This window comes from Cygnus olor, chromosome 3, assembly GCF_009769625.2.
Source record: "Cygnus olor isolate bCygOlo1 chromosome 3, bCygOlo1.pri.v2, whole genome shotgun sequence".
In the NCBI taxonomy this organism is placed as follows: Eukaryota; Metazoa; Chordata; class Aves; order Anseriformes; family Anatidae; genus Cygnus; species Cygnus olor.
In genome coordinates, this window is record NC_049171.1 from 62,214,887 (window position 1) to 62,336,782 (window position 121,896).

At 40.6% G+C, this 121,896-nt stretch overlaps 2 protein-coding genes across 12 annotated transcripts; both read left to right on the top strand.

Moving 5' to 3' along the window:
• Positions 1-7,694: 7,694 nt before the first annotated feature.
• On the top strand, positions 7,695-100,835 carry ARFGEF3 (ARFGEF family member 3). 11 transcript variants are annotated; one of them, XM_040551960.1, is made up of 36 exons: positions 7,695-8,127; positions 9,095-9,146; positions 25,590-25,671; positions 29,672-29,803; positions 44,623-44,691; positions 47,184-47,315; positions 48,234-48,356; positions 49,936-49,978; positions 50,991-51,069; positions 54,413-54,517; positions 56,838-57,162; positions 58,533-58,645; positions 59,359-60,269; positions 65,014-65,180; positions 66,480-66,645; positions 68,510-68,617; positions 68,864-69,079; positions 69,340-69,450; positions 70,807-70,957; positions 71,434-71,748; positions 73,403-73,536; positions 74,940-75,085; positions 76,630-76,809; positions 77,556-77,700; positions 78,721-78,843; positions 79,125-79,222; positions 80,801-80,945; positions 84,007-84,135; positions 84,674-84,850; positions 85,426-85,540; positions 86,152-86,254; positions 86,891-87,022; positions 88,490-88,620; positions 90,265-90,273; positions 92,348-93,572; positions 94,320-100,835. In XM_040551960.1, exons 1-36 carry the CDS (start codon positions 8,043-8,045, stop codon positions 94,509-94,511), a joined length of 6,669 nt encoding a protein of 2,222 aa, XP_040407894.1. In that variant the 5' UTR covers positions 7,695-8,042; the 3' UTR covers positions 94,512-100,835. The 11 variants fall into 11 exon arrangements, with proteins under 11 accessions (XP_040407894.1, XP_040407895.1, XP_040407900.1 ...); XM_040551961.1 differs by lacking the exon at positions 90,265-90,273; XM_040551966.1 differs by lacking the exon at positions 86,891-87,022.
• Positions 100,836-114,295: 13,460 nt separating this feature from the next.
• Positions 114,296-121,424, top strand: SMIM28 (small integral membrane protein 28). The gene is made up of 2 exons (XM_040552926.1): positions 114,296-114,643; positions 120,585-121,424. Exons 1-2 carry the CDS (start codon positions 114,533-114,535, stop codon positions 121,002-121,004), a joined length of 531 nt encoding a protein of 176 aa, XP_040408860.1. The 5' UTR covers positions 114,296-114,532; the 3' UTR covers positions 121,005-121,424.
• Positions 121,425-121,896: the final 472 nt, after the last annotated feature.

Below are 121,896 nucleotides of genomic sequence, written 5' to 3' on the forward strand. Positions count from 1 at the left end.
TAACGACATGTTGTGGCTGTATGAAATAAAGATTGTATCTGTAATATATATGCATGTATGAAGTTGGCTGGCATCGTAGGTGGGACTATCTGAAGGTTACCTGGCAACTGCCAGAATACAATCTCATTTTCACTTGCTTTGCCAAACACTAACTGGGGCTGAAATCTCCCATCTGGATGGGAGCGGGAGTGACTGCTTTACACTTCGATCAGATTAGTTTCACTGTTTTCAGATGAAAAAAAGAAGATAACGTTTTGCCAGCGTTAATACAATCTGATAACATTTCTATGAGAAGATGTGCTGTCGCTGTTTGCTGGCACGAAGAATTAAAATAAAATGTACAAGTGGCTTGTGTATCAGTTATGCTTTTTGCTGCATTTTTGAAAACTTGTCCAAATCTTGCCAAATTTAAGAAAATCAGTCCACACATGTTTTATTGGCTGAAATCTCTGAAGAGTCTTTTTATAGTTATGTGCTAATACTCTACACTGTAAGGGACTAAACACCTATTTTCTTGTATTTGTAAATCTGCACACCTGCAGGCTATGTGTGACACAGGAGAGCAAGTAAACTTGCTTATCTTGTACCATAATAGTGTCCAAGTAATGGAGCAATGCACAAGGTAGACATAAATTGGTTGCCTTGTCCTAATAGGAGAGTACTGAAGTTATTCTAACTGAATTCGGAGTAGAACTGTTCTGCACACATGAATATGTCATCTAACTTTAAAGGTCTATGAAGGTAGGTCTTCGTAGCAAAAGAGATGAAAAAGAAAGGAGGACAGAGTCATCGTCACCTATTCTTTAACTGTCAGCAAACCATGGCATTATTAATTCAGAACATCATTAATTCAAGCCAAACCTCAAATATTGTTGTTCATGTCCAAACATTCATTGGTGTTTAAATTTTACACAGGAGAACTTCTGGGTTAAGATTGCAAAAATAAAGGGCTATGACAGGAAAACAAACAAACAAACAAGAAACTCTTTTTTCATATCAAGACTTTAAATCAGACAGTTCTGCTGGCTACAATTGTAGCAATATAATATCAGGGAGAAGAGGTCCTATCATGTACCACTGAAATCAGTGAAGCTTACATCAGTGATGATTACAACAGTTCTGGAAGCAAGGCTTCTTCTAGGTGTGTTTAAGATCAAGCCAACTAAATACATTCAGACTATATCCCTGTAAACAGTCATCATGCTTTAGAGGACCATCATTCTAATAATCTCCCAAACATTTTTGTCTGTTTTTCTTTCTGCTTACCCTCATGTGTACCATAGATAGCAAGAAATCCAGTTTGACTACTAGAAACTGGATGAATCTGTAGCCTTATTTGATCCCTATTTCCCCAATGTTTTTTTCATTACAGACTGAGTATATTTGAGATAGAAGCTTCTGAAATCCAAACACAGAACTCTGCAATGCCATTCTTGGAAATGTTGTTTTTTTTTGTTGTTGTTGTTTTGTTTTGTTTTTTCAAATAGATGTTGGAAAATGCTATATCTTTCTGCTAGATTTTCCATTTAACCTATTAGGAATTTCCAAAAGCATTTAAAAATACACATTTGGATACTAGTGCTCTCCCTCAGTCCTAAAAGGCTGTGTGCTTGTGTGCCTATTGCTGTAATAAGAGCTTTTGTCTGTCAATAGCCACTTTGCATTGGATTTTCAGATCATGACTTCAAGGCAATTACTGTTTAGTCTTAGCAAGCTGAAAGCTGAATGCTATATTGCCTCAACTACAATTCCAGAAAGGATATGCCAATAGCAATCTGAGCATTGACTTCATATTGGTTAACAGTAGTAGTGAAATACAAAAGGGCATCACTCAATGTGCAAGTTCATTGGCCAGTTTATAGCGGATGCTTTATTGCTGCTCTTATTGAATGTTCAAGACAAACTTCCAAGCATATGGCTATACCACAGGTCTTCTTACAGGTCAACTTTACTGCTAATATGCAGATTTAAGTGTCAAATTCAGGAATTCAGTTCTGTGCCCAGTCACATGGCAGAAATAGATGTTTAAGCGATTGATAGTCTGACGCATGTTGGAAATATTGAACACGCTCTGCTTTGAGATAACAAGTAGTGTCTGCAGGGGTGAGAGCATATGGGGAATAACAGATCCTCTGGAAGAACTTTTGGAGTCCAAGGCTTACCTTCCTTGAAATAAGTTTCTACATGTTATTGTGAAGAAAAAAAAATATACTAAACTGGAGCTAAAGTATGTTCAGGAGCTAACTTGCTCATTTTCACTTTTAAATCTTCTAAGTTGGTCTGCAAAGTTAGCCAAATAAGCACCATCGACTCCCAGAGTCAAACTACACCTGTGAGCATTCTGAGGGTAGCACAGAGAATAAAACAGAAAATTTTCTCAAGTTTAATCTTCGTATGTGAATAATATATGAATGCATAAAACAAAGACTCTGATTTGAATTTTATCTCTGTTGCACTGTAAAACCGGCAACATTCCCCTGAAACCAGAAAATTCATTTTAAACTGATCTGTCTGTGGCAGAACAGAATCTGCAAATCAACACTATTAAATAAACTTCTATTTAACCTGTCTCTTTGTAATTCTGTTTACTTTTCACTATACTTAACAAATTTAGAGATCTGTCTCAGAGGAGCCATACATTAAAATTTGAAATAGTGATATGAAAATCTACTTATCTATTAAAAAAACCAACAACATTAGGTTGAATGCTAAAACAATCTGAGCCTTTCTGGGTATATTTCTAGCACTTGAACACATTTATTTAAATGCTTAACACCTAGCAGAGTATGTTAATCACAATCCATTTCCTGGCCAGTGGAGAGATGCACTTAGGTCTTGCTGACCTTTCTCAACTGTGTTTCACAAGCATCTGACAGATGTAGATGCCATGATGTCCTTGTTTCCTCATAATGAGAGTCATGCTTTCATCAAAGGCCACAACAGTATATGGTGCCAAATATGTTTAATGCATTTATAACTTTGAATGACCTACGTTTCATATGGCAATATGACAAATTATCAGTTCAGTCTCTTTCTAGACACAGCTTAAGACAGTTGTTTTTGAACATTTTGGATGTTCTAAATATATGATGGCCAGATGGTACAATCCCTGCTTTTGCATTCAGCCCATGAATGTACTGCAGTTACACTTTTTTAGCTCTCTTTCCATAGATTAAGACTATGGGAATCCTCTGGATTAAAGTGAGAAAAATGAGAGTCCTATGAAGTTTAGCTTTTGGCCAACTTGGAACTCTTGTGATATTAACTCCATAGTTATTTCTAATTTTCTTTCCCCTTGAAGCTTTTTCAGTAGAGTCTGACCAAAGAAAGAGAGCTTTTATAGTTCAAATCTTCATGCTGTTTCCTACATATTCACTCTTTCTTCCAAACTCTCTCATTTCAGGGTAGAACAGAACTGGAAATGGTACAGAGAAGGGCAATTAGTACGACCAAATATCATACAGGAAAAAAGATTAAATAAAATAGTGCACTGTGGGTTGGAATAAAAAGCAGCTGAACAGCTGAGGAAATACAGGCTCAATGAATAAGGAATTGTAAGTGGTGTGGAGAAAGTGAATAGGGAATGTTTATAAAAAAAAAACGGTACAAAAACAGTTTCTTTTGTTTATGTGCAACTCAGCTATGCAACTTGCTGCCACGGGATGTCTGTAAAGGTCAAAAGCATGAAAAAGGTTCAAAAGGATTAGACACGTTCACAGAAGAAAAATCTGTCAGGTATTACTGAACAGATAAAGAGAAAAGCCCTGTCTCAGGAAGTGCCCAGTTTGCAAATCAATAGAAACTGAGAGAATTTACCAGAGGATACCAAAGGAAAGGGCAGCTCCTTCTATCCTCTCTAAGAATCCCCAACTAACCTCTGTCAGCAATGAGCTCCTGGGTAAAAAGGACCTTGATCTGACCCAGAATGGCTGTTTTGCGTTCTTGATACCCTCGTTGATTGCCTTTGCAATTCTATGGGGAGATGAGAAGATTATGGTAGATTGAAGGTAGTTAAGGGGATTTTTGCTTTTAATTTGTCTTTGCAGAAAGTATGTCTCAGCAGAGCCAGAGAGTCTAGTCTCATATTTCTCTCCTGACATGGATCTCAAGACTTTACTTTTGCTTCAAGTGTTCTTTACAGAATAAACAATATAAGGTTACGTTGAACAGACATTGCTGAATATATGCTAGCTTTATTCACAGCTCCCAGCCTGGAGGGTTTTTCTCCTTAACTCTGTAATCCCCGCTCTCAGCAGCACCCTTTGCCACTGCACTTTGCAGTGTTTTGCCTTTGTTTAGCAAGGTCATGCTGTGGAGGGTGCAGAAAGCAGCACCTGACAAGGAACAACCTCACTGAGCATTCAGCTAGCCTCTGGTAACTCACTGTGTAATCAAGCAAAAAATGACAGATGCCACCCTATCATCAATGACGTGGTTAAAGTCTATATAACCAAGACTAAAAGCAAACCCCAACAAAGGTCTTGCTTGCCAAAGTCTTACTGCCTTTTAGGAGAGGGAAGGAAGGGTACCTTCCACTGTTATCAGGTGTCACAAAGGTGCGGGTGAGCCCATGTTCCAGCTACACCCATTTTACTACACGTTTTTGAGCAATTTGTCCAGCGTAAGTGGAGCCACATGTACAGAGCTTCCTGAGGAAAACTGAGCCAGAGGATCTTTTGCAAGTCTGGTCACTCCGGTCAATGGAGGGGAGGGAGAGGCAGCACCTCTGGGAGAGGAGTAATTCTGAGAAATCTGGCTCTGTACCCTTTTTGAGCCATAGAACTGGGTGTTGTTTTTTGTTTGTTTGTTTGTTTTTGTTTTGTTTTGTTTGGTTGGTTTTTGTTTGTTTGTTTTTGTGTCATTGGAGAGTATTTATTTGCATTTTCTACCTAGACTGGATTTTTTAGGAACACAGCCCACCTCTTTCATCCACGCTGCCCAATGCCTGTAATGTACAATGAGATACTGACCAAGCATATTGTTAAAATGGCTAAAGACCAGGTAACATGTGATTATCTCAGTCTAACATGCTTTTTTTCTCTGGCTTTTCAACTGTACATTTGGTCCTTTTTTAGGATCTCAAAGACTACAGTGACAGGGCAGGTTGGTGCATGGATGTTACAGCCATATGCTGTAGAGGTTGAAACCAGCATCACATAGCCTTCCTTGGCTACTGGAAGCAGCAGAGCTGTAGTAGCATGGAGACAAGCATATGCTGCTCCTTAACTCTGATTACAAGCCTATATGGAGAATTGCGCTAATACAACTCTAGCACTTCAGATATGTTGAGTAGCATCGTGTTGCTTACACACTTCCAAGCTGTATTCAGTCACAGATATATCCTGGGATATAATCTGCATTCATGTAATGCAAAAGATCGGTAGCACTGCCAAGTGAGAGTCCTGGAAATGGCCTGCATGCCTGCCTCTGCGAGTTAGTGCTATACAACCACTGCATCCTGCAGATATGAGATCTGCATAGATCCTTCTGACTTCCACTTGGACAAGGCTTGAGCTGTGCAAAGGGGCTAGAGATGAGTATTACGTAGCTTCTTCCACTGTAGAAGGTTGCTGGCTTTTGACAGTCAAGCCATGGCAAGGAGAACTTATGAGCTACGATAGTGTGACCATGCTTCATTCTCCCTGCCCTGTACCTGGACTTCCAGATTTTGTGACATTCTAGGCCACTTGCCTTGGAGGGGAGCCCTAAGCATATAATATGTGACCTCTCTGTGTAAAGTGAGTTCAGTGACTGGCTTCTAGCAGGACATGTTACTGTGTATTTATGTGCTTACTGTAGACAACAGAGAGTGATGATCTGTTCATGGAAATGGAAGGCCTTATATGATAAGTGTCAGCAAACAGACTCATGGTATTCTGAAATGCATTTCCTTGGGAAGATTCATCACGGCTAACTTGCTTTTCCATCTGCATTATCTTACAGGCATATCTTAAGAGGCTCTAGAGAGCCTGAACATGACCTTTGGTTCTCTCACTCTGCTGACAACATCTGGGAAAAAAGTGTTTAGCAGCATGATGGATTTTTTTTTTATTATTATTTTTTAGCGGCATGGAATTCATTTTGCTTGATTGGACAGTGAGTGATGAAATAAATGCAAGCTTTGATTCAGTGACATCAGCATCTATGAAAACACTGTAGCTCTGGTAAGAATTTCTGCTGCAAAGGGTTTCCTGTAGAGACCACAATGAAATTAACTAGTGAGTTTGTTGTATGCATCTGGAAAATGATCTAAAATTCCAAACGAATTCAGTTTCATCAGTGGCTTCCTGAAAATAAGCAATTAGCTATTTATAATGAATAGACACATATTTATCTTTCAGTATTCTATGGGTCTAAATGATGTGTGGTATATCATTTCTACATTAAAAATATCTCAAACACCATCACAGTCCTTTTTGGCTTTTTTGCCCCTGAGGAAAAATATCAAAGATCTACAAAGACTCCCATGACTCCCATGCTCACTCCACTAAGCACGTCACAGGATAAAGAGGACACATAGGTGGGGAAGGATTCACCACCACTTCATCAGGATCCGTGACCTAGCACATCATGGTATGCCGACAGCCTTAGCCGCTAGCTATTTTCAGTAGCTATTGCCAGTTGTTCATTCCAATGAAGGTGGTGAAGCATGGTCAGATATAAGAAACTCCAGGAAACTACTTCCAGTTGCTTAGAGGCTGATTTCACCCTGGAATCTGAAGCAGAAAGGTCTTTCTGTCAGAGCATGTTTTTTTTTTAATCCTTAGTATTGTAACTCTAGACATTCCCTATCCATCCACAGACCTCTCTGGCATCATTTTAAATCCTTTTCTTCAGACACAACTTTTACACTTTGGCTTTAAAATGCAGCTATGGATTATGTGTTCATTATACTTCCAAACACAAGCAGGATCAACCCTTGTAAGACTTTGGATAAGGGACAGCCTCTGAAAGACTGGTATCCTATGGGAAATGCTACGGCTGATTCACCGGGAGCCAATATTCTGTCTGGTAATTCACAATTGGTACTCTTCCAATTAGCAGTAGGAGACATAACCGCTAATACAGCCAGCTGCTACCTGCACTGCCTTTCTTATCTGCTGTCTTTTTCTCTTCCTATCCTGTTTGTCCTCCTGTACCTTTTGAGAGATAACACATATCCTGCAACAAGACAATGGCACCAAAGCAGTAACTGAACATTAAGTGATGTAGTCACACAAAGAGCGGGCTGTGTTTCCTAGGGATGAGGCAGGGAAACAAGAAACTGGAAAGGGAAGGAGTTCTGCCGGGTAGGAAGCATCCAGGGCCGTGATGAAAGAGGAGGAAGGCTGGAGCTAGCTCGCTGGAGGCACACACTCCTCAGGGCACAGGTGAAGGCGAGCGGGTTGTGTTGACCCTGAGCGCACTGCAGCTGGGAAGCAAGGCACAGACCGTGCCGTTTACTCGAGCCCAGAGGCAGGAGAGCCCCATCGCGGCCGGCGCCTGGGGGAAACGGGCTCCGGGCCCTGCAAGCCCAGGCCGTGCTCGGGCGGAGCGGCGATGGAGGGGCCGCCCGGCCCTCAGCCCTGCGAGCCCGGCTTGGGGCACCGAGCCCTGCGGGCAGGGGCTGGCTGTCGCCATGGCAGCCGGCCAGGCCGCAGCTTCCCCGCCACGCTCCATCCCCCCCGGGCGGCGGCACCGTGCCCGGCTTCGCCCCCGGTTGCTGCCGGCCTCTGCCTCCCGGAGGCGGGTGGGGACAGGCTCGGCCCCAGCCCGGCTGCGCCACAGGGTGGCGAAGGAGGAGGAGGAGGAGGAGGGACTCCGGCGCGGCACCGACTGACGTGTCCCCGTTATGGAGCCCGCCGTGATTCATCAGCGGCGGCGGGGCGGCAGCGGGGAGCCGCGCACCGGCCCCGCGTAGGCACGGCTGCGGCGGGGGCAGCCCTAGCGCCGCACTGCCTTCATCCTCCTCCCCCTCCTCCTTCTCCTCCTCCTCCTTCTCCTCCTCCTCACCGCCCGCTCCCGTGCCCCCGCGGCTAGGCGAGGAGCCCGGGGGAGGCAAGATGGAAGAAATCCTGCGAAAGCTGCAGAAGGAGGCGTCGGGGAGCAAGCACCGGGCCATCAAGGAGAGCTGCACCTGGGCCATCGGTACGGGGCGGGTGTCGTGGGGCCGGGCAGGTGTTACGGGGCCGGGGCAGGTGCTTGCTGCGGGGCCGGGGACAGGAGAGCTCCCCGCACAGGGTGCGGAGCCCCGGGCAGCTCCGGGCTGGGCTTTGCCGGGGGTCTGCGAGGCCGGCGGGGGCGTCGGGGGCGTCGTCTGCCCAAAGCTCTCTCCTCCCCCAGCCCCCTTTCCGAAATCATCGCAGGTGAAACCCTAGGACTGACTTTTTTTTTTTTTTTTTACTGCTGGCTTGTGTTCCGGCAGCTTTTTGAAAAGCTGATTTTTTTTTTTTTTTATTTTGACTGGATTCAATGAGCTTTTCTATTCTTGCTGTGTAATGGGATTAATAATCACCGATAGGAGTTCTTCCAGGGGAATACAGGCTTAGGTAAATTTCAGTGTCAGTTGTTTGTGACTTGAGGTGCTTTTGGCCCTAACTGCTTGGAGCTTTAGTCAGCAAGACCCTTAACTTACATCAGCATGACCATGATACATAACACTGCTTTAGTTTTCAAGAGATGGCAATTTTTATTTTTTTTTTTATCTGTACGTGGTTATAGCAGAGTTTGTGAAAGCTCATACCTGTTGCTGTCTCGTTGCTGGCCCTTCAGTTGGATGTTCTGCAGATTGCTCCATGGATTTGTGTGTTATCCTTGCACGGCAGCCATGCTAACATCCTCTGTGCTGTTCTAGTTTTAGTAGATGTGCTGCTGCTGGAGTGCTGATACGTGAAAGGGAATTCACTGAGGAAAAGATGGTACTTGGTGCCTTCTCATTGGGTGCCCGGTGTCCTGATAGTCACGTAAATCTTGCAGGCGGCTGTGACTATTGTTCTGTTGGTTGCAGTAGGTATGAACCTGAGGATCATTGGTTCAGAGATCGTAGCCGGATGTAGGACTACGGTTGAACTCAAAGTCTCTTTTAAAGGTCTCATTGTTTTCTTTGATTACACAGAAACCTTGGATTCTGCTGATGCTGCTGTCAAGATACCTCCATATCAGCTAAGGTAAGAACATGTAATTTTGAGAACGGTGGAGCAGTGAGTATTTGTAAAATTGAAGTCAAAATTTGAATCACAAACTAAGCAATTAGAAAAGCTCTGAATCTGCGTGTTTTCCTTAGTTTATATATACGCATTTCCAGGTTAGTTGTAATGAATAATTTGTAGATGTGTCCTTGGCTTCCATTCATGAATAAACTGTAAGGAAAAGTATTAAAATGGGTAGCAGTATCTATAATGCTGATACTTGGTTAGAAAGGAGGGGTGTTCTATGGTCCGATACTGTTTGCCTTCTAAATTACAGTCTTCAGTGTGGCAATGCATCTCAGTCTTTTCAGTGTGTATATTTTCTTTTAAGTCTAGATCACTTTTTGTTTACTGAAAATAAGTATTCTAGAAAAAGAAAGGTAATATATAGCTAGGACAATGGGTAGGAACTTTAATATAGTTCCTATGACTGCTTCTTCCTCTAGCCTGCTAGGTTATCTTGAGTAAGTCTTGTCCCTTCCTCTTGTCTTCATTTGGCCACCTATAAAGTGGTGGAGGAGGCACTGCCCCAATTTGTAAAGCTACTTAAGATCTCATTTTAGCAATTGATTGCTGTGGAGAAAGTACATAGACAAAATCATTCACTGTCCCTCCCAACAGACTCAATAGGAAGCATCAACAGAAACTAGCAAGTTCAATGCTCAAAACAGGAGGATGCTACTTCACACAGTTCATAGTTAAGATGTGAAATGCTTAATCTTCTCTTGTTAGAGAATGTCATGGATGCTAAAGGTTGCATTGGTTTGAAAACCACCTCAGCAAATCCATGGAGGAAGTTAATTGAGGTCTGTTATATGCAAAAGTAGCCCTTCCTATTCAGAAGTATCTTGGCAAGAGATAATTGAGCTTGTAAGAGGATATGTAGGAGTGTTGCTATGAATTTGCGCTGTCCTGTAGTCTTTCTGGATAATCACTACTAGCTGCTGACAAAAGTGATGCTTTTAACCACAATATTACTCTCCTGGGAGTATTTTTACCACCTCATTTCTCTCCATTGCTCTTGGTGTAGCTTTGTGCAAGGAAAATTACAGAATTGGAGAGGTAGTTATTCCAGACCAGTCACCAAATAGGGAAAGAATAAGAGCAATTCTCTTGCAGCTCTGCATGACTGCCAGCTACAGTGTCCACAAGGGGCCTGGTGTCAATAGGGAATGGATGAAGCTCAGGTCTGACATGACCAATCCCAGATCTGTGCATTTCTGACACAGGTTGAACAGCTGAGAGCAGTTGGATCAGTAATTCCCAGTAGCTCCATTAGAATTAGATTGTTTGCTTTGCGCTGTGATTGGAGAAAACTTAGCTCTTTATCTTTTCATTTATCAGCCTTTATACTTAATACAGGGTATGGTCTTTTTGTATATAAGTACTATTCTCATTCCGTAAGACTGTTAGCTAGCTGTTACCACATTTCTTCCTTTTTCACTACCTCTTTACAGATGCATCTTCCTTTTCTTCTTCTTCCAATGTTTTTAATGTTGTATTTGTTTAGTTGGCTTTTTTTCCACTGTAAATCCTATTTATTTTTTACATAAAGCTAATACTTCGGCAAGCGTAGCTGTGAATTAAGTGTGTGTGTGTGGTGGCGGGTGGGTTTTGTTCCTTACAAAATAAAGGGTATGTTAGAAAATTTGAGTAAAAGCTTTGGTAATGGGATCTTTATGGTGTAGGCACTGCCACACAACCTCAGACAGTGCCTGAGGAAATACTAACTTCCCCTGTACTCTGAGTTTATTCTTCATTGTCTAACAAACTACTGTTAAGGTCCAAATGAGCACTCTGGGCTGCCTCTTGGGTTGGAATTTGCCTACATAATGTACCAGTGAAAATATGGTAAAAGCTCATCTTTGCTTGATATTTGTTAAAGAACAGCGCCGTGACAGCTTGGTCTGTAACACTGCAAAAGGATAGCCTTGAAAATAGGGCAAAGACGAAGACCAGAAATACAGCCAAGATAGGTGTAGCATGGAGAGATCCCAACCATGCACCTTGCCTTATTTCATCTTGATCGGTGGCAGATTGCATCATCTGTTTAAACACACATCAGCCTTTGGCTGCTTACCCACTTTGAATCTGCCATTCACACCTTTTCTGCTATAAAGTTGTTGGGAGTAGTAGCAGAGACTGTGATGTAACCTGGAGTATTCTGTGGTACCAGAGTTAGAGTGAAGGTATGTATCATTTTTCCATCAAGTGACCCTAGCTTACAACTTGGGTCTGAAGTCCGTAGTTGCAACATACTGAAAGTATTAAAGACCGTGTGGAAGGTAATTCAGGAGAAGAATAAGTATTTGTGAGGTCTCTTCCAAGAATAGCAGCTAAATGAATGTTTTGAGTACTGTATGTGAAGAGAGACTATTCTGACTTGTTTAGTAGGAAATCTTGGTGTGTCCTTAGAATATACCAAATACAAAGAAAATACGTCAGTATTTTCATACATTATATTTTGCCAATAATCACAATCTGGGGCACATCTTTACTGCATAAGAATGTGGGACAGAGATTCATGAGCTGTCATGTCCAGTTGAGGTGGATGCTGGCTCGCTTCCAGAAATAGCAAATCTGGTAAGTACCTCAGTCAGTTTCTCTTTCTTCACAAAGCAGCATCTGGCTTCTGCTAGCAAGTTGTGCTGGTGTTTGTGCCTTTTAACGGAATCACCATGTCATTACTTAAATCCTTTTCCTTCTAGAACTGAATAATGATGTCTGCTCACAAAAAAGAGAAGGTGCAAACTATTTTCTCTGCCTAACTCCCCCCCCTTTCCTCCTTAAAATATAAAAGGACATTTGTGGCTTTTGAAACCACAGTTTTAGATGAGTAGTGGTCTTTCATTGTGTTTTAAGACAGTGGTTCTAGTGTGAGAATGGGAGTACAAAGTGTTTCTGCATTTCCTCAGACTGACTAAATGAGTTCAGGTATTTCACATGTATTAAATAAGCTACATGCTTATCTTCACTACAGTGTTGGGGTGGACTTTCTTTGTCTTGGCTTGCTCTCCTCTGTAGATTCCTCTCTTGTTTTCAGCCCCTATTACTGAGCATAGGGCAGGCTATGCTCAGTTTTTTCCTGGAGTCCATGCAATTAGTTAGCAGGCTTAGCTGTAGCATTTGTATGGGAACTGTTTCCAGCATTTGTCTGGCAGTGGTTTAGACAGCACATACCTGCTGTGGTTTGGAAGCGCCTGGGATACTTTTTCCCCAGGGGAATGTGGTGATTGGACATTCAGCCTGGAATGTCATTTTTTAATTAGTTTAATGGTGATCTATTGGGCATATCTTCGGAGAGCTAAATGAGACTATTTTGCTGTTCAGCTTCCTTTGATGTTAATTGGACTTATGAATCCAAATCCCAGTTAATGACCTTGAATATTAATTCTAGTGAAGGGCATTATTTAAATGACTCACTTCCTAAAGAGTTACAAATCTCCAACAAATACAGACTTCCCCACAGAGTCCCATCAGCTCTGCCTTGAGGTAGAAATGCGTGTGTGCTTCTTTAGTACTTTAACCTGTGAACGGGGTATTGAGCAAGGGTGTGAAATAGTAAAGACAATTAGAGTGGACTGGGATGAAAACGACCTTAAGTTAGTTCAAGATTTTCCCATAGATGCCCTCTGAATTTTTGAGAAGGAAGAGTCATAACCCACCTGGACTGTTGTTGCCTGAGTAGAATGATCTTTATGTTTCTGAAGAACAGGTGTTGTGAAAATTAAATATGTACTAAGAGCTTGAGGAGACTGGATGGATAATATAAATAATGAATTAGGTATAAGGAATTGACGTGCTGATGTTTTAATTGGTGAATTGATCAAATGGAAGATAGCTTAAGAAAGAGCTTAATGTCATCTGTCAACCAGCAATTATTTGCTACTAAGCTGGGCCACGTTCAGTTCAGTATTTTTCAAATGCCAAATTCTGTCCTAAGGCAAGCCACCTACACTGAGCTGGTCTCTCTTCTTGGCTAATTCCTGGCGAGATTCTCCATTGTGATTTTAGAGGCTAAAATATGTTCCATAAAAGGTAACTGAACAGACACAAAAAACGAGCGTTGAAAAAGAATATTTGATCAAAGCAGATTAGCATTCATGAGGAAATAATACGTATACACACACCAGAATAAAATAAGAGTCAAGAGTCTAGACATTGCTTAACAGTCACATACCACTTTGAAAAAAAATTAGTTAAGCAAGGGGTTTTTAGAATGCTTTATATAATTGTCTGTATAAAACTTAGTGGCTTTCAGTCAGCGTGGACTTGATGCTGCAAAGAGGAGGTTGGTTGGGACTTGTGAGGGAGCCTGTGGTTTGATGGCTAGTTTAGCTGTTGTGTGTTGGTGTTACTATCCCCACTGGAACCTGGAATCTTGTATACAGGATTTCTTGCCACATCCCTGCTGTAGTTTGTTTGGAAAAACTTTTAGACTATCAAAAGACTGCCTCATAATTCTAGGACATTTTTGCATTTTCCAGGTCTTACTGTTATTCTGTCATTACTGTGGTGTGTGTTTTTTTTTTTTTTTTTTTTTTTTTTTTTGTTCTGACCAAACCAGTGGCAAAACACATATTTTGCCCTTTAGTCAGTAGAGCAGAAACATCATTGCAGACTTGAGTTTGGTCTGTTGTCTTTTTCCTCCTGGAGAAATGTGACTGAATGCAGAAGATGCATAGGCAAGATTCTCAATAGTATATGTTGCTGTCGATGCCAGCTTAAGGTTTCCCCTATGGACTTTAAAGTAATGGCTGAGACATGTTGATGAGTAAAGTGTTTTGGCACAGTAACTAATGTTTTTTGCATTAGAAAAATGCAAGAAGACATTCACAGAACTGGAAAGGCCTTCCAAATGCTTATTTATCTCTTCAGCATATCTGTACACTGAACATTTCTGTACCTAAAAGTATCAGGAAGTAATTGAAATTAAATGGAGAAACAGGCTCAAGCCTTCAAGACCCCAGTTCTGTGTGCCTAATCAGAGAGATACGGAACCTGGACAGATCATGGCTTTCAGAGGTGCTGAGCGTTTATAAGTCTGTTTGTCAGAAGCAGTTCCTAATATTCACTGCTGCAAAAGCTTGCACCCCTCTGGTATTTCACATTGGCCTCTCAAACTAGCCAGTGTTTCTGGGGATTAGAGCAGGAGAAAATCAGAATTTTGTGGTGAGCAAGGTTCCCTATCATAACCAGCTTATGTCCAGTTCTGTGTCTTGTGTTTATGTCCAAGTGCTGTTCATCTTGGTGCTAGTTTTTGAGGGCTGTTTGTGAACTTTGGGAAACCAATGCAATGGAGAGCAGTCAGGAACAGAAATAAACCTTAAATTTAGCTGACCTCTGAAATAGTTACACTCCTTACCTTTTTTCTGTAGTCATGAGAATTTGGGGGGGGTGCAATTGGAAGTTCTACTCTGCCATTTATTTTTGTGTCTCTAGCTTTGTATCTGATACCTTGCGAAGTAGCCTGGCTTACAAATTCTTAAATAAAACAACATATACATTTTAGTTTTCATGTGCTTAACAAATAATAAAAGCTGTAAATGTGGTATAATCATGACCAAACATCGTATACCTGGGAAACTTCCATCCACTTAGCTCTGCAGGTAGTGTGTCCATTTAAAGATTTTTGAGACTTGGAATGCATTTTTTGGCTTCTCCATTGTGAAGAAATATTTGTGATTTCATTTCATTCTTTTCTCATCCAATTTATTTTGTTCATAGCTTCTTTTAGTTTCTTTCTACTGTGAGAGAGTGGTAGGGGAGCTGATTAGTCTTTATGATTATTTTTGAGTTTGATCTAAAAATTATTTTTAATACATTATAAAAGGCTATATCATCCAACACTCCTAACTTTGTTTTCCTAACTATAGGATAAATTTTAACTAATATGTATGTTGTTTGAAACTTCCTACTTTAGAGTTATTAGGCAAACCTAAAATGGGCAGAGAATTGTGAATAGAGAAATTTACTACTCCTCTTGCACTTATCCATTGAGAACAATGTTGCTAAAAGATAAAAAGTTTACGTGTGTTTATTATGGGAATAGAAAAATAGAGGGGGGAAATCTATAAATATACACAGACATGTCACCTCTGACTTGGTAGGTATATCATCTGTAGTCTCATGCAGTTGATAGGGAAGTGTAATTGTCTGCTGATTCTTCTGTTCTATTATCCATTCAGTGTTGGCCATCTAGTAGGGTCCACTGTCTTTCTGATAATGGTTTTGTGAATCAAGAAGCAGATTATATGTGTTTTATTTGTATATAAGCCAAAAGCTGAAATTTGTGATATCCTGTTAACATTTGTAGTTTAATGTCAAGAATGTGTCCACAACATCACTTGAGACTGTAACTGATTAACTTTGTGTGCCATGTGCTAACAACACAGACATGCATCTTTCTGTGCATATTTAAAAAAACAATAAAAAAAAATCTTCATTTTTTTTCGAGTACTATGCTAGCACACTAGTTGATAACACATCAAAATTCTGACTTCATTGCATGTTTGTCTTAAATCATGCTCGTACAAAGACAGGCTGCAGGAGTTAGGGTTGTTCAGCCTGGAGAAGAGAAGGTTCTGGGGAGACCTTACAGTGCCCTTCCAGTGCCTAAAGGGGGCCTGCAGGAAAGCTGGGGAGGGACTCTGTCAGGGGTTGTGGTGACAGGGCAAGGGGAGATGGCTTTAAACTAAAAAGAGGTAGATTATGTTAGATAAAAGGAAGAAATTCTTTACTCAGAGGGTGGTGAGGCAGTGTAACAGGTTGCCCAAAAAAGCTGTGGATGTCCCATCCCTGGAGGTGTTCAAGGCCAGGCTGGATGGGGCTTTGGGCAACCTGGTCTGGTGGGAGGTGTCCCTGCCCATGGCAGGGGGGTTGGAATTGGGCTTTAAGGTCCCTTCCAACCCAAACCACTCTGTGATTCTGTGATAATGACGATGGGGAGAAAAAAGTAACAGATGTTAAATGAACAACTGAACTAGTATTTGTTTACCTATTTTTCTTGAAAGCGTATAACTTTTTTTCGTTTTTCCTTCTGGTATTGCTGTGGAATCTCTTAAAATCTATAGACAGCAGTAGACTAAATCTCCTATTGCTTGGTTTGGGGGTGTTTTATGAGCGTAGCAGATGACCTGACGAGAAGAATGGAGTGGGGAGGGAGTAATGACTCTCTGAGTTGTTTTTTTTTTTTTTTTTTTGGGGGGGGGGGGGGGGGGGGGGGGGGGGGGATGTTTTGGACAAACCTGTCTGTGTTACCCTTTCTCTTTATTAAAACACTGCTTCCTGCTCTTGGTGCCACAGCCACCTGGCATTAATTGCTCCTGGGCTTTCCTCCTGAACCTGACCGCTGGATGTGTGACTCATGCTGCTCAGCCATTGCAGAGCCACTGTCTGGCATTCAGCAAGTGGATGATGAGCTGCCTGGGAGGCATCTGGCCAAGAGGAGGTTTTAGAGGCAGTATGGTTTGCTGAGCTGTATCTCCTCTGTTGTCGGTCTACATGCTGGATCTAGACCTCTGGGGGCACTTAAAATTTGGTGTATTTGAATGGTGTATGCGCTCTGATCTCGATTTTAAAAGTTGTATTCCTAGTCCTAGTGTGTGTGGAGGGCGTGACTAAGTGTTGAGAAAGGCAGCGCAGCGCTGTCTGGTACTGTATTTGGATCAATCTGCATGTTTATTCTGAGATACGTAACTGGCCCAATTTCTTGCCTGATGGGCAGGTATTTTTGTCTCAACAGGACTTTGCATCTGTTCTGGGATCACAAAAGAAAACAGCGTTGGAAAAGAAAGGGGTGTACAGGGTCAATTTCTGTTATGCATGTCTGAACTCTTGCTGTCAAGAAGAGGTTTTGGAAATGTTGGAAGGCCCCTTGATCTAGGAATCCCTAAAAACCTGTCAGCCAGGCTTATGGCTCTTGAAGGTATCAAAGGAAGTTTAGTATTTTCATGGGGAAAAAAGTGCATGGTTTTGAAACATTGTTTCTGTTACTCTTATTTGGGGGGAGGGCGAGGTTTTAAAGGATGGTGGCTATTGTTTCACAGGCTAACTTCCTGCGCTTCCTGACAGCCTTTGTTACAGTGAACCTTAATATTTACCACTGCGTCAGCTCTTTGTGCCTTTTACAGGTTTTTCTGAAAGTCCGTTCTAGATTTGTGACAAAAGCATGCAGTTACTGTGTGATTTACGTAACTTGTTCAGTATAGGAATAGCACCAATAAAGGACTAGAGCAATCAGGTTTGAACACTTGTCCAATTTTTAACAACTGGAATATTGCCCTCAGGGTCTAAGGATGATAATGGGTTAGCAGTGTGTTTTAAACTTCTGATCGCTTTTAATACTTGAAAAGGTGAAGAAAGTGAGAAAATCAGGAATCTGTTGATAATTGCCTTAGAGAATGAAGCATGGCTGGGGGTGAGGATCCAGGGGATGGAAGAAAAGTGGCTCTGAAACTGTGTGAACTGTTTTCCTTAAAAATGAGGTTCAACTCTGCTGTGGTCTTTGTTGTGCTGTGCAAGTCATGACTCTTATTTGTTTAGAAAATGAAGGGGTGAGTGGGAATAATAAAGGTCTGTTCTCACAGTTTTTATTTACCTTCCATAAAAGGCAACAAAGCGGCAGGAAACATGCTACCTTTGGTTTCTCTGAATGCTTGTTTGTTTAAGGAATTGAGTGTGCTAAGGTGCAGGGAGTATAAAATACACAATGCGTTGCAAATGTGATGGCATTTTTAACAACTATCACTTATGTCTGTCAAGATTTAAGATTGCACTGCTGTGAAAGTTGAATGAGATTACAGGTTGCAGCATTAACCTTCAGAACATACCTAGTAACAAACAGAAATATACTTCCTCCTATTTTTCATCAAACTTTTGAAACCAAGTCATCCAGCTGTAATGGAGAAAATAAGGTCATTAACAGGACGTCTAAGCTGCTCTATCTCGCTGTTTTTCTCTGTTACTCCTATCATACCCGTCCCAGCATTGTAAATTTCTGTTGGATGTTTAACTCTTATGAAATGCTTTATTTGTTGTTTTCAGGGTGCTGAAATTTTGAAACAAACATTTTCAGTGGAAAACCCTCAGCTTCCCTTCCAGGCTCACCAAATGTGAGGAAGAGAAATTTCATGGAATAGCTTGATAAGCTTTCAGAATTGCAGGCTCAGCTAGTCCAGTGCGTGCTCTGCTTAAGGCCAAGAGGTATATGCTAAGGATGGACACTGTGATCCTCACTTCATCTTTATGCTGTGCTTCACATGATAATAAATAAAATCAATGAAAGGATACGGATCGTTCTATGATGAAGACCTTGTGGGGTTTACATGTGTCATCAAATTTCTCAAGAGCAGAATTATTAAGTGGCTGTCATACCTCATGCATAAAGGGCAAAAATCTACTGGGATGGATGTTTTAGGGAGAGTGATGATAATGTATCACAGCTACGGCTTTGGAGACTGGAAGCATCCTGATTAGCATTTTAGCCTTGTCCACTTTAGTATTGTGTATAATCATTTGTTGTCTCCCTTCTCTCAGGCAAAGGTACACAGCGTGCTTATGTTTTCTTATGTTTTCTTATGTTGTTTTTTTTCTCTTGACAACAGTATCAGGCTACTATCTGGGAACTTTGTGTTGAAATGAAGATGTTATTAGTGAGTGTAGCAAGGAAGCAAACGACCTTAAAAGCACTCCAGTTGAGTGACGGTTCTGAGCTATTTAATTGTTATAGTCGTTTTGAATTCTGTTGTGTCAGCTGCCTTAGGCTAGATTGAAGATTAAATTGGTTACCTTTGCCTTTCTCATGAAGTATATAGACCTATACTTCTGCTATTAAGGCAAATGCATTTCTCTTGGAAAGTAAGTAGATAATAAAAATTAACCTTTTTAATACCAAGAGGCATTAAATTACAATCTCATTCAATATTTCAGGTTGAATAATTGTTAAAATTCTAGCTATCAAACCATATGAAGTTAAATTTAGGCATCATTCCCCTCTTCCTTTCTTGTGTGTCATAAGGTTTCCTCTGATGCACAACTCGTGCTTCCCTCCAGAGACAAGTTCAGTTTTATTGTAGGGTGAAGATATTACTCTGTGCCTTAGTTTGTAAAGTAAAAACACTGAAGGGAAGAGGGAATACGTGATGTAAAAAGGAAGGAAATACTGAGCTGGAGGAAAGACCCAGCGGGAACTTTGAGAAAGCTGATGTCAGCGGTTGAGGTGAGGGAGAATCAGGGATGGATAGAAGAGGAGAGCTAAACCTCATGCCATGTGACAAGAACCCTTTTCATAAGAAGTGTGCAGAAGAGTTTTGTACTGTGTAGGCAGAAAAAGAATGGTATAAAAAAAAGAAGCTGCAAGCGGTGAGGAAGAAAAGTGAGAATGCTTTCAGCAAGAAATTACAAACTTATTAGTAAAAGTGGAATGTCACCGGGTTATGTGGGGGAATCCTCTTCATAGGGAAAGCATGCTCACAGGTGACCCTGCTTGTCTGAGTAAGTGGGAGTAAAATCCTGGCCCTGTCAAAGCAAGTCAGAATTTATATCAATTAGTACAACAGCAGTGTCTCAACATTTTTTTTAGGACCTGTACACTTCAACACCACTTGTTCTTATGCATTGCTGTAATGCTGATGTCTCGCAGTGCATGTTTGTCATAAAGGTTTTTTGTTTTGTTCTGCTTTCTTCCACTTTTCCTCCCTGAAAAGGAGGGTTCTCACCAGAAGGCTTTGGTTTTAGAGCAATAGAATAAAAGACAGAGTTCTGTAAATGCTATCAAAAATCTTGTATTTGCAATGACATGTCTGTTGTAGTCATCTGGTCTGATTTGCTGCACTGAGGTTTGAGAACTTGCCTTGTGCTTGTACGCTGCAAGCTCCAAACTTCTGTCTTAAGCTTGACTGTAATAGTCTTCGTAAGCGGGGCATTCATATGTCTTCTGTAGACAAAATTAACCACTTATCTTGAACATGAGCAGTGACTGAAAATCTGCTTTCTTCATGAAGAGTCGTTGCTTGAAAAAAGTAGTATTTATTTTCCACTTCTCTAGAGTTTAAGTGCTTCCATTTTGATCTATAAAGTTGTTTGTGAAGTCTTTTGTTTTCCTGTGATGACTTGAAGAACGTTGACAAGAATTACAGATGTTTCTATTTCTATATGCATACGTGTTCATATTGACCCTGCTGGAATTTGTTTTACACAAATTAAATCCGTACCTTTCACGTGGGGACAATATTTGCCTGTGTTTAGTGTACTTAATGGTAACAGCTGGGAGCATGTGCAGAATTTTGAGAATTTATTTTTACCGTTTATTTTCTCGTGGTGGGCCGAATTTTCTGCTTGAGTAAGTGAGGTTAATGGAGTTGCATGCTGTGATAGTTTGTTCCTTTTAAGCAGCCAGGACTGAGGAGCCCTTCTCCACTGTCAGTGCTGCTCTGACTGAAAAATGTCAGGCTCTGGCTACGACTGTGTTGCTGCCTAACAAACAGCTTATCAGAAGAATGGCAACAACAGTGAATCAAGTCATTACCTGTTCTTTGGCTGGGTTGTGAATTATACCATGGAAAGCAAATTGCATGCTGATAACTAAGGTAATCAGCCCCGAGGTTCAGAATTTTTCTTCTCCGATACAATTTTCAGGGCAAAGATAATGCAGAGAGATGTCTTATTTTAATCTCCTTTTAATCCGTTTCCCAACAACTAACGTGGTTTAAATGAAAGGAAACAACTTCTGTGGTGGTGACAAATACTTGGTTTGTAGTGCCCCTGCCCCTGAGTCAGTGTGGTGGAGGTGACGGTGGGCCCTCAGGCTGCATGTCAGGCGCTAACAAGAAAGAGTTAAGTGTGTCGTTTCCTGTCATCGTTAAGATTTTCATCATGAGATTGAATAAACGAGCCATTATTCTCTCCTCATTTTCCACTACAATGAGGATAGAAAGATTTTTATGATCTCTTATTTAAAATAGTTGTCTGTCTTGCTCTGCCCTTTGTGGCAGTGTTTTGACTGGCCTGTTGGATCATCCCTTGTGACAGACCTGCAGGGAAAGAGACAGGTTGATGAGCTGTGGCAAACTCAGACTATTAGGAAGGTTGTTTTTACTCAGAGTGCTGAACATAAATGCAGAATGAGTCATGAGAACGTAAAAAGCAGTTTATGAAGCTGACAGTGGCAGGGTGGGGTGGCTCAGAAGGGACAACCCGTGCTCCTGAAGATACTGCTACTGGGTATGTGCTTGGTTCTGTCACTGACGTTTTTGCTTGACCCTGGGCAGGCCGCTTGGGATTCAGTCCACACACCGTGGAAGTCTAGTGGCAATGCTCCAGCTGGCCTCATTAGGAGCTGAGTTTTTATCCGTAGTGCTCTCTACTGACTCTGTTTTGCATGAAACAAGGTCCACACTTACCATGCTTATTTCCACACATTACTTTTTTTTTAAGTGAGCTCTTTTGAGAGCACTGCTGCATGGACATACGCAAACAATGTTTTCCAGTATGTGGTGTAGATTTCAGCGTAATATACTACTTACATCTGAGCCCACTTTTTCTTCACTGTCAGTCTTTCTTTACACAATCTAAACTTCCCTCCAGCTTCCATTTTCATTGCTTTGTTTCATGTATCTATGACTAGGGTACCATATCCTGAAGATTTTGGTAGCTTCCTCTTCTCCAAGTCAAAGGTGTCCCTTTCTGTTCATGCCCCTTCAGTGTTGTACCTGACTCATCTCATTCAGGTTTAAGCTGGTATTTGTGCCAATATCTATAAGGGTATGTGTGAACACCTGCGTGTATCAATAAGGAAACTTAGGTGTTCCAGTGTGAAACTGGTTTCTCTACAGTAACTTAAACAGAAAACATACCTGTTTTAAAGTATGTCAGTGTGCACTAGCTTATTCTGAGAACTTCACATAAAATGTTGTATATGTGTAGCACCATGCAAACTGAATGAGTTGTCACTTGATAGTATAGAACTGCATATGTGGGAGTAAGCAATGTGATCGCATGGTAGGGGACCATGGGACCACTCAGAACTGGCTGCAGTCATAAAATGGCTGCAAGACATAAGGGAAACCTCAGTCCCTTTCTTAATTGCATTCTGAGACCAGATTACGGTTGACATTGTCACTTGTGCAACTTTATTGAACCCAGTTTTTAATGGTAGACCTTAATAAGGACCAACTATGTTAATTTACATCATCTCCTGTTCTAACTGAGGATTGTCTGCCTTGACCCTCTGCGTTCTCATACCAGCAGATGATGAGTTTAAATGGCAGGTCAAACCAAAGTGTGGAAGATGCTCAAGCTAATCAAAGGTTGTGAGGTATCTCTGCAGGTGTTTTATAGCTGTAGCATGGAAATGCTAAAGATTTAATAGGCTGAATGTATAACAAGAACAGGAAGTGACACAATGGCAATTCATTTTCTCTGAAAATACAATGTGAACAGAGGCTGCAGCAACCTTAATTAGATTTTCAGTTAAAACATTTTTAGCAAGGATGAGAAGTTCAGCTAATTGAATCTGTTCTAATTTCCATCCTCCTGTTTGTCATTTTTTGCTCTTCATTTTGGGAGGTATCTCAAGAAACAGCTCTCATTGTTCTCTGCTGATTACAGTATGTGACGACAGATGGTAGGCACCATGCTGATGTGCAGGGTAGCTACACATAAGCCATAGGAGCTCCCACCTGTCTTCATTATAATGAAACTAAAATAGATCCAGTCCAGTGATTTACCACTACCTTCCCTTTCTCCTCTACTCTGACAGCTTTAATATGAGAATGTTTGTTGTTTATTAGTAATGCCTCAAATCTTTATATGTTGCTGCAATGAACTGTAGAAAGTCTAAAAGAACCGTGTTCTTCCCTCAAGAGGTGCAGATCTAAATAACTATCAGTTTTTAGCATCCCTACAGTTAGTTCTATACATTATTGTGACTTTTTTTTCTTAACTTTCATTTTTTCCCCATGTGTTTCTGGCTGTTTGAATGCCAGTTAATGCACAGGGACCTTGTTTTGGCACCTGTTGATCTACTAATTTCAAATGTGAGTTCGCCCACACAGAATGATATTGACAACAGGTTTTAAAAGAGATCATGAGTCAAAGTGACAATGTAAAGGTAAGCACTTAAATGTGCTTTGTGTGTTAGAGATGTACTGCTGTGGCACCTCTCTAAACCAGTAAGTTTTCTCACAATTTACCTGCACATTACATGTGTTCCCAGGTTTTGGCAAAGCTGGCAGTAGTTGTAGCTGTGCTCAATTCTGTCCTGGCTAAAGAATTGCTGTCTGAACCATGGAGTAGATGTTTTGGCAGTTTCTGTAGATCTAGATGATTGAACACTCTGAGGACACATATCCCAGGTATTGAATAATTTTAGGTGTTTTGGATGTGAAACTTGCAGGTTTTAAGAGTCCTTCTAGCTAAATCTATTCCAAAAGCATTCAGGAAAGGATCTTCTGAGAAAATTGGGCTTTGTGCCTGCCTATTTCTCAGAATATCCTGAGTGAAGCAAATGGCGAGCTTTTTGTGGGAAACCTATTTTGAGATATACATGTAGTCTACTGGAAGGTCTTTAGAAATCTGTGTTAATTCAAAGTTATTTAAGAAGCTGCTTTTGGTGTTAAGCCAAATGACCTTTTACAAATTCCTGTAACCTGTGAAGAAGGTACAAATGCAAAAGACCTTCAGATTCTCCAGAGATCTTCATCAAATACAGAACCTTACTAGATTGCTTAACTGAGCCATGCCTGTGACAGTAGTCCTTAATTTATCATTAAGACCTGTGACACTAGTCTTTAATTTATCATTAAGAAAGAGGAGCTGCATTTCAAAGAATAATCAGCAGTTTTGTGCCCCTTAACGAGAGCTTGTGATTTGAGTGCCTTTTTGGGACAGATGGAGGGAGTGAAAGGAATACCAACTGAACCCACAGAAAAAAAGAATTGAATGTCCACTATGAAGATCAGTTCCTGCTGCAAATGTTATCTAATGAAGGAGTTGCAAGCTGGGTTCCCTGAATTTGAAAGGGCAAGTGTTTGGTAATCCCAGCTTTAGTTTAAAAAAAAAAAAAAAAAGGCAAGTTCATGTTGTAGACCCTCAGTTTTGGAGGAGGCTGACAGATTGTTGCAAAGCGTGATTTTAGGCAGTTTTGACGATTGCCTGAAACTGCAGCAATTACTACTGCTCTAACCTAGGGCTTCTCCTTAGCTAGTTATGAAGACAGGATTTGCAAAAGGAACAGATTATGCACCCTGGTGTAATGAATGTGTTTTCATTTGTATCAGAACTTGATCCATAAGAATACCAAGAGAATTTTATTTTTATATACTTTTTGGCAAATAATCATCATTTGGTCAACTGAAACTAAGTGGAATCAGGTCCAAGGTGGCTCACAGTAAATAATAGAAAAAGAGGGAAAACTCTTCAGTTTGGTATTTTAGAGATTAAACATCTTTGACTCTGCTTTGAGAAGACCAATGGCTTTAGGTTTGAATGCAGTGAGACTTTAACACAAGAGAATGCTCCAAATGGAACAAATCGGAGCTTTTTAGTTTCCAGTTAAATAAAAAAAGAAGTAACTAGTTGTTGTCTTTTCCTTCTTGCCTTCCACCCGCTTGTCTCCATGGGTGGGAAATTCATGCAGGTGATCCCAAAGAAGGTTGGAGAGCTGAGGCTCTCAAGGGCTGACACAGAATGCTTTGCCATAAGCAGGCATGTCTATACAAATGCAAAACCGGACTCTAGGTACAGGTAAGTGCCTCTTATGATACGTGACCTAGTAAAGTGTTGCAAACCTTCAGGGAGACTGGTCAGACATGGGCGAAGCATCTCTGATTAGGAATGAATTTCCTGCCAACTAGCAAGATTTTCTTAAAAATGCTTGTGGCTGCTAAGGGTTCTCCAGGTGCTGCAGACCCTTTCTGATCCATAACAAGGAATAAAGAGAGAAGTCACAGCCCCAGGCACTGTTGGTTTGGTCACCAAATAAAAACAGTTCTGTGTGTGAGCACTGGGCCAAAAGCAGAAAGTGGAATATAAAACTATTTTTCTGTCAGTCTGAATATTAAACAGAAGTCAAGGGACTGAAGCATAATGCTTACAACTCTGAGCTGAAGAACCACCAGTGATCTGTGAATTTCCTCTTTACGCTTTACACATTCGTGTATGCACACAGAGGGCTAACAGTTGGGAAGCATTTTGTGAAATTTCAATTTAAAAGGCCATTTTTAACAGAACGTGAAGACATATGTCAGCTTTCTTGAGAGGGGAAAAGTGCCTCACAGAGTTGTTGTGAAACTGTCCTTGTTTACTGCATCCAAGTGTTATCTTATTGAAAGTGATACAGCCTTTCTGGAACCATAGTTCTTTTGAATACCAATTTTTAGTTCCATTTTTACCTCTCACATCTATTTATTTATTTTACTTTAGGGAGAAGTGTCTCCTTCCTCTCCAACTGGCTCTGGAATCGAAGAGTGTGAAGCTGGCCCAGCAGGCTCTAGCAGGGATGCAGGTACGGATTTTTGGGGGGAAGGGTATAGTAGGAAAGGTAGCAGGTGCCAAGGAAATCTAGGCTTTTCTTTTGAAAAAAAGAAAATACAGAAAATATGTCTGTCTCCTGGTGGATGTAACAATGATGTTCATGTTTCTGTAACGGAGTTCAGAATTTAGGGTGCAAGTAAAGGCTGTAGATTATGTAGAAGTTAAAATGTTCTGGAGATAGGTGGAAGTTCCGGGCTTTTAACATTGAGGCGGAGGTGTAGTCTTCCTTGTGTGGCTGTGTGCTACTCTCAGTACGCCTTACCACTGCTTAATTTCTTAAAAACTAAACTGAGTCAAGTGATGAAGAGGTCCAGGTGCTGCATTTCTTCGGAACGCTCAGTCAAGATAAAATTTATTATACTTTTACTCTGTCTTGCTGCACGTATGCTTGGGTTCTGAACTAGAATTGCAAGGTTTTGGATTTACAGCATGTTGTCTTAAGTATGTGTTAATGCCTGTCTAGAAGTGTAAGAGTAATCCAGACAACAAGACAGTTCTTCATCTGCATTATGATATGTGAAGACTCACGAAGAGTTGAAAAACAACAACAAAGATAAACTTGATGCTGTGGGGATATTAAAAGTAGAATAAAAGACAAATGAGATGAAGTACAACTTGCATTCAGCAAAAGTAGGTCACGGGTTCACAGAACAGTTGAAGTTGCAAGGGACTTCTGGAGGTCACTTGGTCCTATCCTGCTGTTCATGCAAGACCACCTGGAGACAGATGCCTGGCACCACATCCAGGTGACTTTTGAAGATCTCCAAGGAGGGAGGCTCCACAACCTCTCTAGGCAACTTGTGCCAGTACTCCATGACCCACGCAGCGAGAAAGTGTTTCATGATGTTTAGATGGAAACTTCCATTGGTGCCCACTGTCTCTTGTCCTGCCACTGAGCACCACTGAAAAGAGCCCATCTCTGTTCTTTTTGCACCTTTTTTTCTTTTTATTCAGGTATTTATATACGCTGATAAGATCCCTATGAGCCTTCTCTAGGCTGAAGAGGCCCTGCTTTCTCAGCCTTTCCTTGTAGGAAAGATGCTTCTGTCCCTTAATCATCTTCGTGGCCCTCCACTGTTTTCTCTCCAGTAGCTCCATATCTCTCATACCAAATTAAATGTCTTCTCCTTTGTATAGAAAAACATATTTTCCTTGTACGCTGACTTGTATCTTGTTAGGCTGGATGCTGATAAAACAGTTGATATACTACTGTGTGGAAACTCTTAAAATGTTGTGGGTTAACCCCAGTAAGCAGCTAAGCCCCTCACAGCTGCTCACTTGCTGCCCCACAGCAGGATGGGATAGAGAACTGAAAGAGCAAAAGTAAGAAAATTTGTGGTTGAGATAAAGACTGTTTAATAGGTAAAGCAAAGCTGCACACACGAGCAAAGCAAAATAATTCATTTACTACTTGCAATTGGCAGGCAGATGTTCAGCCATTTTTTAGTAAAGCAAGGCTCCATCACATCTAAACGTTACTTAGGAAGATAAACACCATCTCTCATCCCCCACCCCCGCCCCCTGTCCCATTACTCCTATTTTTTCCTTCCAGTTTTTATTGCTGAGCACAGTGCCATAATGGTAGGGAATATTCCTTTTTTCAGCTGGGCACAGCTGTCCTGGCTGTGTCCCCTCCCAGCTTCTTGTGCGTCCCCAGCCTATTCACTGGTAAGGCAGCATGAGAAACAGAAAAGACCTTGATGCTGTGCAGGCTCTGTTCAGCAATAGCTAAACATCAGTGTGTTATCAGTACTGTTTTGGTCGCAAATCCGAAACACAGCACCATGTGGGCTACAGTGAATAAAATTAACTTTATCACAGCCACAACCAGTATAAGTGCAGAAAATACAAAGTAGGAATGAACCAGTGAAATGTGCTGCAGACTTGAAGCTGGGAAGGAGCCTCAGGACGAAAGTGGTGCAGAACGTACAGGGTAAAGTGGACTGCTCTAAGTCTGGTCTGGGACAGAGCAAGGTTTTGTTCCTGGGAACTAAGTCGAGGTAGTTTTGTGCTGCAATAGAAGCTTCTAAGAAGGCTGGTGCTGGAAAAAGACTTGAGTGGGTACATCTATTGCAGGATGCCTGCCACCAATGGGAGGTATCTGTGAGGGTGGTTCTGGACTATATGGAAGATGTGTTTCCAGTAGAACTCTGAGGAAATAGTGCCACTGGCCATGTCCTCGTGATGTTTTACTGAATCACACAATGGCCAAGGTTGGAAGGGACCTCTGAAGATCATCTAGTCCAACCCCCTGCCGAGCAGGATCACCTAGAGCACATTGTGCAGGATGGCATCCAGGCTGGTTTTGAATATCTCCAGAGAAGGAGACTCCACAGCCTCTCTGGGCAACCTGTCCCGGTGCTCTGTCACCTGCACAGTAAAGAATTTGCCCCCTTGTCTTGAGTCGGAACCCCCTGTGCTTCAGTTACATGGTTCTGATTTAATTCTCCCTTCTTATGAAGGTTGCACTGAAAATAGTTTGGAGACAAACTGTTAAAATATTTGAGAGATCGTCAGTGTTGCTTGAGAATTCTAACAGAGCCTGGTTTGTCCAGGTTCAGTGAACAAAAGCAGAGGTTTTAAAACAAAACAAAAAGCAAAGCACAACAAACAAAAAACAACAAACAAAAACAACAAAGGAAAAAACAAACACAAAACAAACAATAAAAAGAAACAAAAACATGAAAAAGAAAAAAACAATAAAAAACAAAAAACACAAAAAGCAAAACAAAAAACATCCAGTAAAAACAAAAAAGAAACAAAAATTAAATAAAGTAGAAAGAAATAAAAAGTATACAAAAACAAACAACAAAAAATAAAAATATAAAGAAAAAACAAACAAGAACAATAGCAAAAATACTTGAAAAAAAAACAAACCAAGCACAAAAGAAAAAACAAAAAATAAAACAAATAATGAACTTTAGGGAAAGCATCAAGAGAAAATAGTGTTCTATTTTGGCAGCTGATAACCGAGGAAAGCTTATGGTCATGAACTGGCTGTGAATAAATTGAGGCTGCAATGTTAGAGGAAGTTGTTTGGTGTTTTTTTCGGAAACGTGTTGGTCCTTATGGGAGAAGTGTGAAATAACTGAAATCTTCTTGAAATTGGATGTGGTTAGCTCAGGGATGTGAGAACAGAACACGAAGAGCTGTTAAGCTCTAAGTCCTGCTTTCAAGCATGAAAATAGGCTTCCACAGGAACCTAGTGACAGTCTCTTAGATTGCACAAATATTTTCATGCTGATTCCTCTTGTTAACCCTCGGCCTCACATATACCCAGGTGCTGGGAGACACTGGCTCTGGTACTGGCTTTTCTGAGGCAAAGGCTATCTGATCGGTCTGAAGTTCACTCAATCTGTATTGAATCCACTCCTGGGTACCCTCCCACATATTCGTGGTCCTTGTGCTGTTTACTTGCTAGCAGTGTTCTTCCTTTTGAGGACTTGATGGCATCCACGGTTAGTCAGCTTTTGAGTAACACAAAACATATCTTTTCAGTGATCAGAAACGCCACCTCCACCATGCTTTTGTTCTGTGCCTAGCAGGATTTTAGACACCTGAATCTTTGTCTCCTGCCAGGCAGGGTATCTGCTAGCGCTAGTTTGAGGCCAGGACACTAGCCTGAGTGTTTTGTTTTGTTTTTCTTAAATTCATTTAGAGGGGATGGGAGGCATTACTTGGAGAGGTTTGTGATCTCTTGCATCAGTTACTGATACCTTTTTTCTTCTGGACACGCAAGAGGTGGGGTGGGGAAAGGAAATGCTGGAATGGCAGCTGATTCAAAAGCTGTTTACTCAGGGCATGGATTTCTCAGGTTTTGCTGTGCTTTCTTATTTGATGATACTGGATAACTTTTAAATTTGTACATAAAACCTGTAGTACCAAATGTTAATAGTTTTAGGTGTAGCAGTTTGCAGCAGAATTAAAGGCATTCTGTCTTCAACCTCTGCATTGCCATTTTCTCTCTACAGAAGCTGCTGTCTGATGAGAGGTTTGTATCTGTGGAAACAGACTCAGATGAGAAACAGTTGCTTAATCAGATGCTGAATGCCGTCAAAGTGACTCCTTCGCTTAACGAAGACCTACAGGTTGAAGTGATGAAGGTTAGTGTTTCACACACGTCAGTGCTTGCAGCAGATAGGCTGTATGATTGAATGCTGGGCTTAGCAAACAAATTAGCTGTTGCCTTGGAAATCTTCACCTTAGGACAGTATTTGATTCCTTCCTTCCTGTTGGCAGATGTCAGTTGTTTTCATTTCTACTCGGTTTATGATTCCTTGCGTAAAACAGGAGATAGATTGTGTTAAGAGTCAGTAGCGGTCCCAGTTTTAGCAAACTGAAACAGCACAAGCAATTCACACTATGGTATTTCACATGTAGATGACTTGCAGATATGGAAGTTGGTGTTTGGCATTGGTGCTCATGAGTTGGGCTGTGCAGCCTTGTAATTTTAGATCATGTGGATGGGTGCTTCCTAGCTTGTGATCTATGTGTTCCCTTTGTAAAATGCTAAGGAGGGTGCATGATTTGTCTAGGCACCAAAATGTTCCTGGACTAATGCATAAGACAGCTTATTGTTTTGAATGCTCAGTGAAAACTTTCATTTCTAGAAATGCCTTAGCATTCTCCTGGCTCGTGTTAGGAAGCCTACGTGCCAGGAGGTATTCTTTTGGAAAGGCGATGCTGTGAATTTTCCTTGCCATATCATTGGGTTGGGATATGACTTGATAATATTGCCACAAAAATTTGTACTGCAGGGTTTGTTGCGCTGTAGCTGATCACTGGTGGAAACCCCTCCAGAGCAAACCTAATGGTCTTTTTTGGATGTTTGCTATACCTACTATTGATTGATATGCTTGGGCCTACTTATTTGACCGTCCTTTACTTCTGAGTGCATAGATTAGGTGTCTTATTTCTTTTCTACATATGTCATCCTTGTCCTAATGAATGTATGTTATTCACTGTTGAATGGCTCTGTACTAGCTGTACTCTGCCAATGAAGCCAACTGCCTGATTTCTGCATGTGCCAGAATATGCAGAAGGTTGAGCCTAGCAATAGAGAAAAGGGATAAGCATTTTTCTGAACTGTTCCCTGTTCTATGGAAGCAGGATTTTGCCCGTATACAGGCTTAACTTGAGGCACTCACATCTGCAGCCCTGATCCAGCATGCCTCTTTTCTGCCTCGTCTTTGCAGTGGGAAAGGTGGAGGGTTAAGAAGTAGCACCTGTGAACTGCCAGGCTCTCTTGGTACAGAGTATTTTTTGCAAGTCACTTTTTTTTAAGCTTTATGCATTGGAGATTCAGAATCTTCAGGTACACTGTTTTTTTGAAAACTGATATGTATTTGTGATGCCTTGACCCCACACTGAGAACAATATGAATGCTATGTTTTTCCACAGTTACCAGTGCGTATCTTGTAAAGTTGTCTTAATACATAATTAAAAAAAAAAAAAGTGCATTTAAAAATAACAACAAAAATCAACATGGTTAGTTCAGGTTTACTGCAAAAGAGAAAGGGGGTCATGGTCTTCATTCCACTGAGTGGAAATATTGATGTATAAATCCTTTCCTAAAGTCCTGTCTAAAAGAATGGCAAAAATAGGTGTATGGTAAAAATCAGGCCACATCTTTACAGCCTGAGAACAACGTAAGACTTGTATTTTGATTTAGTTACTTAAAGAGTACCAGAGGGACAAAACCTGTAAGCAGGGCAGTTAAAATTCTAGAGGCATTGCATCTGAGACTTGCCTAAAAGCCAAATTAAGCCAGAAATCTTTTTACAGTGTAACCCGAAGGTTACAGATGCAGTTGCAACACTTGAAAATGTTGTAGATAACCTAGGTCTGGCTGAGTGGTGGTAAAGCCTTCAGGGGGCTTAAAGCAGCTGGTCTCAGCAATGCATTTTTATCCCTAAATCTGTGCTAAATTGTGTCCTGAAGGCAGCGTATGATTGCTCATTAGACTGGGTTATTCCATCCAGAGGAGCTTTAAATACATTTTTATGCATTGCAGATATTAGACACTCCTGAATGTGAGGTGTGTGTGAAAGTGGGTCAGCAGTGATACTGGCCTGGTTCTTTGTGGCTTGCTGCACAGTTGCACAGGTATTGAGAATGTAAGCATCAAGGATTTCACAAAAACTTTTGGTTACACAAAACAGATGCAAAAATGGAGGTGCAAGAACGCAGCACTGTAAGTTGCTGGCACTTAAGCTCCTAAATCACTTAAATGCTTTTTTTGAAAATCCTATCCAAAAAATTCCTGTTGTTCCCAGCAAGTATCCACTAAAAATTTGCGCTTCACAGATTATCTAAAGCAAATGCTTTGAATATTTATTTTAATGTTTCTTTGAAATCCATCTGCTTTGCGGATGTGCACATGAAGGGATTTGATTAGCTCAGAAAGCATTCTGTAAAGCTTTTTACATTCAGGTGACTGCATATTTGGATTGGAAGTAAAAGGAGGAACACAAGAGAGAGGCACAAGTGCAGTTAGCTGCCTTGATAGGTATGCTTTTGGAAACTGGCAAATATTGCAAAGGGGCAGCATTAGACACAAATGCAATAGAACAACTGTAACAGTTGCTGTAAATGAATGGAAAGGAGTGCTAGCTGGACATCTCCTGGCACTGAGGAAGCCAAGCAGTTGGGGCCACTGTTGTAAAAGTGGAACAGCACTCACTGATTTATGGCTAGGTACCAAGTCCTCCTAATTTTTAAGAGTGATTGACATAGCGTGATCCACAGTTTCCCAGACTGGAGGATCACAAAACCAGCACTGACAGTGTTCAGGCTTGAGGGCAGGGGTTGGGGACTGTGCTGGAATACATCCTGGACAGCCAGAGATTTATACTGCCCAAATGCAGCTGTCAAGATAAACTCAAAGCCTTCATCTCTTACAATGCCTCTCTCTCTATGATAGGTGATGTACCTTTATCCTTTCTATAAAGTGTTTAAAAGTGGAATTTTACTTACTGTAATAAGCAAATATTAAATTAAACTCCAGGTTAGAGTTTGTTGGCAGTATCATCAATTCTTCTAAATACCAGTTGTGAACTGCACCTTTCCCTTATATGTTTCATTCAGACTGATTATGTGGGGAAAATTTCCAGAGTAGAAGTGATACTCTGAAGTCCTTGCTTATTTTTCTGCAGGACACTCTTAATATTACTAAGCACTGGGTAATCCTTACATGAACAATAGTTTTGTGCCCAAAAGGAGGCGGTGGTCTTTTTTATGAGGAAGGGGAAAAGGCTACAATTTCTCCTTGGCATGAGTGTTTGCACCTACAACAAACACAGACATACGAACTGCATTGGATTTCCCACATGCTAACAAAAGCCATCTGTGGTGTATAAGCCTTGACTGCTATTTAACTGCTGAGCCTAGTATGTCTTTAGAGTATCTCAATGATTATGCTGTGTATTCTCAGTATCTCTAATACATTTTGACAGAGATTTATAAGTATTTTCACACTGTGAAGTAAACAGGGGTTATTTAAGTGCTTTAAATCACATTAAAAGGGTGCTGAGAAATCAAGGAATCCAGAAAGTGTGACCAGAGGGAGCAATGGATCTGACAGAAGGCTGCCTTAGCATTCACCTTGCTGTTGCCATGATACTTCACTATCACACTGAAAAGTCTTCTCATATACGTAGTGCCAATTTGTGCTTCTAATATGCTCAGCTGGCTGTGTGAAGGGAATGGAAAATAACACAATCCTACAGTACCTTGTTGTTGATTTTCCTGAAATCCATCAATAGGTTGATTGCAGTTTAAAATGGAATAATCTGAATATTTTTACTTGCATATTTACATTACATTATTCATGTTAGTTGGGAAGGGAGAGATATATTGATCACTAATCAAATTCCGTGTTTTATCAGTGATGCACCAAAGTGACTTACTGCTCTATTTATATACACTTATAGGTTTATAGAAAAAAAATAAGGGCTGGGGGGAGTAACTCAGGTTTACCTTAGACCAACAATATGGCCCAGAAAAGTTGACCAAACTCAATCAGGATCCTGCATCTGCGTTACAGGAGAGAAGTTGAAGAATTAAGAGTTAGGAAGAATTTTGTTGTGTGACACGGGACTGCATTATAACTGCAAGAAATGCCAGGATGTATTACGTGTTGCGGATTAGGGACATTTTGTTGACCTTGGCTCTAAACAAACAAGCAAACAGATAGTCTGCAGCAGAAAGGGGTACTGGGCAAGTTCTTGACTGAAGGTAAATATCATGGGTTTAGGTTTGGTTGTGGGGTGTGGATCCTGATTTCTTTCTCGTTTAGATGGTTTTTTTTTGTTTGTTTGTTTTTGTTTTTTTTTTGTTTTTTTTTTTAATTCTGGCTTCAGAATTTAAAATGGCTGAAGTAATTCTCCTTCATGTAATTAGACCTTTGTTTGCAAGAACATATACGGTGTTGACAAAAGCACTATCAGATGTGGCCAGATCAGCAGTGGAAAAGAAATTAAAGCATACTTGAGTCTTTATATTTTCCCTTTGACTTTTGGTAATTTTTCAGCTGGAAGAACTGAAGTTTAGCTTTGTACATAACTCTGGTGCCAAAGCAGGCGAACCCAGTGTGAAGAAAGAGGCTAGGGTGGAAAGAATCCAAAGCCACAATGGCTTTTTTCCTCTTTCTACTAAAGTTATAGTGACTTTCATTTATAATTTGACAACCTTCTTAACAAGGCAACACCTCCTTCTATCTATTTATCCGTCCGTGATAGCTTTTTTCTGAAGTAACAAAAAGAGGGGAAAAAACATTTAATGAATAATTGCTAATTAGTAGACGAGTCATCACCCAGAAATAAGCTCTCCAGATAAGCTGGATACACTGTAATGTGGTGGGCATTGACAGCAAACAAGCACTTTTAAAAAAAGAAAGGCGTGATTGAGCTTTTACAATTCTGAGAAGATTAATTTATTTCTGGCTACTGTGCTTGTGATGTTTTTTGAAACAGACTTGTGGATTTTTGGAACCAGAATCTGTTCTTCCAAAGTGGCTTGAGAGAAGACTCTTCTAATCCCTATATTTACCTGTTACGGTGAACAGCAATTTCATGTAGAAAAGGTTAGTTTATTCCCAGTGACTCCAACTTTCATTTGTTAGTGGATTAGGTGTACTGTACACTGATGAGCGTTAACTTCTCTGGTTTGATTCTGTAGGCTTTCAGTGAAGAGTCAGCCAAAACTCTTTTTAAGCTTTGAATGAGGTTTAATAATCCTTGCTAAATCTGATGTGTTACGGCAATCTTTTTGCTTCTTCTTAACTGATTCATTAATACAGCATTTGGGAACTCTCCAGTCATAACACTAGACAGCTCTTTCTGTGATTTCAGTTCTTGTTTTTGGCTATGTTCAGAAATGAAATTTAAATTAGAGTTCTGTGATAAAAATTAGCTTCTATAAGGACAGGCAGAATGGAACAAATAACTCTGCCTCTGAAATGCTTTTTTTAGGTTGAGTATTTGTAATTGTTCTTTCAAAGATTACTACCATAATGTTCTAAAAGATGATGGGTGATTATCTGAGTAAAAAGAGCTAACTCCTCATCTTTATTTTTTTTTAATCCACCAATAACTTATCTTTATTGGATGGGCTGCAATTACAGTCAAATTAGTTGGGACTTAAGAAGACCCCTGTTTAAGACACACTGAGAATAGCCAAAAGTTTGGGGAAGATTTTTGTTTGCACTTTTTTTTTTTTTAACAATCATAGCTGACCTGTTTTACATTCTTCACAACCATGTCATTATAGGTTCAGGGAGAACGTCCTGATCTAATGCAAATATTGGAGTAAGCTGGGTTGTGTTCAAGCAACCAAGCAAAACTTACTGTTAACTTTTTCAGAAAAGTTGGCAGGAACTTTATTGCTGTTGAACCAAGAAGCCTTAATTTTCTTTTTTCTTTTTATTTTTTTCCGAGACTTGGAGGGTTTGCTAGAAGGTGGGGGGGCTGTTTGATTATTGTTTTTATTTTCTTGTTGTGGCCCTCTGACAGAGAACAAATTATAGTATGTATTTGAAAAGTAGGTCTAAACTGATCTGAAATGTTGAAAGAACACAACTGTAAAATCCCAGCCTCTCTGATTATATTTCACACCTTTTTCTTGGATACTGGTAAATGAGCTGATCGACATAATGAACTTTCACAAATATGCACATCTTCCCATTGTTTTAAGGTTAATGTTTATGAAATATCTTTCCACATGCAACCTGAATATGCTTAATAGAATATTATTTGCAACTGTTCTGCTTGACCTGTAAAATCAAATGGAAAATGAAATTGGACTGAAACAACTTGGATTTAAAAATGCATATATATATATATATATAAACTATATTCTCTGTACTGCCTCTTTGGGACATGGCATATATAATGGTTTTATGTAGGAGTAAAAAGTGTGATTCCACTGCCCGTTATTTACTGGTGCAGCAGTAAAGCTGTGACTTCTAAATGGAGGTGGAAGAGAGGGGCTTGGAGAGTGTCATTATCTGAATAGGAATCAGCAGCCCAATTACTTATACTTGGTGTTAATCAACATGTTTTAACATAGAATTTTTTAGTAACTGTTCACTTTTTCTTCTCAGTATCTATGCACTGCATTATTGCAAACATTTTTTCAACATCACTTGCAACAAAAATTGTATTGTAGTCTTTATGAGCAGAGAAGGACCTGTTTCAAAAACAGGAAAAAAAAAAGCAACATTTAATTTTATTTGCATGCTTTAATGCAGAACTGGCTTTATGCATTTCATTAATGCATACTAATAAGAAAAAATAGTAAAGAACGTGCTGAAAATTTGTAGATGAAAGTTTCACTTGAATGTGTTCATCAGTTCTTGTAGCAATGCTGCCTGATATGAGCAATAGGCAGTAACTGATTTTTGTCCAGTCCCTAATTCAGAGGTATATTAGCAATCTGCATTGTCAAAGAGGGAAGTCTGTAAAAACTTGGATAATGTCACACAAATAAGATTCTAATTTAAGATCAGTCCTACCTAGCAAAGCTAGGATTTTTAGTGTCTCCCCTGTTCAGCCTTTTCATTATGTTAATTGTAATGTAGACCAGTTACAAACCCAGACTCTCTTGGGTTTGCCTTTTTTTTTCCTGGTTCCCTTCTTAATTCACTTTATTCTTTTGCTTAATTTTACATAACCAGGTTAATTCCAGTGGATTGAGTGACCTACCTTGTGTGTTTCAAGATAAGCTCGTCCTTTCCTGAATTAATTAGGGCTGTGGTAAATGCCTTGTACTTATAATTAAGATTGTGATACGCCTATAAAATCATAAAGAACTCCCCTGGTTTTTAGGTGCCTGGTCATCATAGCAGAATCCACAGTCTTGAATTAAATACCCGAGTTTTCTCCATAACAGGTACAAAAGAAGGAAAGTGTAACAGGGCAGGATTTCTGTCTTTGGCCTTCTGTGGTGATTCCTCCTTCAGTCTCTAGCATGGGTAAGACAGAAGGGTTCTTTACTGCAGGTCAGCTCAGCAATATGTTTTTTCCCAAGTTACCTGACAAATGACTGGTCTGTGAGGGACAAAAAAAATTAAAATAAATAAATTTTAAACAATCCTGTTATACACGGATCAAATGCTATATTACAGTATACATGCTCAGAAGCAGAGTTAATACTGCATAGATTTTGCTGTTCATATGAGTTTTTTTGTTATTCTGGAGTGCTTCTGACTGGCATTCTTTGTTGCGAAAGTGCTGATTTTGAAGAAAAACTGTCTCAAAAAAAGAGAAATAAAGGAACTTCAGCAGTTTTATCACAGAGCTGTTCCGTGCAGTGAAGCATATGCAAGCAATGAATCGCTGAGTCATACCTGCAGATTTTCCTGTGCCACGTGGAAAATAGGCAGGTCTCTAGTTCTGGAAAGTGTCATTTAACACCTGTCCAGTGTGGAGGGGAAGTACAAGTTCTTACAGACTTTTAGTCTTTGTTTATGTCTGTATATAAAGAACTTGGAGATCACTTACCTGTTACGGAGGTAAACCACACAGGCATTGTCTGATGACAAAGCCCAATATAGAAACCCTTTAACTTTCATATATTGACATTTAATCTTTGCCCCGCAGCCAGACTTTGCTGCTTACTGAAGGTTACAGTACAAGCTGGCCACATAACAGGGCCATGGAAGGGTCGCTTGCTGTAGCTTTGACTTGCAGTTGTCCACATACTGTAAATGCGCCACAGACCACATGCACCCAGTTCAGACTCCCTCTGCTCATGAGCCTACCGTGGAATTGAGGCTCCTGGATGAGGGCTGCTGCCACCACAGCATGCCTGGTGCTGAGGGCAGCTGCAGAAGGAACTCGTGTCCCAGTAAGCTGTTGTGACACTGCCAGCCAGCTCTGGGTCATCTTCCCTATGGCTCTTCGCTCGTACAGGGACTTCGGGTGGTAGTGGCTGATGTTGCAACCACAAAAACAGCTTATCTGGGTTTTTATTATCTTTCCTGGATGCAGGTCAGGAGGTGGTCTTGGACAGGGTGAAGTGCTCTGGCAGGCTGGACAACCTGTGGAACACCACTTCTTAGGTCGTCTGCAGGCCATCTTGTCAAAAAATCTAGCGACTTGAAAACAGTAAGCTTATCTGAGCTGCCCTAAAGTATGTTGCCATACAGAAGGTTCCCTTGATGTACATGGAGCTGAGAGTAAAGAAGTTCTCATCCCACTTCCCTGTCCAAAAAGATTTACTCAGTGGTAAAATCTTCTAGTCAAGGAATGCACTAATTCTTGTTTCCTTCACAGCTTGGGGTTTACTTAGACCAGTATGTTCACTTCATTTCTAGTCATTTTGGTAGTGGATGCATGTGACTTCATTTTTACTTGGGAACTAAGTTCAAAGGGAAGGGATTGCAGCTGAGAGGCAGGGGCTTTAATATATTTCTTTTTTTTTTTTTTTCCCCGGAAACATTTAGGGCAATCGGTGTAATTTGCCAAGTGGTTGAATGAACTAACTTGATACAGAAAGAAAAGCTTCACCATGCGTGAAGAAAAAAATTGCAAAATTACTGCCATGAATGTATGCAGTATGTGTTAGTTGGTGGTCACTTATTTCCTTCCTTTCTTAGCCTTTTCCCTCTCTTACAATTTGTGTTCAATTATACAGTTGTCTTTTTTATACCAACATAATTTACCAGCATAGCACAGAAGCAGTTTTTAAAAATGTGCATTTTACATACAGTAATCTTACATACAGTAAAGTAATTTTACATACAGTAATCTTACACTTATCTGTATGTAAAATGATTGCCTTAAAAATGTTTATTTTTTTATAGTCATTGAGTAGATCAGTGCTTTGAGGGTTAGTGTGTGGTTTTGTGGGTTTTTTTTGTTTGTTTGTTTTTTTAAGATGCCCCCCTTAATATTTCCTTTCTATAATTTTATTTCTTTTGGGTTTTGCTACTTTCCTTCTTAATTGCTTTTTTCATGGTGATAGTCTTTCTCTCCCTTCCACACTTTCCCCTCTCCCCTTTTCTGTTTTTTTCTCTCTTACATAATACTACCCATTCCTATCTAAGGGAGGTTCCTAACACCATGAGCAGACCAAAAAGCACTTATTTCATGATTGATCTACTTGAATCTCCCTTTAAAATCTCATTCTTAATGAGCGAATGAGCATTAGAACTTCCATGATTTTTAAACTTTTAAAGCTTTGTCATTTTTAATTTTTCAGTTGTATTTCTTCTTTTTCAGTTTTGTTTTGCTCAGTTTAACTATCTTCTAGTTTATAAAGTAGTGCAGTATACCTAAATAAGTTGTAATCTGCAATTTGTAGCAGTGCTAGTCAGCTTTTTTTTTTAATCTTCTTTGCTCTTAAGTGTTATAAATCTAAAGATAAAAGTCACAGTCAGAGCTGTTAAGAAAACCTGTTAACTATCTATTAAGCAATTGCTTTAAATCACTTCTTTCCCTCTTACAACTGTACTACATAAGCAGAAGTTTCACTTGGTTTCATACCACCATAAATAGTGCTCAGCAGTAGTTCTGTTTTAGTCTAGTGAACTAATGGGCATGGTCTTCTGGGAGCATTCAGAATGTCACCACTAATAATTTGTGAGGTTCTTCTATACCAGATACAATCCTTTTGTTTGAAGCCCTGGTGCATTCATAATGCTGAGCACCATTTGCTGGTGATAGCAAGACCTTTTATGGGTTGACTGATTCATGGGAGATGCTGTCTCCTTTCTCCGCATAATTAAAATATTGCTGTGTTGTGTGTGGGGATACATGATGACACAATGTACATAAGTTCATTAATGCTTTTACATTCTTTGGCCTTTTAGGAAAACAAGGGCAAAAGAGATGGACATGACCAGATTACTAATTATTCTGCCAAATATGAGGACACCTCTTGCTTAAACTATTTTGCAGAAATACTGAATGACTGCCTTAAATGTTGAATTATTAAATGAGAAGAAGACTACTCCTGCCTTGTCTTCTGTGTTTTCCCTCTTTCGGGGGCAGCAGGGAGAGGGTTTTGAAAATCACTCAAGTGTACATTGCATGCAAGCTTACTAGACTGCAAGTAAAATAAGTCAGGAAATGGTTCTTTTATGAATGCTATAAAGGGATTAGAGGTGGCTGCAAAATGCAGCATTCTCAGGACTAAAGTGGCTGCATTCCTCCCAGCTAGGAGGAAAACAGATGTTTAGAGGATTTTGCTAATTGAACTTTGAATGCTGGAACAGAAGAAGGATGACAGTGGTGTATTGATGCTGGACTTGGGCACTTAAATGCAGTGAGTCACTGAAGCATCCTCAGGTGATGGTAGATTATAGTTGCTTTCAAGTTTTATACCTTTTCTATTGTTCTCCATGTTGGGGGACACTGCTTGCTTTCTTTCAGACCTTGTTGATTTCATGTTACTCCACAGTAAGCTCTTCAATATGAGAATTGCCTTTTACTACAAATAGGTACTAAGCACCTAGGGAACATGACTGGCACCACTTAGCCCTCTTATAACCTAAAAATGTTCCCTCTTTAAAAGTCCTTTTAAAGTATGGGATAGACATTGTAATGTAAGTTTAATTCCACTGCAGTTCAAATACTGTACGGTTGTTTTTATGTCCAATGACTTTAGTATATGATCAGAAACAATTTTTTATTTCCATTCTTACCTATTGTGAAAACTGCAGGGAGTTGGAACTGTATTTCTTGTTCCATGACAGGCAAAGCTTCAACAGTAATTAAAATGAATGCTTTCATTATGGATAAGCCTTTTATAGAAATCTGATCTCATCTGGGCACTTGCAAGATAATACAAGCCAATTAAAACATCCTGGAGGTTGTGTGACTTTGAAATTATCTCTACAGTTATCGGAGTTCCTTCCAAAAAAAAAAAAAAAGAAAAGAGGTATGGACTCTAAAATGTAACAGCACTGATTTTCAATTTTGTTTTGTACTGAAGGTGCTAAGGGAAAAAAACTACAAATCACTTCCTTTCTACTACTAGTGATTGTGAAAACAAAATGCCATTGCACAAGAAAGTTTCTCTGTTTTTTTTATTTTTTTTTTTAAATGCAGACTGCTTGAGGTAGTATCCTGAGTAGTTAAGCAGCCGATGGGATTGCATTGGGTTTATGTGGTTTTGGTAGTGGGGTGATGCAGGGTGGCCTCTGCGTGAAGAGACTAGATGCTGCCCCCATGTTGGATAGGGCCAGTTCCAGCTGTGAGAGAGAGGAGTGAGAAAATGTGAGAGAAACAAGCCTGCAGACCCCAAGGTCAGTGCAGCAGGAGGGCAGGAGGTGCTCCAGGCAGGCAGCAGCAGTTCCCCTGCGGCCTGTGGAGAGGCCCCTGGTGGAGCAGGCTGTCCCCCTGCAGCCCATGGGTCCCACATGGAGCAGATCTCCACGCTGCAGCCCCCCCGTGGAGGAGCCCCCGGTGGAGCAGGTGGATGTGGCCTGGAGGAGGCTGCGGCCCATGGAGAGCCCCCGCAGGAGCAGGCCCCGGGCCGGAGCTGCTGCCCGTGGAAGGACTGCAGGATCAGTTCAGGAAGGACGGCATGCTGTGGGAGATACCCCACGTGGAGCAGGGGCAGAGTGGGGCGGTGGAGACAAAGCATCAGGGAGTGACCGCAGCCCCCACTCCCCCTTCCCCTGCCCCCTTGATGAGGGGGGGAAATAGAATAGTTGAGAGTGAAGTTGAGCCTGGGAAGAAGATGACGGTGGAAGGGAAGGTGTTTAGAGTTTTGTTTCTATTTCTCACTATCCTACTTTGTTATTAATTGGCAATAAATGAAATTAATCTTTACCAAGTTGAGTCTGTTCTGTCAGTGACAATAACCAGCGAGCAATCTCCCTGTCCTTATCCTGACCCATGAGTTTTTCATCGTGTTTTCCCTCCATCTGGAGGGGAAGAGCCATGTGGGGGGCACCTGGCGGCTAGCCCACGTTAACCCACCACAGGGATTTACTGTCTGGAGAATTAGTGTCCTTAGTGGAACTGAATGACTTGGGGTTGTTTGTTTGTTTAATCCCATCTTTCATCCAGTGATCTTGAAGAGAAGACTGCTTGTCTTCCTGTTCTGTTCCACAGAAATGGGAAGACGCATGAGTTAAGTGTCTGGAACATTGCCAAGACTATAAATGAGCCCTGCGGCAGTCCTGATGAAAATCATAGCTGAGAGCAGTCTTACGCATGGTGAAAAGACCATCCTCCAGATCTTAGAAATGATTTGTAAGGGAAGATGGTAACAAGTGCAGTAAGCCAAGAGTATGCAAAAAGTCTGACTGATAACTTCGTAAGTTTCTGTGGTTTGAGAACTGTGAAAAAACTTGGCTCAGAAACTTTGTTTTGCTCTAAAGCTAAAAGCTAAATATCTAAAAATGAGATTATAGCCCCAGGACTATTGTACTTCAGAAGAATAGCATGTCTTTTTGCGTTCTCATTACCTCTAGTGTTTGTCCAAATTAATAGCTTCTGTTTGTGAAGGACTGGGTGAGAATCAGGGCAAGATGGCATATATAGACAATATAGAATTGCCATTACATATGGTTTTCTTGGAACCCTTCTTATAGTAGTTCCATCTTCCATAAGAATAGGATCAAACTCCTAATAGGTATTTTCTTGATTAAAACGAAGCAAACAACAAAAAAATCATGACAGTGTGACAACCTGAAGTGAAATACAGCTCTGCTGAAAAAAATAAAAAATAAAAAATATTTAAAGATGCAGTGCATTTCAGTGCATAGAATCTTTTCATACTGACTGTCAAAATGCAAAGGAGGTTATTTATGTCCTTCTGCAGAAAAATGATGTACTCATCCATGGGCAGGTTCTTTTGTCCCTGTCTGTAAGAGCAAAACTTCTCGTGTACAGAGTTCAAATTCCCCTGAAGTTACTAAATACATGTTTACCAGTAGTGGATTTTCTCCTCTATGTACAAAATAACTGCACAGAGGAGAATTCTCCCAAACAGATGAAGTGGGAATGATGGGGGTTCAGGGGCTGCGGCTTGCTTAAGCAGTACTACAGTAAGGATTTGTCTGCTTTTTCTGTTGTTCTTTCTGAAGGCTCTGAGACGATTGTAGAGATCATTACTTCCTAGAGAGATGTTATAGCTTAGAAATGAGAGGTGAATCTAGTCTGCTATTTCAAGTTGTTACTTTACAGTTTTCTACTGTTCCATCGTAATGTGGAAACTGTGCAATACGATGAAAGGTCAGAAAAATGATGCTCAGGGGCAATAATCTTCCCAAATTTGTCCCTTTGGTTCTTTTTTTTGTTTGTGTAATTTGTAAGATCTGATCAGACGTGCTGTGGCAAAGTTATTTGTTTTGCATGCTATGCTAAGGAGATTACCCCAGGATGTCACGTATAGCTGTCAAGGAATTGAACCATAAAACAAAAACCTAGTTCCACTGAGAAGCATGTAATAAATGAGAGAAATGATTAAGAGTCAGCAATGCTAACTTATCTGATGCCCTGAGTTTCCTTTGAAGCAGAGAACAGTAGTACTTAGGGACTAAGGAAGTTCTAGGGACCAATATATTACTGTTAGTGTGATTGATATTTTCCTGGTACACTTATCCTAAGAAATTCTGGATGGTTCAGCTTTTTCAAGCAAACCATAAATTCCGACACTGAGAGAATTTTAGACATGGAAGGAGAGAGGACAGTAGATCAGACTGTCAGGACATCACCAGACTCTGAAGGCATCACACCACAGCACCTGTCACCACATTGCCCCACTCACCCACCACGCTGCCCCCTGGTAGATCACACCACATTTCCACTCCTCTTCAAGGGAAGGTGCAGGGCTTGTAGTTCTTACTCCTCCTGCTGAGTTCAAGACAGGACAAGCTTTCCCTCATAAATTGGGGCTTATGAATTGTGTTTTAGCTGCTCATTATCAGGTGACTATGATCCATTTACTGGAAATATCCTAGGCTTGGAAATCCTTTCCATGTCAAGCAGTAATTAATGGCCATTTTCACAGAATACATGTTTATCTGTGTCACCTGGGTGATAATTTGTATTTTATGCATTTTTCCTCTCTCGTTTGTCATACTAATAGAAATAAATGGAAGGGCTGGTTATAAATCATGCAAAGCTTGTGGATAAAATATAAACAGATTCTGGCAATCAACTCTGGCATTCAAGGCCAGAGATGATCACAGAACTGTCTTACCTTCATTGGTCAGATGTAGGAGACAGTGAGAAATGATCCATTGGGTTACACCTCTGGGGCCAACAGTTGCAGCTTTTCAGAAAGAAAAAACTAAGCACCTTGATTGTGCCAACTCATTTATTCCAGTAACATGTGATGCTAAAAGTTTCTGATATCTGCTGTGAGAATGGAAGGAATTGTGGCTAAAAGCACACAGGTGAGGAAAGGAGGCAATTGCAAATGAAATTTAAATTTTCTTTCCCTCTTCTCTCTCTTTTGATTCAAGGTCCTGCTCTGTATAACATATACCTCCACATTTGAGCTGAATGGGAGCTCAGTGTTGAAGATTGCTGAGGTAAGTGCCTCTGTCATACCAGTGTTGGTGTCACTTAGTGTTTCCCCACTAGCTATTGTGTGTCTTCCATGTGTATCTTGAAACTGAAGTAGTCCAAATCATAATTGCCATCTTAAGGACCGATATTACCTTATGTCTAGTATGAAGAAATAGCTGCAAAATGGACATAGCTGATGGGCTTGCATGAGAAGGCACACTTTTGGAAACTGACTGACAGTTGTATACTACAGCACTGCATGTTCAGTATTCCTCATATTTATTTTGATTTGCATTTTGCAACAGAAAAAAAATTTCTTGAGTTCTCTATAACAGCACTGTGCTGGTGCAACTCTAAAACTACTGAATCTTCATCAAGAGAGGTGCATAGGCTATAAAGTGCTTTGTCAGCACAAATGCTTCAATGTGCTTTGTTAGCCTTGTGTTTGTCTTTTTCCTAGTGCTTCCAGGTAAAGAATTCATTACTGCTCTAGATACATGGTGGTGTCCTGGTGGTACTAATCATTCTTCTCCTTTTTTTTTTCCATTAGTTTTTAGTCTGAATTAAGTTATAAGGTAGCTTTGGTTGTAGAAAAACAAACGCGCAGATCTATTAAGTGAGCATTTCTGCATAATATATTTTTAGTACAGTGTTTAGCAAGCCACCGGGCTGTTTATTCAGGTTAGAGAAAATGCACAAGAACACTTAATCCTCCTGCACAGCACACGTATATGCAGAATGTGTTCTAAAATTATATTGTTAATGTGGTGTAGGGGAGAGCTAATGCCCATGGAGCAGTGTAAGGGTTATATGCGTGTCCTTGTGGTCTTCATGTACCATTTCTTTACTCCCAACATATGTGTTAACTGTTCTTTTTTTAAAAAAAGCTTATCAGTCCCTAGCATTGCCATATTTCATCCTTGACTATGGCTAGGGACCCCTTATTCTTTAAAATACTTCTTCGGAAACTCCAGGTGGAATTAATGTATGTAAACATGTAAACACTTAGAGATGTGTTCCTCCTCTTTTTTTTTTTTTTTGGGGGGGGAGATTTTTTACTTTAAAAAGGAAAATAAAATTCTATTGTGCAACTGGATGAACTGAGCTGAACTGGTATGTAGAACCAGCTACAACTTCTTAAGTTTTACTAAATCCTCTTTTCATTAATGCACCACACCAAAAAAATACAGATAGTTTCCCCTCCTGCAGTTTTTCTCAGCAAACTTTCTAACATGCAGAGCAAAAACTGATGAATTCAGCTTAACACATCTCTGTTGTAGGTAAAGAGCTCTAGGTTAGACAAAATACATGCTGGGAAAAACATTTAATGGCTCTAACCCCTTCAGATTTCGGCCTTTAAGAGTAGTGACTGAGTTTAGGGAAAAATGATCCATTAGTCATGCTCTATGTGCTATAAGCTGTATCAAAAATCATATTTTCTGTTCTCTCTGTAAATTTGAATAACAATAGGCTTGCTATTCGTTTAAAGTATCCTGAAAATATTTTTCCATAGATTGGAATTAAACCCTGCTGTTGTTGGTAGTTGCACTTCACTTCCCAGAAGGCTAGCCAGGCTCTTAAAAACCCTTGCTACTATAGTGGTATAAGTTAGCGCAATGGTAGTTTCTTTTTTCTTTTAAAATGAGCAGGATCCCTGATGGGGGCTGATGAGATCTGCCACTGAAACAAACAGAACTTTTATTTCCTTCAGGGAATTAGAATAAACTGTAATGCAGTCACATATGTTTTTATTCAGTGTGTTTGGAGGTACAGCTGTTTTCCCCACACTCCTTGGGAAAATACTGTCTCGGTGAATGCCTAGCTCTTTCTAATTAGCAAATCCCACCAAGCACATATATGCTTCCTTGGGTTCCTCCCAGTCAGGTTTTAGGTAAGACAAAGGCTTTAACAGTTGGACTCAATACTGCTTTCTATCTGAATTCTGCAAGGTGTAAGCAGTAGGAAACAGAAAATGATTTCAGAGTTCAGCATTTGCTTAACCTCAGTATTTATTGTTCCGGCTCGCCCTAATGGAAAGGTGGCAGAAAGGAGCTCTATGCTCCAGTGCCCCTGCTGTTTGGCATTTCTTTCCAAGTCCCTTACTTCTCCTCGCCTGCCCTCTGTAGCAAAGTGGGAGCCACTGCAGAATTACAAAGGTGCTGCCTGCACGTGGAACTGAACTCCCTCTGGGGACTCCCTGTGAAAAGCAAGTCTCAATTCATGTATATAAAATATCGGCACCTCAAATCTTACTGAATACTATCAGTCTCAAATTAATGAAGCAACAAGAAGAGTACTATGTTATGTGGCTGAAGTATTAATAGTACTGAAAATGGACTAGATCTTGCTGTGTGCAACTTCTCATGCTTGCCTGGACCCCTGCAAGAAAGTTTAGTCGTGTTCTGACTGTTGTTTGGTTTTATGTGTGTATTTGTTGCTCCCATCTACCATTTGTAAGTTTGCTTTGTTTGACTCTGTTGTTTCATTAGCTAACCCCTTTGTGTTTTGCTCGTAGTTGTGCTTTGCATGCCATAGAGCTGGAAGTCCCCGAATGCATGAAATGATCAAAATGTCCATTGCATACCTCCTTGGGGCCCTGAGCTCTCGAATTTTTACTGGTGCTTCTTCATCAATGGCTTTTCAAAAGGTACCTTGCCCAGCCGTTTTAGAACAGAGGCCTTCTGTAAGATCAGAGCTCAGTTGAACAGTACTGTTGCTCATCAGCAGGCATGGGAAGGGGAGGGAAGAAGAAGATACCAACCACGCTCTTTCCAGAAAGTCAGCCTATCGTTGAGAATGGTATTTCATCAATTAATTCAAGAACTCTTGACAAAGAGTTAGAGCTCCAGAGAATAATCGTGCCACTGTTGCCAGCAGGTCAGCAGCACTGCGTGGTTTGGCCTCTGCAAAGGGCTCTATGGGGTTAACGGGCTTTAGGACTTTTTGACCACTGGAGTTCAGGAGATAACTGAAAACATTTGGTCCAGGTAGTAGGAAAGCCCTTCAAAGGCTTTCAGATGTAAATACACATGCTTTAGTAAATAATACTGCACACATATGTGTGTACATATATGCTGCAGTGTTTACTAATTAATTATAGAAAAATGTGACAAGTAGGTATATGACAATAGCCACAACTTTTAAGAATTGGAGGGTATTTATGTTATAGATACAGGCTTGCAGAGTGGTAGTTACAAATAAGTATCTAGAAACGAATAATCAAACTAGCATTTAAATAATTATTTAAAGAATTGTTTACAGTACAGTGCAAGTGCCAAACTCACTTGGGTTTGACAGAAGGAGATTTTGCCAATTCTGCCTTACCATTCCTGCAGCTGTGAGACTTCCTAACTGATGAACTGCATGCTGCTTCTCAATGCTTTTTACTCAGTTATCCATATGGCTGAAAAGTTTTTGTGTGCTAATAAAGAGTAATATGGAATAATATGGAATAATAGGGAAGGCTGACTATCTGCATGCAAGAGGCCTTGGTATCTTCTTAAAAAGTGTGTTACTGGTAAGTTACAGTTCATATCTATGTATTGCTGTCTTGTTTCCTCATCAGGTTTGCATTGAGACATATGTATCTAGCTGTCACCAGCGGAGCATAAACACCGCTGTGCGGGCAACCCTCAGCCAAATGTTGAGTGACTTGACTTTACAGTTACGACAAAAGCAAGAAAATATGGTGAGCCTTCTGGCATGAACAAATGGTTCCATCTCCATGACTGCGTACATTTTTGTTTCTCGGAATGCAGTGTACTGTACTGGCTTATTGTGCCTTATGGATTTTATTTGAAACTTCCACAACTAAGCCCGTTTGAAAGCTTTTCTGGGCTCTGACTCGGCGCCTGCATCAGAGCAGTCTATCAGAAATGCAACTCTCGCATTGTCAGCCCTGCTTGGCTGATCTTTGTTCTCCTTCCATTAAACAAAAGAGGCTTTGTTCTGATGTCAGACTACCTTGACCTTTTTCCGTCCCATTTTTTAATTTTGTTTGCTTGTTTTCCTGAGGTTTGTTGAAATCCTTTTTGCCAGAATATTTCGTATGACAAATATCTACATAGTTCAAACCAATTCTCAACTGTTGAAAGGGTAATGGAGTTTTTATTGTTATTCTTTTTTATTGAAGATAATTCAAAGGAATACTTTGTCCGCATGGTTGTTACCAAAAAGTTCTATTTATTGGATTATTAAAATCCATGAGAGCTGTTTGAATGAAATCCCTGTACATCATCAGCAAAACTGTAAATGTTCTGAGCACATGAAATGGCATCGGCTTCTTACATTTGTTCATGCTTCTTTGTGTATAATCAAAAAGGTTCTGTTTGTAAAGGCCAATTTCTGTTTCATAGAATCATAGAATATCCCGAGTTGGAAGAGACCCATAAGGATCATTGAGTCCAACTCCTGGCACCACACAGGGTTTTATTGTTTATGTTTATTAGGAAACTTTAAGGACTGTATTTGTACAGATTATTTTCCTTACACCTGTTTTGGCTAAAGGTGACCACTTCTATTTTACATTGCTAGACTAGACTGTTTTTATCCTAATGAGCACCTGCAGAATGGAATTCACAGATTTACTTAAACTTATCCTTTCTCTATGCTAAGTAGGCTCATTTTACTAGACAAAACTTGTAGAAAAAAAAGAAAACTGTAGTTTTGAAATTTTCAGTTTGGATTTGAAAATTGAATTTTGTTAGTTTTGTTCTTAACTGCAGAGTAACTGAAAGTATGTGATAGCTGCATTTAGTCCATTGCAGTTTGTTGTTGATGTTTGAGAGAAGAATTTGGCTTGAACCTTTTGTGCATTGATAAGAGGAGTCCTGTACCACAGCTGAAGCAAATGATGTAAGAGGTTGTTTCTATTTCCGGATTGCCATTAATCGTGTTGGCACTGTAATGTCAGTGATGAAGGTGTGATAAACACTCCAATACTTAAATTACTTTGATTTCTAAGTACTGTGTGAAATCTAGACTGTACTTGCCTCTCAGTTGTTTTCAATGGTACCTAAATGCCTACTTACTGCTGTGTACTCCTAATAAATCCCTTAAGGACTTAGAGATCCTGGTTTAGCTAAATGAGATGTGAGTTTCTTAAATCTAAATTTTTAAACAGATCTTTAGGTACTTTTGAAAACATTATGCAAAAGCTTCACTTAAAAAAACAGGTAGAGGGCATGGGTTTGTTAAGAAAGCACTGTTTTTACAGTGCTTTTTCTATTACATGCACTGATTATATGACATTCGTCTTTCCTCAACAGACAATTGAAAACAATGATGTCCTGCAGAAATTCAAGAGTCAAGGTATCTACCACTTTTTTAGTGATTCCTTCCAATTCAGGTTTTTTAATCCTCTCTTTACTTTCATCAGAACACTGCTGTTGATACCACAGAATTTCTTCTTAAGGATTTCTTACCTTCTCCATAGCTTCACGTTGTCTGTGTTACCTGGGATAAGAACTGAGACAGCCATGTTACCTCCTGATACTTCAGCTGTGTCTTCACTTGAACTGTGTTAACATCATTGTAATCAATATAGTAATAAATGATTGCTTCAAGGCACTAACTTCCATAATTAAGGTGTTTCAGTGCTCTGGAGAAAGATTTATTAAGTGGATTCCTAAATTGAAGCAGATTCTTAGAGTAGGGTGTAGAATCTGGAAATGACTGTGTTACTGTATTTCAGGCCAGAGGTAGGGTTTTTGTAATGGCAGCTTCTGAAAGCGCATCACTAGCAAAGGTGTGTTCACACTTGCCAAACAATTATTTTATAACAGAATTTTTTCTTTTACTCCTATTCTGGCTTAACATCCACCATTTTCCTTGATTGTTTAAAATATTCCCTGCTTTTCATCTTTTCTGAGGGATTTCTGCGGGAGAACTTGTGTGGATGGAGGCTAAAATCTTGGAAGTGCACAACTATCCTCTGTGTAGCAGAGACAAACTGCGTGGAGAGATGCAGATATTTTTAGCTGCCACACAGAAGTACTGGAGCAAGTCCTTTATTATTATTTATATATTATTTTTATTTATTTTTTATTATTATTTCTTATTTTATTATCGTAATTGGATTTCAGCTAACCGTCTGTAAATGCATGTAAGCAATCAATGCTCTCTCTGGATTTAAGACTACTGGTTTCTCATTGTACAGAGATCATTTTCCAATCTAGGACTTTTCCTGCTGTATCTCGTCTAAATTTTGACAGCCCTGCTCATTATTTAGAAGCTCCAACCAACTTTGAAAGTCCATGCATTGAATTGAGGTTGCAGTCCAGCTACACATATGTAATGCCTCTGATCTTTGTCCTTTTTGGAGGTACTTCAGCTGAGTCTCTTTGTGATGATGTTGTATCTGTCCTCACTGTGCTCTGTGAGAAGCTCCAGGCTGTCGTAAAGTGAGTTCTTTCAGTTTATAATTTGAATTTGTTACTTGGAGAGTTTCACTGATACATGTGATTATCCTGTTGTAGTTCTGGGATTACGGAGCAAAACTGTGATTAAATGAAGTGTTTGTTAGAAGAAGTATTGTTCATCATGCATTAATTTAATCCTCACTTGAGATGAGATACTAATTTGCTTTCTTTGTGCTTTAAAGAGCCTCCAGTAAATCTACTCTCTAAGTAACTTCCATACAGTAGTGAAATGCTTGTCAAAGGAGAAGTCTTCTTTTCTGGCTAGCTGGGTGTCATGAAAACAATCATTGTAGAGAGAACAATTAAAAGAGACATGGAAAAACATAATAGCAGTTATTAATATGCAGAATGAATTAATATGTCCTTCTTGGAAAGGCAGCATTTATCAGATTGAAATAATTTGCATTACCAAAAGCATTCCTTACATTTAGAAATTTCATACACTCTACCTAAAAATGCATGAGCCTAACTTTTAAAACGTGATTATTATATGCAGGAATAGGATGTTACATGGCATTAAAATAGTAGAGTCTCTTGTTGGTAAATACTTACTGATGCATTAAGAATTACTTCCTGTGGCATTCTAGCATTGCTTGACTAAACGTCTGTTAAGAAATGAGCCAAAAAAGAAAGCATTAAGTGATATAGGAGAGAGAAAAACAACCAAAAGCAATGCAACCATACAAAAACTATTTAAAGAATGTAAATATAGCAAACTAGATTTTTTTTTTTGCAAATTTAAGGGGAAAAACAAGTTCATACTTGACAGCATTGTTTCTATGTCAGTAAAATAAAACTAACTTGCTGCTGCTGCCAGTTGCAAAGAATATTATCTGAATGCTAGTGAAAAAAGTGATCTGAAACTATTTTACATTTAGCACCACGCTGTCTCCTTGGTTAGACCACCAGGCTCTGTGTGTCTCTGAAAGCAGCCTGTGAGGAACTCAGGGAAAGGAGAAAAATAAAGAATAAGCATATGCTGATGCATCCTTTTATTTCTTATTTTATTTTTTACCTTTTTCAGGAGAATTTTGGCTTAGGAACTACTTGAGCTGAACTCTGTACAAACATGTTTGTGTGTTATTTTTCTCTGGACATTTCTCCCATAAGCATATCTAATTACAGCATGATTTGAAAGGGACAAGTGCCTCACTTAGCACTATTTAATTGGTATCAGCATTTGGGAAAGCGAAAGCATGTTTCTGAATCTTCCAAAGGAACTTTTTTTTTTAAGTTGTGTGCATAGTTACAGGGCAATAAAATGAAACCTTCAAAAGCGTGTAGCTAAAAATAACGGCAAAAACAGCTGAAAGATTCATTCTTTGTATCAAACTGTAATTTTGCCCATATGTGAAGCTGTAAAAATCTATCATCTGGTAAGTATTGTCCACCAAATGATGATAACTTTGAATTACTGTATGTGCAATAACAAAACTAAACTAACTGACAGGATATGTCAAAATCACCAGAAGTCTTTTAAAAAGTTACCTGCAATCCCCCCCCTCGTAAAACTGTACTAAATTAGAACTGATTTAGACATGTTGTTGTTAAAGCACAATAAGAAATTTATAGGACTTACAAAAACTCACTCATCCATGATTTACTTCATGCTTGTATCTAGACTGTTAGCATCTCTATGAGTAAAGTACAGTGAAGGATTCTGACCAAATCTGAGGGAAATACATTTAATGAGGTTTGTTAAAGAACTAACTTCATGAATGAAAAGTCTTTATTTCTTTCAAGGCCAATTTTGGTACCTCCTTCAAAAGACCTTGCTGGCAGCAGCTAATACTCCTTTCTAACCTCCAGGTCAGTGAAGTGAGGTTTTGGTACACCATCCAGCCTGTTCTAGTTTCTTAGTCTGAAGATTATTTTAATTTTCTCTTCTAAATTTCAAGCTTATTAAAATTTTATTTTGTGGGTGACACAGTATGAGTGATGAGAAATTGTTCAGGGAGCTGAAATTTGTCACAGGACCACTGGTGATTCTGGTGACTCTGGAATTTGTGGCAGCAGTGATGTAAACCTATTAGCTACAGTGAGTTGTGCAGGAGTACAAAATTAATTTCTTACCACGATATTTTGGTAGTAATCAGGAATGTAGGATGCCCTGTGCATGCTCATGCAAGTATCAATTGAAAGATGTTAATAATATGCATTAAGACATATTGTAAAAAAAGCTGTCAGGAAAGAAGGCAATTGTAACTGAAATGCGTGCATCTGTGCTGATAGGTATGGACTGTTGTGAAGAAAAGGCTATCACCTCAAGAAAAGATACCAGCCAGCAGTTTTAAGCCCTTCATAGCACAGAGTTAGAAATCTATCTTCAACTTCAGGATTCATTATTTTTGATATGGAATGTGAAATGTACGCTGTTCTACTTGGATGAAAATTCATCGAGGTGAACAGAAGGCGTTGAGGCAGACAGTGACAGAAAGCAGACGTTTCTCGTTCCTTAATTTCATTTAAGATAAATCCATTCTTTACAGCTTTCTTTACCTACTGTCGTACATCATAAAATACGTTTCTCCAGCTCTCATCTTGGACCAAAAAAGCATGGAGAGAAGCATTTCTTTTTAGAAATGGAAATCAGAATGTGAATGCAATTGGCATGGGAAGCTACCTTCATATGGCAGACCTCAGCTTTGTTTGTCTCCTGAATCCTGCAGCTAATTCTGAGAATAGGTACAAGTACATTGCACATTGCAAGCACATTGATTCCAAATGACCACAGGATCTTTCACACTCTTCCTCTTGAGGCTCACTTTGTGTTTAATTTATACAGAGTAACTGACAAGGCCCTGAAAGGTGGCCATGTGGTCATATAACTTTCTGTCTATGGACATTGACTTGTGACTATTATTGGTTGTCATCAAGAAAACAGAAAAAAATAACCAGAAGAGAGCAGCCTAAACGCCTTTCAAATTACCTGAAGAAGCTGTTTAATATTCCAACATCTTCTGGTTGTCTCCTTTTCCTCTGTTTAAGGGTTCCTTCTACCTCAAGTTTTCAGATTGAATTTGAAAAATTATTGTGATTTTTCTCATCTTCTGTCACGTAGATTTCTTGTTATTCACTCTGAAATTTGATGATTTAAATCTATTTTCTTTACATTATGTACAAAAAGTAATAGATTGCTGCACATGATCAGTACAAAATAAACAGGGTGATAAAGGTGATCACACCATTCTAAGTCCATAGGAAAAAGCAAAATAAATCACTGCTATAAGTTGTGGTATAATTTTCAAGTGAACTAACGTAGTTACTTTAAATTAAATAATCTTTGTTTCAATGTGACATGAATGTCATATTTTCTCTTTGCCAGTGACAATCGACAACTTCAGCTTCTTTATTTGGAGTGCATCCTCTCCATGTTAAATAGCTCTTCTCCAAGCATGCACCAGCACAAAGGATTCACTGATCTCATATGGTGAGTAGATCTGAAGAGTAATACAAATACTCAGTTTATAAGTATAAAAGGGCCTTTCCCCAACACCATCCATGCAAACAAACCTGTAATAAATCACCAAATGTGAGCAGAGCTCTCTGTTGACCTACTATCAGTTCATTCTGTGCCTCATACAAGATTTCGTAGGACCTCAAGGTCAGCTAGCACATTAAATCCTGTAGTGAACTGTCACTGTCATGAAATCTAACATATTCACACAGAACAGAAGATCTCATACACTTTCTGCAATAGTTTGGGAGTCATGTGGCATTAAATGCACAATTATCCTGCTTAGTAGGATGAGGTGCTATAGAGATCCTGGTCCAGTGTGATGATAAAGGAAGGTAAGCAGATGGTGTGCTGGAGAACAAAAATACTAGTGACCTGTATTGTATAAGGGCTCAGGTAAAATGGTCTTTATGGTACTTCCACTTTATCAAGAAATCCTCTTTAGTATGCTTCACCAGAAAGACTTGATGTCTTTAATGTTTACTTCTACCTGTAGATAGTTTGGTGCCATCACCTCAGGGTGCCTGAAATTATCCTTGTCTTTTTGTTTGCACAGTGCTTTTTTATAGCTTATAGATAATTAAGTCATAACAATAAAGCCAGAATGTAAAGCCCATATCAAGTCCATGTCCATCCTCTGATCTTGAAGGTGACTGTGTTAAAAAAAGGTGTATGGGACTGCTAATGGCAAATGTGTTTCTTGCACTTCTACCCTGTTATTTTGAAACTGAATTGGGCTCTGGCCCAATTTTAAAGATGTAATGTATAGGAGCACTTACAGCTTGCCCTGCTGTCCCAGAAAAAAATCAGATAACCTGATTCGTAGTGGCTGCAGGTCTGGGAGGTCTTCCAGGCTGATAACACTTGGCAACGTTGCATGGGGACCCTGTCCTGAAGCCTCTGGGAGCTCCAATGTAACAGCAGCATTCTCTCTTCCATGGCAAGCCCATTTCAGAAGATTCTGCTCATGAATTTCACCCAACATTTGTTTATGCTTATGTGACTGTTTGTGGGGCCATCCCAAAAACACTTCCTGTTTTGTTTTAAATTTGTTATTTTACACTACGGTTTACACTACAAATCTACAGGTATTTGTATTTGTACATACTTATCATGAGGACAAGCCATGAGGGTCAGGACTTTTTTAAGCAATCTCTTCTTATGCCTGCTCTGAGACAGGCACCTTTCTTAAGGAGTGTATTAATATATTTCGAAATGTACCTAATTGGGTACATTTTAAAGAAATGGATTAAGCAGATATTCCATAAGACATGGGATATCTGATGTCTGATTAAAAACTGGTTTTCTTACTGTGACTTCAGGAGGCTAAGCTGTTTTAGCAAGCACTTTAAGAGAAGCAATGAAAGTTCTGGGCAGCATGAAAATCTTGGGAAATAAGATGTACGTACCTATAAAGATGTGTCTCTCTTTATGGTGAAGCATTACTTGTCATCGAGTGCTTGCTGTAGGTGCCAGCTGAACAACCTCTGAGGCATGTGGGGGAAAATTGGGTTTGGGATTGCATTTTCATACAGCACTTGGATTTTTAAATTATGGCATTAAAGTAAAATGGCGAGTGCATGAGGGCAAAGCTGAAATAACAGCTAGTTGAGCAAAGTGCTGAGTTGATTTTGGCTCTGGTTCCACCGTGTTGGTGAGGAGAAGTGATCTGCTGGTGCGGAATCACTTGAGTGCTCCTGCAGAAAGACAATTTAAGGAAGGGTGGTGTGGTTAGTGGCATGTGAGGAGTTACAGTGCATGCTTTGAGTTTCTGTAGAGGGCTTTCATTATGTTCCCAAAGGCCATCAAAACAGAGGCTCACAACTAAGGGTGCTTACTAAAATACTTGCATGTTCAGGTCAGTTATGGAATGTAAAGCCTTCTAGTTAACAGAGATTGTGTTTCATTTGGTCAGGTTTTTTTTTTTTCAGTTCCCAATTGGACAGAAGAAAATACACTTGGCAGCAGAAATCTAGCGTTCCTACCTTGAAGTAGGTTGCAGCCAATTAAAGAGGCAGGTATGCTATCCTGTGAAGGACAGCATGGTGCAGTTATGACCTTGCAAAATCGGTATCGTGTTTATAAAGCACCCAAAAGTATTTCCATACATACTAGTATGCTGATGCTTGGGAGATTAAAAGAGCCTGGCACAGTTTGTTATTCAGTCTAACCACTGCTGTTGACTGATCATTAAAACAAGAGTGTGTATCTCATTTAACTGTGGGTTATTTTCAGTCTGTTCCTGTGAGTTTTTTTTACAGTTACCATCTGCTGCTTTTTCTCTTTTTCTCAGGAAGCAGCTGTGTCCAGCCTTAGTAGTAATCCTGGGAAACCTGATCCACGACAAAACCATCACCTCTGCCCACAGCAGCATCTGTCTTGAGGCAGATTCGCCTTCCTCAGGGGTCTCTGATCACGGCCGGGGTTCAGGTTGTTCATCCACAGCACCTGCCCTTAGCGGGCCTGTTGCACGGACCATCTACTATATTGCAGCCGAACTGGTTCGGCTGGTGGGGTCGGTGGAATCCATGAAGCCCGTGCTGCAGTCTCTGTATCACCGCATACTGCTTTACCCACCACCTCAGCACCGAGTAGAAGCCATCAAAATCATGAAAGAGGTAGGATAATCGCAGGTGCAAATCCAGGCAAATAAAGCAAAATTTTTAAATGGTAAATGTTGCTGAGATGTGCATACCTGTCCATTCCATACTTTAGCATTAGGGATGTTGAAATTGCCCTTTCTGAGCACGGCTCTTACGTCAAAGCCACTCTGACAAATATTTTTAGTTTTACAAATCATAATAGCTATATTTGTCTCCATAATGCAAGCTGCTATGGTAACTCTGTCAGTGTTCATGCTGTGGTACTGCATGGAGGAGGTCTTTATCACTGAGTCATGACTGCTCTTTTGGATGAGATAGTGTAGTGATCCTGTTCTCAACTTCTTTGGCATCTTTCCCCACTCTCTGCTCCCTCTAGAAGGAGACACTCATCCTCACAGTATAGTATTCTGGACCTTAAGTTGAGCACATGCTTTGATTATGTGTCAGGTTTTTGAAATGCTGTTTCCTTGAGCTGTATTACAATAGCTGGAATGTCTCAAGTGGCCATGCCAAGACCAGTCCTTTCTGGCCTGTCACCCAGTATCTGTGACAGCATGTGTGAGACCTCTTTGAGCAGCAGCTGAAATCCTGGGCTTTTCCATTTCACATGAGCAACATTTTTCTCGTGTTGTGGAATGCAAAGCAGCTTACATAATTTGATGAACAGCAGTCTTTTTTAGATTTTTGCTCTAGCTGTGCATAGATAAGCTGTTCTGTATCTGAAGATCTTTCCTAACACCACACAGCCACCCACTGGGTTGCTGTCTGAACTCACAGTCATTCTGGCTGTTGCTTTCCTCTAATTTTAAAATTAGACAATCTGCATTACATTTTCAGGAAGTTTTAGGAAAATATTAGCTAATGTTTTTCTCTGCAGGATATGTTGTCTCTTTCTGCTCATTAATGTGCTCTCTCCCTGTATGTCCTGGTTGACATTAACAGGACTTGCCACCCAGCAGGGTTGGGTCAGAAGGAATCACTTCATGTATTTTTGCATGACTACCATTTTGTAACTGGGTGACTGAAGAGCAAGGCTCTCTTCAGTATATAATATAAAATAATGCAAGTTACTTGCTCTGTATTTAGGCATAGAGAATGTCTTGTGTGCAGTTCAGTTGAAACATATTCAGTCAAAAATGTAAAGCGCTGGAGAACATTTTGTGTGTGATTCATGTTGCATATGCTGTTTTTCTCTATCTGTATTTCTCCTTTTAAAAAGAGGAAGGATACCTTTAATATATAGAACATTAGTGTGCTGTTTTCTTTTGCTGAGAGAATTTACTGTACTGCTACTTCAGGTTCCAGGACTTGACAGAATTATGACTCATTATATTTAAAAAATGCTTAAATCACCTTCTAGTAACTTCTGCTTTATTTCCTTTCAGATACTTGGCAGTCCTCGGAGGCTTTGTGATTTGGCAGGGCCCTGCTCTTCTGAGTCAGAATCCAGGAAGAGGTCTATTTCTAAAAGGAAGTCCCATCTGGATCTTCTCAAGCTGTATGCTTTGTTTCCTCTTTTAGCCTCTTCTCTCTTAAACGTGTGCACACATGACAGTTAAACAGTTGTACCTTCTGAAGCATATCCAAAAATTAGCCAGGGTTAAATAAGCTGTGAAAATACGAGACGAGTAAAAGCTTTCACTGGTTTGAAGTGAGTCTGGGCCTGTTTGTAAAGCCATAGGTAACCACCTTGGGGAGTTTACCAGAATACCCTGTAATAAATTGTTTAACAGCTGGAAACTCTTTGTTTTGGGAACTAACCTTTCAATGCTTATTTGGAAGTACTGAGGTCAAAAAAGTTGATCCAAATTTAAATGTCAGATTGGGCAAAAAGCATTCTCGGTCCTTATAAGGAATGTATCTTGTCAGTAAGATCATTTTCAAGACACAGGTGGCTTTATATTTAGCTTCAATTGGGTGTTTTTTTTTTTTCCCAGTGTAAGGGCTTGTCTGTAAGGGAGAATACGCTGTGCATGCTGGTACAAATGTACAGTAACTATTTGTTTGGTTGTCAGCCTCTTTACAGAATGGCCATGTCCACCTGGGAGATGTAATTATTTGTGTAGTACTAGTTATCTTCCTCAAAAATAGTCTTACAGGATAATTTAAATTCTTTTTTTTTTTTTTTTGAGGGATGATGTTGGATGACTGCAATGAGCTCGCTATATATGCTGCATCTCTTAGAAAATCTGCTCTCTGTTTTAATTGTAGTATCATGGATGGGATGACGGAAGCATGCATCAAGGGTGGTATTGAAGCATGTTATGCTTCAGTGTCGTGCGTATTTGCCCTGCTCGGAGCGTTGGATGAGCTAAGCCAAGGCAGGGGTCTTAGTGAGGAGCAGGTCCATCTGCTCCTACGGCGCCAAGAAGAACTGAAGGATGGGACCGAGACGAGCAGGGACTCCATGGAGATCAACGATGCTGACTTTCGGTGGCAGAGGCGCATCCTGTCCTCAGAAAATCCTGCCTGGGAATCAGGAAATGAGAAGAGTCCTGATATTAGCATTAGTGTTACCACAGACACTGGTCAGACCACTTTGGAAGGGGATATGGGACAGACAACTCCAGAGGATAATCCAGAAAGTCAAAAAAACTCTCTGTCATCTCCAGCTGGACATGAAAGCAAAGAGATTCATTATAGAGAACCAGAGTCAGAAACCATTGACCAGCCAGATGTTGTTCAGAGAAGCCACACCATAGTCTACCCAGATATAACTAACTTCTTATCAGTGGACTGCAAGACCCGGTCGTATGGGTCCAGGTACAGTGAAAGTAACTTCAGTGTTGATGACCAAGATCTTTCTAGGACTGAGTTTGATTCATGTGATCAGTATTCCATGGCAGCAGAGAAGGACTCTGGCCGGTCAGATGTTTCAGACATAGGCTCTGACAATTGCTCCCTGGCCGATGAGGAGCAGACACCACGGGACTGTCCAGGTCACAAGTCCTTACGTAGTGCTGCTCTCTCTCTGAAATTGCTGAAAAACCAGGAAGCAGACCAGCACAGTGCACGGCTGTTCATCCAGTCACTTGAAGCTCTTCTTCCTCGGCTTATAGCTCTCCCCAGCATAGAGGAGGTAGACGGAGCACTGCAGAGCTTCTCTTCAACTTTCTGCTCAGGTTTGCAAGCAAATATTTACTGTCTAACCAATATGCACACTGTAACATGACTGTACACAGATTCTCTTGTAGGAGTTCATCTTCAGAGAACGTATTCAGAATAACGTGGTTTGTGCTCTACAAAGCACATTGCTCTACAACAGCATATTTCATTTAGGGCGAAGCAAATTGAATATGCAGATGATGATTCAAAGGGAGGTCAATCCACTCTTAGAAGACTCTGGATTATGTCCTCAGTTGATTGAAAAATCAAATTTTCTGTAGTGAGATACCTCTTCACAGGTTCGTGAAGATCTTTTGACAAAATTTGCATGTGCTGTCGTTAGGGAGAGGTTGGGGTTGCCCCTTAGCGTGAAAACTGGGGGTACGGGAAGGACCATCACCCATTTTGAAAGGGGTTCAAGTAGCTTAATATATTACTTCATTACTGTTAGTAAACCCAAGCCTTGCAAAGATGATGATAAGAATCCCACCACAGTAAGCTATTGAAAGAGTAAGAGAAGAGGAACAACTCCTCTTTTTCTCTCTTATTTTATGCTGCTATCTATGACAGAAAATCTGAAGCTCAAAGCCCAGTCCCAGTGAAAAACAGTTAAAGATCTTACCTTTCAAGAGATGAAATAATTGCTCTTCTTTCAGGGTTAGATTCTTTGGGATCTTAACTTGGTCAATCAAACAAAAAAGGGCTATGCAAAGGCAAGTTTGTTGTGTTGATAGTATATTTGAGATGTGTACAAATATACATATTTTCAGAAAGGTTTCTTTTTCCCGACAGTGGCCAAGGTGGAAATGTTCATTAAAATGTATTTCTCTGTTTCTTAATTCACCACAACTGCCTTTTCCATCACTCCTCTCCTAATCATTGCTTCATTCATTGGTGTTCTCACACACATTACTGATACAGAGTCAGAAGGGATGCCTTCCATCATCATACAGCATAATTTAGATACGAAGCTGGGTGAATGTGTTGATAACACCACACAAATAAGCTGATATTCCTGATTTTCTGTTTAAATGCTGACCACATAAGCCCTAAGTCAGGAAGATAGTAAATGGCATTTGTAAGAAACACAGTAGCCTTTTTATATCACAGAAAGGAGGTATCTTAAAAGGGACTTTAATGTTAATTACATTCTTAATTGAGGCGTTCAGAAGCATCCTTCCTGTCACAAAGAATTTATTTTTCCTGTAAAATAGTGAGGTTGTAGCAAAAGATGAGGACTGGAACTCTTGCTCTAACTTTTGTTTGCCTGATAGCTCCTGTGTAAATGAGTATACAACTTATTTTCTCTTAACCTTTTGTCTGTCAAATCCCTTTAGAAGATTTTAAAGTGTTGGAAGAGGTAGACCTAACAGATTTCCAGATCTTAAGGCTAAATGAAACTTCTGTTATCATGCAGTATGACTAATACAGTAAGAAAGATAAAGTATATTACTCAATTTCTGCATTAAGTCCATTATTTTTGGTTTCTCTCTTAAAACGATACCTAGTCGTGGACTTAGGCTGTTGAGTTGAGGAAAGCCCTTAGCATTCCTAAGAAAACCAGCCATGTGGCTAATCCTGTATTTAAAAATGTGCACCACGTTTCTAGTCTGACTTGGTGAAGTAATGGACAAGATATCACTCAGCAAGGAATCACAGACAAATACAATAACAAGTTACTGCTGTTTTTACAGATATGTGATGTATCTCAGTGTTTTCCCTCTGTAAGAGGGATACTTTTGAACTCTTACAAGATCTGTGCAGTTTGTGTTTCAGCCAGAAACCTGGCATGAGACCCAGTCCAGCTGAAACAGTCCTTTTAAGCAAAAGTTCATCAGTACTCCTTCAGGGAGTACTTACCTCAGGGCTTCCTCATTAGCACCAAAAATTCAACACATAAATTGAATATAAATGATGAATATAAATGATGAATATAAATGATGAATGTAAAGAAACTGTTCCTACTCCTTTTATGGACAATGTCTATTAATGTATAATTCCCAAAGAACGCATTAGAAAATACGAGTAGCAGTTAAGATCCAAGTTGAGAAAAAGAGACAGGTGCAGTTCTGGGACCATATAGGACAGGAAGAAGTATTTTTATGTTTCTGAGTGCCTGCTTAGCTGCTTTGATTCATTCATCAGTTTTTCTTACGTTGGAGGGGGAAATACATTAGTACACGATTTAGTAGTCTTTTCTACAAGCTAGGTGCTTAAACAGTATTGTAACGTTGTATTTTCATAGGTCTGAAACACAGTGAAAGGAGGTAGGAATTTGAGGCATTGGCACAGGAACATAAGCATGGAAGAAGTGAAGTAAGCTAAAGAGAGTTAAAAGGGAGATTTGCAAGTCAGTTGGTTAAAAGCCTTTTTCAGCTGGCTATGATCTTTCCTTAGAAAGCTCCCCCTTACTTGTTGCTAGATAAAAACCAATGCTAAAAAAAAAAAAAAAAATCCCTTAGTTACACTGGAGTGTGATGTCTATCTAAAAACACTGAAATATCTAAAAATTCTCAATACTGTGTTGACTTGCACAAAATATTGTTTGCATTTTATGTGGACTCCCTTTGACCTTGCCAATGTAAATGAGCTGTCTCCTTTAAGACAGTGTGCTAACCTCACTGTTTGCTATGGCTGGCAGATTTTTATAATTAAACTTGTTGATCAATATTACCTTAATTCAGACGTAACTATTCCCATGAATTGCAGTATCAAGGAATTACTTCTAATAATTGTGTGCCATTTTGTTAATAATCATAGCAAACATTTAGCATCTTGTTTCAGTTTTGATTCCACAGCGTTTAGTGGCAAGGTTTTTATGTTAAGCATCGATGCAAGTTTGCCCATCAGCTGATCCTCTCCCTTTGAGAGCTGAGCTTCTGTCAAATGTAACTGGTTGTTGTCCAATATTTCAGAGGGAGTTAGGGGTCTTACTTTTTACAAGCACTTCTGGGTGCTCAAAGATATACCTTGTTGGTACTAGCCACTTTTATGTGCAACTGTACACAGGTGGGCTTTTTTAAGCGATTGGCCCACATTTTCTTATATGTACCTCTCTACCTTGATTTTTTTTTTTTTTACCGTAGCTGATTCTAGTCCTTGAGGTACTTGTTTAAGAGATATCAGACATCAAAACAGCATAGTCTACCTACATCTATATCATGATCCTCCACCCAGCAATGTGTTAAAAAGCATCTTTAACTTGAGTGGTGGGGTTCACTGGAGCTACTCATAGGCCTCCTTTGAAGCACTGGGTCATGATTTTGGGACTAGGCAAAGATTCTCCGTTAACATTCACCACAAGAAACCTACCGCAAACGCACGGAGGTCCGTGTGGATATAGTGTGTGGCCAGTCCTCTCACCCCTCTTCCACAAAGGTTGCTCCCTTGAAAGAGTTGTTCATTTTTTGGACCCACCCTGGAACAGTTACTCTCTCTCTAAATCCGCCCTCAAACAGTTATTCACCTTATCCACGCCCCCAAAGTGACGTCAGTGGAAAGTCCGAGAAGGCAGCAGCACAGAGCTTTCAAACCCTCACGAGGCAAGAAAAACATTTGCTTCTTTTCTGTGTGTGGATTATTTTTTATTTTTTTTCTTAATGTTAATGGTTTGTTGTATTTTGTCTAAGAACAGGCATGAGCTTTGTGGTGGGAGGAGTATGTTCACAGTAAACCACTTCAGCAGCTACCAAATGACACAGCTTTGCTTCATCATGTAACTAACCTTGGAAGCTGTTTTTTTTGTTTGTTTGTTTTTCATTTCAAATGTTCCTCTAGGATAAAGCTTACTCCTTAGTTTTCCCTGATTGATGTCGTATGAATGGATTTCACAGTTGTTGTGAAAACCATGAAATACTGTGGTTCATGGAGGGAGGGAGTCAAATATTTCTGGATTTTTCATGTCTCAAACGACAGATCATGGGGATTTGATTAAGTATCTCTCATACTCCATTTATTTTTTTCTACCAGTAGGTCAGCTAACTCCGAGGAGAATGTGTGTGCTGCCCATTCCACCTGGGAAGGAGGCATTGAACCACTGGGCCTGGTTGTAGGGGTGTAGTTTCATACAAATAGTGTTTTCAGGAGTACTGAGCACTTTCAGATGGCTTTTGGGTCTGACAAAGCTGCAAGTGCTCAGCTGTCTAGAAAGCAGGTCTTGTATGAACTAAGCAGGGCTTGGAGTTGTAACAAGTCCCAGCCAGCTTGACCCCAAATATTTGTCCATGTACCTCTAGGCCATGGAAAGGATGATGATTACAGCCTGATCCTGCAAGGTACTGAGCACTCCAGTCCCCATCCAACAACTCATTTATCTGGTATCGATTTACTGGGAAGTTAAAGGAGCTTTGTCCCTGATTAGCACCATTTGGTGCAATGTATGCTCAGTTTCCTATAAGTATACAGGCTTTGCCTATTTCCCTTCCCAGCTCACCTTTCTGGTTAGCGTTGTAGATATATCCTGCCCTTTGCTTTGTACCTGGCAGTCATCCTGATGACTACTCGTGTCTTTCAAATTAAGCTTGTTGCTGCTTTGCTGGACTGTGACTGGAGTGTTCAATTTCCCTTGCAGCACTGCATTCTAGATGGACTGTTTAGTTTTCTACTCCCTACTCTAGTTCATTTAATAGAGTCACTTCTACTGATGATTCATTAACTATTCGAGCAATCTGTTGCTGCTGAAATGCTAGGGTTAGTTTCTGATTTTTTTTTTCCAGGCAAAATCTCTGTTAAATGTGAGAGCTCACATGGTGTTTTTGTTAGGTATGATGCACTCACCAGGATTTGAGGGAAACCCAAATTTCAGCTTCCAGACTCTGATGAATGCAGACAGCCTCTACATGGTCTCACATTACACTCTGCTGCTTAACCTAAAATTGGCCAACTCGGATTACTACAGGAAGAAGCCTGCCCAAGCCCCCGTGTTGCTGGTGAGTTACGGAATACGGGAAAACTGTTTTGAAAAAACTGTTTTGTTTCCTTTCACATAAAGCAGCCCACATATAAATGTTCTTCATGCTGCTTGCTAAGTGGAGAAATAATAATTGCAAATGAAGCATTCTCCAAGCTACTTATGAATCTTGCATGATAAATGTCATGCCTCTGAATTACACAGCTTCTCTGAAATTCAGGGGGAATAAATGCTGCTTACTGATGATCATTACAGTAACAGTCATTTTGATGGATAGTGCATCTGCAGAACAAATCTTCATTACCATCGTGTAATGAAGCAAGTATTGTCAGTGCACACTGTCAAGGGACATACCTTAATCTTGCAGCTCCTTTTGAGCATAATGACAAATTTCTTGCTTAATACTAGCTTTGTGTTTACACAGATGAAGACATGAGAAGTTTGAGTGAGATAATTAGGTTAGGTTTTAGTCATATAACTGATGATTTTTGTGACACCTGGGATTCCTCAGGTTTTGTTGTTGTTTTGTTTTAAATTGTTTTGAAGGCTACAGGCATTCTAAAACTTGAATCTATGCTTCTCAACTAAGCTGTCGAAGGTGAGTCATTCCAGAGTTTTCCTAGAAATAAATAAATAAATAAAAAATCCAAAACCAAGGAACAAACATATATGGAACAAGCCAAAACATTCTGTCAAAAAGTACCGTTCTTGCTGAATTTCCCACGTAAGATAATTTATTTTCTAGGAAATACTAAAAACAACTGGTTTTGACCATCATCATCAGTTCTGGTATGCTTTTCAGCAGCTGCAAGAGCAAATCAGTAACTCAAAACTTCCTTTAGGGCCAGTCCTGTGCACAACACACCTAAGTATTGTTGAAAATAGTTCAGATGTATCTAATTGGGCCCGAGTTTATCTGTGGTGAATGTTCAATGCAAAAGAGCCTGATTGCTGGACAGGCAACATTAGGTGCCACAATTTCATTTTTATTGGAGTTGAGATTCTATCCCCACCTTGTGGAAAAAGTGAAAGACCAGCACGTGCCATTGTCACCGTGCAAGAGCTGTCATTACGATTTGTATCTTGCATGAAGTGCAATAGGAGAAATCTCCTCATGTATGTCGTTGTACAATGAGAATCACGTTCATGTCATTCTTGCCATAGAGACACGTTGTAATCCTCGGTTTATTGTTATTTTCTGTATAATTTCATTTCTACTCCTGCATTATGTTATGCACAGGAATGGATCTAGAACCAGAAGTGCTCATGCTGTAGGACTTACCATTGTCTTACATCTGGCTTTTATGGTTGTCTACAGAAAGAGTTCATGAAGCAGGTCCAGTCCAGTGGAGTGTTGATGGTGTTTTCCCAGGCCTGGGTTGAAGAGCTGTACCACCAGGTACTAGAAAGGAACATGCTGGGGGAAGCTGGATACTGGGGAAGCCCCGAAGAGCACAGCCTTCCACTTATCACCATGCTGACTGGTCAGTATTATGTTTTGACATCAGGGAATAACTTCCAAACGTGTGTCTAAAGCTACAATAACACACTGCTTCGCTCCATTGCATACAGAACAGTGTGTAATCATTCAACGTGTGGTGTTTCACTAAAGTACAAGTAAAGAAAGAATCAGACTCAGCTGTGGCAGATACTAAGTGCATGTTCTGTATCAGGCAGAAAGTTTTTGGAGCCTGGGTTTAAAAACAAACAAAACCCCTGAAACTTAGTAGTAGTCTTGATTCTCTGTGGCTAGTGTCATCAAAAGCTGAATAGACTGGAACGTCCTGTTGTCTTGACTTGTATGATACCATCTGTGTGACGACAGTGTCCCAAAGTCACAGTTACTATCAGGATCCAAATGAGCTCTTTATTGCCTGCAGAGGAATGTTTGCTAATTGAGATGAATCATCAAGATATAGCCAAAAAAATGGTTCTGTTGTTTTCTCAGAAAGGTGGCTGCCTGATACTTCAAGAGGTACAGATAGACTTCAGGCATTTTTTCAGGAAGAAATATGCTTCTTTACGTACTTTTGGATCCAGTAACCTACTGATACTCCTAAAAACCTATCTGTAAAATAATACAAACTTTGCTAACATACTGTTTTTTTGTTTTTGTATTTTTTTAAATAACTTTTTTTAAAAAATAACTAAAAGTATAATGGAGACAGGAAGGGTAGATTTGTTCACTGAACCAAAGTTCTTTTAATTCTTTCAGCTTCAGCTATGGTAGGCTTGGTACCTGTTAATGACAAACTATAAAGCTGCTGTTTTCTTGATGTCGTAGCAAAGCCATTTCAGTATGCCTGTGGTGCAATACAAATACAAGTAGTGGAGTCTGATCCTGGAAGCCTTCCAAAGATTGGGCTCCCCTTGGTTCTGATTTGTGCTATGCCAGGGGTGTGCCAAATGGCAGTAGTAAGAAGCTGAAGACCCGCAGCACCTCTAACAAGTGCTGAAAAACAATCCTTAGCTTCATTTGAGGAGAAAAATTAAATGGGATCTGCTGAAAGGCAGCAAGATGTCTATGATACTGTACTGATATAAAGTGCACTGTTTGAATGTATGTACTGTATGATTATGATGAGGTAATTAAAACATTGTATGCAGGGAGAACACTGGCTTCGTTAACAAAGAGCAACGCCATCAAAGAACAATGCTCTGAGAGGTTTTTACTTATCATTTTGAGCTGAGTTGCCTTTAAATATTGAGTTGAGTGATAAATAGTCAGTTGGGAAGCTGAAGAAAACACTTCAGAAAAATAATAGCTGTGAATTGTGTGGAGAAGAGAGAGAGAGGGATTTCTAGAAAGCAAATCAATGTGATGCCCCTATATATTAAATTCTATGTTACAAAGATAATCTTGTGTTGGAGCAAGGGTTGTGTTTCTTTTGAGGTTGAGCCCACATAAGTCTACTAAAAATCTCATTTAGGATATAGGATCCCAGTGTGTCTAGGAACACACAGTAACAGGATTTAGCAAGACGTGAAATGAAATACTCAGAAATACAGAGATCTAAGGGTGAAGGAGGTTCTAAACTGTAAGAAATACCATGTAATCCTTACTAAGAGTTATGTTGACTGTGTAACTCTGGGGGGCTTTTGTTGAGTGGGTTATTTCCCTTCTCCAAGAAAAGGTTGGTTATTCTGGGCAAAGCATAATGTGCCACAGCTTACATTTATAGGAAGGCTTCATAAGGCTGCCAGAAAAGAGGAACTAAAAGACATACCTGAGAAATCAGGAGCACTAGAACCTACTTGAACAAGGAACCAGTAAGAGATGCTTTATCTATGTCATCTGTGTGTTGCATATTGCATAGTAATCTTTTTTTTTTTTAAACATTCTGGCAGACATCGATGGCTTGGGAAGCAGTGCAATTGGTGGCCAATTGATGGCATCTGCTTCAGCTCAATCTCCTCTTTCCCAAAATCGGAAGACGGATGATTCTGTTGTTGCAGGTATTGAGCCTGTACTGTAAGTACAAGTGTATGTGCCGACGGTACGTTGTTTTATACCATAAATTTATAAATATTGGGTTTTAAAGGAACAATTTAAGGGTTGAGGGAAGTTTGTCAGTACATCCTACACAAGAATCAGATAGACAGTCCAGTATGCAGAGAACAACTACGACTTTTTTTTTAACCACTGATGCTGTTAAGTCATTTTCCAGTAGTAGTAATGCAGTAATGCATTTCTCACTCCAGGAGTTGCTTTTGCCCGATACCTCTTAATCGGCTGTTGGAAGAACATGATTGACACCTTGTCCACACCGCTAACTGGTCGCATGGCAGGCAGCTCCAAGGGGCTGGCATTCATCTTGGGAGCAGAAGGAGCCAAGGAGCAGAACCAAAAGGAGAAGGACTCCATCTGTGTGAGCCTGGATGGACTGAGGAGGGCAGCCCGGCTGAGCTGTGCTCTAGGTACTGCTGCATGCGGGTTGTCATGGCAGGCATATAAACTAGGATAATAACTTTCCTTGAATGAATTTGGGAGAGAGAAAAGCAGCATAGTGTTCTCGTCTAGGATGATCAAGGAACCTGGACTGTAGAACTCCCACTGGAGCCCCTCTGACCTACAGCATAGACATGTCCATCCATCTTTCCCTTGACACAAACTGTTGCTCAGATTGCGTGGGGATGGGGAGGAAATGCTGGTTAATCATTGTGTTGTTGCTTTACAGGTGTTGCTGCTAACTGTGCATCTGCTCTTGCCCAAATGGCTGCTGCCTCCTGTGTTCAAGAAGAGAAAGAGGAAAAAGAAATCCAAGAGCCCAGTGATGCTATAGCTCAAGGTAACAATGTGATTAAGTGATCCACCTTATCTCATGTTGTCTGCAGAGATGCAGCTGGAAGGTACTTTGCTATACACAGAAGCACAACGGAAGGAGATGTCACTATTGTGCATTACTCACTTGCAAGCATACAGGATGTAAGTCTAGAGGCTTCAATACATGTCCTGCTGTCCTGAGTTCCTAACGTTATGTCATGCTGTTTGGTATATATAGAGAACTGAAATTAGTAAAACAACAGATAAGGCTAACTGCATTTTGAAACCTGCACTTTCTAAAAATTGTGATACTGGTACAACCAGAGGGCATCAGAGAAACAGTAGCGTGATAATGTGTTGTGTGATAATAGAAGCTGAGCTTGTGTCCTGCTCCCTGACTTGTCTGTACATCCTGCTTGCTTTTGTCATCATCAAATATTTAAAATTTTTCAAATCATGTTAAATGAAGTTGGAATGGAAAGAAAAAACAAGTAAGATAAAACAACTAAAAAGTTCTGCATCCCTATAACAGTGGAAGTCAGTAAAGTCAATTGTTGTCTCTGATGCCTGGTGGGAAATGAGATAACATCTGATATCTAATGGCAAAAAAAACATAACAAAACATAGTGTTGCACAAATGACCCTTCTTGGTACTTTAATTTGGTGACTCAGTAGAGAAACCAAAACTGAATAGGCCTGAGCACAATCTGTGTTTGGATCACTTTGCTTGATATAACTGAAGCGAGTTGGCCAGGCCGCATTGAGGCAAAGAGGAGGCAGCAGTGGTGGCCAGAGGCCAACAGATCTGTTTTATGAAAGCCTAAAAAGCTTCAAAATTTGTTTCAATTCCAATGCAACATGAAAATTTCAGAGATTCTTATGAAAAAGAATAAGGTCCAAATGCTTGGTAGTTCAGATCAGGATTAATTTTGCTATGACAGAATATCTATTACCAAAAGCTCTTTGATGAGAATTTCATATGGAAATAGAGGTAAAATCTGTAAACCCTTTCTTTCTGTAGCAAAGAAGATTTTGGTAATAATAAATAAAAATCCAGCCAGCTCCAAAGAGAAACATGTAATGTTGCTGGTAATGCTGCATCTGTTTTGTGGGCAACAAGATGTGAATTTGGGGGTGGAGGGGTGTCAATCTCAGACTGATTTTTCATGCTCATAAAACCAATCCAAATGGAATTTTCATTTTAAAACTGCCCTATGTTTATGAAGAAGAAATGGGGTGCTGTGGTTTGTTTTTTTTTTTTCTGAAATCCCCATTCTTTTGTAGCTTTCAGACTGCATGCATTTACCTTCACCGTATATGCAAACAAATGTTTGTTGAAAAGCTGGATAAGGTAATGTTCTTTTTATTTTTCATGCTGCAGTGAAACAGAAAGTGGAGCAGAAACTGGAGCAGATGGGGAAAGTGCAGGGAGTCTGCCTACACACTGCTCATGTTTTGTGTATGGATGCAGTCCTTAACGTGGGCCTGGAAATGGGAAGCCATAATCAGGACTGCTGGCCTCATGTGTTCAGGTACTCAGCAGCTTTCCCAAAAGAAACAGAATTTACACCATGTTGCCTGAAAGTACCAGACTGAGACAAAAGACTTTACCTACTCTGGGAGTCTTCTGTATAACCAGTATCAGAGTGAATTAACTGCTAGTATCTTTAAGAGAAAAAGACTTCTTTTCACCACTGTTTAGAGATGAAATCAATGCTTAGAAACTTCAAATCAATGTTTAGAAATTCCAGCATTACCAGAAAACTGTTGCAGACCCAGGAACCTAAAAGGCCTTTCAGGCTCCTCAGTTAGGCTGTTTGCTGTCAAGGCACATGGGAGGCCAAAGGATGTAAGAAGACAAGTTATCTATGATGTGGCTGAGAGTTTTACTTACACTGTCCTTCTGGAGTACAGATCCAAGCATTTCTTCAGTCCTCTGATTCTAGGGAGATGAGAGTTGCTGTTCTAGGGTGTTTATCCATATTTTCCTTCTCCTGTTTGTTCTCAGGGTGTGTGAGTACATCAGCACGCTGGAGCACACCCACTTCAGCGATGGTGCTTCGCAGCCCTCCCTTACCATCACCCAGTCACAGCAGGCACCTGGAGGCCTGCAACCAGACTCGGAGCTGGGGGAGTCTCCCCAGGAACTGACGCCTGAGCAAGAGACCACCCTCAGTAGCAATCCTGTTATTCAGCCGGTTTCCATCCAGGAGCTCATCAAGGAGAGCAGTAAGGGCAGAGCTTTCGACTTCCGTGGAGGCAGCCTGCTGTGTGGGACCAGTGCTGCCAAGGCTGTTCTCACACTCTCCACGCAAGCTGATAGGTAAAAGCACGACTGGAGTCTCTGTTCACAGAACAGGACCAAAATGGACCGTTCTGTGGTGCAGTGGGGCCTGATTTTTATGGCTGCTGCAGCTACTTGCTTCAGTTGAGTTTCACAAGAGAGATACGTGTGTGTCACTACCAGCAGTTCCTAAAATACGTGCCTTTCTGCACCTCTGCTGTACCTGCCCTGCTTTGTGGAAGCACTGGGCTGAGTCTGTCCGTGCACACACAACAGTGAATATGCCAAGTAAATCACATGCATCCTGGGAGTGGAAGATTTATTGCTTGCATGCAAATTCATCTATTGTCTTTGCTCCTTAAAGCAAACAAAAATGTAGTTGTCAAGACCAGTGTCAGTCAGAAAAGAGCTGCTGCTGTCAGGACAATGTGCACAGCTTGTCAGCCTGCCCCAAGGTGCCGGAGGAGGGAAAGCCACCATGCATGCTCACAGACTGGCTAGGTTAAATGTCCCTACAGCACAGTCTGCAGACTGATGTGTCACACACTTTTATTTTGCTCTTTCTGCCATTCATTTAGCAGCCAAGGATACAGTTGAAAACTTCCTGGTTTTGCATGTTTCTAATACCCTTTTTTTTTCAGCTATCTAGCTGACACTTTGTACTATTGATCTCTCCCCACAGGAGGGATTTATTTGAAAATTCAGAGTACAAACTAATGCATATGGATATACTCGTGGGAGTTTGATTCTGTGCACGGACAGTACCTTTTATTCGCTAAGCTTGGGGTAGTGAATAAGGGCAGCCTGCTCTAAGGAACCTGCTTTGGCAGGGGGGTTGGACCCCATGATCTTCCGAGGTCCCTTCCAACCCCTTCAATTCTGTGATTCTGTGAAGCTCACGATTCCAGCCTTGTTCCAAGGATTAGATAACAGCAGTACTGTAATTTTAAGGACACAGGTTTGTTCCTTTAGTGCAGACGTCATTAGGACTCAATCCTCAGTTTCCCAGGACAATAGAAAGTTCTTCGTGAAAAGCAGTAGCAGAAATTCGTAGTTGAGTCAACTTCTGGCTGTACCATGTGAATTTGTGATCTCTGTGGAAACCTACCTCCTATCTAAGCAAAATTTTACAGCTTTAAGGGTACATATTTTAACTCTTAAATCGTAAGAGCTCATTGCAGCTGAAAATAACAACTGTTTATATTCCTAAATAGCAATTCAGATACAGCCACTTTAGGTGTAAGACTTAAATTAATTTGTTTTCATGTAAGGGGCTTTTCAGATGGAACAAACTGCTGCAACTCTAAAGTCACTGAAACTATGATGATGTTAACTGTGAGGACTGAGCATATTCTCAATTTTTTGAATCACTGTTCACGAACTGCTTATGGCATTAAGATAAGTAATGGGGAACTGGTGATTCTTTAAAAAGTGGCTTTTTGTTTTAGTGCTGCAGTTGAATATTGGAAAGGTTCTGGTTGGTCCTACACACTCTGCTTTCCACTCTCCAATTTATATTTCTGTATCAAAGTCTTTCTGTAGCACTATATAAATGAAGAAACCCTTTATAAACCAATGTTTTGCCAGAGGCAACACACTGAAGCTATTGACACATAAGGGTTTTCCTCTTATATGCACATTTAAGTCTCTGTATCATGAATTTTTCAGTTGGTTTCTGTTCTTTTTGTCACAGGCTCTTTGAAGATGCTGTTGACAAGTTAAACTTGATGGCACTGGCAGGCTTTCTTTACCAGCTCAAGAAGGCTTCTCAGGCCCAGCTTTTCCATTCAGTCACAGATACAGTTGATTACTCCCTAGCAATGCCAGGTAAATTGCCTAAAGATCCCTTTCAGCATTCTGTGTTTCGTGTACAACTGTACTGCTTGCAGGATTTGCTTTGTATTCTTACAGTTTTGATTTTTCCAAGTGAAATTTCAAGGCATAAATAAAACAGTATTTAATAAGATTTCTCTGTAGGAATCTTTAGAAGAGGTTGAGAATTTTTTTTGGACAGGGACTACATCCGTACTTTCTGTGAAACACTTCAGAGGACATTCATTTGGTTATTGGACTTCGGGGTGTTAATTATCCACCAATATTTAATCACAGCTCCAGATCCAACCTGATCTGGTAAGGAAACTCAGGGTGAATGTAGAGCTAAGACAGTGGCTTTAGCTTAGGCATTTGACACTTGGGATAACCTCAGATGTGTTCATAAAGTAAGTGATAGCAAACAAAGCACACAACTGAAGAAAGTAAAGAATTGTCTTGCTTGCTCTTCCCCAGAAAAGTAGAGCACATACCATACAGTACAAAGCCTGTAAAATGTTGTCTGTTCTGTGGCAGACATGGATTTTATCTTGTGTATGTCTCCAATTTAATTGTTTTTAATTTTAATTGTTTTCCCCTCTCTGAGTACCTCCCTGAGGTACTATCTGTCATTATCTCAATATGAAACATAATTGTTCATTTTTTGTTCTGTCTTGTCTCCAGGCCTCAACGCTGATCAGTTTCTTTAATAAACAGTGACCGTGTTATCTTATATGTAGCAGTAAATCAACAGTAGTTAGTAATAATGGTGTTAAAATAAGATAGAGCAATTAATTGTACATATACCTTTTTATTAAAAGTGTTGTGCCCATATTTTAATGAGACAATGAACTGTGTTTCCAAATGTTGTAAGAGAAAAGGAAAATGAATCCTTTTCAATACAAAATAAAGCGTATTAGTGGCTCATGAGCAGATGATCATTTTCTCAAATTCTCTGCTTCACGTCCTCTGCTTGGTGAGAAATACAAAAGACAAGCCAAAGCTAAATAATTTGCAGTTTATGTTCTTTCCTGTAGATGTCACCAAAGGTTTTTGCAAGTACCGTTTCGGTTCTCCGTATCAGTTGTTTAACTCCTTGCTGAATATGTCTGCACTTAGCTGTATTGGTTATCATGACTGAATTATAATGCATATAATGCAATATTAGCTTCCCATGTATTTGCATCTTAAAAGTGCTTCCCAAAAAATCGATCACTTAAATAAAAATGAAGTGGTTTTAGTACGTTGTTCTTAAAGCTTGGGTCTATTTCTTGTTCTTTTACCTACACAGGCATAGCTGGGATTTCTTCCTAGCTGAGTACTATTAATTTCTAAACAGATTTAAATTCCTCTTTAGACATCCAGAGATAGAGGAGCAGCTGTTTGTTAGCTTCCATTTATTTGCTTTTACTTCCTTGTAGGTGAAGTAAAATCTACCCAGGACAGGAGAAGCGCACTTCACTTGTTCCGTCTTGGTGATGCCATGCTCAGAATCGTAAGGAGTAAATCCCGCCCGTTGCTCCACCTCATGCGTTGCTGGAGCCTGGTGGCACCTCACCTGGTGGAGGTAGGAGTGGGGGAGAAAACAGGAATGGGTGCAGTGGGTGCAAAGCTGAAATAGCTGGAGAAGGCTCGATAGCTCTTAACATGTAAATTAACCCTCAACATTATGCCAAGTTTGGTCTCAGTCCTGTTGCAGTATTGTATATACGATGTCATCTCTTGTGATAGTGCTGCTGAGGATTGTACTTCTAAATAAATAACTGAAATGGCCAGGTCCAGGGACAATGCATTGGATTTTCGTGATGTGATACTTCTTGTTTGTCTGTGGTGAATAAAATGAAACCACTCTAAGAGGTTACAAGCAAGTTCTCCATCTATTTTCTAAGTCAAGGCCTGCATCCTAACAAGTCTGTCTATAAAAGGATGCACAAAAAGCCCGCGTAAAGCCAGCACAACTGAGAAGATGGCTAAATTTCTCCCTTTCCTCTTCTTCCTTGTAAACTCTGGTCAGTGGCGTGCCAGTAGCAGTCACATAATGTATTTCAGTTACAAGAAATGACCTTTCCTCAACCAAACTTTCTGTCTTATTTGGTGAAATGCTGATGTATTGACTTCTCAGAGCTTTTTGCTTTGTATCATTGATATTAATAAATGTGCAGTACTTGCTTGGTATTAGTGACGTACATGGTGTCATGTGCCTAGGTGTGTTGAGAGTTTAAGATGAGCAATTCAGTAAATTGCCATGGCACTTAATTTACTCAATAAAATGTGTGGAGTATCTTACTACAGAGTTCAGACTTTGGGGAGTCTCAGTGCAATACCTCTAAGTGAAGCAGAAATCGCAGGGAATAATTTCATTGTATGCTTTAACAGCCCTTTATCTTGAAAACTTAAGTAACACTTGTCTTTGGATGCCACCTTGAGACCACTTTAAATGCTCTCCATGCTTTCAGCACTTTTAAGCCTTTCAAGATCCCAAGCCAGTTTAGACTCCTCAAATCATTTCTGTGTTTTTAGATGGCAGGGATGGTCAATCTTTGTGGCTGACTTCAGTGAAGATGAGGGCATTACTGGGAAGGAGCAACATCAGGGAAAGGACAGAATTCAGTATAACCTGCATGGTGGGTCAAAATAGAGCAACTTTATGTCCAGATTCACTGGTGCTTATTTTTTTAATAGCCCTTCCAAAGTGAGCAGGTTCTCATCACTTTTAATTTTCATAAATAACCAAATAAAAAGTGGCATTTCAAGTATGGTGTGTATATGCAGAAACTACTTTTTTGAAGGGAAAAAATGCTCACATAGTAGAAACAAAAGACAGCACTTAACATGAGATCTGTTCTGTGGGTTTTATTGTTTATTTTTAGCCTCTGTGCTTCTTGAATTTTCATCAAACCTTCAGGCACCTGTAGGACTCCAAGCAGCTCAGATTCTCAGTCATCTGTTTCCGTAGCAGTCCTTTTTCATTGCAGTGGGGGCCCCAGTCACATCAGTGGTGAAGCCATCTTCAGGGCTCAGCAACATGAAATGCTTGCCTCCCTTAAAATTGTCTCACTGAAAGCAAATTTTTTGTTAGAGCGAAGTCTTATACTCATGTTCTCCCTGCAGGCTGCCTGTCATAAGGAGAGACACGTGTCTCGGAAGGCTGTCTCCTTCATCCACGACATCCTCACTGAAGTGCTGACAGACTGGAGTGAACCTTCTCATTTTCACTTTAACGAGTCGCTTTTCCGCCCCTTTGAGCGTATCATGCAGCTAGAGCTGTGTGATGAGGATGTTCAGGACCAGGCAAGTCAGCCCTGATTAGGGTGTCTGCATCTAACCTACTGTGCCCATAAGAAGAATGGTCTCCATAGCATGCTTGGTCCATGGGATTCTTTCCCAAATTCCTTTTAAATGGTGTCCCCTAATTATCTTAAAGGAATCAGAAGGTCTCTGTTGACCTGTGCTAGCACTATGGTAGAGTACAGGTATCTTTCTGTACTGGAAAAGAGCCCTGACACGTTGCTCTGGTTCCGCGTAACCTACTGTTTGTTTGTTGTTGTTGTTGTTTTTTTGTTTTGTTTTGTTTTCTGTAAAGCAGTTGCTGAATGGTGTATATGAGGCTCTGTTCTTCATTTTGGTCTTCCCTCAGAAACAGACCCAAAGGTGATACTCGAACCTACCAAAGTATTTCTTTTCCTGAGATTCTAGCATAACATTAGATTAGAACGTTCTAATAACAATTAGAACGGTACCTTCAAAGACTGGTTAAATACAGTTGCAGGAGCACTGTGTTTTCAGAACTCTACACCTGGTCACTTGCCTGTTTTTTTCTTACACCAGTTCTTCAGTAGAAGTACACCTGCCTTTAAAGCGATTAAATAAGTTTTTCTATTATATACGTAAGAAAATAGCCTAGATTTTGAAATCTAGATAAAACAGAGTGAATTAGAGATGGGTTTAAAGCCATCCTTATTCCTTCTGCAGGTCCAGCTATGTATCAGTTCTGTTTTTTGGTTTTATTCTTTCAACCTTTCCTCCACTGTCTGCAGGTGGTCACCTCTATAGGCGAGTTGGTGGAAATGTGTTCTACCCAGATCCAGTCAGGATGGAGACCCCTGTTCAGTGCCCTGGAAACAGTTCACAGCGGCAATAAGTCAGAGGTTAAAGAGTACCTTGTAGGAGAATACTCTATGGGTAAGGACTTGTATGTGCCCTTATTTCACTGTTTTATTCCTTGGGGACATAGTAAATAACTCGGTATGTTTTAAATGCCCTACCAGAACAGATGTTCTGAAGCAGTACAGCTCACAACGTAGCAGTGGCACTGTAATACTCTAGGACAGTAGTGAAGTATCTGGTTTGTTAGTTGGGCTGGGAGGGAAGGCAGAGGTAATGTTGTTTTTATCTCTTAGATTCTGGCAGATGAGTAGAATGAGAAAAACATGCTTCAAACCTATTAGAATATTTTTGAGCAGAACAGTAGTGCAGGAGTACTAAGCATGGCTAGGCCCTAATTACTCCCCTGCTTGGGCATATAGCCACCATTTCTCATGTGGACTGTTTTTCTTACTATGACATGATGTTCTTACACATCAAGGTCAGTTAGTGTGATAGTCCAGGCAGGTGCTTGTCCAAGGATTGGACAAGGTGCTTGTCCACAGGGATTCAAATTACTAGTGTAGAAGTGTACAGCAAACTCTAGTACTAGTGTGTGATACGATTTGTCTCCTAAATTTTGTCTTTCAGATCGGTTATGATCAATGGCAAAATGCAAGTGTACATAGCTTCTGAAGATTGATAAACTACTTAGGAAAAACAAGGCTATTTTGTATCAAAATAGTCAGAATAGTTTTCCCTGTGAGTGCTGTCATCTTGACAGTTATTGAGGACTGAATCACAAACCTCCACCAAACAGAAGTGTTAGCTACTCACCTGAGTTCGAGAGCTTAAACCTTTCCTTGCTATTTGTGCAGTGGTAAGCTGATGCTTTTCATGGATAAGACAAAGAAGGGAGTTTGTATTACTTTCTACATAGGGTTACACAATTTGCCTCAGGAGCAAGAGAAGAAAGCATATTAGGTTTTACTTCTAGAGCATTTCTGTCTCTGCCCAGAATAGAAGAGATTCTACAGATTCAATTAAATTGTTGAGAAACTGTTGGAACATCACCTTTATGGGGGATGGGGATACGGTCTCATCTTGTTATTTCCACAGGGAAACGCCAGGCCCCAGTGTTTGATGTCTTTGAAGCATTTCTAAACACAGACAGCATCCAGGTCTTTGCTAATGCCGCCACCAGTTATATTATGTGCCTTATGAAGTTTGTGAAAGGACTGGGTAAATATTCTTGTTTTCCTTTTATTCTATTAAGCCATAGTACATCAGATTCTGCAGAAGATGAGAATCCTATTACATAATACAGAGTACGGTAGGGAAGGGAGAGGCAGTGAAGAAATTGAGTCCAGAAGGCTGCCTTGATCATTAGAATTTGACACTTTTCACTGAACTGTGGCATTGATTTTTTTCCTTATGTGAAATGCAAGACTTCTAATGAGCAGTAAACTGGAACTTTGTTTCTCTTCTTCTGTCCCTCCCAATGCTGCCTTTGCCATCCTCAGGGGAAGTAGATTGTAAGGAGATGGGTGACTGTGTGCCAGGATCAGCATCTACAGACTTGTGCCTTCCCGCGCTTGATTACCTCAGGAGATGTTCTCAGGTATGCTGAATAATGTTATACATGAAACAGTCCTTACCTCCAGGCTTTGCATCGGTGATTAGATAATTTGCATGAACACTACAGAATTTGTTATAAATCCAGCAGTAATAGGGTGCACTGCCAGATAGAGTGGCAATCTGAACAAGTCTCACGCGTTCTAGGCCAGCTAAAAAGTGGGAAAATGGAGGAGATAACAGCACTCAGAACCAAGGAGCATGTAGGAAAATGTGAACATCCAAAAGCCAGTAGTAACACATCCAAAGCTACATTAATTCTTATTTAAACTGTTACTGTAAACAGAATTTGAAATAAAGGAGGAAAAAAAATCAATGAAAATTCTCAGATCTTAAGAATAGCGACAAGTTACACCCTCCTAACAGCAGCAGCTTATCTGTACCATGAAAATACATCTGAAGCTCTAGGCAAATCTTTAACAATTAGAATATTAGCATCTTCCCTGTAATCTCCATGCAGAGAGCACAGATTATTATCCAGGGTTATTAGGATGTTTTTGTCTGATTTTTATAAAGTTGTTTGTATTTCTGTAGTACTTGCAGGTCTTTGTGTTGGACCCAGGGCACCTTTTTTCTAGGTACAGTGAAAACACATAACAAAGGACATTGCAATAGCCGAAAGGACTTACTATCTAAATTCAGTGATAACTGATGTATTCAGTACACTGACTGGTGGAAAAAGAAAGAACAAGGCAGCTCAGCCTAATAAACACCTCAAAAAATTAGTGAATATAGTGTGTATATCTAATGTATGTTCTACATATACATTATGTGTATCACATCACATCCTTACAAACCCCAGTCCACTGTGAGGCAGAAACATTTTCTCCATTTTAAATGAAAGCATTTATAGCATTTTTATCTTGCTATACATTTTAACTATCCAGTAGAAGAAAAAATGGGTTGATTAAAAAGAAAGCCTGTTTGTATATTGCAGAAAAATGTTTTACTTTACAAAGTCCCAAGAAATAAAACACTGGTAAGCATCCCAGCTTACCAGGCATGTAAGTATTAACTTCATCTATACCATAGATGCAAAATAGCAAATATTATAAAATAGCAAATATTATAAAATAGCAAATATTATAAAATAGCAAATTTTATATTTGCTGTGTAATGGAAGCTCTGCAGTAGACCAGTACAGGTGCTTTTGTCAGTATTTATGTAGCCCTTCAGAGCTCAGAGTACTCTGTGTGCAGTTAATGGAGCTTCCCAGGACATAGGTGCAATCGGTAAGTAGTAACATTTGTCTTCCACAAATGAGGGAGGAGCACACTCCCTTCCCCCAAAAAATGTTCTTTAAATTACTTTCCCCCCCCCCCCCCCGACCCCTTTCTTGTCAATAGTCAGAAGACCTCTGAGTTCACGCTGTGTTTTTAATGTACACTGTTGCTGGATGAACAGAGCAGATGTTGGTACTATGCTGCTTTCATAAATTTTATTTCATTTCATTTTCATTTTATTTAATTTTATTTTATTACCTGTGCAGTGTATGACAGCCTTTGCACACCTTCCTGTATATATTTTTCTCTCTTATGTATTTTTTCTCTTTTTTTTTTTCCAGTTGTTAGCCAAAATCTATAAAATGCCCCTGAAACCTATCTTCCTCAGTGGCCGGCTTGTTAATTTGCCCCGACGAGTGCAGGAACAATCAGCCAGCAGTGAGGATGGTATTGAGTGCATCCTTTCTGACTTTGATGACGACACTGGTAAGTGCACTGAAAGCAGTAAATGAGGAATGAATCAATTGCTTCTTCCACACGTCACCGTAAATTTTGCCAGCTGCCAAAAGCAAAAAGGGAAGGGAAAAACTTTTCATAGTTTATTGTCTCTGTTGTCTATGCGCGCGCACACCCACACACACACCCACACAAACCCCCACACACAGAGCTTGGAACCTAAGGTCATGTCAACTCCCTTATGTTAAAAGATACAGCTCATAAATGAGAAAAATACAGCCTGTCTCTTGGGACAAGGTAATAACATTGTAATTAATTTAATAATATTTTAATTATCCTGACATTCATAATACAAACAATATATATTCCCAAGAGCTAACATAAGAATACTTTCTGGACCACAGTTTCATTAAAGGAGTGAAACCTTTTAAGGTTGGTATTGACAGTCCTGCCTTTAAAGAAAAATTATCAATATTGAGTTAAAGTTTGGAAAGATAAAAAATACTTGCTTAAATATGTTTCCAAACTTATGTCCTGTGGTCTATTGAACCAAATGAAGTATTTCTACAATCTATAAAAAGCACTATGACCTCCAGAAAAAACAAGCAGCTTTCATCTCCTGATTATCAGTGTTGCTCATATGAGTTGTGGATTAACCAGGTATTCAATGAACCTCAGAACTAGATGTGTATAGAGCCAAGTAGTAGAGGAATGCAGGCTTTGTGCTTCTGGACCTGTGATGGCCCTTTGAAGCAGTACAGTCAGTTTTGAACCTCTGAATTACTGAGCTGTTCAGATCCAAATACCTCTGTGAAGAGCCAGCTCCAACCATTCAGAAAACCAGGCTGGCTCCGATGCCTTTAATTTAAGGTGCCTCAGCAGCCATTCTTGGTACCTCCTTCTTTTTAGGCTCTTTCATCACATGGATTATGCTGTTCTACCGCTGCCCTTGACAAAGGAGAGAAAAGTTGCTCTCTGAAAAAGCAAACCACAAGTCCTCATTAAAAAAAAAAAACAACAACAACAAAAACCTTGGACTTTCTTTTTTCTATGTTTTTTGAGTTTTTCTGTCTCTGGAAATTTTAGGATGTTTACTTGAGATGCGGGAGACCCAAAGCACTGGAGTCTCTGCTTTGAGTCAGGCTTGGGACTTAATCTTGGGTCTCCCCACCTCAGGTGAGCTCTACTCACCTACTGTTATGAAGTGGCTCTGCCTGTCAGTGCGTTGCTTGCTGTGATTAGAAATGCCACCCTGCAGCAAGGAAGCCTTCTGATCTGGTTATTATCAAAACAAACCACTGAAACTTTCACCCAATTTTTATTTAGCTGGTAATGGTATTAGAAGAACACTAGGCAAACTGACTTTACAAAGACAGAAGACAGTGCTTCACCTGGCACTCAAGTCCCAAAAGCCAGTACCAAGATGGGGCAAAATGTTTTAGCCTACTTTGCTGCATGGTAGTGCAGTGTATTTTCAAGTGTCTTTGGTTCCATGACAAACTTCTCAAGAGGTTGTTTCTAAACAAGAATATTTCTCAGTTCTCCCAGATCTGAAGACAGCCAGGCTTAGTGCTGAGTGAGTTGTGCTGTTTCCTCGTTTAGAAAGATGATTAAATAAATCTGTATGGTTCCAGACAATGTCACCATACATACTGAATGTACCCTGAGGAAGTGGAGTGAATAAATAACCGATCAATGCAGTAACTGAGGAAGGATCCCACTCTGTTTTCCTTAGTTCTCAGGAAGACTTTAGCAGTCAGCACATTCAGTGCATCTTAAACAAAGATACTTTACAGACTTCTTTATTGCTTGTGTAACATAATTAACCAGCAAGCATCATGCAGACACAAACTAACTGCATCAGCATGGCTACCTGTGGCAGAGAAGGTGGGCTTGTTAGTGAAGCAAAGTAAAATCAATTGTAACCTAATAAATCCATAGCTTTTAAGGAGACTTACCTCAAGAATAACACAATACATTACAGGAGCAGTGAGTAACTGTTCAAGGTCCTTCTAATCACTGATATAATATAGGAAATGAGCAAGTACTTAAGTGATTGATGAAAAATTAAAGGGCAGCAGTTCCTAACCATTGTCAAATTTGTATTGAAAACTAGTTGCATCCTATAACGTTTTAAGGGTTTGCTAATGTATATTCAAAGTCTCAGTACTACTTGCATCCTGATTGCTTTTCTAGCAGTTTTCTGCTGTACTCACATTTAATACTCTTCTGTCTGTGACCTCTTACACACCTAAAGATGACACTTGAGGCAGCCTTATGATACTTCATGAGGCATTATTACTCTTTAGTTCTGGGTACCAAATAAAGCCAGTTAAATTACAGGTGGTCACATTAGAACCTTTATCTAAAAGTGTAACCAAAACAGGTACAAACCATTCTGGGCAGCATTTACTCTTTATGAGATCCTTTACTGAGTTCTGTGCTTCATGTATAATTATACATGTACTGCTTGCAGGCTTTGCTTTGTATTCTTACAGTTTTGATTTTTCCCAAGTGAAATTTCAAGGTGTAAATAAAACACAGTATTTAGTCTAATAAGATCTTTCTGTAGGTGTGATTCAAAGTCTTTGGAAAAGGTTGAGATATTTTTTTTGGACAGCAAAAACATCCACACCTGCTGTGAAATGCTTCAGAGGACATTCATTTGGTTATTCGACTTTGCATTTTGTATGCTCTTTAAGGAAAAATTAAAAGATACAAATTTCACTGACTGACTTGGCTGATGCCAATACTAAGCAAGACTTTAAAATAGGTTATGGAGGGAATAAAAAAAAAATTTGGACCACTGGGAGTAGCAGATTAATAAAAAAGACCACAACAAGGTGTGTGTGGAGCAGGAAGGAAGGGACAACACATGAAACTTAATAAAAAAGGAAAGAAAAGGGGACAATCATTTCAAAAAGTGATATTGCCCACCACCATTGTACAGCAGCAGCGATTGAGTAAGAACCCATGACCTTTAAGTTAATTAATTTCTTAGTCTCCATCACTTTCTGAGGGCAAATTCCACCTGTGGTCTATGCACTCTCTCACTCATACTGATCTTTAATTTTTGCTTCCTTACTTGTAGGTCTTATCAATGTCTGGATTATTCTACTGGAAGAATTAACAACTGCCATATCCAACTGTCCCCGCCAGCACCAACCTCCGACTCTGGATCTGCTCTTCGAATTGCTGAGGGACATTGCCAAGACACCTGGTAATTAAAGGTCTTGATAAACTGTGAGCTACTAGAGCCCTGACCTGATGCTCTTAGAATCCTAAACCACCTCTGTAAACTGCATTACTCGCGCTAGAGCTGCACAGAGATGTTGTCAAATACAAAGGGATTTTCTCAAAACATGATTTGTGGTTCCAGTTAGCCTATTGGTTTATGTTGACAAAAGGCATCATGTAGGAACTGAAGTCCCATGTTGAAATTCCACATGCACAGTTAAAGAGGTGCAGTACTTTGTCAATGTTCTAGCCATGGAGGAGGTTTTCTTGGTGTCCAGGAAACTGATAAAGTTATACAATCCTGTAGACCTGCTGGACAGCACTGAAGATACACAGTTGGGTAAATGTTCATATACTACCTCGCTATTAAATCCAAAACTGCTTCCCCTCTCACCCTATAAAAAAAAAAAGTTCCAGAACCTCCTTTCTTTGGCATCACCCCTGGCCTCAACCTTGGAACAACTTTGCAAATGTAGGCTGTGTAAGCAAAAATATACAATCATCATTGTGTTTATTTTAAGGCCCAGGATTTGGCATTTATGCAGTTGTACATCTTCTTCTTCCCACGATGTCCCTTTGGCTCCATCGCAGCCATGGTGACCATTCTTACTGGGATGTGGCATCTGCTAATTTCAAGCATGCCATTGGCCTTTCCTGTGAACTCGTAGTGGAGCACATTCAAAATTTCATACACTCAGGTATGTCATTACACTATCAAATCTACTGAAATCATTGGTGGCATGTTAATGAACAGCTACTTGGGAAGGTGATTTCATTGCTTTTTGGTCGCTCCAGCATAAAATAAGAGGAGGAGGGTTGAGAATTTGGTTGCTTTCCTTTTTAATAGTGTTTAAAAGGGGTTGTAATTATGGAAAACTGTAAGGGAACTATGGAGGTTATTTGTATTACTTAGTCCATCCTCCTTCTCACAGCAGGGCTATCTTCAAAATTAAATCATCACAGTCTACATTACGCTTTCCAAAAGAGGATGGTAAGACTTTGATCTTAAAGAACTAATATTCCAGAAACAGCAGCTAACATAATTTCTCTAGTACCACTTAAGTCCAGATATTTTGTATTGTTAACATCAAAAGGACTGTTCTTATTTCAGTTTGATGCGATGCATGTTTCAAATTGAACTTCACAGATATCTGTATAAAAATAATTGTTTCTGCAATGTCTCTGAAATGGCAGTAAGTATAGAAAGCCTGTCTTTAATTATAATGAAAAGCAACGATGTTAAATAAAACCAGTCCATATCTTTTCCTTACAGATATCGGTTATGAAAATATGATCAATACTATGCTAAAAGATCTTTTCAAGTTGCTGGTAGCCTGTGTAGCAGAGCCAACAGAAATCATTTCCAGAGTTGGCTGCTCATGTATCAGGTAACAATCTATTAACTCCGTTAAAATATTCAAAACACATGTCTTTATTACCTCTGAAGAACTTGTGGACTGAGTAAGTTGGCTAGCATCCCAAAAGAAGTCTACAATATATCTATCTCCTGTTATTTGAACAATGAATTTTAGACTTACAAGCCTTTTTTGCTGTTTTCTCTCTTCTTCAGAACCTGTAATTTTGGGCGTTGCTATGTGTATCATTCCCATGAAAAGCACTTGTACAGTATTTATCTATAGTTGGTCAATAATTGATCCTTAGAAAAAATAATCCAGGAGCTTTCTTTTGGAATTCACAGGTCTTTGAATGTAGTTAATCCCTGTCACAGTCTTCAGGTTACTGCAATCATAGTCAAGATAAGCATTCCATTATGGTTCTTGTCCTGGAGAGATGTCTCCTTAAAGAGGAAAATCAAAGGAAAAAGTAGTTCAGAAGTACAGTGTAATTACAAAAATAGGTCAGGATAACAACTGGTAATTTTTAATCATTATCTAGCTACTGAGTGGGCCTTTTCTTTAGTTTTCAACCTGCTTCCATTGCAAGAGAGAATTGTCTAGTTCTTTCTTACAGTAACGTTTTCCTGTGTCCCTACTCGTAGGTATGTATTAGTGACAGCAGGACCTGTTTTTACTGAGGAGATGTGGAGACTTGCATGTTGTGCCTTGCAGGATGCATTCTCTGCCACTCTGGAGCCAGTAAAGGTAAACTGCCTTTTTGCTGTCAGTCAAAACTAATTATAGACACTAACTTCTGACAGGTTGCTTTTTTTTTTTTTTTTTGCCTTTTTTTTCCCCCAGAAAAGTTTTTTGGGTACTGAGCCAGGAAAAGAGGCTTAAAGATTATGTTGTAGCTTTTGTTATCTTTTGATTCACTAAGATGAAAGGTGTTGGATCAACAATGGAGACTGAAATCAGTTTTTCTAAACACGGTACATACAACAATAGTCACGAACAGTGCAGACTTATTTTAAATTGCCCTGCCAATATGAAATCAGAAGAGTTACTTAATTTTTGATCCAGTTCTTCTTCTGGATTGGCCGAACCTCAACAGAAGACAAAGTTGCTTACTTGATCCTGTTGCTGCATGCTCCGTATAGATTATTTCTCAATTCACTGTCTTGTAACAAAAAATCCTGTTAAGTCATCACAGGCCAGACTACATAAGAAGTTGTAATGCATTTGCATCAAATACACTGAATGCTAAGTAGCAGGTGATCTGCTGATGGTATTGGGAGAGATCACTGCAAATCTTGTATTACCACGAACAGGCTGGACAACTCTACAGTCACTGACTTAATTTAACGCACAGTGAAAGTCTGATGTTGTGTCTCTCTATAGAACCTATTGGGCTATTTCCACAGTGGTTCTGAAAGCTTTAGTGGAGATGCCTGTGAAGTGAAGGTGGCAGCCCCTTCCCTCTCACCGAGTGCTGAAGCTGAATACTGGAGAATCAGAGCCATGGCACAACAGGTAGAGACTGACATTTCAGGGAAAGTCACAGAATCTTTTAAACTTGGGGCTTTTCCTTGGAGCACATTTTTACCACAACCTTCCCCACAAACCCTATGGGCAAATTTAAAAAGACTTCCTTGTTACTAGACTAACACTTATTTATCTAACAGTAGTAGTGAGAAAAAGAAATAAGAGCTAGGAAAATAAATAAATAAATAAATAAATAAAGCCGTTACCCTGTAAGCAGAAATGAGGAATGCTTGGGTGGGGGAAAATGCTTAGATAACTGATCAGGACTATGAGCCTATTGTACAACAGAGCTTTAAAATAGGCAATCTTAACATACATCTTTGGAAGTGTTTCTGATAGAGAAAGAGAAATAGTAGTGTCACTATGAATTCTCATCTATAATGTCATACACATTTACGGTTATTCTGTAAGGGTGATAGATTCAAAGGGCAAAAAAATAAATTAGAACAGAGACTGTGATGTGATACTAGAAAAACTAGGTTTGTTCAACCTATCAAAGCAGAGTCTGAAGAGGAATATAGTTGGTTTTTATATCTATAAATACACGGGTAAAGTATAAATACATAGGTTGTTCATTTTGAGAATGTGGTTATAGCAGATAAGTTCCTTGAAATACAGCAGACTGAACTTAATGACCTACAGGGTGCCTTAAAACTGTCAATACTATATGACAGTTTCAGTGTGGGAAAGCAGATGGATTAGAGCGCCAACAGATGTTTGATGTCGATTTCTGACTTGATTAATCATACCCTGATGCTGCTTGAAAATCTGAGATGTCTCAGATTTGTGATCACAAACAATGTGACAGTGGCAGGCTTTGAATAGAAAAAGTGTTTTTAAAATAAAAGTTTTAAAGAGGCAAAACTCATAAAATAGGGAATGTAGCATTTAGACTTCTGTAGTAGACTCCCTTCTGTGGCACTGCCTGAGTCCTTCCGAGTGAGAATTTGACACAGCTACTAAGCTGTGAAACAAAGCCACAGCAACTGAGAGCAGTTTCCACGCTTCCCTCCCAAATAAGTACAAGCTAGGTGTCTGTTGTCTCATCGTGGGTGAAAGTGATCCTTCCATCAACCAACCTTTCTAGGTAGAACAGGTCAACTATGTAAACAGGTCCCTGTCTCTACTATACGTTACGCTTACAGGTAGTAGCACTCAGCATAAAGCTTGTTTTGGCTTTTAGTGTCATACCTTATACAAGTTCAGCAAAAAAGGTGTGTGTCATTTTCCATGTGCTCTGCTGGGTGTCTGGAGGCAGCCCATGGCTTTGAGGCTGTTCATCAAAGCAGCATGCTCCAGGGAAGGTCTGCCTGTGGATACCTTGCATTTCTTTAATCTCTGTAAATGAGTTGTCATACCAGATCTGTCACAATCCAGGAAATCCTACTGTCAGGCTCTTGAAGGACCCAGTGCAAGTGCTAAACTGATTGTTTTCTGTCATTTGTTGTTTTCCAGGTCTTCATGTTGGAGACTCAGTGCTCCCCAAAGACCCCCAGCAACAAGGAAGGGTTTGAACATGCCCAGTCGTGTGTGCTCATCATTGATCTGCCACCAGATAAAAAACCAAATGGGCATACCCAAAGAAGGTAAAATATCTTCTCAGGAAAAGACTGTCATTAAAAGCTAGATAAAAATATTGTCAGGCAGGCAGAGATGTGGATAGGGCCTTAGCAAGCTATGCCTCTCTCCAGGTCTCATCAAAAACAAGAAATACACTGATGAAATATATATACTTATTTTTTTGACACAGGAGACAACTGTTTACTGTTATATGTTCTTTAAATGTTCACATCATCATTCACTAGGGCAGGCATTTGCAAGAGCTGTTACAGTTGTAGACAGGCCTGTGGCAGTTTCCGTAACGTGACTTTTAGAAAACTAGATGAGGAAAATGCTTCTAATAGGTAGTAAGAGTTGGTAGGTTGCAAATACCTGAAGGATACTTAAAGTCACACAAACCCTTCAAGTAACGGAAATGTAGATGAAATTAGGAAAAGAATTCTTATAGGAAATATTGGAAAAACCTTTTTTATATTGAGATTCTTTTTTAAAAAAGTAGAGTAAAAATACCAGTTTGAAGAAAACTTTGGAAGTGCTGTTATGTTTGCAATAATACCTAGCAAATGAAATAATGTCTGCTATACTAATAGTCTTTTAAATTCAATATTGTCAGATTAAGGAGGTGGAAAAAAACTAATGGGTAATCTGGAGCACTATAAATCAGAGAGGCCACACCCAAAGCTGCAAAACTGTCAACATATTGATCTAGGGAACTTTCTTTTTGCTTGGCACTTTTTTCATTTTTAAGGAAATCCTCCTGATGGTTACCACCCCAGAGACCCATGTGTTTGCATGATGCTTAGTCTTATCCCGCCAAAGAATATTTCTTTTTGCTTGCACTTGGTTGTTTGAACAACCACTATAACATCAATAGGGCTCAGAATTAGTGTTCTGCATTCAGGGTTTGTGTTTGTATTGCAAGGTATGTAATACATGGCATATAATTGTCTTATACTAGATACACTAGTATAAGCAGTATGTACCTTACACTAGCTACCACTTCAGGCATCCGCATTCAGAACTAAACTATCGAATGTAAAAAGGGGACAATGTGGTGGACAGGATGACAGACCATGCAAAACATTTCCATTCTTACACAGGTGTACAGAGGATTCCCCCAAGAGCAGGTGCTCTGTTGCCTTAATGTCACAGGACAGGGCCCTGGGCAGAGATGAAGGAAGGTTGAGATTACACTCTAACCCCTTCTTTCTTGGTGGGAAAACATCTTTTTTATCCTAAATGTTTGCGGATCCTCCTTCTTGTTACAAAGAATGCAAAGCAAAAGACTGGAATACTTCCCTTCATGGCACATAATGCTATGCAGTCTAACGGTGCATTTGTAAAAGCAGCATGTTTGTCTTTCAACAAAGAAATGAAGCTTGCAATTAATACAAACTCTGACTGCTTTCACACTGCTCTTTGTCTAAACAACTGCAAAAAGTGTATTCCCTGGTAGAGAAATGTTACCCCAGCAGTGTTGATTTTTCACCAAAACAGGGCTAAAAAGTTGACTGCGCCACTATTTTCCATATTACTTGCTATGGCAGTGCAGTAATATGCCAGTCTTGCATGCTAGTAACTGTGGCCTTTCAAAAGTTTTACTTTAACCTTAGTGGAGTTTCTCTTCTCCCTTTTTGCTTTTGTTTCCTTAATGCTGCATCGTTTCACAGGAAGCTGGGGTAAGGGAGCTTTTCTTCTTCCTAAAAGTAATAATATATTTCCATTCCAAACTTTGGGCAGAATAAGAAAATACTATCCTTATCCAGCTTTGGCATTGTGTGTTTTCACCACCAGTTCTGTACCAGTTTCTTTTGGAATTAAGCAGTACTTTAAATTGGCCTTTATGGCTATTGCAAGGAAAGCAGATCTCCTTCATTGTGATCCTGCATTTGGAACAGGATTAGCCTCCTGAAATCAAGCACTCATTTAACTTTATATGTGCTCTTAAGAGCTTTTCTGAGTAAGGCTTCCAAGAGTTTTTACAGCATAAAGCTACTTCCCTTTAAAGAGCTCCAATGTATGTATCAATCATCAGGAGTTTTCCACTGTCAGATAATAAGACTTAATTTTTACTGATGTATGAGCACTGACAGCTATAGTCACAGTAAGTGAGCTGACGTAGGTCAGAAATAACAGTGCTTCTAGAGTTAGCTAATCCATAACTTCTACATGGTCAAGTATATGCAAGTCCCCTTGAAAGTCTCAGGATTGTCTTTTTTCTTTTAAAATCAGGACCATTTGTTTGATTTTATAAATCAATTAACAAATCAATTAACATAAGGCAAAATTTTGAGATTTAAAGCATCTGTTCTTCTATTTGGTTGGTTTTTTTAAGCCAACATTGCATTCTCAAAATTGACTTTTTGATACAATTCCCCCTCCCCCCCCCAAAAAAAAAATAATCCAGAAAAGAATTCAAACATTTTGTTCTGGTACTTTGAAAACACTTTTGAAAGTTGTTTAATGAAAGTAGATTAATTTTTGCACCAAAATTTTGTAGGCCTACAACTGAACATCTCATGTTGCATGAAGGTTTACTTTGACTTAGACCTAAAACTTCAGTATTGCAAGCAAACTGAACAGCTTTTACCTCACCTGGTAGCAGTGCTACTTAAAATGTGATCCGTTATAGTTCCCTAAATCAAAATAAGTATTACTATGTTTATGAGAGCATCATCTCTATTTAAAACAGATATAATCTGATAAAAAGACTTCTCTTAAAATTATTTAAGAGAAGTTTCACAGTTTATAATTTTTAATCTGTGAGATACCAATGTCATGCTTTAACAACAGTCCTATCCACCTCTTCTTCCTAACCTCCCTTGCCTGTAAGCCTCTCAATATTATTTACTAATGAATTACCTAAAAACTTTGTCTGGCAGAGTTTGCTGTTCATAGATTCCCTGTGCAAATCAAAAATCAGTAAGATAAAGAACTCAAACATCTCTCTAACAGGAGAGAATCACCCAGTATTACATGTGAGAAACAGGGCTAGGAATAGACATGTCCATGCTAGTATCTCCGTATTCAAGTTGAAGTCTTAAAGAGCAAACATTCAGCAAAACTTAGGCTTTTTTGCATGTCCCATTGCACTGCTGATGGTTTTACACATTTTTTTTTGTATTGGTTGGTTGCCTCTTTGTGTTTTATTTTTAAGAGGTACCCCTGGCATTACTGGAAATGGAAGCCAAGCGGTAAACCAGCTTAGGCCTCATTTTGTCAAAGCAAAGTTAAAATTTGCCGAAATGCCAATGGAGAAGTATTAGGAACGTTTCGACTTAACTGACATACAGCAACAACAAAAATAGACAATATAGTCAGGGTACTGTGGCAGAAATGCTGCATAATCTGTGTGTTAACAAATTCCTCAATTATAGGAGTTTGAAATGCTCCTGCACCTGCCATGAAATCAAAATGCAGGGTATTTAATCTGTCTCAAGAAAAGGAAAAAATATGTAATAGAGCTTTGTTTCAATACTGCCTCTGCATTAAGTTCCAGTAGAGTGCTTGCTGTGAATGGTTATTTTTCTTAACACGTACAAGTGCCTTCCCTTCTAGGAAAGTATCTGAAAGAATAGCTGAAAGACCATTCTAGACCACTTCACCTTCCTCCACTTTTTTGTAACAAGGTTCTGAAAATTTGACCCTTCGTTTGCATCCTTCATGTTAGATTCTATTAAGTACTCCTGTATTATTAGTAAAAGCATAAGATACAATTATATATTTTTTCCTTCCCATGCTTGGTTTACCAAGTATTCCTTTCAGGACGATAGTGGTGAGCTTGCTGTCCCACCAAGTACTGCTCCAGAATTTATATGACATCTTACTGGAAGAATTTGTCAAAGGTCCTTCTAACTTGGAGGAGAAAATGACAATACAAGTACCAGAAAACAAGTTGGCTGGTTTTCTCAGGTACATCTCCATGCAAAACTTGGCTGTCATCTTTGACTTATTGCTGGACTCCTACAGAACAGCCAGAGAGTTTGACACCAGACCTGGGTTGAAGTGCTTGCTGAAAAAAGTGTCTGGCATTAGTGGAGCTGCCAACTTGTATCGCCAGTCAGCCATGAGCTTCAACATCTACTTCCATGCTTTAATTTGTGCTATCCTGACAAACCAGGAGAACATCACCGCAGAGCAAGTTAAGAAGATCCTCTTTGAAGATGATGAGAGAAGCACAGACTCATCGCAGCAGTGCTCTTCAGAAGATGAAGACATTTTTGAAGAAACTGCCCAGGTCAGCCCCCCCCGGGGGAAGGAGAAGAGGCAGTGGAGGGCTCGGATACCGTCTCTGAGCGTCCAGCCCATCAGCAACGCAGACTGGGGGTGGCTGATCAAGCGGCTTCATAAGCTCTGCATGGAGCTGTGCAACAACTACATCCAGATGCATCTAGACCTGGAAAACAATGTAGAGGAGCCTCCAGTGTTCAAAGGCGACCCTTTCTTTATTTTACCGTCCTTTCACTCAGAAACCTCCACCCCATCAACCGGAGGGCAGTCTGGGAAGGACACGCCATCAGAAGATGACCGGAGTCAAATAAGGGACCAGCTGGGAGACAGCCTGACACCCCGAAGTGGAGAAATGCTGCTGCTGCCCCCGCCCCTGAGTCCTAAACCAGAGAAAAAAGAGCAAGCAAGGAAAAAAGAGTGGTGGGAGAGCGCGGGCAACAAGATTTACACCATAGCAGCTGACAAAACCATCTCCAAGTTCATGACAGAATACAAGAAAAGAAAGCAGCAACAGGCCATGACATCCTTCACCAAAGAGGTCAAAGTGGAAAAGAAAGGGGAGCTCCTGGGCTCCAGAGGGCAGGACTCACCCATACTCCAGCGGCCACAACATCTTATAGACCAAGGTCAAATGAGGCATTCATTCAGTGCTGGCCCAGAGGTCCTGAGACAAGAGAAGAGACCACGCTCAGGATCCACAGTCAGCTCCCTGAATATATCTGTTAGGGATGCCGAGGCCCAGATTCAGGTAGGACATCTGTAGAATGCTCATACTAATAACAATAATTTAAAAGATACCTATAAATATTTTTCTGTTGCTTTTATTACAGTAATTATAATCTCTTCATTAAATGTCTTCCTCACCTAAAGAAGTCATCATGATGAGGACTGAATATTTCAGCAGCTGGCACAGACAAAAAGCTAATTTTGTCCTATCAAAAATCAGGCTTCAGGGCAGGTGTTATCAGGCATATACTAGCACAGCTTTCAAGAATGCTTTTGTAACTGGAGCCAAAGCTGTTCTTTCCTAAGAGCTATCAACCTGTGTTGTCCTCATTGCTTACTGCCATGGGCTCCATGCCACCTAAGGACTTTTGAAAATGCGAGGGTACTCGCTGCAATGCTTTTCTATTTAAGAAGATTGTTGTTAATTCCAGAGCAGAAATACTGGGCTCTGTTGCTAAAAAGGAACTTGCTACTTGCAAGTCCAAGTAAACAAATCAGGGAAAGTGTCAAATTTGGAAATCTGTGTTCACCATGGGATGAAATAATAGGTGATGAAGGGTGAGCGTGATAACCTGCAATACAAAGTCAAACAGTAACTTAACATTACTGAATTATGCACACACAGTGAACATTAAATTAATATGCTGTCATTACTCAGTCCTCTTCACAAGGCTGCAGCCACAAGGTAACTTTCTTTCCGCCTCAGCAGATGGACTCCTCTATATAGAAAGGTCTTCTAAAGAGTCTTTTGTATCCACTTTGCTTGTAGGCATGGACCAACATGGTGCTGACCGTTCTCAACCAGATTCAGGCCCTGCCAGACCAAACGTTCACGGCCCTCCAGCCAGCAGTGTTCCCCTGCATCAGCCAGCTGACTTGCCACGTGACAGACATCCGCGTCCGCCAGGCAGTACGGGAATGGCTGGGACGAGTGGGCCGCGTCTACGACATCATCGTTTAAACCTGCTTGGCTCTGTTGCGAAGGGGAGAAGACATCCAAGGTATACAGCAAAGAAGTATTAGGGGTTCATTAATTGCCTATTTGTTGGTGATAAATTAAGAAACAATGAGCTTGTCGATGTATATCCTCTATCCACTTGAGACTGCGTGTCCCTCACTCACTAGCAAAGGAGGCGAAGCATGAATGTGTCCAGGGGGCTCGGGAATGGCCCCAGAGCCCAGAAGCTGCCAGTAAATCAGGCTGGTACCTAAAGGCATAACACATTTCAGTAGCCTTTGTTTTCATTCAAATTTGCAACAGTGGGAGCCACATCAAACTCAGGTGAACTTCCACACTTGCAATTAGCTGTGAATGGAACTGTCATCTGGGTGTCAAACCAGGCAAGTAAGCCTACCTAACTAAAACTAAATAAATAAAAGGCAGGAAAAAGGTGAGGGCTACAGGACAAGTAAAACAGTGGCACTTGTTTGGAGTAACCTTCTGAAATTAGCAAGAGAGAAGAAAGCCAAATAAAGATTATTGTAATAACTATATGCCTTGATCACTAGAGAAAGCTGAAGCTAATTTTGCTCTGAGAAGAGCCTTTGCAGTCTGGTCACATTCAGGGTAGCTAGTGAGTGACAACTAACGTATCCCAGGTCTAAGGACAGTGAACCAAGCACAGGCTATTCATCCTTTCATTAGCCGTGTGGAGTGTTGCTCAAAAAAATTGCACAGTCGGGCTGCCCTCTAACACCACCACCCTGGCTACTGCAGCTGATCATTTTTTGACATGCAAGTAGTTCCCCCCAAGGGCAACAGGGAAATTTGCTGTTTCCTGTGATGCTACAGGGGAAGACACCACGAGCAAAGCTACAGCCAGGCTCTGTGACAGTCCCCAGCACTCAACAGAATAAAGCATTCCAGTTCAAGCAACACTGCAGCTGAGCTGGCTTATGCTTCTGCTGGAGCTCCGTAGAGCTCTTTGTAGAGCTGCTGTATAGCCAGGAGGACCCTTACCGCCTCCATTAAACTTAGCCTATCACTCCACATTGAGCTTAATCAAGATGGAAAATAGTCTGAAAAGAAGGTAACTAACTTCCCTGTTTTTCTCCCTTTTCTCATCTGTTGCTGTAAACAGAAGGGGACAGAGCCTCATGTAGGTACATTCCCCCCCCATCTGTGCAGCACTTCTATGAGGACCACTACGGTTTGCCAACATGGTTATCAGGGGGAGAAAGGGAAGGATTGACTTGTACTGTCAGATACATACATGATGCTCTTCACGCTAGACACAGTGAAGGGTTACTTTGCCGCCCAAATTACGTCACAGCCCCTGAGACATTCCATCTCGTACTCCCATACAAGTTTAATGTGATTAAACGTTTAAATAGTTTTTTGAAACTAAGTTGAATTTAATCTTGGGTGACCCCCTTAATGTTGTTATCCCAAGGCTTTTTAAAACGTGCACACCAACTAAATATACAGCTTCAGTCCTTGCTACAAAGCATCCTCAAAAATGTCATTTCTATCAGGCCTGGACTTTGCACATCTGTTTTTAGCATTTTGAACCAGAAAAAAAAAAAAAAAAAAGAGGGTTGGTCCAAGAGGATCTACTGAACAGCCATCACCCAAGCTGACATGTTACTAAGAGTCTGCCACCACCATCCTGCCTTTGCCCTCTGTCACCCACGCCCCGTCCGTCACCTGCTAGACTCCTGCAGGGGATGCTTCATCCTATAGCTTTCTGCAGCGTCAGTCACACTGTTTCCCTTTCTTTCAGAATTTCCTTTTGTTAAATTGTTTCAAGAACATAAAAAAAATCCTTAAAAACAACTCTCTCACCACCTACATTGTTAATTGATAAAGGTATTAAATTACTTATTTATAAAGTCAGTTTTCCCAACAGATCGAGTCCTTCGTTGGGGACAGGTGAGATTAGCCCTTGGTATATAGGAGTGGTGGCAATGTTTGGTTTCTGTTGCCATGTCTTTCTTACGCATCTTTTGGTAAAGTAAAAGGATGGTTATATTTTTGTTAATCTTTTAATAGGGCATCTATACAGAACTGCTTTTAAAGCAGTACATTAATTAGACAGCAACCAAAATCAGAATAAACTTTATGCAAGACACCTAACTGCTATTTTCCATTATATGTGCATTTAAGGGGTTCAGCTCTTCGCTGTGCTCATCTAAAACAAGCAAATCCCTGAACCACATTAGAGAAGTAAAATTGGTGGCAGTACCAACAGAATCACTCAGGATTCCAGCAGCAGTCCCAGAACCTCGGAAGCACTGTGGTTATGTTATCTGTAAATCAGAAAGAAAAGCTCTAGGAATGAAAATACCTGCCCCACCCAGGCCTACAACCACAGCATAGCCTGGTGTTACACGATTAGCCAGCTGCTTGACCCAAAATACTGCTGTTGCGCTATTTCAAACTTCTCCTTCCACGTTCTGCACTAAGTGCCCATTGTCACCCTCAGTGCCTCTGTTCATTCACACCCCTCCCTTAGGCAGCCCTAAGAGGACGTCACTGAGTGATTCCAGAAATGGGATGAGGATGAACAAACCTTTGTAGTAGCAGGCTTTAAACGAGCAAAGTTTAGCAGGCGCCACTCCTCCTTTTCTTTCTTTGTGAAATGGTAAGCAGGTGAGCACAACAGCTCATTGCCACTTTAGGAACCATGAAGCTTATGCGTAGAAAAAAAGAGCATGGCATTGGTTTATGAGATTTTTTTTTTTTGCTAGTTTAGCCACAGAAATCAGCAAGCCCCAAAGAAATAAAATGTTAAGTGCGTGAAGTCACCATTTCACAGGCCTGCGCACTCTATTTCATGCATACTTTGGGCTGCTTGTGAGCTTTTAGCCCAAAGAAGGCGCCCGTGCAGCACGGGCCCAGGAGAAGGGTACTGGCAGCAAACCCTCGTGAGCTTCAGAAGGGGACTCCCTAATTCTGACCACACCACTTCTCTGCTTTCCACTGCTGACTGGAGAAGCACCTCAGGCGGTTGCATAAAGTAGCCCTTGTCTCCACACGTAAGTCTTTCTTTCTCACATAACTCATTCAAATTCTTACCAAATTTCTTCATCTCAAATTCATAGCACCTAATGCACAGGGTAACAGCAGCGTATTACCAGCTTCAGAGTTGAATCGGAACATTCACTTGCGCCTCGGGGAAAACAAAAACAACAAACCAACCCGCAGTCTGTACATTCTCTGTTCTGGTTAATGACCACATTTTTCTCTCGCACCTTCTTTTTTGACACAGACTTCTGTAGGAGCTGTTTTTTGATTTTCATCTAACCAACTGGCAAGTTAGCTATTTTTAAAACTCTTTAGCCAGTTATTTTTGTTTAGGTGACCTGCTTTCAAAAGTTACATGGTGGTTTGCAACCGTGCTCGGGTACCAGAGCCACACGCTGGCTCCGCTGCCTTGGTTCAATTCACGTCACCCCCCCACAAGAAGGGAGAGGCAGCTCCATCTTCTAAAAGATGTTTCAGGCAGCCACCAATAGAGAAAGTTGCTATTAGCCAGAAACAAACACCTCTGCTCACAAGGAATAACTTCACCGTGCAAATATTTAAAGCTGGAAGAAGTGGCACACCCATCAGGTGTTATTGTATGGTACAGGATCAGGGTCTGACCCCGGCTGCAGACCATGTGCATACGGTCACGTTACTCTGCAGTGCCATTACATGCAGATACACAACAGGAGAGGAGTGTTTATGCCTGTAGCTCCAGGCACTGTGAGCACTCTGCATGTCAGCAGAGGGATAGCTGCATTACCAGGATGTTTATTGTGCACTCTGTTAATGTTTGCACCAGGTCAGCCGTGACATCTGACATCAGCAGTTAACGCAGTCCTTCTGGTAACTTCCCCTACACTTTCCTGAGCACTCAGCAGCCACAGAATTGGCAACACCATCTCCTGGTTAATGTGTTTTCATGTCTTAGGATGTTAAGATACAGATTTAATCCTCTGCTAGGAATGGACACTTTAGAATAATTTACTTAATTCAACATCTAAAAAGAATTACTAGGGAAAGATTTACGTAGACCTGGGAAAAAATTTCCTTGTAAAACTCCAAATGCTGGCAACACAGCTTTTGTCTCATCACAGCTAAATACACGTCCTCTGGAGTATAGCTGGCTCCTGGCAAGGCCAAGCAGAGTTTACACCCGTAACTTGATCTGGTAAGGTACTTTGCCTTTAATTTGAGCTTCAAGTTCTCTTCAATTTTACAGTAAAATTCACTGACAAGTCTTCATCTGCCACAGAGGTAACTGCCACCTATTAATAATCTTGTGTTACCCTACGTAATCTCCATTTGCTCTTGCTATAGTAGTGTCTCAGCACTGGTATCTCCACTGTGGAGCTCAGAGCAGGACCAGTATGAAACTTGAGTGGCCAACAAGCTAACAAGTAGAGAGGGCCAGCTCTGCGTGCTGCCCGCACTTGTTATCTCTTGCTGCAACTTAGGCCCATGCTCAAAACGCCTAAGCTGTTGAAATCAGTGGAAATATTTAATACTCTGGACTCAGTCCTTGAATCCTTCAATCCCTGCATACAAGTTCACAAGTTCTCAGGAAAGGGGAAGTCTTATAAGGTTTTGATGTCACTTTCTCTGCTGTGGTCCTCTACACCCTTCCGCTTGAAAATCCACAAGAGCCAGCACATTGTACTCCTCTGCATCCCAGTGCCCCCAGATAGAACTTTCACATTTGCACAGATCCAGTTTTAATGTGTAAGAAGCTGACCATAGCGAGCCAAAGTAATTTATTTCTGCCTAGCTCTTGTGTACGAGCTTATTCGGAAACTCAGCATGCAGCGTAGTTGTTTTCACCTTTAGCAAACCATTCTAGAAATGCTGTTACTCAGTGATAAGCTGTTTCTAATTTAACAAGAAAAAAGAACCTCCTTTCTTCCCTTCTCTTTATTTTTGTGGGGGTATGATAAGATTATGCTTATGCAGGCTGTTTAATCATTCTTGTTATAACAATTTCTGCGAAGATCTGTGTATAGTGCTAATCATGGCACATGAAATGAGATAGCAATTTTTTTTCTTCCAATTTTTGATCATTCCACAATTCTTTGAAAAAAAATTAGATTATACCATCAATTATATATACCTTATCTTCTTGTTTAATATAAAAGGACCAAGTTACCATAGCTCAGAAGCACAAATATTGGATTTTATGCAATGTAGATAACATCTGGCAGCTATTGACCCCTCATCTCTGAACCTCCCTATTTTGAGTAGAGCTTGTGTAGGGATACAACCTAATGGTCCATCAGCAGCCCTCACCAGCAACACACCCGGCTCTCCAGGAAGTTGTACGGCTGCAAGGAAGAAGCGTTACCTCCTCTGTGTTGTTTCCACTAATTCCCCTCAACATACACTTTATATGTATTATTGACTGTATGATTTCATTTCATACTAAACAAACCGCTTTGGACAAACACAGCAGGCTGGCTATTTAAAAGGACAATTAAAAAAAGCACCTGGCATGAGCATGCATCATTCTTTTCAGTTAACACTCAGAGGTCCAAGAACTAAAAGCAGAGGGAAGAGGAAATGCCCCAATTCTGACTGTGGATATCAGTGGAGCTACACTGTATGATCCTGGATTAATGCAATAATGAGCTTGCCTGTGGGACCAGATCTCTCAAATCCTCTTTATTTTTGGCAAATTTCACAAGCTGAGGTTTGCAGGGTCTCCCCTGCCACACTGTTTCAGGGAACTGGGTTTATGGAGGACGTTTTTTGTTAAGAAACATGGCAAGAAGATCTATTTCAATTCCTTTACCCCAACATTGCACTTTAAAAAGTAGTTACGTGTTTCCACAAATTTCATCCCAATACCATGGAGCACTAGGGCCCTATTTCCTATTCATACATTGATTTGTCTAGGCTGCAGTGAAATGCTGGGCTTGTCCACGAAGCAAGTTGAAATGAGAGAGAGCAGTGCTAGCAGAGAAGCCCAGGTACACAGGTTCAGCAAGGGACAAATATTGCCTCCGTAACTGGGCTGTGGCTCCTGAGACCCCAGCTCTGCGGAGGAAAGCACCAAAGGGAGATACCAAAGGGGAAAGGCAGAGCCCTGTGGTACCTGAGCCCCGGACTGCACAGTTTGCTGGAGCAGGTGGGAGCTAGAGATTTGAAAAGTATGCAATGACAGCAGCGAGCACCTTCTTTCAGTTCCCCCCCTCTCCACCTCCTTTTTTATCACTAGTGATGATACTGCAGATGCACTTCCATGGGCCCTTTGACCAGAACTGAGAACAAAAGCCAAAGGGAGTGGACACTCCATTTTGCCAAAGATCTAATCCTTCCTATTCCAAAATGAAAAACAAATTTTATTTCCATGACGATGGCTGCCATATGAAGCAGTTTACTACAAAAAAACTATTCCCAGGACTTCATCTCTATAGCTGTATATTCAGGAGGAGCCACTAATATTTTTTGAGAGAGACCATAAATCGCCTTGTCAAGCGTTCTTACATTGGGTTTGCCTTCTACAGAGCTCATACCTAGCTGCAGTCCCACCGTTTCATTCATGTTTCCTCCCTCTGCCTTTCTGCTCTGACTCAGAGAAACCTCCCCGTACCCGCTGCGTCCCTTCGTGCTGCTAGCTTTGTTTGGTTCCTTGGCGTCCATTGTTCAGGCAGTCGCTGTAAGCTGGCTTGCAACTTGTATTTTGTGTATATTTTGTTCAGACTGAATCCTGAAGTGGAAATATTTTAAAAGAAAAATTATGAACTATTTATGTTGCTTGTGTTGTAGAATAAAGAAGCAAATGCAAAATGCATCTGGCTCTTGTTTTGTCTAAAGATAGTTATTTCACGGTTACTGGCTAAGCACAAGGTAACAGAACTGAGAAGGCTGCTGCTGTTTTCCTCTCCCCAGTGGGAGCTGAGATCTAAGAACTGCAAGGAGCGAGCCCTACACCACTTCCAGCCGGAGTTTGGGCTGGGAAAGGGCAGGGAGGGGTGGGAAGAAGGATCAAGCTGCTGAGACAGCTGAAGGAGCAAGCAGACACGATGCAGAATTTCACAGAACAAGCAAAGGATTTCTCCCCCTCATTAAATCCAGCCAAATATTTTTTGACTTTAATTTCACTGGAGCTGGCATTTTTGAGAAAACGATGGCAGCAAAGACATCTGTTTCAGTCATACCAGTGTCCTAATTGTACCAGTCATACCAGCGTCCCTAAAAAGCTGTAGGGACTGAACTCTAGAAAAGCAGGTCCAAACCAAAGCACACCGCCTCACTGCCACCGAAATCCAGGCACTGCCTCTGCCCCGCTGTGCCCCCAGCATCAGAGCCATGTTCTGCAAACACCACAAGCAGCGAGCACGGAGATCCTTAGCATGCAAGTTCACAGCAAAATTGCATTGGGTTTCCAAGCCAGGCACTCCCCAGCTGTGTTTCCCTGCCACTCTGAGTTTAACTGGCACTCAAAGTGTTCCCATTCTAGAAGTGCATGCCAACAGCAAGGACGGTGCAAGGTTTCGCCCCTTCTCAAGGCTTTGTAAGGGCCACCCACCACCACCTGAATCCCTCATTTTGATCAAAGTTGGATCAATAATTTCTCTTGCAGTTCAAAACCCTTTAATTTAATGGGATCACCACATGAAAATGGGAAACGCTTCCTGCACGAGCACCTCACACACTTCGAATGCGAACAAAATTTAGATGCAGAAAAAGAAAGGGTCAACCAGTACTCTAGTAGAGAGCCAGTACTCCCTACGAGCCCATGCCTGGGGTCCCTGGCATTGCCAGGTATGGTCTTGAGGAGCCAGAGTTAGGACCTGCACGGCCAGGTTTCTGCTGTTATTCCTTCTGGCTAACTAAATTAAAGCTAGTAGGAGCATCTCTGCCCAAGCAGACATCTCACCTCTGTTCTTCTGAACAGGTATTTCCTTCGACTATCCCCACCATAATACTATTCCCTGCAGCGTTTTAAGCACCGAAGCACCACAAGGTCTGGCCATCAATGTCTGTTACACAACAGCCTCATCAGCAGGAAGGTTAAAAGAAATGTATTAGAGCAGATTACAAAGCAACTAAATGAGGTTGCGACGCTTTAATAATCTTATGGCATTTCTGGCTAAACGGGAGTTTGGTAAATCCCAACAGTCTGATCTAATTCAATTCTAGGAAGCCGCCTTCTGCTGCTCTACGTCTCATTTAGATCCCTTTAGAAAGACTTTCCTTTCCTCCTAAACAGCACTCATTAATGTAAAACAGCTACTGGGTTACAGAAAATACTACTCCACTATTTCACTGATTCTTTACGTGTACACGGTCTGTCTGTCTTCTCACTCAACAGTGGGGGCAGATTAGCCTGGCTTCTGCTGCCACTGCGGGGAGAGGAAGAGGTCCACGCACAGTGAAAGTTTCTTTGTAGTTACATACAGGACACTTGTGCTTCTCCCATTTGTTGGCTTTAATTAAAAACACTTGCTAAAGAAAACAGCTCTTACCAAATACATATAAAATGTGTGTGTGTATATGTATGTATATATACATATATATACACACACACACACACAAAAGAAAGGCAGCGGCCATTTAACGAGTCACTTCATAGACAAAGACAAAAGATTGCTTTTGGTGTAGTTAATTGACCAGCGGTGAAACACTCCCATTGAAGTTTTTACCAAACACATTTGTCAGCAGAAAGCCATCTTGTTTCAATCTTATAAGGCTAGCTTTTAGGCCCAGGAAGGTTGGCTCGCTCAATTCCCTCTCCGGTCTAGCAAGAGAGGGTCAGGTTCAGGGGGAAAACAGCCACCAAACCTCACAAACCCCCACATTCCCTCAGGGGCTCAGGTAGGGCTCCTCCATTCTCCGCCATTACAAGAAGTGCAGAAGATTGATACATGGAGATCCAATTACCCTAATCGCCCTCTATGATATATATTTATTTACGGCAAGTAGGATTTCAAAACTGATTATTTTTCACAATGTAGGCTTGCCCCTGGCTATACTGTATTAATCTGTAGTCAACTACCAGTGAAGAGCTTCCCTGATACAAGCCGGACATCTTTCCTGGTTACTTTTTGCCAGGGTGCCAAGAGAGTGCCCAGTGTCACCACTACCATTTTACAGAGGGGATGAAAAGTGAGCAAGTCAAAAATTTGTCTGCGACTTCAAAAGGCCACAAAGCATCTATGTTGTGCCCTCTGGCCTCCTGCTTATCCCACAGCTGTAGACCTGTGGGATAATACCTGGCCAGAGGGGGGAAAAAACAAAAACACAAAACAAACAAACAAACAAACAAAAAAACACTGTACAGACAGCTTATGGGAAGGATAAACAGCAAGGCAAACTAAACACTAGACCTCCTGTTGTCCTGACCTACCTGGAGGGAAATTCAAAGATTCCCAATTTGTTTAAAACTCTGATACTTTAAACCACAGTATTTTTCAGAGACCATTATCTTACACTGATGGGAGGACAAAGGGGAAGTTGAATTTCAACCTAAGAAAAAAAAAAAATGGAGACACTTTGAGCAGCTACAGCACAACCAACAGAACAGCAGGCGCAGGACAAAAGAGAAGGGAAACACTTGGCTAATGCACTATAGGGTTGTATAGGTTGTATAGGACACTGCTGGCACAACTCATAAACTCAGAAGTATGGCAATAATGGGAAAATATTTTCAGTAATCTTGCTGTTCTCTCCAAGATAGATATTCACATTTTACAGATGAAGAAACCTCTCTTTTGGTCCACTGAGTACGCCTATGACAGAAGTAGAAATAAAAGGTAGAACCAGGCTTGGGTTCTGTCTGCTGAGCCACATGAAACAGAAGGTGATCTCCAGTTTCTGAGCTTCTGGCAAAGAAGTTAGCATCAGGATAAACCTCTTAACATCTAATGTCACTGTAAACAAACACAAGTTGAACTCTTTATCCAAATGCCTGACACAACATCCTAGAACAGCACGCTCAGCACCCAGGTTTCAAAATCCAACAGAATCCCAAACAAATCAAAGCCAGGCTGCATGTGCAATCTTCTGATCCCTGACAGAAACCCAAGGTAGTAAATCTGTTTTTATTGTTTTGGCTTGGGTCATTAAAACAAACAAACAAACAAAAAAAAAACCTGTGAGATCTGTACCCATGAAGCAGAGACAATACTTCTGGTTTGGCAGCTCTAGGGAAACACGCTGAAGCTCTTTATTTGCTGTGGTTAATGAGACCACCTCTCAGGGGGTGTCTCTTATCATCCTCATTTGCCACCACAGTCAAACAAAAATGACTTAAGATTAAATAATTTAAAATATTTCTGCTATGTGGCATTTTCTAATGATTTTTTACTACATTTTCAAATGTTACCTTACATTCCTGGCCATTTGTTTTTACTTCAGACCAGTCTCCTTTGTGCCAGAGACTCTGGGGAGACCAACAGATCAAAATAAAACTGGAGAAGATGCTGTACTAAAATCTGTCCCTATAAGTAAGCCCAGGAGGTCAGAACAGACAAACCGTCAAGCTTGGGAAATGAGAATGTCAAACATGATGAGAAAGTAAAAAATGGTTTTGTAGTGCAGTAACAAGAAGAGGAAGGTGACAAAGCTCTTGGCTTTTACCTGCAAAAACAATTAATTTTCTCTTGAGAAAACACGAGAATTGGTTCCTGGATAGAATTGCAATGGTCACACCATAAGAGCAAGGGGAAGGTTTGTGTGCCCTGATAAAAATATTCTGTTAAAGTCCCAGCTGTAGGGATGTTCATCAGAGCAGATCTTACTTCTCCCTTGTATACAATACCCTTTCTTTTGAAAGGATGCTAAATAATTGAAGGTCTCAGGCTCTTGTGACCAGCCGCCAAGCCCAAGAGAGTAAAGATTAGATTATTAGTTTGCAAAGCCAACCATGAGGAAAAGAAGAAGGAGAAGAAAAGTAGAAGTTAAAATCTAGTTTGCTAAGATTTTTTTTTTTTCTTACAAGCCTCCAATCAAGCTTCCTTTAGCATTTCAGGGGGACAAGAGCAGTAAGAGCCACGGAAAGGAAATGCAGTGCAACAGCCTGCCACAGAATGTTTTAGGATGACCACCTTTAAGTGTCCCTCAGGAGCTTCAGCGGGTCTTGGGTAAGCATCTCCCAACCTTGCTCCCTGGTGTGCCACTGCAGAAAACAGGAGAGGCCTGCAGTGACTGCTGAAGAAAAAATGGTACGAGAAAGAAGACACCAGGCAGGGCACACCGAGTGCCAAGCTGTGTCGTTCGGTTCTACATCTCATGTCTCTTTAGACCTCACTGCGCCTGAGTCTGATCCTCGGTAACAGGCTGTGCCGGCTGGGCAAGCCTCCCTTTCAAGGAGGCATCATCCTGCACCTGGCGAAATGCAGTGCTTGGAGCCAAACACAAAAACGCCTCTAACCAGTCAGGTGGTCAGGTCCAGCTCTGACCCTACAACCTGCGCCCATTACAAGCGCTCACCTGTGCGGGCCCTGTTACCCCACAGCAGCTGCGTGGTTCCTCCTGCCGTGACACAGCAGGTCACCTGGAGAGATTCAGGCTTGGACATGGGGTGAGAAGATCCCCACCTTGCAGCAGAAATCACATACCTCCCTAAGCTGCTCTGTTCACTGCTGCTCTGCTTGTACACCACTGCCCCCAGCAAAATTTAGTTATTCTTTAAAGGAAAACTCACATCAGCCTGGACCCAAGTCTTCCCCACTATACAACCTACTCCATTACCTACAAGGGTAGCTACACTGAGTAGTAGATCTCAGCACCTTACACGGTCCAATTATTTCTAACTTGCAATTATTCCCCTCCAATTGCCTAGACAAGATGTTTATTTTGTGATCTGTTTCCAGTGCCAAACCCAGCTGTCCAGCTAAGACACCTATTTTAAGAAGTCACAATTAAAGCCCTTGTCTTTGCACCCTGGTTTCCTCTCCAGGACGTTGCATGGTGCCTTACCTTTTTAATATCAAGGGCCTTTTGCTTTCAGTCTTTTTCACTAGCACCTCTGTAACCCCTCATCTCATCTCCCAGCCTGAGGACACCGTGGCAGTACCTTTACCCTGGTGTCCCAAGTGCTCTTGTCCTCATGACCTTGCACAGCTTGATTCTGGAGCATTTTTATATCCCTTATGTCAGAAAACATCTGCTCTTCCTGTTCTTATCATCCCTTTTCCCCCTCTACCTCCTCACATCTTAGTTTTCAGGCTACAGCTCCACAGTGAGATCCCTTCAACACTCCCCTCACGGTTTTTCATTGGTAACTCTAACACCTGCTAGGGCAATGGCTATTTGCCTTCCCAATACACATCACCCAGTAACACGTGCACAAAGTCTAGCAACTGGCCAACCAGCAGGCACACGTGCACCACATCACACCTGATGCAATCGACGCCGACAGCATCATAAGCAAAAGCAATCATCAGGGAGTCGAGCAGCTCCTGAACCAAGTGCTGCACCAAGGGGACACCTCCCTGGGACTCCCTCACTTCTCCCTGCTGGCTGGTGGGAGAATTTTATTTTATTTTATTTTATTCTTCTCTCCTCCCTTTCTGCCCCTTCAGGTAGTTTTGAGGTCAATGTATGCCATCAGCCCTGCTTGTAAAGCTTCGTGCACTTAAGGCTATCCCACCTGCCTGTGTGCAACAAGGGTCACATCCTTGAATTGAGGTTTGACTTAACTTTACTGAGAAGAACCATTAACAAGTGCACTTGAGAAAATAAAGCTTTTGCAATGTCTTAGGGCCTTTAAGATTTTCTACATGTATTTCATTTCAATAGCAAACTTTACGCTACAGGTTGCAGTGGGCTGTGCACCTTCTCCATAAGCTCTAAGTAGGAATCTCCAGATTCGGAACAGATTCAGCTTCAACACGTGAACTCCAAATTGAAACAGTATGTGTGCTATTTGAAACAAAATGTGTTATTTCAAGCAAAGTCCTGTTCCAGTTCACCTAAATTAAAACAACACAAAATTGCCAAAAGCTGATGCTCTGTTAAATAATGCACACTTCAATTCAGAAAGTTTCACACGCATGCAGAAGTCGGCAGATTGGAGTAATTTCCTCCCTCTCCCCCAAGGAGGGCCTTTCCTTGACAGCTGAGCACAAAGCTGAAAAAGTGTGTCCTGTACAGTCCCATACAGGTGCAAACTGCAGCTGCAGGAAAGCTGCCTCACCAGGCATAAAACAGGGTTAAGGAAAAGCAGGTAAGCAGTGCCTAACCTTTTATAGATCCTGAATGCCTCCCACTACCATGTCTTTGGTCAAGTTTACCAAGCAGCTCATCCTCACACGTATATGGGCAACTGCAACCCACTCGGCTTTACAAGCTCAGGTACTACATCAGCTGTTTCAGGTTATACAGAGAATTTTCAGCTCACACATTCTTACTGTTATTGCTAAATATGTTTTGGGAGAGGAATGTATTTCAACAGCTGCATTTCTCAAGCTCTGAAAAGTTTCGAGCATTTTAACAACAGCAAATATAGTCTTACAGATTCATTATTAATGACAGTAAAGATACCAAGACTTCTCTAATTCTGCAAGGGAGGATGTTAATACATTTAGTTGTTCTGCTCTGGAGATGCTCCTGACCTTACAGTGATAACAAAGGAAGAATAAGTCACTCGTATCTATTTTTTCCAGTCTTGAGAAGAACTGAGTGAGTTCTGGTAGTTAGAAGAACCTACGGGGGTTCCCTTCTCAAACAGTGCTTCTAGCCGTAATGTCTCTCTGCAACATTAGGAAGAACCCTATTCCTTTGGCATGGAGATTTGATAAATTTTTAGCAGCAAACTATATTAACCAGACCTGGCTATGAAAATACACTCATGCTTTTGTACAAAAGACATACCGTGCTAGCAACAAATACTGACATGGAGACTGCTCTATTTAGATACAGTCTCAAGGGATTTGACGCAGGAATGCACAATATTCTATCAGAAAGTTACAAAGTTTTGAACAAAGATTTGTAAAATGGATTGAAACTCAGTCACTGCAGTCAAATATATCATCATTGACTGCACTTAGTTGGGATGAATTATTTTAGTAAAATCATAGAATAGCCAGAATTATGTACTGTTTTATCAAACACTGCCATTAGCAAACCTGACAGAATATAAAGAATTAACTAAATCCCTGCATGGTACAGAAGGATGCTGCAACCAACTCTGAACATACAAGGAGAAAAATCCAAATGCACTAAAAGGTTTTTGAAATACCAGTGAAAAGAAGTGGGGTTCAATCTGGATGAATCACACATCTAGTAAAAACAAAAAACAAGCAAACAAAAAACCAGTTACCTACCGATCAAGAAACAAGTACTTAGATATACTCATGAAAGACATTTAGAACTCCTGGACCATGGCAAAAATAAATAAATAAATGCAAAACAGGATGATTAACTTTTAATCAGCACCCCAAACAAGAACGTTCAGGAGAAAAGAGAAGTCCCCATTTTCTAATCTTTTTTCTGCAATGATGATAGTAAAAGAGATGGCAGAATGCTGTGGGCATTTTGGTATTTATTTATTTATCTTTCAAACATGCTGCAAGAGAGGTTGAAATTTGGGCAATCTAAGTTTTCTATTTTTTTCACTATAATACATTATTTCATCAGTTCCTAACACACTGAATAAACACAGCCAAAGAACCTACAGATCACTTACAAGGTCTGTAGGATTTCCAAGGAGAGCAGTGGTAACTGTAAATCACACAGAAGCAGCTTAAATCCAGCACTCAGAAACAAGCCTAGGAAACTTATGGTAAAATAGCGGAAGTGTTACTATACAAATTAAATATCTTTTTTCTATTCCTATACTTCATGCATACATACATACATATCTTAATTTATTATTCATTGCAGCTACTTTTTGGCTGTCTCCATGCTAGGAGGTTCAATTCTGATTATTGATGAAAATTGATTTTTGATTGTTGATGAAACAGAATTTTCGCAACTTAAGCTGACTCAAAGCTGTTACATACCTTGGAAAAGCAGTAGCTGCACAAGTAGTGGGTGGCAGCAGGAAAGGCACGCTCCCTCACAGAAAAGCAGAATCAGTCAAGAACAGCATTTCTTTAGGACCAAAGGCAAAGCACCTGACAAGCTGTGCCACAGACACCACAGCACAAGGCCACACGGTCACCAGGATAAGTTAGCCCATCTAAGTGTTCAGGCACATGGAACTCAGACACCAGTGGAAACTGAACTACCTTGGATGTGTTTGGAGTATAATCCTTATGCCAGATTAATACATCCTGAGTTACACTTTACTAAAACAAACACAACAAAGAATCTTTTCATTTGCTTTCCGTTACATTGAATAGGAGCACGCAAGAAACTGGCCTGCACCCACTTCAACTCTGACAGGTTAAGATGACATACAGAGCTCGTTATCTGCCCCTTCGTGCAGAACTGATGGCAAAATTTCGACCAACTTTGATAGCAAAGAGTCTGAGCCAAAGATGGTAACAAAACTTCCACAAGCATTATCGCAGAGATGCACCTGACAACATCAGTAAGATAGAATAAATAAAACAGGCATATCTCAGGCTGAAAATATGAAAGATGCAACAGCATTTAATCCTCAGTTCCCAAAAATACTTACAACCCAATCTCCCTTACCCCAAAACATGAATGAGACTGAAATCAATTCCCAAACATGTAAGTCACACACGTGCACACACACACTCGCACAAACAGTTCAGGAGAGTGAGGAAAAACATGTCACACTGCTCAAGGTTAAACCTCATGGCCCCCGACAACATTCATCCTTTCCAACCTTTGCCACTCCTGGAGGAGCGAAACGTCCTCCAGACACGCTCTCATGGGCAGTCACTGCACGCTCAGGCGCAAAGAAAAGTTCGGGATTTTGCTTGCCAGATTTGCTGTGATGGGCTCCATCAATCAGATGGTGCCTGCATTACAGCTCTCTGAAGCCTCAGCACACTACCACGCAAGGGGAAGTCAGCACCTCAGCTGCTACCGATCCCCCTGAGCACCCACCTCTCTGTACCAGGCACTGGATGCTACCAGAGGCCAAAGACAGCCGCATGGTGCTCTTATACAGCAGGTTGCCTGGTGACCCAGCACCCTGAGAGATTTACAAAGTATGGACAAGATGACCAAGAGGTTATGCAACGTAACATGGGCTGAAGCAAAAATAAAGACACACTGGCAGGCTTAAATAAGAGAAAACAGGAATATAGGGTAAGGATGACCAGCTGTGAAGGAAAGGGATCAAACATGAGAGAAACTAATGATAAAAGTTTAAAAATAAAGAAACAAATACAAAAGCTGCATGCCGTGGAGCCCCAGGCCGCAGCCTGCAGCAGCCCGGGCTGCTCCGGCCCAGAGGCGGCCGCAGCCCTGCCCTGGGGCCCTGCTCAGCTCTCAGCTGCCAACCCTGCAGCCTCGGATCAGTGCTCAGGAAAACCTCCTGCTGCTGCTTCTGTGCCAAGGCAGGCAGCACCAAGCTCTCAGGCTCAGAAGCGTTTTGTAACCGGTTCCTCCTGCCTCTTTTTGCAGGCCGCAAGTGCACTCGGCCTGTTAATACGCTGCTCTCCAGCATACTGGTTTTCAGTGGGTTTACACCCGATTCCATCCACCCCCCCCCCAAGTGACTGTGTTTGTAGCTTGATAGGGTGTGGGGCAGGGGGAAAGGTTGCTTTCCAGAAGGTGCTTTCTTTTTGAAAAAGTTTGAAAAATAAAGGTATTGATGTCTAACGAAAACAACAAAAACAACAACAACACGCTCAGATCTCAATATAGTAAAGGGTTTACCAGAAAAGACCACATCATTACGACCTCCTTAATTGCACGACTGCAGAGGAAGGGACAGGAGCAAACACCACTCCTGCCTGAAGGACACATGACACCCAAGTTGTGGCTTAAACCTATCGGCTGGTTATAGGCAGGAGTCAGGATCTCCCTCCACTTCATCCAATAAACCTACACCTCGTAACACCATACAGTTACAGCTGTAACACCTCCTTCCCTACAATTAATAGTATCACATTATTCAGGTTGGCCCTCACACCCATCCTCAAATAGAGGGGTCATAGAAGAGAAGGTTTGCCACTGAAACAGAAAAAAATGCGGAAAGGAAAAAGCAAGAAAATTCAAAGGCATTAGGGCACTGTGGACATTCTGTTCCATGCTGATATTAGTGGCAATACAGCGTAGAATTACACCACTAGCTTCAAACATCTCAGCAGATCAGAAATATGAATTATTTATGACAGATGGAGAACAGAGGAGGTGCCCATTTTCTTCACTGGCTTCCTATCCCCGGCTTCTCTCCCTGCTCATTAGAAGTGATATTAGCAACTCTAACTGATAACGACAAACATAATTTTTTCTTTGTTTTTTAACCAAACTTTAATCAATTTCATGGTACAATTCCATGCCGGCTATTTTTTCCAGATTGACAGGATCAATCAAAATGAGTCAACAAATTATTTCTAAGAACAAAAGGCAGAGGGGGAAGGGACTGCTTTGATCCTGTTAAAGTCTGAAGACCTCCAAAGTTCTGCCTTCCCCACATTTGGATGCAGCAAGTCGACACCTGGCCATGAGGCTTGGATTCAAGGATGTTCCTCCTCTCAGTCTCCACGCTAAAGCATGCCCAAGCTATGGTGATATCTATGAACTCTTTGAGAAGGAGAAATAAGTCACATGTGACCCACAGAGTTGCTAGAAATCTGTGACAGATTGGTCATCACAACATAAGTCCAGAGTGGCGGTCTGGACTTTTCAGCTTTGCACAAGCAGGTCTTATATACAAATGCAGTATATCACATGAGCTTCAGACCACTCACTGGCAGCAGAAAGACTTTCTCTCCGATCCTCTCAGTAATTTTCCTGCTGGGTCCACTGATTATAAAGCCAAAGAGAGAACTATTATTTTATATTCCAATTACCTGCATGACGAAGGTCACCACATTTCCCCAAATTCCCATTTGGCCGCAGCTCTACTAAATTAAATCATTCTTAAAGATTTTCCAGAGGCCAAGAATTCAAAGCACTTAGTATATCAGGTCAATTAATCTTAAAAGCACACACCTTATTTTGGCTAAAATTCACCTAACTGTATTCTAAGAATGCCAAACAGGGTGTTTACACTCTAAGTACACATAATCTTTTACTTCTCCTCATTATTCATGACAGTCCCAAAGCAAATTTACAGCAAGGTTTTAAAAATAGCATTAATGATCTTAAGGGCTGTATTAAGACCCTAATTAAGATAGTATATGAACGTTTCCTGCTTGTGAGATGACAGATTTAAACTATGCAGTCACAAAACTCCTTTAGGAATTTATTTTAACACTACAGTTTGGGAAACATAGTTGTCATTCCTGCTTCCACACAAGGTATTGAGACATCACGGCAGGTATTTGGTTGTCTTGGTGGGTGCTGTTGAGTCACGTTTAGGACCCAGCTGCTCAGGGGACACTGCAGTTCACACCTTGGCCCCACAGATGCATGCGCTCACCACTTCGCAAAGTGCTTTCCAAGGTGACAAGTGAGGCACCTAGGAAGGGAGGAGTCTTCAGACAAGCATGCAAAAGCTTTGCTTAGGTGACCTTCCTCACTTCATGCAGCACCTCCTCAGCAGCAGCAAGAGCAGGATCTCATTTCTGATGAAGGGTGCAGCTGCTTTAACACTGATAACAAACTCTCAGTCAGCATTGCTCACCGTTCACTGCTCAGCTTGCAACTTCTGTAACAACACAGGCTGCGTTTATCAACCTCATTTTTCTCCTACAGCCCAGATTTATCTGCAGGGTAAATCCACCCTGTATGCCAAAGCTGCAGGGATCAAAGCCCATCTTTGAACAGACTCTTCCAGAATCCTCTGATTAGACATGTCAAGAGCTGACACTTCTTACTGACTCTTTTGGAGTTGTAAGAATTCAGCCAGCCATCAGTTAGGCCTACAGTTTTCTGGGAGCAGTGAATTAAGGAAGCCCAAGCAAGAAATAAATGTGATAATTCTGACCCCACAATTTTGTATTATCAGTCATGAACATAAATTTTGCTTTAATGCATTGACCTTGAGAAGCCACGCAAGATATATTACAGTTGAACTGAATATTAACCATAGCCTCTTCCTCTGCTCTGAGTAAAAAAGGAAAAGACAGTTCCAGCTTCTCAGTAAGAGTTAAACCTTGATTCAACTTAGATTAAACATTGCTCCCTTCAGATGTTAATATACATCACTGACATTTTCTTTTCTTAAAAAACACCACAAAGGCTTCTCACTTGAAACAATCTCTATTTAACAACACGCATCCTAGTGAGTCCAGATTTAACTACACTGACAACTCATTATTGAAAGCGCTCGTGTGCTCTCAGTGACCAAAGCTGCTCTGGCAGACTTCTCTCTCTGGATTTATCATTAACATTTACATTCTCGGGCTGCTAAATAATTCAGTATAGCATTTAGCCTTATGTCCTTGCCTCTCTACCCAGAAGCTGCTCTCACTGTTTACTGTATGTGCCAGCAGCAGGGAAGAAAAACCTGTTTGGACCCTCAGTGCTTCCTCACACTCTGCAACTGAGAGGGAACTTTCACTCTTGACATAGAAGTTATTATTTTTTTGTTGGAAAAGTGTTTATTAGATACCTAGATACAGGCGGTTATTTATCCACATGGAGCCAGGACCATGTGGTCTCAGCTTCCCATGCAAATTCCCCTTTTAATAATCCTAATGCGGGGAGCTCTCCAATCAGAGCGCTATCAGCCACGGCGCCCTGATACCTGATGCCAGCTTTGCTGGTAATGTAGGCCACTGAAGCAAATCCAGAGAGATTGAGTTGGAAGTGGAGAGAGAATCAGAGATCTGCTTGCATGGCTTCCTGACGGGGGGTGGGGGTCTAATTTTTTATTTATTTATTTTTTCTTTCCTCGGTGCTGGAAGGGAGAGAGACAATTTCCAAGCGATCATTAGCTGAGAGCAGCCCAGCTAGGTCGAGGCTGGGAGGCGGGGACACGGTGGCAAGCAGCGAAGCAAGGTAGAGGCACGAAGGCAGAAGACAAGGTAGATGAAAGCATGAGGTGGCTCCTAGGCAGCAACTGGAGGAAATTTGGACACGCTGACAGGGGGAACTACGACTGGCTAAACAATGAGCCAAGTGGGCCACTGCTGGAAACAGAGCTCCAGGTCTGTACCCTCCTGCTCGTGTTTGTGGCATCTCCTTTGACTTTGCATGTGTGTGTATGTTTGTACAGTGCCTCAGTGTATGTACATAGTTAATACATGGGTATCGAGCTGTATCAAAGCAGTAATGCTCAGTTACGTAGCATCAAAGCATTTATTTATTGCTGTTAAGTTCTTTTCACCACAGATATGGTGAAAAAAAATAAACATCAGAAGGAAAACCTTGCTGGAGTGGCAGTTAAAGAAGTTTCTTTCTTTTAAGCATAATGTATTCTGTTATTCCTTGATTTCTTTTCTTTTAAATACATGTTTACTCTTTGGATCTGGTCCCATGAAGCCTTTCTACAGACGTTTAGAGTCCGTAGCAGGTGGCAATGAACTCTTGTTCTCTAAGCTGCGCGCTGATTACTTCTCAGAGAGAGGATCACAGGCAGGCAAGTGGGGGGAGGGAAGTAGCCATCAGAGATGAAAACACAGCCTGCTTTTCTGTCTTTGGCTGGGATGCAAAGAAAGGGTTTCTCTGATGAGGAATAAAAATTTCAGGTTCACATATACCCCTAGTAAATGTCTGAGGCAAGTAGCACCAGCAAATAAACTGGCCATGCTACTTAGCAGTCAAGTATATTGTTGTAAAAGGAAAGGGGGTAGGAGTGGTAATTACCAAAATGGGTAAAAAATGGGGCAAAATGGGAGAGAAAAAGTAGTTTTTGAATGCCTCTATGATTTTAATAGTCTGCCTTATCAGTAAGACTGCCAGAGTTTGAATGGCAATGTCTTCACACCCTGAAACTGGTTTTGTCTGACAATTGGAAACAGACAGCAGCACCAGCAGCATATTCTAATAAGTATTTGAAAATGCAGTGTAAATCTAGGATCTCTTTAAAATTGTGCTGTTATTACCGTATACAAAAGCACATCAAAATGTTTTTTCCGTTCACCAAAGTTTAATGTTTTTGCTTTTTACAAGCAATAATGAATCAGCTTTGAGAAGCAGAATGGAACTTAGAAAAGCACCTATGCATGGGCCACAGCCTACTGACTTCAAAGAAGAGTTTGCTCCAAATCCAGTTAAAACATTCAGAAGTACCTGTTCCTTGATTCAACTTCAAACCCCATATCAAACTATTAGCATAAATATGGACTATATTTAAAAAGTCGTGTAAATAAAGTTCTAAGTACCCTAGCAAATCATTCACATAATAAATTCTAGCACCAATCAAACAGCCACTTCAATGGGAATTTAAGCAAGCCAAGCAAGCTCTTTTTATTTTATTTTTCCTTTTTCTTTTTTTTCCCCCCTATCCTTACACAAAAGCTTCCTTTAAACTCAGGTTTGTATTATTAGGTCATTCCCTTCTAAAGTAGGTACTAGGTTTCTTTTATCTATACTAAAAGTTCAATTCCAAAACCATTCAATTACTCATTATGGAAATGCCACACAACTCTGCACTCTCCATTTCATTCCTTTATCAACAGGCATGAATAAAAGCTCATCTAAACTGATATGGGTCATGTAATCTGTAAACTGGCAACTGTACATCTTCAGCATGGTAAAAAAAAAAAAAAGATGCAGGCAGACAGATTATTAATGAAAGGCTTTACTACTTCTAAAATACTGAACACATAAAAGAAAACTGATCCTTTGCTTCTGTCCTCACAAAGGTATAAATGAAAAGAATGATTATGATGGGAAATAACCCCCAATGGCCAAACCATCCTACTAAAAATCAGTTCTGGGAAAACAGAGGACTTTTTAGAAACTAAATTCCTTTTACAGCTGCATGCTTTTCTGCTTTCTCCTCTTTATACAGGCTGTTTTCCCTGTGTTTGTGCATCTGTAGCTTATCTCAGGCTGGAAGTCCGAGTCTTGTTTATGTCAATTAAAAAATCCAGAGTAGTTGCTCATGGTAACACAGGCAGAGCATACAGACCTCACCTGTAGCTGTAGTATCAAAAGAAACCAGTCAAAGAAATGCTACCAAGTAATTCCCTAAGTCACTTAATATGTTTGCTTTGGAAACTTCCAGATGTTAAAATTTTTCTTTTGATATGTACAGCAGTTGGTTAATTTGCTTACATTTTTCAATTACTGAAGATTCAGTTTCATTTCTAGAACATTTATTTTCCATTTCTGGCACTTATTTTCCAATACCTATAGCCACCAGCCCATTGTTTCTTTTGTAGCTTTAAAGCTTCAGAAAAAAATGTTTGTTTAGTTTAACTACAGTTTTTGGTATACACTGTTCTTACGGCTATAAGATTTTCCAAGTCTTTATGTCAAGATCTTCATAACATTCTTCAGTAGCTCCATAGCCACTCCTCTCAGAAACAGGCACAAAAACACAGCAGAAAAACAGTGACCAACACCGCTCAGTTGTCTCCCAGTACTTTTGGTGTGTTTGGATATACCTACAAAATATTAATCAGCTGCACTAAATACTTCTTGAGCCATGTCTCGATGTAAAACCAGTTACATACAATGCTTGGCAGAAGGTAATATCAAAATGTACAGTAAGTCACTGTGATTTATGCTTCAAGTTATGGGCATCTGCAAATTTGCATCTACTCCATCAGTCCCTCCTATTTTTTCCTGCCATCCCATGGATTCTCAACAACCGAGCCCCTGTGTGAGGCCATGTCTCAGACCAGGAAGCACCAGGCAGCTGTAACACTACGCTGTGCTTCCCCCAATACGTGAAGGATAAGGCAGTGGTCCTTGGCTATTTTTTAAAATATAAGCTTCCTTCCAGTGAAATTCACTGGGATGGTGCACTGGTCTTAAAGGTAAGATAATCAGGGCTTCATATTCCTTTTACAGGCACACTCTTTGCTGGGTGAAAAACTGGCTGGACAGCCAGGCCCAGAGAGTGGTGGTGAACGGAGTGAAATCCAGCTGGCGACTGGTCATGAATGGTGTTCCCAGGGGTCGGTCTTGGGGCCCATCCTCTTCAATATCTTTATTGATTATTTGAATCAGGGAATTGAGTGCACCCTCAGTAAGTTTGCAGGTGACACCAAGTTGGGGGGAAGTGTCGATCTGCCAGAGGGTAGGAAGGCCCTGCAGAGGGACCTGGACAGGATGGGTCGATGGGCAGAGGCCAATGGGATGAGGTTCAACATGGCTAAGTGCTGGGTCCTGCACTTTGGTCACAACCACCCCATGCAGCGCTACAGGCTTGGGGCAGGGTGGCTGGAAAGCTGTGCAGAGGAAAAGGATGGGGGGGGGGGGTGAGGGGAGTTTTTGAACAATACTCACCTGAACATGGGCCAGCCGTGTGCCCAGGTGGCCAAGAAGGCCAACAGCATCCTGGCTTGTATCAGAAATAGTGTAGCCAGCAGGAGCAGGGAGGTGATTGTCCCCCTGTACTCTGCTCTGGTGAGGCCGCACCTCGAGTGCTGTTTTCAGCTTTGGGCCCCTCACTACAAGAAGGACATCGAGGCCCTGGAGCGTGTCCAGAGCAGGGCTACGAAGCTGGTGAAGGGCCTGGAACACAAGTCCTGTGAGGAGCAGCTGAGGGAACTGGGGTTGTTCTGGAGGAGAGGAGAAGAGGAGGCTCAGGGGAGACGTTATTGCTCTCTACAACTACCTGAAAGGAAGGTGTGGGGAGCTGGGGTTCAGCCTCTTTTCACAGGTAACTAGTGATAGGATGAGAGGGAATGGCCTCAGGTTGTGCCAGGGGAGGTTTAGGTTAGAAATTATGAGACATTTCTTCTCAGAAAGAGCAGTCAGGCATTGAAACGGGTTGCCCAGGCAGGTGGTGGCATCACCGTCCCTGGGGGGTGGTCAGGGAAAGGCTGGACCTGGTGCTTAGGGACATGGTTTAGTGGGTGACATTGTTAGGGTGATGGTTGGACCAGATGATCTTGGAGGTCTTTTTCAACCTTAATGATTCTATGATTCTACTAGCCTCATATATCAAACGCTGGCAGTCTCACCTTCTGTCCTCACCAACAACCACAACAGTGCACAACTCACAGATCTTAAGAACAACACTTGAATCCCCACAAATTAAACCCAAAACTTAAACCTCAGAAATGTACTCTTCATGGATCATGAAAAGTGCTGTACAGAAGCTCAGCTCTTTTAAATATCCATTACAAAAGCACTGTTGCGTAACTGTACAAGGGAATCTCAATATCCATAATGCACAGAAGTAACACAATTCTTTCTTCATTTCTTGTGTACTGTTTTTTTGTACCTTCTAAGACCAACAACAACAACAACAAAAGTAGCGAACTTGATAAGAAAAAATCTCCTCATTTTATTAAATAATTTAATGTCTACATTAGAGTAGTAGATGAACATTTTCTTCCAACTCTGCTGCTTCTTGTAGCTCATGTAATGGTGAGGTAAGACAACTGCTTGTACTGCCAGAAACTCTTTAATAAGAAATGATCAGTGGATATGAGACAATTCTTTAGTATGCATTTCTGTGGTTAAAAGACAGCTGAAGAAAAAAAGCTTAATAGTGAATCCATGATATTTAAATGTATTTTAAAATGACTTTAATGGGTATGGCCTCAGACCCACAATACCTCAGGAAAAAAAAAAAAAGGCAGAAATCTCCTCTACACTATTTGTTTTGCTGTAAAGTAAAACCTATTTACTTTTTTTTTTCTTAAACATGACCACATACTAATAATTTAATAATATGACTATGCAGTGGAGAGGTAACAAATGCACGGTAGGTAATCAGTTGAATACAGGTTACAGTGTGGTTTTGTAGCTAACAGAATGACCATAATTTTTAATAAGCAGAGAAAGTATTAGTAGACTAAAGAGGTGTATCAGTTACTACCTTTTTTTCCCCCCAGAAGCATTGCTGCAAACAGCCTATTTGTATTCCTGTTCCAGATAGTTTGAGGAAAGAACCACTAGAATTATCCTGGTTTGAAAGTAACTGCCTCCATTCAAAAATAAATCTGACACATTGATCTGTTTAGTCTCACCATGAAGATATGAAAAAGCAATCTGATTACTCTTCAAGTACTTGCAAAGGGAATGATTGATCATAAATGACATTTTAGGTCCCTATTCTAGACTAAACTGTGAATGAGATCTAGTTATTAGAAGCTAGATGGGAAATTATATATATTAAAGTTTGAAAATTAAACTAACACAGCTGAAGAGCTCAAATGTTATTAAAAAAAAAGGAAAAAAAAACACCACAACAACAACGCTAGCTTGTAACTCCTATTAACACAACAGCATGGTTCAGAAGCTGTAGTACAGAGGTCTTTTGTGCTGTATTATGCAGGAGATTAAGCTGACAAGCCAGTCACGGCTGCTACCAAGACTCCCAGAAGTTCTTTTTCCACAGTTTTAAACAGGGAAAGTGATTCTTGGATAGCTGGCAGAACAAGTGCAAGAAAGGGCCCCAGTCCACGCTGTCCTGACACACCAAGTTTTATGTGGGGCTGGCCTTTAAGAATATAGCAACCAAAGAACAGGTATGGTAGGCAGTAGGTCCTGATGAAAGGGGCAGTTGTCACAGTATTTGTTCATTAAACAGTAGAGTTTTCCAAATAGAACGAAACAACACTAGACAGTGGATCGTTAGCCCTACTCCTCTGCAATTCAGTGTTGTCTCAAGTTTTAAAAGCTTAACCTCTCTTTTCCAAAGAGGGCTAGTCCCAGCATAATTCAAGAGTAATAAAGACGCATACCAAAATACATAGAGTTCCCGTCTGTTGTTCCCCTTCTCAAGGAGGTGGGTTTCCCCATCTTCGTGTCTAGTTGTCACAAGATTTTTTTTTAAATGTGTAAATAGAATTTGACAAATCACTAGCCTGCAAAACATATTGGTGAGTGCCACTAATACAGGCAGAAAATAACTTGGGAATGCATGAGATAGTTCACTGCAGGGGGGATGGAGAATGTATTTTCTCTCTGATTAAGGGGTCTCCAGGAATCCAGTGCACTATCTATTTGCTTTAATTACAGAGCAGACAACAGATAAGTTCAACCAAAGAAGACATAGAGCCATTTCTGTGCATCATATTGCCTGCCACCATGATGCTCTTCCTGGCATTCCTGCTGCTCTTCCTTTACCGCCGCTGCCAGCGCCCCACCCCGCAGGGGCAGATCTTCAGCATCGACCTCCCCGAGGCCCTGCCTGAGCACGAGGTGCCCAGTTTCCTTTCCGTGCTGCCCTGGACCAGTGAACAGAGTTTCCACTACTCCACTCTGCTCCCTGATGCCACATTCCTCTCCGTGTGTTTGCCTCCATCCTACGAGGAGGCCACCATGAAGACTACCCTGGGCAATGCTCACATTGAGCTCTCTACAGATCCAGTGCCTCCTTATGAAGAGAGCATGGCACATCCAGCAGCACCAAATAAACTTCCTACAGAAGCACCTTAGCTGAAGCATGCGGCCCCTCACGGCACAAACGTGGATCTGCTATGGCCTTTAAAATTAGCAAAAAATCCAAATGAGCCAAAGTCAGTGAATTATGAAGGAAGAAACTTGGAGTAACAGGGAATGAGCCTTTTCACCTCATTCTAGGATTCTCTATCTTCCACTTGTAGCAAGGCTACATGTACAGTGTGACAGCAAATCAATTCTAGGCTGTTAATGTTGGAATTTGAGAAAACTGAGTACATCATACAAGGATTAAACTTACAGACAGATGAGAATCTGCCCATCTGAAATCCCTCAGCTGCCAAGAAACGTAACATTGATGGTTGGACTTCATGATCTTGACTATCTTTCCCAGCCTAGATGATTCTATGATAAGTTATGCTACAGATTCAGCAGTCACAAGAAGGGCTCCTAGCATGAATCTATTCCAGTTTGCTTTTTTTCTACTTCATGTGTTTATTTTAATTGAATTTCTGACAAGCTGATTTACTTAATCAGCATGTATAAACATTGCATATCATTCTGCAGTGCTCTGTAATGAACACAGCTCTCAGGAAAGCAAATAAATCTTTAAAAAATATTGCAGGAACTGTCCCCACAAGTTCAACTATGGGCTGTTGTTAAAGGCTGTCTTTTACTACAGTTGAACAATGAGAAGAACCAGAGAAGACCTGATCATTCTGGGTAAGGAAGACTCCAGCACCATCACACAAGAGCACACCCACACTACGGCTGCAAGCTAAGGTCTGCAAGGTCCTAAAGTTCTAGATTACTGGCTTGACTTATTTTTCAATTTACAAGTCTAAAACAGTAAAACTTGTGACCTTTTGGTACAGTGTGTAAGAGAATTGGGGAAAAAATAAAATCAAATGCACAAAAAGATCTGGTTTCT

Coding starts and splice junctions, on each gene's coding strand:
- SMIM28 (XM_040552926.1), top strand. CDS start 114,533: ATGAGGTGGCTCCTAGGCAGCAACTGGAGGAAATTTGGACACGCTGAC. Junction 114,644..120,584: donor TGCTGGAAACAGAGCTCCAG/GTCTGTACCCTC, acceptor CTTTAATTACAG/AGCAGACAACAGATAAGTTC.
- ARFGEF3 (XM_040551960.1), top strand. CDS start 8,043: ATGGAAGAAATCCTGCGAAAGCTGCAGAAGGAGGCGTCGGGGAGCAAG. Junction 57,163..58,532: donor CCATCAAAATCATGAAAGAG/GTAGGATAATCG, acceptor ATTTCCTTTCAG/ATACTTGGCAGTCCTCGGAG. Junction 87,023..88,489: donor TCAGAGCCATGGCACAACAG/GTAGAGACTGAC, acceptor GTTGTTTTCCAG/GTCTTCATGTTGGAGACTCA.